The following is a 144,179-nucleotide window of genomic DNA, read 5'->3' on the forward strand; positions in this document are numbered from 1 at the left end:
AGTACATTTAATCTTTTACAGGCTAAGTTTTTTAATGAAAATTTTCCTAGGACTAAAGTGTAGTTTTACTTTCAATTTAATTATGTAAAAGATAGAGAAAGAAACAACTTCTAATTGATATGACAAGTCAAATTTCACATAAGAAACTAAAAAAATATATGCTTAAACGAAATATGTAAAGAATGGGTAAAGAGAAGAATGGGCAGCTTACTAATACATGAAAGTTAAATTAAATGTTAATTCAAAAAACTTTAGAAAGTAAAAAAAAATTCACACGACTGAGTCCATGAGAGAGAACCTGTTGGTATTCTAGATCAAACTTTAAAAACTCATCATCATAGTTCTCAACCATGGTGGCCAAGCCCTTCAGATTCTTCACAGGCTTACCATTGAAAGCAAGAACCTATATGAATCTAAAAAGAGAAGGGGAAAGCATTTCAAATCAACCATTGATTAAGAAGCCAAGACATGAGAAACAACAACAAGTTGTTCATCAACAGATTGTGCCATAGCATGTAGATGTTTCTCTAGGAGCTTCACTGGAGCATTAAATTCATAATCTTTACCATACTGGATCATACAAATTAAGAAGCAATAATAAAGTTAGTAAAAAATATATACTCAAACAACAAAAGATAATTTCCAAAAATAAGATTTTCTGTAATCATAGGCACAAATTTTCTATAATTTCCAGAAATAAAATTTTCTGCTTGTGAATAAATCCATACCTGAATCATGACTTCCAGAGGTTGAATGCACGATGGAACATACTTATTAAGTCTCAGAGATTCAAAATTTTCATTAGAAGCTGGAAAAAAAATACTAATAACAGTTTTGTTAATTGTGAACTACAATGTAAATGCAAATAGAAGCACTGAAAATCAGAAGTTTAAGGTAAAATACCAGAGTCTAAAGGTTGTACACTTGACACCTTCAAAGGGAGGTCTTCAATAAGACTCTCTGTTCTCTCGCTCGCGCTCTCTCTCATCTCCGTCCTGCTCAATGACGACGACGAGCTCTAGGACAACAACGGTGACGGCGGAACAGCGCAACGACGGTGGCTCTACGGAGGTCACGGTGGCTAGACTGTGCGGCGCTACAGCTTGCGAGGATGACGAAGATGGTGACGGTGATAAACCCATATTTTATGATATAATTTGTGCTCAAATTGAATGTTTTTATCAATTCTTCACCCACTTATTCATGTAAATTGCATGGTTTTACTTTTCCTTCCTTATTTTATGATATATGTGAAAAACATATTTCATATGCTTTAAAAATATTAATTTTAATTATCTTTTATTACCATTCGATGCCGTGATTTGTGTGTTAAGTATTTTCAGATCTCATAGGGCAGGAATGGCTCAAAGGACAAAAGGAAACATACAAAAATGGAAGGAAAGCACAAAAATGGAGTTTTGAAGAAAAGGGAGCGACGCGAACGCATGGACGACACGAACGCATGCCCAGCGTGAAATGGCATCGACGCGAACGCGTGGATAACGCGGACGCGTGCCTTGAGCAGAATGCAAATGACGCGTACGCGTGACCAGGAAAACTCTCACAGGTTCAATGTTCCTTTAAATTATTTTCTACTTTTATTTATTTTATTATTTTAATTATTATTTATGTTGCCCAATTGGCTTATGAACTTTTCCATGTTAGAACTTAAATTTATGTTTAAATGCAATTTGAGGTATTTCAGATTTAAGATTTCTTTCTTTTATTTATGTTACTGCTGCTTCCCATCTGAAGGCATTTTTATTCGAGTAGATTTATTTTCTCCTTTTGACCTTGGTTAAGTAATTGATAACACTTGAGTTATCAAACTCAGCTGTTGTTTGAACATTGGAATTTGCTGATTGATTTGAATTCCAATAACTCTAGTCTTTTCTTAGGAATTGACTAGGACCTGAGGAATCAAATTAGTTAGTCCACTTAGGGGTGAGCACGAGTAGCGGGTACCCGATTACCCATTCGAACCCGAACCGAACCAATTAAATTGGTTCTGAAACCAACGGGTAATCGGGTCTAACCCGAACCAAACCGATGACTTTTGTTAGTGATTGGTTCGGGTATCGGTTTTGGGGGCGCGGAACCCGAACCAACCCGCGAACCCGATCATATATTAATTAAATAAAAAAATAAAAAATATATATGGCTTTTTCATTAGACAATGATTATTCATTATTAATATGTTTGGATTTTAATTAGTTTAGTTTTTAATGTATTTGGTGTTTAACATGTTTGGATTATTTCTGTTGATGTTACATGTTTATTGTACTTGTAGAATTTTTAAGATAAAAATTTGGTTTTTTTTTATGAATTTCAAAGTCATCGGGTACCCAATTACCCGAACCGAACCAATCCGTTCTTAATCGATTTGGTTTGGTTTGGGTACATGTACAAAAAAATGCAAATCCGAACCAAACCGAACCAATTACATTTTGATCGGTTCGGTTCTAATTTTACCATAAACCCAAACCAAACCAACCCGTGCTCACCTCTAAGTCCACTTGACTTTCCTTTGTTTAGCAAGGGTTAATTAAAGTGGGAACAAAATACAATTCTCATCACAATTGATAAGGATAACTAGGATAGGACCTCAATTTCTTATACCTTGCCAAGAGATTTTATTAATTATTAATTTATTTTTCTTGTCATTTAAATTACTTGTTCTTTATTTAAAAAAAAAAACCCAAAAACATATCTTTTTTCATAACCAATAATAAATCATACCTCCCTGCAACTCCTTGAGAGATGACCCGAGTTTTGAATACTTCGGTTATAAATTTTATTGGGTTTTGTTACTTGTGACAACCAAACTTTTGTATGAAAGGATGATTGCTTGGCTTAGAAACTATACTTGCAACGAGAATTTATTGTAAATTCTAAACCATCAATCTTCAGTTCGTCAAAATGGCGCCGTTGCCGGGGAGTTGCAACTGTGTGCCTTATTATTGGTTATTGTAAATATTTTCTTTTGCTTGTTTATTTTTTTTATTTTTGCTTTTAATTTTTATTATTAACTATGAATTCTCACCCCTATCGCTTTGAGTTTGGTTCTAATAATGTTGAAAGGAATGGAAGCTATAACAGGAACATGCATCAAGGTCAAAACAATCAGAGATTGATGGAGCCACGAGAATCTGATCAACCCTTTAGGCAACAACACCTTCCAAACTATCATGGACGATGACCATTCAATAATGCATGTCAGAACAATAGTTATGGTAGACCCACTTGTAATTACCGACAAGCACATCATACACTTATGAACCACCTTCTCAACACAGTTTTGAACCACCACACTCACAAGCCAACTACTACCATTCACCTCCATATGACCCTAACTCGTATCCACCCCAATTCCAACCTAATTACTCCCAAGAACCACCACTTTCTTATGCACCATGTCCATATCCATCACTCCAAGAATCAAGGGAGCAACTCAAGGAAACATTTGAAAAATTTCATGCCACACTTCACCAATTGAATCAAGCGATAAATAGACTACCTTCCCGACGTTCGGACACTCAAGGAACCCCCATGGCTTCATGTGGACAAACTAATGAAGAACACAGCATGAAGGAGATACTAGAAACCCCACTGGACAGTACGGAGCATGACTTTGTACTAGAACAAGTGGAGGAAGCTGAATTTATTGAAGAAGAAGAATTGGTTGAAGACTTAGGAGACGCTGAAACTCCATGGGAATCCAGAATTGTGGAGAATTCCGTCAGGAAAAGTGCAGTTGATGCTGAGGAGGATAGTGCACAGCCCCCGAAGCAGGTATCCTATGAAGACCTGGACGGAATAACTCAACAAGCAAGTTTCCTTGATAATGAATATCACGAGTCAAGTTCTCTTAGTAATGAACTTGCATCCGCAAGTGAATTCTTTGAGATAGAAGAATCTTCCCCAAGTGAATACGAAGATGATGCGGAGGTAGACTTTTCGCAACCTCCAACGTATGATTTGAGTGATGAGGAAGATATCGAAGACTTTGATCAAGATATGGTTGAAATTGAAGAAATTTACAACGAAGTGGAGGAATTCACAGAAGAACACGAGGGAGTAGAGCTTGCAAAATCACTGGAAACACCTATCCTAAGGCCATTACTGCCCAATACAAACTTCAAATGGGTAAAATCCTTAGCTTTTATCTTTACTTCTCCACTTGAATATGGTTTGCTTGAAACAGATGGTCAGCTTAGAGCTCTTTGCGGCTTTAAGAGTAAAAAGGAAATGGTCCGTGCTCAAGGCTGGTATGCAAGATTCAATAAGGTTCCACGCTTCAATTTGAAGTGTGAGGATTGGTTTCGAGTTCGATTGAATGGGTCTCGGAGAATGTTTGCGCCAAAACGACGCTGGAACTGTGCGTTTAGCACAATTTTCAGCGACGCGTTTGCGTACTCCACGCGTTCGCGCCAATACCCCTTTCTCGCCCAATTCACGCGATTGCGTAATCTACGCGTTCGCATGGATTCAAAAACACTAAACCCCCATTCACGCGAAACCCTACCCATTCACGCGAAACCCCCCCACCCCCTCTGCAACCTCTCTTCTCCCATTCCCCAACCACCACCACTCCTGGCCGCCCAGCCCCGACCGCCGCGCCGCACCCGACCGCTGATGCCCCCTTCTTCTTTTCCTCCCTCCCCTTCTTCCCTTCCCCTTCTCCCCTTTCCTCCTCCCTCCACAACCACCAAACCCCACTGCCGCCACCCCATCACCGCGCCGCAACCACCGCGCCACCGCCAGCCACCACAACACAACCCTCACCCCCCTTCTCTCTACCCCCCTCAACCCTCCTCTACCCACAACCACCAAACCGCCCCTGCCCCCACCTCCGACCGCCGCCGCACCGCCGCCCACCGCCGCTGCGTCACCACCATACCGCCACCATCGCTCTGAGCCTACTTTCTGTTTCTACACACCAGGTTCCGCCAAATACCGATTTCGTTTTCCAATTGGTCAATTAGTTGCATATTTTACAGTTTTTGTTCGAAATAAGATAGTTAGCAATGCATGATTATAGTGGATTCTAGGTGGTTAGGTAGCTAGGATGTGGTTAGTGGATTTAGGCCTGATAATTGCACCGTTCTTGCTAACTATTTTTATCTGATTCGTAATTCTGAATTTGCTGTAATGCTGTGCTGTTCATATGTTGCTCTTCATTTTGATGTTGCTGTTAAAATGTTCTTTAATGTTCTTGCTATTTGTTAATCTTTCCAGCACTATTTAATTTCATATGAACTGATTTTTTTCTGCTGTTTACTACCCGGGAACATCCAATTTTAGCCGAAATGCTGCCCAATTTTCTGCAAATTTATGGTTTATTCTACCCCCATTCATGTATTGGTTTGAAAACTCATTATTTTGCATTACTTAGCTACAACCAAACCAATTCATGAATGCAAGGGCTAGCATTCTTATTCCTTTTGGTTCCCTGAGTAATAAATTGCTTATTGATGATTTCATTCTCATTTTACACTTACTTTATCTACAGGAATTATCATCAATAAATTACAATCCCTGCTTGAATATGAGTTGATTGTTCCTCAAGTTTGTGAATTTCTTGGTAACTAGGAAAACCATTCTCATGCCACTCACTTTAACTTCCTTTTTAACTCCTAACCAGTTTAGCTTTCTAACTTCTCTTTTTGGTTTTTTCCTAACTACTTTAACTTTCTAACTCAAGGCATGATTACTGTTTTTCCTAATTAACTTGAATTCCACTTCTATTATATTTTGGATTGTGATTTTTACTCTCAAACTTTTAACTCGAATTCAATCCAAAATGTACCTATATTTACCTCATCTATTGCTTATATTTCTCTTTTTGCCTTTATGCTTACATTGACATAACCCTACTTGCCTACTTGTTTTCCTGCTTTAGTCCTTCAATTATATCCTGCTACTTCTGCTTTTCAGGATGTCTGATCCCAAAACTAAGGGAAAAGGCAAGGCAACTACAGGCAAACGAAAAAGAGGAGAATCTTCTACCTCTATCCTGGATATCCTTCACGACGATTCCTGGCGGGAAAAGAACTTTATCCCGCAGGAAAAGGCCGACCAGCTCCTCACTGCCACAGATCAAGTAAAATTTGCAAACAGATACTGTGAGCTAAAGTATCCAGTGTTTGCCACTGCCAGGAACCTCTACCTAGAGAGAACTCTTAAAATTCCAGAAGAACTCACCCATTACACTTCCGAATAGATAAAACAAAGAGGCTGGTTCTTCATGGAACGGAACTTGACAGAGGTCAATGCATCCTGGGTCAGAGAATTTTACTCTAACTATTTCAAGACCTCCCTGGATGCAGTGCACCTCAGAGGGAAACAGATTTTAGTCACTGAGGAAGCTATTGAGGATATCCTCCAACTTCAGCCTAAGTCAGATCAGCCTGACAGTTACCAAAAGGCTGAAGAGGATATAAGATACATGAGATTTAACTGGGATGCAGTTAAGCAGAGAATAACCCTTGATCCTACTGCCGCATGGGTCATGGGTAAGAATACAGTGATGCCTTAGGGAATCAAGCTGATATATTTGAATGATGAGGCTCGGCTTTGGCAGCAGATCCTGAGTAACTATGTGATGCCGAGCACTCATGAGACAGAGGTGCCCGCTGCTATGATCACCCTCATCTGGTGTGTGATGGAGGGTAAGGACTTGTATCTTCCATGTTTCATTAGGTATTATATGGCCAGGGTCCATGTCAGAGGCACTCTCCCTTTCCCTTATCTGATCACCTAGCTAGGCCGCCGAGTTGACGTGCCTTGGGAGCTTACTGATGAGAAGCCAACTGCTGCAGACTGCAAGAAGATCATACCTCACAGTAGGAAGTTCCAAGCCTTGGGATATAGGCCGCCTTTCCTTACAGCTTCTGCTGAGGCAGCCACATCCTCAGCTGCCCTTCTGCATCCACTGCTACACTAGCCCCATCCACTGCACCTCCACCTGCTCCTGAGCCCATTTATCATCTCGTGCACCGCCTCTTCGCACGCCTGGATCGTACGGACGTTGCAACAAGCGACGCTATGAGCACCTAAAGTTGATGATCCGATCCGGCAGGGACATTCCCTCCGAGCCTGACACCACTTCTGAGCCATCTGATGTGGAGGCGGATGATCATGAGGAGGAGGCACATGCCCAGACTGAGCAGGGAGGACCTGAGCAGGCTGCACCACACCATGAGGAGCCCCACCAGATCCAGGTCGCAGATTCGGAGATTCCTCTACAGACAAAGCCTCCGCTTCAGCAGGCAGCTCCTCCTACACTTACCGAGACTGCAGATCCTCAGCCTACCACAGAGTCACCGGCAGCCCATCCTTCCGGAGATGACACTTCTCACACCCAGCTTGAGTGAACATCGAGGACGATGCTATTATTTAAGTGTGGGGAGGTCGCCATCTCTGGCGTACTTTATTTTGGTGAACCACTTTTCATACTCTCTTTTTATCCTATTTTGGTTATTTTTCTGTATTTTTATCTTTATTTTTATTTTTATCTTATTTTGTCTTCCAGTACTTGCACATTTTCTTCTTTTGCTGTATTTTTACTTTATTTCTACATTTTGCACTTTAGTTTATATATATATCCTAGATATTCAGTTTAGTCTAGTTGCAATTTTAGTTATTAAGTTGTGATATAGAACATATGGATTAATTAGTTTAGTTTACCCTTTTAGCATACGATAACTTGGATTAATTGAAAATAAAAAGAGTAAAATAGAAACTTTAGTATAACAGAATCACAACAATCCACACACTGTATATATATAGCAATAAATGATTGGTTAATTTACACAATATTTTTCAAGGAAGAACACTAAGATTTTAAGAGCCACCCTAAGATTCACATTGAGAATAATGGGAACCCTTGATTTCCACTTGCATGACATACATAACTGATATATGGTTTTTGAGCCAAAGAACACACAACCTGTGAGTTTTTGAGCTTATTTGTATGGTTACATTATTTAACCATAATTATTTCATTCTTGTGTGTTCGTCCTTCTTTTTTATTCTGGTGATCTTTACTTTGTTTCAGTCTATATGTCCAATATAGAATATAGATACATACCAAGAAATGATTGAGGCCATTGTTTAAATTGCTCACTTATCCCAAATTAGCCTACCTTTTACATCACCCTTGTTAGCCCCCTTGAGCCTTTTAAATCCCCTTTGTTCTATAACCACATTACTAGCCTTAAGCAAAAAAACAAAATAAAAACCCCAAGTTGAATCCTTGGTTAGCTTAAGATAGAAATTGTGATACACACTAAGTGTGGGGAAATATGGAAACATGGGTTGATAGGAAAGGATTAATTCAATAAGATAACAAGGATTTTGGGAGCATGCTCATGTAAAATCAAATTAAACCAAAACACCATGTGCATTGAAAATGTTATGTTTATATAAAAAAAAAAATCTTTTTATAAATAGATAATAAGGGAACAAAATTACCCCAATAATAAGTTTAGTGAAGAAATCAATGCACATGAGATAAGAATCAAAATGAAATTGGTACATGAGTATGTATTAAGAGAAAAATTGGGAATCCCAAGAAAGTTATAAATTATAGAATATGTATATGTTAGGTGAGACCTTAGACTAATTAAGGATTCAACTTATAGCTCACTTAACCTTATATATATACCCCTACCTTTACCTTGGCCCCATTACAACCTTGAGAAAGACCTCATGATTTTTGTATGTCTGTATTCAATATTTGTTGATTAGTTAGATGAAGAACAAAGTTTTAGAAAGCAGGAATAGGAAAGAATAGAGTGATTAACCCCAAACACTGAGTGACTAGAGAGTAAACACAAAATTCAGTGAGGGTTCAATAGCTCATCACCATATATCTCTGCTTAATTGTTTAATTGTCTTGCAAGCTTATGAAATATTTTAACCCAACTCAATTGTGACAGTGCTTTAACATGCTTTAGGTTTGGCTATACATATATAATTCTTTGAAAATATGAATCAAATTAACCATATGTAAGCTCTATATATATAGGCGGATGATAATAAAAATTGCATGATTCATATAGGTAGTTTGTATTTAGAATAGATTGCATTGCATGAGATTCCACCATTCTAACTTTACCCTTTCTCTTGGATTTAGCATGAGGACATGCTATTGTTTAAGTGTGGGGAGGTTGATAAACCCATATTTTATGATATAATTTGTGCTCAAATTGAGTGTTTCTATCAATTCTTCACCCACTTATTCATGTAAATTGCATGGTTTTACTTTTCCTTCCTTATTTTATGATATATGTGAAAAACATGTTTCATATGATTTAAAAATATTAATTTTAATTATCTTTTATTACCATTCGATGCCGTGATTTGTGTGTTAAGTATTTTCAGATCTCATAGGGCAGGAATGGCTCAAAGGATAAAAGGAAACATACGAAAATGGAAGAAAAGCACAAAAATAGAGTTTTGAAGAAAAGGGAGCGACGCAAACGCATGGACGACGCAAACGCGTGCCCAGCGCGAAATGGCATCGACGCGAACGCGTAGATGACGCGGACGCGTGCCTTGAGCAGAACGCAAATGATGCGTACGCGTAACTGACGCGTACGCGTGACCAGGAAAACTCCCAGATGACGCAAACGCGTGACCCACGCAAACGCGTGACAGACGCCACGTACAAGAATCTGCAGAAAACGCCCCAGCGATTTCTGGACCCTTTTTCGGCCCTGATCCAAGCCAGAAACACAGAATATAAGCCAGAGAATGGAGGAATCAAAGATATACGTAGAACAATATTCACATTCATAATTTCTTAGGTTTTAGATATAGTTTTTAGAAAGAGAGGTTCTCTCATCTCTCTTAGGATTAGGATTTAGGATTTCTATTATGTTTAGGCTACTTCTCTTCAATCACAGGTTCAATGTTCCTTTAAATTATTTTCTACTTTTATTTATTTTATTATTTTAATTATTATTTATGTTGCCCAATTGGCTTATGAAATTTTCCATGTTAGGACTTAAATTTATGTTTAAATGCAATTTGAGGTATTTCAGATTTAAGATTTCTTTCTTTTATTTATGTTACTGCTGCTTCCCATCTGAAGACATTTTTATTCGAGTAGATTTATTTTCTCCTTTTGACCTTGGTTAAGTAATTGATAACACTTGAGTTATCAAACTCAACTGTTGTTTGAACATTAGAATTTGCTGATTGATTTGAATTCCAATAACTCTAGTCTTTTCTTAGGAATTGACTAGGACCTGAGGAATCAAATTAGTTAGTCTACTTGACTTTCCTTTGTTTAGCAAGGGTTAATTAAAGTGGGAGTAAAATCCAATTCTCATCACAATTGATAAGGATAACTAGGATATGACCTCAATTTCTTATACCTTGCCAAGAGATTTTATTAATTATTAATTTATTTTTCTTGTCATTTAAATTACTTGTTCCTTATTTTAAAAAAAATCCAAAAACATATCTTTTTACATAACTAATAATAAATCATACCTCCCTGCAACTCCTTGAGAGACGACCCGAGGTTTGAATACTTCGGTTATAAATTTTATTGGGTTTTGTTACTTGTGACAACCAAACTTTTGTATGAAAGGATGATTGCTTGGCTTAGAAACTATACTTGCAACGAGAATTTATTGTAAATTCTAAACCATCAATCTTCAATTCGTCAGACAGCGAAGAACCCCCAGCGGCGGCTCTGGCTCAACAGCGACGCTTCTCTCTCCGCGATGGCAATGGCTCCCCGCGTGCGGCAGTTCGGTGGCGGATCGGCAGCAGAGCGCGGCTCCCTCTCTCCCTCAACGCCTCTGCAAAGCAAATCTCTCTCTCCTCCGGCGCCTCAACGACAACGGTGACGGCGGGAAGGACCCAGCCGCGTCGTCCCCTCCTCTCTTCCCCTCTTCACCCTCGAGCTCCCCCTTCTCCTTTCACAGTTTTCCCTTTTTCCTCACTCACTGAGTGTTGTGTGCGTGTGTTTAGGGATTTAGGGTATTAAATTGAGAAATTTGGGATATTAGGGTTTTTATTAGAAATTTTTAGGACTAAGATAAAATAATAATTTAAAATTTAAATATAATACTGTGAAGATTATTTTTGGAATACATAAAATTTCGTTTATCAAGATATCATTGAGTTCAAATAATTATTTTTAATTTAAATTATAAAGTAAACATACTAATTACATTTTATAAAATACGGTAAAATTCAAAATATCAATTACCTAAATTAAATTATATGATCTTTCATTATTTTTCCATCATAACTTTAATTTTAATTTATATAAAATAACTAATTAAAATAAAAATTGTACATAAATATTAATTGATTTAAATCTAAAGTATTTACAAAAATTCATTTAATCATTCCTAATAAATTAATCTCTAACTCTAAGAACTCAATTTAATAAATAAACTATAATTTATTTATAATAGACATTTTTTAAATTTAATTATATAACACTTCCATTATTAAGTTATTAAATTATTTTTTATATTATTAAGTTTTAAATCTTTTTTTAATTTAAAATTAATAATATTCAACTTAATTTTTTATTTATAAAATTAAATTTAAAATTTTAATATTTAAAATAAATCATATAAACTTATTATTAGTTTTTAATTATTAAAATTTTTAAAAGATAAAATATTTAAAATTATAAAAAAATACATAAAAATCTTCATTAATTTAAACTCAAATGATTAAAATTGTGACCATAGACCCCTTTAGGTCACCCTCCAAAACCGTGACCATAGTTCATAGACTTTTTTAGGTCACCCTTTTGAAAAACTGTGACCATAGACACTTTTTGGTCACTGTAAAAAACCGTGACCATAGATCCCTTTGGGTCACCCTCAAAACCGTGACCATAGACCCTTTTAGGTCACCCTTCCAAGAAACCGTGACCTTAACCCTTTTTGGTCACTGTAAAAAATCGTAACCATAGACACCTTTAGGTCACCCCTAAAACTGTGACCATAGACCCTTTTAGGTCACCCCCAAAACCGTGACCATAAACCCTTTTAGGTCACCCTTTTTTTAAAAACCGTGACCATAGCCCTTTTTGGGTCACTGTAAAAAACCGTGACCATAGACTCTTTTAGGCCACCCTCCAAAACCGTGACCATAGACCCTTTCAGGCCACCCCCAAAATCGTGACCATAGACCCCTTTAGGTCACCCCCCAAAATCGTGACCTTAGACCCATTTAGGTCATCCTTTTTTGAAAAATCGTGACCATAGTCCCTTTTTGGTCACTGTAAAAAACCGTGACTATAGACCCCTTTAGGTCACCCCCAAAACCGTGGCCAATAGACCCTTTTAGACCACCCCCCAAAATCGTGACCATAGACCCCTTTAGGCCACCCCCCAAAACCGTGACCATAGACCCTTTTAGGTCACCTTTTTTTGAAAAACCGTGACCATAGACCCCTTTAGGTCACCTTCAAAATCGTGACCATAGACCCTTTTAGGCCACCCTTTTTTAAAAACCGTGACCATAGGTACTCTATGGTCACCCTTTCTAAAAAAACCGTGACTATAGCTTTTTTTTTGTCACCCTAAAAAACCGTGACCATAGAGGGTCTATGGTCACGGTTTTTTACCGTGACCAAAAAAATCGTGGCCATAGACCCAAAATGTTGTAGTGGTTCATTCTTCATCCACTTATCGAACCAGAACGAAGTGTTTTTACCATTGCCCACTGAGATTGTGAGATTCTGCTGCACTATTTTTGTAATAGCTGCGATGCTTTTCCAGAGCCTCGAATCCATGCTTTTGGATATCACCCCAAAGAGGGGGTTCTCACCACTTCCATACTTGCTTTTGAGAACTTAGGTCCATAGTGCATCTGGCTGGATAATGATCCTACAGAACAATTTTATGAGGATTGCCTCATTCATGATTGTTATCTTCCTAAATCCCAATCCTCCTTGTAATTTTGGACGACAGAGTGTTTCCCAATTGATAGCATGAATCCTTCTAGTATTTTGTTCTTCCCTCCAAGTGAATCTTTTTTGGAATTTTTCAATTTCTTTACACACTTCAACAGAGATTTTTCCATGCTGCATATTGAAATTCAGAGCTAGGTTAATGACTGACTGCGCAAGGGTGATACGACCAGCTAGAGAGAGATAACTGGTTTTTCAGCCCTTTAGTCTGCTGTGCACCCTTTCAATGATGTTACCATAATTGTCCTTGTTCTTTTTGCTATTGGTTAGTAGGATTTCTCGGTATCTTCCTAAGCATGGAACTTCTCTGTAGCCACATGTTCTTTGAATTTTGTTCCTCGTATCCCTTTTCACATTTTTGGAGATTAGAATAGACGTTTTCTCCTTGCTTATGATGAGACCTGATACTTTACTGAAAATTTGAAACACCCTTAAAATTTCTCTGACTTGATTTTCTGAGGCTTCTGCAAATAATAGGAGGTCATCTGCAAAAAAAAAATGTGGGATATGGTTGGTCCCTCCCTACCAACCTTCATGGGTTTCCAGTTTCCTTCTTCAACTCCATCTTCTATGAGCATTGAGAGTTTATTTATGGCAATGACAAAGAGGTAGGGAGATATATGGTCTCCTTGCCTAATACCTCTAGTTGTGAAATTTTTTGTTTTTCTCCCATTCCAAAGGATCTGGTACTCCGTACTGGATACGCATGCCATGATCAGAGTTAGAATCCTGTCCGGAATGCCATACTTCACTAGACATTGATGAAAAAAGCTCCAATTCAAATGGTTATAAACTTTGGCAAAATCAATCTTGATTGTCATGAATGCATTCTTCCTCTTCATTCTTTTCATGTTATGAATCATTTCAGAAGTTATATGGTGTACACTACAAAATTTTTTAACGTTGTTAGACATCTCACTTCGAGTGGCATATATGTAAATATTGGATAGGCAAAACTAAAAGCAATAGATCCATTTTAATTCTGTACTATTTTTTTTATCGTAATGAATAAATAATAATGATATTTTAGACATTTTATCGAATAAAAATTAGTTGAAAAATTAGTAGAATGAAACGTGAATGAGGAGAGTGATTTTTTCTCCCTCGATCGATCATATATAAAGAGGTGGGACAAAGTTTGTCAAAGAACATGACAAATCTAACAAATTCATATAGTTTGTCAAAGATTAAGGCAAACTTAATAAAGAAAATAAAAAAATTTTAAAAAATAAAATAAAATATTTTTAATTTTTTTTATTTTATAACAGTAAAAAAATCCGGCATTTGAGAGCATTAATTGCATTTTGGAAATTTTCTTTACACTCAGCGCAGAATATGCATTACCAGCCAATCAGCTTAAAAAATATATATACGTTTTCTAAAATCCAATAAATAAATATATAAAAAAAATAGTAGGGACTATAAGGAACATGAGAATGTGACTACACATAAATAAAGAAAGAGTTAAAAAAGAAAAGAAGGTTTACGCGTAGAAAGAGAGTACTAGGAAAGGAAAGTAACATACACAGGTAACATCAATTATTGAATATATTAAATAAATTAATTGAAGTTTGCGCAGATTCTGAATTCCAAAGAAACAGTGCAATCAATTCAAAAACCGCCCCTTGTTTTTTTCATCCCTTGTTTTTTTTTCTTCATTCCCAAACCACCCACCTTTCTTTATATTAGTGTGTATATATTAACATAAACATTAGTTAGCATACCACAAACTCAGATATCATCACATATCAAAGCAAAGCAAAGATGAGTGCAAAGGGAACAAGAGCATGGATGGTGGCATCAAGCATTGGAGTAGTGGAGGCATTGAAGGATCAATTGGGTTTGTGTAGGTGGAACTATGCATTTAGATCACTCCAACAACATGCTAAGAACAACATCAGATCTTACACTCAAGCCCCCAAATTCTCTTCTTCTGCCTCTGCTGTTTCCAATAAGGTTAAGAGGTCTAAGGAAGAGTCTATCAAGAAGGTTATGGAATTGGATTGCTGGGGTCCTAGCACCACAAGGTTCTGAATTATTCAATCAATCAATCAATCATCAATGCCTATCTTGTAATAATAATAAACATTATTATTATTTGTGTGATGAGGATTGTTGCTACTACTTTGAATTTCAGAAGATCCTTGTCTAATGTAATCTCATTATTCATCCAATTTTGTTATTATTAATGATATAATGGTAAATATGATCTTGACCCCTACACATAAAGAAAAATGGTGGTCAAATTTGCATGAAATTTGTGTTCTTTGTTTGGGTTTGAATGTTGAATGATTACACTAGATTTGTATCTCGTAGCATGTTTGATGTGGAGACAAATCTGGGTCAATTTGACAAAAATATCTAATTCCAATTAGTGAAAAAGAAAAAGCAAAGAATCTTGGTGAAATCTTCTGGTGTTTAAGCACTGTTGAACAACAAGTCTAAGATGAGAATAATTAAGAAATGCAAATTGAATTAATCAATTCAGTTTTCCCAACCAGGATGGTTCTGTTTTCATCTGTTAACAATTCATGTCAGCAATCTGAATGGTCAATTTCTTGATTAGATTTCAATGACTAAAGCCCCATCATCAAGACTCTGAGAATCTCCAGAATGAATCTAGAGAAATACCTGGACAATGAATATAATAGTTAATCCCAGATTAAGATCACTATCAAAAGGAATCATATAATGATTTTCTGTTATGACTAAGCTCCCTTACATACTTATGTATATATATGAGAGCATGAGGGTCTGCATTATATACAATTTCACTGATAATGCATAGTTCTATTTCAGTTTTCTTTAAACACACGTTATCTCTCCTTTCTCCTCCTTTGATTCTCTACTCTAGCTTCTTGCTGTATGCATATTGATCTTGGTATTCAAGATCTCTATCACAGAGATCCTAAACTTTTTGAATGATATTGATATTAACTTTGAGTGAGATGGAAACTAGGCTATTACATAATCTATGCTATCCATTACTGAAATGATTTCATTCATTGATGAATCTGCAATGATAAGATATGATATACAATACACAACCAATCATCAAGCAGCCCCATATCCATATGATTCTGATTTCTGAGACAATAATTCACCTACTACTCTACTAGCTATGTTCTCACCAATGCATAATCCTCTAGCTAGCTACACTGCTCCACCAGATCCACCATCTATCATTCAATTTTCTTGATATCATAAGTTAATTGAACTTGAACCAAGCAAATCGGGGAGTATAGATGGATAATAATAATGTTTTCGGTGAAGAATGTAACTAGTATGCATTGTATATGGTGTTTTTCTTTTATTGTAAAAAAGTAATTTTTATTCTTCATGGTAAAACACTCTTCATCATTTTTATAATAATAATAGCAATAATAAACCTCTCTCTCTCTCTCTCTCTCTCTCTCTCTCTCTCTCTCTCTCTCTCTCTCTCTCTCTCTCTCTCTCTCTCTCTAGGTTTTGCACGGACAGCAGGTCAACAACTAATTCGTCGTGGTATTGAATTCCATTTAAGGGTCTGTCGTTGAGCAATGGATTGGTGCATGCATAAAGCGAATTCGAACTTCTGACACTTGCTTAAACAGACTAGTGAACTAACCATTATGTCAACCCAACTTGGTTTTCTCTTCTTTATAAATATATATATTAAAGAGTGTAAGTTTACCAAAACGCCTTCGCTAGGTAGACAACGGAGAATTTGAACAATGAATCGGAAATTTAGCCCAGTGAAATAAAAAAAAAAACGCTCCACCCAAATTACCCAGCCAAAAAATCAGATTCAGTAATTTTAAAGTTTTAAACATTCACTATATCCTAATTTACCAAAACACTAGCTTCTCCCCCAAAATCTCTGCTGTCGCCACCTCACCAACCATCCGTTTTTGCTGGCGTCTCTCCCTCACCAGACATTATCGTCACCCCCTGGGTTCTTCGCGTCATCACTTGGTCGCCAACTAGCCCCATCGTCGCCGCCAGAATTGTAACATCCCAACTTTTTGAATCAAGTCATTTTTTAATAACTAATTAATTAATTAAAATTATAATGATTTAAGATTTGAATTTAAAATTTAAACATATGAAAATACTAGTGGTAGTAAATCTCTAACCGACAATAAACAACTTTTTAAAATATAGTCATAATTAATTCTACATTTATTATATTTGAATGATATTTAGTTATATGAAAAGATAAGAATACTAGTTCTATTCCTTAAGTTCAGTATAAAATCAAATTCAAATTAAATTAGGTAAATAAATCGGTTACAAGTTATCATGCTCTTATCAGCCAGCCTGATATACTAACAGTATTTCAGGAATATCTCAAGCTGTAGTTATCCGATTGACTTCGTTTAAAATTAGTTTTAAAGCTAATTCAATTATCTATAAATTTGTCTCTAATAGATATTTCCAAATTCCAAACGTATAAAACGTTATAGGGCTCACAAAGTGACGATTCAGATTGAAGATTTCACCTAAATGCCTCCTAACATAATCTGTACATACCTGAGAGTTATTTGATCCTTCCTTCTTATTCTATTCCCTTTTTCTATACAAAACATTTTAGTATACACAAAGTCTAGATATGGAACAAGTCTCTCTTCACTAACCAACTGCATTTATTTGCATCGGAATACCTATCGGAACTTTATTCGAGGTAGGGGGTTTTGTGATAATTTTTATATGTCATATCTTAAATATTTTTGAATATATATGTTAGCATTGCACGTCATGATATAATGTTTCTTTTCTCCATACCCATTATGCATTATATAACAATCTTATGTGCATTAAAGAATTAAGGGAATGATCCTTCGGTAAGGGAAAGTGACCTCAAAGATAAGATAATCGAGATGATCCTTTGGTAAGGAAAGATGATCGGAAAACCTTTGGGATAAGAACCTTCGGTAAGGGAAGGGGACTATCTCATCAATTTTATATAATAATATATCTTTGTTGACATGACTCCCTTCTTGTGTATGTCTAAATAACCTTGATTGTAAATTAAACTGAGAGAATGATCCTTCGGTAAGGGAAGGTGATCGCCAAAATGTTTGGGATAAGAACCTTCGGTAAGGGAAGGGGACTCCCACTTTTTATACCGGTTTGAGCTCAATACCTTCCATAAAAGATACGAGAAAAAGTAATGAAAAGTGCAATGAAAAGTGTGATCATGATTGTTCTTCTTTTATCTTTTTTTGATTTATGATTATATTTGTTATTGCATTCAAAGATCTTTCTTTTATACAAAGTTCCTTTTTGTTTGACTTATGATACTGGTTAAGATCTTTATTTTATTCAAATATATTCTGTTTACAATTTTTCTCTTATTTATTAGTTATTTTGCCTTACTTTACGGCCTACGAGAACATCAAACTAAGATTTATGAGTTTACATGTTTTAACGCTATAGGCATTTTGTATGCATCACACATGTGATAACATAAGTAAATGAGAAGCATCTAAAAGTCATACCACTCCGACTAATCAAGACTTTTTAAAATAATAATTGAACAACATTGCATCATCACTGTTTTTATTTTAAAACTCGGAGTGGTTGGGGATGGATACGATGACACCATATAGATAAACTACTGAGAAACTTTTATTTCTCACCCCTCTCTCCGTACCATCTTCAGGAAGGATGCGGCACATACACTACTCAGTTGAGGTGAAAAGACAAGTGCGCTATTAGGAGCGAGCTATCAAGAACGTAGATACGAAACATTAAGCGTTTATCTTAAGAAAGAAGAATAGGCGATTGTTTCAGTCATATTTAAACAAATTAAGAGAATTAGGATTTTCTATGTGTCGTGTTTTATCCTTATTGACTGATTGCAATTGTAACTATGATGTTTCCTTTTTTATTTGGTATGAGTAAAGCTTGTCATTGTTGTGCCTTCATAGTTTAGCACACTGGTTTTTCATGTTAGTATTTTCAAATTCACTTATATTTTTCAACTAATAACTATTCTAATAAAAATTAGATATTCAATATTTTTACACATGTAAATTATTATATAAAAAGATTTCATATTACTTTAAAAATTTCGTAAGATTTTGAATATCAGCTACTAAATATAATCCAGATAAAGCTTAACTTAGTTTAAAAGCATTAGGGTGTTACAAGAATCCTTTTCACCGCCGCTAGTTCGTCAACAAGGACTCTCATTGGCACTTAAGGACAACTATTGTAACACCCTACCACACAAAGCTTTACGCTTAAGTCGTAAAACAGAGGTGATGTGGTATTACGACCTCTAAAATAAAATAAGTACATATAATAGCAGAAGAGTTATAATATGCTAGGAGCCTTGAAGGATAGGAAAAATAAAAATCGCGAGATAAAAGCGCAACGCTCAAGGAACGAGTTAACTTGCATGCTAAGAAAACTGTAACTGTCAAACATAAGATAACAGAAGTAGGAATAGAGTGCCAAAGATACAAAATAACAAGCTCCTAACTCAGCCTGCGAAGTCAAGACTGGCCGGAGAATATTTACACATATATACATACATATCCAAAACCCAAAAGTACATACACACAATCCTGCCTCTCCATAAACCTCTAAGAGGATCAAAAAGGACAAGTTATGCGGAGAGAAAGCTAAGTACATATATATACATCACTGTACAACAAAACTATACAACAACACTATCCAGTAACCCCTCCGCTTTAAGAGTCCAGACGCCTAACGAGATGGCTCCCGACCTGCATCTGAAAAACAACAACATAGTATGGAATGAGAACCGGAGGTTCTCAGTATGGTAAAGGTGCCACACACATAATATATAAGGTCCTGGGAATGCCAGAGGCAATCCTAGAACGCCGACACTCAGATTGTAGAGCTTAAAGTATTAAACAGAAGCCATAAAAGGTGGTTTCCTAAAAATATTTAATCCTAACTTAACTTAACCTTAAATCTAAGTCCTATACTGCCATTCCTCCATACCTCCAATTCCATCATGCATTTTCACAGACAAATAAACAGATAAAGGCAAACACAAGAAAGTTACAACTACTGTAGGTAACAAATACACATTTAGCATGGCAAATACAGGTAGGCACACCCAATTAGAGCACAAGCAAGTAATTCAAGTAATATGCATATGATGCATGCCTGTCCTATGGCTGATGAGGCTCATCTGTCGGTTATCCAGCCAACCCGACAAGTCTGAATTGTCCTTAGACTGTCCCCCGACGTGCATCCCCAAGAGTCTATGCATAGATTTTTCTCAAATAATCAATATTGCTCAATGGGGGTAACATTCCCGGGAATTTATATAGTGCCCGGTCACACTTACGTCGTAGGGTCAACAGAGTATCGAGTTTTCAACCTGGTACACGTGGTGGCAAGCCACGGCACTTAATCCAGGGAATCTCGTATCTCAGATTATTCAAATTCATAAGCCATATAAATAATTCAATTATAATTCCTCAACATCCACATCATTCTCAATTGCATCTCATTCATCATCATACATTAAACATATTCAATCCTTATCCTTCATTATCACACCTCCCATTCCGTCCATCAATAGTTTCAATTCAAAACGTAATTCATTCTTTTCTAAGAATCAAACTTCAAACTTAAAACATACTCACTTTCTTAATAACTCAAAATCAAACCATATAACATTTAAATCTAAATCTCTTTTAAATAATCATCTAAACAAAATCCCTAATTTTTATAAAATTTCGGCAGCATCTCCTCTAAAACTCGGACTTTGCCACCCTTTTCGGGTCCAAACCTGCTTTCTTTTCAATTCAACATATCCTTCCTCATCATCATAACAATCACCACAATAAATCTACTTCAAATCAACAATTAAACTCATACAATATTCAAATCCAATAATCAAAATTCAACTAAGAATCATAGTTCACAAATCCTAGGCTTTTAACACAAATACCTCAAATCAATAATTCACCAAATCGTTAGTTAATAACTAATTATCCAATAAACTTCAACCAAATAAATATATTCATCGACAAATTACTAAACATTAAGCATACACCTGCATTCCAACTTATCCTATGGTCATCTAGCCTAAGTTTTCACAGAACATTATATATTAAATGCAAGAAACCTAAACCATACCTTAGCCGATTTCCACGTAACGACCAAAGCTATTTATTCAAAACCAAGACAGCCCCTCAAAACTCAACTAATCTGCTTCCTCCAAGTTCCAGTATTCACAATTTCAAGCTCCAATTATTTATTTTCAACCTAATACACATTCATAATACATATATACCCAATTTAATACTCAAAGCTCAAATTTAATGAAATTAAAATAGAATTATCGTATCCTCACCTTACCCAAGCTTCACATAAGCAAGAGTGAACGTTTCTCTCAAGCTAATTGGATCCTAAAACATCAGAAATCAAAGAAATTCAATATTCTCACTTAAAATTCGAAAATTGGGGGAAGATGAAGCTGAGAGTGATTAAACAAGTTACCTATGAAATTGTTCCGACAGAAATGTAGAGCTCGACGCGGTGAACGCGTGGCCGCAAACGGTGCGGCGATCGGAGCTCGAACGGAGGAGTTACGGGATTTGGAAAGTAACGTGAGGGTTACGGGATTTTTTCTCGTTCTTCCCTCCCCTGGAAGCTGAAAGCTTCGTTTCTGTTGGAATGAAGGGGATGAAGGGCTTGGGTTCACTTAAAAGGGCTGGTCCGGTTGAACCGACAGCCCGGTTCGGGTCCGGTTCAACCGGTTCGGTCCTTTCGGTCCAATCTTGGACCGTTTTCTTCAAAATTAGTGTCAAAATTCTCGTTTCGATGAGCTCTACCCTATTTTGATATAATATTTGCATTTCTAATCCTCCTTATTAAAAACTAATTTATTAACTAATTATCTACTAATTTAACCGGGGTTTACATCCTACCCACCTAATAAAGAATTTTGCCCTCAAAATTCAAATATAGTTACCTGAAAAGAGATGTGGATAGTCCTTTCGCATATCTGATTCAAGTTCCCAGGTATGTTCCTCGATACCAGCTCGTCTCCAAGCTACTTTTACCAATGATACTTCCCTTCCTCGTAATCGTTTAACACTAGTGTCATCAATCCTCACCGGAATTACTGGGAGTGTTAGATCTTCTCTCACTTGGATTGGTTCTGGTTCTAGAACATGACTTGCGTCAGGAGTATACTTCCGAAGCTGTGATACATGAAATACATCGTGCAAATTCGAAAGGTATGGCGGTAAGGCAATTCTATAAGCCACTGGTCCAATTCTCTTCAGAATCTCGAACGGTCCAATATAACGGGGATTCAGTTTCTTGGTCTTAATAGCTCTTCCCACTCCAGTGGTTGGTGTAACTTTCAGAAAGACATGTTCTCCTTCTTCGAATTCCAAAGGCTTTCGCCTCTGATGCTCAATCTTAACCTTCTGACACGTTAAACATTTAGATACATGCAATGCCACATCATTCTTCATACCTGGCCACCAGAACATCGCTTTCAGATCCTGATACATTTTAGTGCTCCCTGGGTGAATTGAAAACCCGCTCTTGTGAGCTTCCTTCAAGATACTTTGTCGTAGGTCTCCAACATCAGGCACAATAATCCGGTTCTTGAACCTCCATAAACCATCATGACCTTCTGACATTCTCCACTGTTTTCCCTGTTCAACTGCTGGTAATACCTTACGTAACGCTTCACTATCTTGATGAGCCTTCAGAAGTTCTGATTTAAAATCACTTGAAATCTGTAACTGACTCAAACATAAAATTCCAGATTCTTCTCTAACTCCCAAATTCAAACCTTGAAATGCCTTCAGTAACTCTTCCTCCCGTAGCATCATCCAAGCTGCATATAAAGACTTTCGACTCAAAGCGTCCGCCACAACGTTCGCTTTTCCTGGATGATAATTCAATTCAAAATCATAATCTTTCAGAAGCTCCATCCACCTCCTCTGACGCATATTCAACTCTTTCTGCTCAAAAAGATACTTCAAACTCTTATGGTCTGAGAAAACATGAAACTTAACGCCATAGAGGTAGTGCCTCCAAATCTTTAAAGCAAACACAACAGCAGCAAGTTCTAAATCATGTGTCGGGTAGTTCATCTCATGCGGCCTTAACTGCCGTGAGGCGTATGCTACAACATTCTGGTGCTGCATCAAAACACACCCTAACCCTTTCAGAGATGCATCACAATACACTTCAAACGGTTCACTTGGTTCAGGTAATACCAATACAGGTGCAGTAGTCAACCTGTGCTTCAATGCCTGGAAACTCTCTTCACATTCCGGAGTCCAGATAAAAGGTGTATCCTTCCTAGTCAATTTAGTTAAAGGTAAGGCGAGCTGTGAAAATCCCTTAATGAATCTGCGATAATACCCTGCCAAACCTAAGAAACTCCTGATCTCTGTCACTGAAGTTGGTCGCTCCCAATTCATCACTGCTTCCACCTTAGCAGGATCCACAGCTATCCCCTGCTTACTCACCACGTGGCCGAGAAACTTCACTTCACTCTTCCAGAACTCACATTTAGATAACTTAGCATATAACTTCCTATCTCTCAGAATTTGCAGCACAGTTCGCAAATGATCAGCATGTTCCTCTTCAGTCTTAGAATAAACAAGAATGTCATCAATGAAGACAATAACAAACTTGTCCAGATACGGTCGAAAAATCCTGTTCATATAATCCATAAATACTGCCGGGGCATTAGTTAACCCGAAAGACATCACTGTATACTCATAATGACCATAACGGGTTCTGAAAGCAGTTTTCGGAATATCCTCGTCTCTAACCCTTATCTGATGATATCCGGATCGCAGGTCAATCTTAGAAAACACACTGGCACCCTGTAGCTGATCCATTAGATCATCAATTCTAGGCAACGGATATTTATTCTTCACAGTGATCTTATTCAATTGCCGATAATCGACACACAGCCGCATACTCCCATCCTTCTTCTTTACCAGTAACACTGGCGCTCCCCACGGAGAAACACTTGGTCGGATAAAATGCTTACCCAACAGATCTTCCAGCTGAGCTTTCAGTTCAGCCATTTCTAAAGGCGACATCCTATAAGGAGTAATTGAAATTGGACCGGATCCAGGTACCAACTCAATTGCAAATTCAACCTCTCGGTTAGGTGGGAATTCATTAATATCATCCGGAAACACATCTGGAAATTCACATACAACCGGAATTTGCTCTAAACTCTGATCATCACCTGATACTCCCGCAGTTAATAACATAATACCCTGACATTCAGTTCCAGAACAGTTTACTATCATAGAATTCAAATAGTAACTATTCACCACAACTGGTGCTTCTGACCCTTCCGGCATAAACTGTACTGACTTTTCAGAACAATCAAGTAAAACATGATTCTTGGATAACCAATCCAATCCCAAAATAAGATCAAGACCAGTCATAGGCAAACAAATCAAATCATGCACAAATTCACGCTGTTGTATTCGAAAGGGAACTTGTGGACATTCTATCTTAGTCACCATAGCTTCATGAGTAGCATTATATACTTTCAAATCATAACCTAAGACCACCATTCTCAATCTTAATTCATGGGCCTTTTCAAATGCAATAAATGAATGACTTGCTCCTGAATCAAATAAAGCATTTAAGATTTTACCAGCCATTTCACAATTACCTCTAATCAGTGTCTCAGATCCCTCAGCACCAATGGTAGAAGTGGTGTATACTCTCCCCGGCTGCTGCACCCTACCAGTCTCATACTTCTTCTTCTCAGGGCAATTATTGGCTATATGCCCGGGCTGTCCACAGGAATAGCACACTCCAAGTCCTAATCTACACGGAACTACAGGATGATATTTTCCACACTTCTGACAATTCAGATCCTGCTGTGGCTGCTTCCCAAACCTTTTTCCTTGATTAGCAGTAATATTCGGCCTTCTATAATTACCCTGACCCTGAGTCTGCTGCGGAACAAAGCCTCCACGCTTGAAATTCCTACCTCTCAGAGCAAAGTTCCTCCCTGAAGGCCTCTGAAAAAGCACCCTCAAACTTCCTTTCTCTGCTGCCGCCTTCCTCACACAATCCTCAGCCACCCTACTCTTATTCACCAATTCAGAAAACACCCTGATCTCCATTGGGGCAACGAAGCTCAGAATATCGCTCCGAAGACCTCCCTCATATTTAATACACTTCCATTCAGCAAAATCTTCAGGTGCACCTTGACAGATACGAGAAAAGCGACATAACTCCTCAAATTTACTGGTATACTCAGCAACAGTCATTTGTCCCTGCTTTAACTGCATTAATTCAAGTTCCTTGGCATTTCTAGCTGAATTAGGAAAGTATTTCTTATAGAACTCTGTCCGGAAAACCTCCCAAGGAATCGCAGCACCATCAGGCTGCAGGATACGTCGTGTTCCCTGCCACCAATACTGAGCTTCACCTTGCAACTGATAAGTTCCAAATTCAACCCATTGCTCTTCAGGAACCTGTTGGGCCTGCAATGCCCTTTCCATAGCCTGAATCCAATTATCTGCATCAGTGGGATTTGAGGTTCCCCTAAAAGTCGGAGGGCGAACTTTCAGAAATGTAGCAAGTGTCATAGGACCGTCCTCATCATTATTGTTCCCATGATTACCCTGATTTATCTGATTACCCAGTGCCTCAGCTGTTGCCTACATAGCTGCAGCCATATTTCCCAAGGCAGCCATAAAGTCTACTGGATCAGTCCCTGTGGGTACAGGAGTAACGGTGCCTGTCCTACCTCTACCTCGCCCGCGACCACGTCCGCGAGTCGACATCTGGTCCCTATACACACCAAACAAGTGATATTAAGTTGATCAGTCTCAATATCACAGGTCTAATGCTTTAAGTTCCAAATGCATGCTCACAAACGTTTATGCCATATATATCAATCAGATATCCTAATAGCACATACACACATATACAGAGAATGCACAGAAGCACAATCAGTCCGTCTTTCAGGCTCTATAGGAACGAACTGCTCTGATACCATAATGTAACACCCTACCACACAAAGCTTTACGCTTAAGTCGTAAAACAGAGGTGATGTGGTATTACGACCTCTAAAATAAAATAAGTACATATAATAGCAGAAGAGTTATAATATGCTAGGAGCCTTGAAGGATAGGAAAAATAAAAATCGCGAGATAAAAGCGCAACGCTCAAGGAACGAGTTAACTTGCATGCTAAGAAAACTGTAACTGTCAAACATAAGATAACAGAAGTAGGAATAGAGTGCCAAAGATACAAAATAACAAGCTCCTAACTCAGCCTGCGAAGTCAAGACTGGCCGGAGAATATTTACACATATATACATACATATCCAAAACCCAAAAGTACATACACACAATCCTGCCTCTCCATAAACCTCTAAGAGGATCAAAAAGGACAAGTTATGCGGAGAGAAAGCTAAGTACATATATATACATCACTGTACAACAAAACTATACAACAACACTATCCAGTAACCCCTCCGCTTTAAGAGTCCAGACGCCTAACGAGATGGCTCCCGACCTGCATCTGAAAAACAACAACATAGTATGGAATGAGAACCGGAGGTTCTCAGTATGGTAAAGGTGCCACACACATAATATATAAGGTCCTGGGAATGCCAGAGGCAATCCTAGAACGCCGACACTCAGATTGTAGAGCTTAAAGTATTAAACAGAAGCCATAAAAGGTGGTTTCCTAAAAATATTTAATCCTAACTTAACTTAACCTTAAATCTAAGTCCTATACTGCCATTCCTCCATACCTCCAATTCCATCATGCATTTTCACAGACAAATAAACAGATAAAGGCAAACACAAGAAAGTTACAACTACTGTAGGTAACAAATACACATTTAGCATGGCAAATACAGGTAGTTACACCCAATTAGAGCACAAGCAAGTAATTCAAGTAATATGCATATGATGCATGCCTGTCCTATGGCTGATGAGGCTCATCTGTCGGTTATCCAGCCAACCCGACAAGTCTGAATTGTCCTTAGACTGTCCCCCGACGTGCATCCCCAAGAGTCTATGCATAGATTTTTCTCAAATAATCAATATTGCTCAATGGGGGTAACATTCCCGGGAATTTATATAGTGCCCGGTCACACTTACGTCGTAGGGTCAACAGAGTATCGAGTTTTCAACTTGGTACACGTGGTGGCAAGCCACGGCACTTAATCCAGGGAATCTCGTATCTCAGATTATTCAAATTCATAAGCCATATAAATAATTCAATTATAATTCCTCAACATCCACATCATTCTCAATTGCATCTCATTCATCATCATACATTAAACATATTCAATCCTTATCCTTCATTATCACACCTCCCATTCCGTCCATCAATAGTTTCAATTCAAAACGTAATTCATTCTTTTCTAAGAATCAAACTTCAAACTTAAAACATACTCACTTTCTTAATAACTCAAAATCAAACCATATAACATTTAAATCTAAATCTCTTTTAAATAATCATCTAAACAAAATCCCTAATTTTTATAAAATTTCGGCAGCATCTCCTCTAAAACTCGGACTTTGCCACCCTTTTCGGGTCCAAACCTGCTTTCTTTTCAATTCAACATATCCTTCCTCATCATCATAACAATCACCACAATAAATCTACTTCAAATCAACAATTAAACTCATACAATATTCAAATCCAATAATCAAAATTCAACTAAGAATCATAGTTCACAAATCCTAGGCTTTTAACACAAATACCTCAAATCAATAATTCACCAAATCGTTAGTTAATAACTAATTATCCAATAAACTTCAACCAAATAAATATATTCATCGACAAATTACTAAACATTAAGCATACACCTGCATTCCAACTTATCCTATGGTCATCTAGCCTAAGTTTTCACAGAACATTATATATTAAATGCAAGAAACCTAAACCATACCTTAGCCGATTTCCACGTAACGACCAAAGCTATTTATTCAAAACCAAGACAGCCCCTCAAAACTCAACTAATCTGCTTCCTCCAAGTTCCAGTATTCACAATTTCAAGCTCCAATTATTTATTTTCAACCTAATACACATTCATAATACATATATACCCAATTTAATACTCAAAGCTCAAATTTAATGAAATTAAAATAGAATTATCGTATCCTCACCTTACCCAAGCTTCACATAAGCAAGAGTGAACGTTTCTCTCAAGCTAATTGGATCCTAAAACATCAGAAATCAAAGAAATTCAATATTCTCACTTAAAATTCGAAAATTGGGGGAAGATGAAGCTGAGAGTGATTAAACAAGTTACCTATGAAATTGTTCCGATAGAAATGTAGAGCTCAACGCGGTGAACGCGTGGCCGCAAACGGTGCGGCGATCGGAGCTCGAACGGAGGAGTTACGGGATTTGGAAAGTAACGTGAGGGTTACGGGATTTTTTCTCGTTCTTCCCTCCCCTGGAAGCTGAAAGCTTCGTTTCTGTTGGAATGAAGGGGATGAAGGGCTTGGGTTCACTTAAAAGGGCTGGTCCGGTTGAACCGACAGCCCGGTTCGGGTCCGGTTTAACCGGTTCGGTCCTTTCGGTCCAATCTTGGACCGTTTTCTTCAAAATTAGTGTCAAAATTCTCGTTTCGATGAGCTCTACCCTATTTTGATATAATATTTGCATTTCTAATCCTCCTTATTAAAAACTAATTTATTAACTAATTATCTACTAATTTAACCGGGGTTTACAACTATCTATTTAAGAATAAAAATAATCATCTGTATACCCAATGAATTGGACATCTAGCATACTTTAATTGTATCTAACTAAACCCATTCCAATAAAATAATCATCCACATAAGAATTAAAATAATCATCCACATACCTACTAAAATGACCATCCATCATATTATGGGTTGACCACACCAAGGTGAAAATAAGGGGTAGACGCTGTTGCATTGTGCGGCGCCGAAGGGGCAGTTGCGAGCCATGGCGAGTTTGTTAGGGGAATGTGGGTGCAATGTGAAGCGTGTGGTGGATAGAGTGGGAAAAACAGCATTTGCGATAGCGATGGAGAATGGACACGTGGAGTTGGGGGATTTGCTGAGTTGGGGGGACATACTGTTTCGGGCGATAAGGGTAGGGGACGTGCACAGGATGGCAAGCTGTTTGACAGTTGATGGAGCGGACGTTAATGGAAGGGACCAAAATGGATGAACCGCCTTGCATTGGGTTGCGTTGAAAGGGAAAGTGAAGAGCGTTGAGGTCTTGATTGATAACGGTGCTGAGGTTGATCCCATTGAAGTTACGGTGCCGTTTCTATCGTGGCGTGGTGGAAAGAGAAAACGTGAATTGAAGGAAGAAGGAAGAGGGTTGAGATGGAATGGAAACGTGATGTGATGGAAGAGGTTACATTGCCTAACCCTAATAATTTAAATTCAAAAATTGATTATTCTAATAAATTAAGAATCTAATTTTAATGATTAATTTAACTTTTTTTTAAACCGTTTATTCACGATATTCAATATTTATATTGTTTATCTGTACTTTTTTTACTTAATTTTTTTTTTCTTTCATAACTCTTAAACACATAGTGTTGGTCATGTTATGTTGTTGTATTTCGATGTCTATGTCTATTAAAAATATTTACGTGGTGATATATGCTTATCATTTGTTTAGTAAGAGATAAATTTTAAAAGAATACGTTGATTCACAATCATACATAAAATATATGTATTCACTATTTAGTATCATATTAAAAAGTTTTTATGAAAATATTAGATATAAGACACATATTTTTATTATAAATTTTTTTAATTGTTACTTTCTATCCTCGGCATGTTAGAGAAAAGGGGCAATAGCCTCCCAAATTAATAATTTGTATATATAAGTCTAATTATAATTTTTTAGTTTAATTCCCTTTTAATTTTTTATTTTTTTCTCTTCTTAACTTATATTTTTTATGTTGGCCTCTCTCAAAAAAATTTCTACCTCCGCCCTGATCCTCGTTGCATTAATCATCAACAACTTCTTTATTAAAGGTAAAATTGATTTTTAATGACAAATGAATTCATATCTTCTTATAATGTGTGCATGGTTTTACTAAGAAGAATGTTAGATGACTATTAAAATTTTTTATTATCAATTAATTATTAATATTTAAAAATATAAATTAAAATATATTGTTAAATTATTAATTTAAAAAATTAAACTAATGACTAAAAATAATAACAAAAAAATTTTTGATAACCTTCTATCATTTTTCTTTTATTAATTTGAAATAATAAACCAACAAAGCCTTAACCAACTAATGATATTTAGTACATACAAAGCTTTGAATAAGAGAATATTATAGACAATGAAACTATTAAATTTTACTTTTAAGATATGGAATTATCGTTGTTGAGTTAAGAAATTAACTAAATTAATTAATGATGATAAATATTATTTTGTTGGGCAAAGAATATAATTAATATTGATTATTTATAATTACATGAGGCTGAATATTTAATTATTTATTATTGCAGACCAAAACAAATCAATACAGCAGTCCAAAGTGAATGGAAAATAAAACAAGGCTAGTGGGTTAATAACATAAACGAAGCTCAAAGAAAAACAAAGAAAGAAATCAGATGGGCCAAACGAGTTGTATGAATCAAACCCGATCCAAGCCCGCTAGCAACAAATCCCTCCAAGTTGATCTCACATCACAAGCAACGTTCACTTTTGTGTGTTGGTCAAAGAATCAGAAAAGTGAGAGAGAGAGAAAAAGTTTATTCCCTAAGCTGATAACCAAAGAAAAAAGAAAGAGAAAGATTAAGTTTGAAAGGCAGAAATCTAATCAACCATTTCAAACCACATCAAGTTTAGGTAAAGGTTAAAGGTAACCCATTTCCTATTACATGCAAACTGCTTTCCTCTCTTCTTCCCATCTCTCTGCAAGTCCGAAAATGGCATACAAGAGAAAGTTGATTTCTGTTTCAACCTGCTGTGTATCTACGGTCACAAGTGATTCTTGGGGACCAAGTAGCTTCTCAATGGCTCAGATCAGGTTTACCATTGAAAGATTTTTGAGGTTGCTGTTTTATGGCTTTCGGTCAACAAGAGAAGGTGGTGCAGTATTTGTAACCCACTAACTTACCAGCAAGTGCACCGGATCGTACCAAGTAATACCTTATGTGAGTAAGGGTCGATCCCACGAGAATTGATGGATTAAGCAACAATAGTATTTGATAGGCTTAGTTAGACAAACAGAAAAGAGTAATTGAGAGTTCAAAAGCATTAAACAATAAAGAAGAGTTTGAAGACAGGCATGTGAATAGGTGAGGAATAAAATATTGAGAAATCAATTAAGGCTTCAGAGTTATCTATTTTTTGAATTGACTTTTCTTATTAACTAATTTTAATCATGTAAGATTTAATTCATGGCAAACTATTTGTGACTAGACCCTAATTCCTTAGACCTTTCTAGTCTCCTCTAAAATTCATCAACTACCAATTCTTTGGTCAATTAATTCCAATTAGAGGGTGATGATCAAATTCTAGTTTATATGCCACAAGAATCCTAATTATCCAAAAATAAAGGTATTATATGTCACGTATCCCGTTAAATACAAACAATTAGAAATTCAGGATAATATGTTTTCAAGCTATTGTTTAAGTAAAGAGCTTTTCCAAGTTATACAAGAACTCAAATAGAACATGGGTCATACTTCCGTTCCACCCAAATTCATAAAATAAAGAACGAAAACAATTATTGAAATATAAATCAAAACATGAATTAAAATAGAAAATTAATATTATCAATCCATACAATAGACAGAGCTCCTAACCTTAACAATGGAGGATTAATTGCTCATGGAATATGGAATGTAAATTTGTATGGAATAATGTTGTGGAATGTTGTTCTGAAACCACCCTATTGGAATCCCTTTTATAACTAATCCTAATAATTTAAAAATCAAATTTCTAAAATTAAAATTAACATAATATCTTTTCCTCTAATAAGATTTGAATTTAAATTCGAATTAATTAACAAGTCTTCAGCTGATGGGTTGGGGACCACTTGATTTGTCCCTTCTGCAGTTTCTAATCTGTGATTGCTGGGCTAAGAACTGGGTCAAAACAACCCAGAAATCGCCCCCAGCGTCTTTCTGCGTTTTCTGCACGTGGCGCATGTCACGCGTACGCGTCGGTCATGCGCACGCGTCGATGGTCCTTTTTCGCGAGTCACGCGGACGCGTTGATCACGCGTTCGCGTCATTTGTGCAGATTCCAGTCCACGCGTTCGCGTCAGGCACGCGATCGCGTCATTGCGATTTTTTCCATTCCGCGTGGTCGCGTGAGCCATGCGTCCGCGTCGGTATTCGCTAGTCATCTCCTTGGTTTCTTCTCTTTCTCTGCAGAAACTTCATCAAATCCATCCGAATGCTACCTAAAATGAATAAAATTGCACAAAACTTAAAATAGCATCCATAGTGGCTAAAATATAATTAATTCTTAATTAAACTCAACAAGTTAGATGCAAATTCACTAGGAAAAGATAGGAAAGATGCTCACGTATCAGAAGGTCAGAAGCAAAGTTTATAATCTGAGGATTAATGAGAAAAAGTGAGTTTGTGGATTGGTGAAGCACGGTGCTCAAGAAGTTGACCTAGGAAGAAGAATCCAGCAACATGCAACGAGATAAAAGAGGATTTCTACTCATTCAGAAGCAAGGAGAGATAACCCAGAGTATTGAGGTTTTGTTCTGTGAAGAAGTTCTCTGAAGAAGTTTCTCTACTTGGACAGTGCTCTCTTTCAAAGAAGCATTCCGCTAAAAATAAAGAACTGAATCAGAGACATGTAAATTAGGTTTATCACATAGCTAAGAGGCTGTTGATGAAGTCAATCTCCTTCATGTTTTACAGATTGTATTTTACTTTTCAATGTTTATCTTTCTGTAATTTCTTGAGTGAAAAGACATATTGAGAGAGCTCAAGTAAAAGCCATGAGTGGAAAGAGGTTGAGTGATACACTTGAGAGAAAAGTCTAGAGTTATTTTCAGATTTCTTTAGGTATGTCTGTGTCTTGTATCTTGTACCTGTAAGGTATCCCTTTCTTAGTTGGGTTAGCACTAAGAGTGAAGAATTAGGTATTAGCATAGCCAATGTCAAGTTAGGTTAGAACTTGAGTGTGAAAGGATTGTGTCAATCCTGTGGAATTGGTGTATGTAATACTTTTAACTATAGTAAAAAATTCCTCCATTATTGTGGAGAAGACTGGATGTAGGTTGCATAGTACAAGGCAACCGAACCAAGATACATGCTGGTGTTAGCTTCTCTCTTCTCTGCAATGCTCTGTTTTTCTGATATTCATGAGACAAAAATAAATTGTCTCATAAATTTTTACAGCTGAGTTCAAACAGAATCAAAATTCAAAGTTTGCTTTAAAGAGTCATTGCAGTAACTTAAAAAAAAGGCATAGATTCAACCCCCTTCTCTAAGCCTACCACAACCTTCCATCGTTTATTCATTCGTATTAAAATCTCTAATTACCATGCATATTTTCTAGAGTTTATTATCTAATTATTATTTTCAAATAATTATTTATTAATATGTTAGTATTTTAACACATTAAAATTTTTTTATTATTGATAAATGGTTTAAAAATAATCACGCAATGTAAACATAATTTGAAAATGGTGACCATCAGAAATTCTAAGTCTAGAATTCCAATTGAAATGAAAGTTTATTTTAACCTCAAAATGAGAATCTCCCCCTTTGTCGTTTCTTACATAAAAATGAAATCACTAATCTATGTTTTATGCACCTAGCTAATAATAATAATAATAATAAGTTAAGAATGAATACAAGTCCAAATTAAAATAGTCTTCCATGACTAGTGCATATAAAATTAATATGAAACCAAATAATAAACAAAATAGTAGTGGTTCTCCTATATAGATATATGATCATCACCTAGCTACAAGCAATCTCGCAAAAGAGAAGAGATAATAATAATACAAGAAAACATCATAAAATACAAAATAAGAGGAAATATCTAAGGCCAATAAGGGCCCCAGCAAATCAAATGGAAGATATACTCTTCCTTCTCAATGTTATTATTATTGCTCCTCCGTTTGGACACTCTAGTTGCAACATTAGTAGTAGTAGTTGTTGTTGTTGATGATAATGATGATGAGCCATTTCTTCCTACCTTCTCTGGTGATGATGGTGCCAACAATGTTTTCAATGCTGTCTCCATCTTGCACGTACTCCTCTCACCATTCATCTTTCTTTATTAATTTGATATGGCTAGTTCCGATCCAAAGCTTAACTCGCGGGATGCTAAAGAAAATGGATCTCTAATCTCTATAGAAGGAGGGTTTTATATACATAGGTCAATAATAATTTCTTTTTATTTTTTAAATGATAAAGTAGTTATTGTTATAGTTCTGGAGTTTTCTTCGGAAAGTGACACATTGGAAACCATGGTTTAGCTCCCAGATTTTGTAACGCTGGTTTTGCATTCCCACTCATTTTTTGGCCACCTTAATTTTTTCAACCATACTAAAAATTATTCAAAATTATTCACCAATTAATCATTTATGTAAAAATACATAATGATTGAAGTATATTTATAATCAAGTTATATATATATATATATAATTTAAATAAACCAATGGGGTCATTTATGTAAAAATACATAATGATTGAAGTATATTTATAATCAAGTTATATATATATATATATATATATATATGAATAAAAAACTTAAATAAACCAATGGGTTGGATATTACATAAATCATCAAAAATTTAATCCGTTAGGTGCATGTTCCTAATGGATATTTCTATGTAAATTGATACAGTTATATTTGATTTATCACTGTTGGTACTAAATCGAATTAAACTAATTCAAATTAGTAGGTAGGCATGCAAATTGAAGGGATTTGATTTGATTTGTACATAAATATTTAGATTTCCTAGTAAATCGAATGACATCAATTCGATTTATTCAATGCTCTTAGTAGCCAAGTAAATCGATTGGAGCTGCTTCGATTTACATGCACGTCAGCTAATGAATAAATTAACACAAGACAATTCGTTTTACTATGTATTCTCTAAGATATATAAATAGATGTAAGTTAATTCGATTTACCATAGTGCAAACGTATATAAATAGCTATGGAATGTGAATTCCTCGTCATAGTGACATGCAATGGCTAGTGATGATAGTTTTTTAGTTCTGGTGCACTACAGATGGTCGATTAAGAAAAAACGCGATCTGGAATTAAATCTACTGATAAGGATTCGCTTAGTGTTTTTCTCAAACCATCAACGAATTTCACCGAGTTTCAGAATACGATAATTCAAAAACTGGGGCTGCAAGGCGTGAAACGGGTGAAGTTATACTACATAATTCCGATTTCGGTGTTGCGGGATGATGTGAAGTATGATTTCTTCATCATAGGCAGCGATAAAGATTTGCAAGTTCTATTCCATTGTCGTCGGCAATTTTCCGAGGTGAGGACCCCCTGAGTTGTTGGCCAAGCTTGTGGATGTGGTCTCTAGTTCAGGAGGTTCTTACCGGAATCTTCAGCCTTCAGCCACGACAGCATGCTCTAGTTCAATGCCTGTTGGTGCCTCTTCATCTGTGCCCGTAATTGAGCCTGAGACAGTTTTGGTCGCCTCCCCATCCTTCGCTGCTAATCTAAACCACACTCGTGACAGAGAAGTAGGTGATATAGGACCCTTCGGTGATGTTGCGATTCCTATAGCCGGTACTCCTAATGTGATACCGGATTCCCGACAAGGTGGAGCACCGGATAGTTTGGAAGATGCACTGCAGGATGATGATGATGATGATGACGTGGAGCCCGCCACGATTGCCGATGATAGCAATGATGACATAGCGAGGAGTATTCCAGCTGAGGGTGGTGGAGCGGCTAGTTCAGGAACTCAACAGTATCCTCTGCACTTTTAAACTTTGGACTTGAATGCCATGAGATAGCAGGGGGTACCTAGTGTGCCTGTCGGATTTGGGGCCAGAGACACACAGGATACATGAAGACTAGCTGAATTTCAAGTCGGTCAGTAGTTATAGGATAAAGAGGAGGTCGTACTGAGCGTGAAGACTTATAGCATCCAATGTGGGCTTGAGTATAAAGTGTTGTAATCTGATTATCGCAAGTACCATGGAAATTGTAAGGAATTTGAAAATGAGTGCACATGGTTGATTAGTATCAGTTTCCGCCTGTGCAAAGGTATTTGGGAGGTAAAACAATACAATGGACTGCATACTTGTCTAGCCACTTTGATATCCGGTGATCACAGAAGGCTTGATTACCATGTGATCTCGACCTTCATACTGCCTATGATTAGAGTCGAGGCTGCCGTTTCGATCAAGGTAAATGCAGAATGCGACAGATGCCCATTTTGGTTTTAGACTGACTTACAAGAGGGTTTGGTTGGCTAAGTATGCATGAGAGGGACTTGGATCAGGAACAACATCAAACCATAAGATATATTGCGCCCTGTTGGTCCAATGAGTGTGCCAACTCTGTAAGGTAGTGGGAAACCATCGATCGCCGTCTCTGCCATCCTTTGACATCAAGAAATAGATGTTCAATGCAGGTGGTGGCCGATGCTGTACTCCTCCAAATTGTGGTAGAACCCAATCTATCTGATGCCACTCTATGATAGCCAAGTAGATCAATGTCATTACAGACCTCTATAACGCCGTGTGTCGTGACTCTAGTATCTCCAGATGCACAACCTGTATGACATTTGACGAGCTGTACGACATCCAAGCGAATTGAAAAGAGAATTTAGGTCGAAATAAGTCATCATGACCAGTAACGACACAAAATATCTGAAGAATAAAACACTAAAGTGTATGAATCTCACATCGTCAGGATGAAGTAAATCTATTCTCAGTCTGCAGTGCATAACTCGAGATCCCTTCTCACTCGACCTGACCACCTGCCACCCAAGATATGTTATCAACAAGTATCGAAAAAATAGGAACAAAGAAAACAACTAGTAATCAATTGGGTACCTCGTCCCCAAGGGCTAGTGAAAAGCGTCAAAGAAATTGCCAGAAGATCCATGGTTGGAGGAGCTGCAGTGAACCTGCCAACTTAACCATGTACTTGTTGGCCATACGGCATAGGCACCTACATAACCACGATAGAGCGGTAGATCTCCAGCTATATCTGCCCATGTCCTCTAATCTCGCTACGTACGGCAGCCACCTGATATGCATGCGGGTGCTAAACTTGTCACCTGACTGTCTCCTCGTCTGCACCCTCGAGAAGGTCATTGAATATCTCCTGCATCCAAGTGCACTTCACAATGAACTTGTCGATGTAGTCTAGTGGTGGCGACACACCCAACAACTACTCGAACCAAATCCATGCCAGACGGCCACCGTCGATGTATCGCTCGAAGTTTGTTAGACATTCGTTAACGTACTGTCCGTTGATCGGGAGTCCTATTTGGTAGGCTACATCATGTAACGTAATCGTGCACTCACCGAATGACAGATGAAATATATGCATCTCCGGATGCCATCTCTCCATAAATGCACTCACTAATGGCTCATCCAACCTAAACCAATGGTCGTTGAGCCTCGCGAGATGGACCAGGCCAGCCATCTGCAAGTATGGCATAATCCTATCGTCTAATAACATACCATACTACCTCCTCATACTTGTAATACAGCAGTGAGGCTGCATGACAATGACAAAATTCTCTATTACGGATAATTTAATCAAAAAATACTTTAACTAAAATTAGATTAAATTCTAACGGAACATAGTTAGTCTACTATTTAAGTCATTAATCTAACATTTCATAATTCAATTTTTTAAATAAATTTAATCATTCTAAATTCTGTCAAATGTTCTAATGCTTACTTAATCCAACACTTTAAATCCAAATTAAATTAAATTAAATTAAACTCCACAAAATTTCTAACCTCATTAAACTTCTAACATTAAAAACTCACAAATTCTATCCAAACCTGTTAAATCTACCCGTCAACATACTTAATCACCCCTTAACCAACATGCATTTGTGATTTCAATCTTGTAACACACAACTAGCCCTATATCAATACTCGGGTACCCTCAATACTATAACAATTATTTAAAGGGTAAAGATTCTAATAATTCTAATATTCAAGTTCTAAGCGATTTAATATTACTAATCTTCTAATACACTACAACCCCTAAATCAATACTCTAACTACTACTTCAAGTTTAAACATTCTAATAATTCTAATAATTAAGTTCTAATCAATTTAATATCACTAGCAATTATTTATTTCTGAAAGAAAAATAAAATAAAAATTTAAATTTCGTTTACTAACCTCTTCATGCACGCTATCAGCAATGTGCGCAACTTCGTCCAATCGATATATTCGATTTGGGTCACCTTCTATTTCTGCAATATCAATCTTGTACTATATATAGATTGTTTTTATTTCTCTGGATGTTACGTGTTGGACTGGTGAAATGTAATTCGAATCAAACGAATTCGAATTCTATATATAGGGATTTGGCATTAAATTGAATGAGGCATATTCGATTTAGTAGGATGTAATTCGAATTTAGCCAATTCGAATTATTATGGGCACAAACTTTGAACTAATTCAAACTATCCAAATTCGAATTACTACGAGTGACATGAAATCACGTGCATTGCTTAGTAAATTGATTAAGACTAATTCGATTTAGTAGAAGTATTGGTAAATTGACATGCCTCAATTCAATTTATATTTAGTAAAATGTTTTTTTATAAATCGATACATGTTAAGGTGATTTATTATTATAACTTGAATTCGAATAACACTAATTCAATTTATATAATTATATGCATCGGTAATTCACGTAATATTTTTTGTTTTGGGTAATTTATATAAATTTGAGTGATTTTTGGTTTAATTAAGTGATTTACCTCATATATATACATAATTAAACTCTAAATAGTCAGTTAGATTCATATTTATAGTTAAAATATAAATAAAACTAGCATCACTTTAATTTCGGTATTCAAATATAAGTAAGTAATGGTTTTTAATTTTTGATAATAATCTTTTATATTAAATTTGAATTAGAATGATTGGATTGTTGTTATTGGATCCAAGCTTAACCTAAATTGCAACCAAACACACCTTGCGGCTCCCATGGATTTTGTGACACTGCTTTTGTAATCCCATTATTATCATCTTAATTTCCACCACCTTTATTGTTTAAACCACCAGTTTCTCTTTGGCTACTATTTATCATTCATAATCATTATCACATACATAATTCATTATTTTTTCTAGTTCTTTGAACACGTAATATCCTTTTCTCTCTCTTTTTTTTTAATAAAATAAAATAACGAGAGATATGGGTTTTTGAAAGGGGAATATTAATGTAACATCAGGTCACGTAACAATCTATAATTATAGGACAAATGTTAGAAACTTAGAATTATCCTCGAAGTTGAATTTTAAATAATAATGGCAAGGAGAATATGATTTTTTTCCCTTTTCTTTTCCCCCTATAGTTGTTAGTTGATTCTTAATTTATCATAATCAAATTAGTGTTTTCCAAAAAAGAAATACTCTAAGGTAAATATAGACTGAAAAAGAAAAATTTAACAATTTATTGATTATTAAATAGGACTCATCAATCACACACATAATTTTTAGAGTGTTTAGTAAGAACGATTATATTATGTATACATTAAAATCAGTTATCAAAATCAATCATCAATATAAAATACGTATTAAAATATAAATATATATTAAAAATAAATTAAATTATATATGTATTTATAAATAAATATATTAATAACTAATTTTAGTATATGAATAGTATTTTTAAAGTAGGATGACTCTTTAGAGAATTCAAATCTTTTTTTTTTTTTGGACGGAGACCCGGGCCAACAGTCCGGCCCAGGTCCAGAACAGAGATCCAAAACCCCCCAAACCGACCCGTTATCCATCCCTGTTCCCCTCCCTTGCCGCGAGAGTGAGAAGATCTCTTCAGCTCGTGATTCTTGGAGGCTCCTTCCTTCAGTCCGCCGGCGACATGATCTGAAGCATGCATGGTTACTGAGGCCACCGGCTTGGGAACACGGAGCCTTTGTCGAGACTGCGCCGCCGTCCCACGAAGCTGTCTCCGAAGCAGGTGCCTGGGCATCACCAACAGCGCTCTGCTTCCTCCTCTTTCCAAGATCCATAATAACCTCTTCCCGTTAGCAATTCGGAGTATTGGGTAGACTCCACTCCAAATGTCTTCCGGCGCCTCAACCATTCAGTCTGAATTGATACTCTCCCTTTGTCAGAACTCGAATCTGGATGCCACTCCCTTTATCATAATTTGAACTCGATGACCTCCATCTTTTGCCTCCACTGGAACCACTCTGGCCCTCCTCTTCCTCACGTTCCCGCAGCACGATCTCAGACACAGCGTCGCCTTGGGTTGTATGCAGATCTTCTGTCTCAGATCATTGACGATCTGGATGAAATCCTGACACTCTTGGCTCTTTGCTTGGTTCGAGCTTCTCTATTTGCCTAATTTTAATTATCCAGTAATTCTTGTGTAATTGTTGATTTACATTCGAAGCTCTGTTCTAATAATGCTCTGTATTTCTGTAGGTGGTTTAGTGCTCCAGTTTGCTCGTAGTGTCTCTGCTTCTGCCGCTTTCGCCACTGCATGAGCTAGACGATTTCCATTTCTGGGGGTCCAAGTCATTCCCTTTTCAGGTAAATTCGCCATTAAAATTTGAATGTCTTGGAATATGGCCATAGCCTCTCCTAAAGCTATTTTAGATTTGATAGCTTGAGCTAGCTTTAGGTTGTCAGTTTCTATTAAGGTTCTGCCCATTTGTAAATTATTCACTATGATTAATGCTTGTCTTACTGCCTGGACTTCTGCCACAGTACTTGATGTGGCTTGGATTTTTCCTGAAAAACCTAATATGATTCTTCCTTTGTGATCTCTGATAACCACAGCAATTGCACCAGTTCCTGTATCCTTCCTGAATGCTGCGTCAACGTTCGCCTTCAACCAGTTTTCAGGGGGAGGTCTCCATTTCACCAGGTTTGTTTTACTTTTATTACCTTCTGTTTTCTGTGTGTGCTGTTTTTCTGCTAGCTTCCAGTAGATTTCCTCTAGTGCTTTAGCCCTGTAGATTGTCCATTTAGGATTTACATCCTGCTGCTGAAACAGTTTGTTATTTCTTGTTTTCCATATTTCCCACATGAGAAATCCTAGCTTGCTGATCCTCTTCTCCATGTCCTCTCCCCCACCTGCTCTCAACTTCTTTATACATTCGACCACCCAATTTCCGATAGAACTTACTGTCTCCACTGTTGGGGTCCATTGGCATTCCGCTCCGAACCATGCTGCCCTAGCCCAATCACAAAGTAGTAGTGCGTGTTCTACTGTCTCTGGACTTTTTAAACATATCTGGAAAACTGGATTTGGTGCCATCTTTCTTTTATATAAGTTAGAACCTACGGGTAATATATCATGACAGGCTTTCCATAAAAACATTCTGATCTTCTGTGGTACTTCCATTCTCCATACCTCCCTCCATATCTCCCTTTTGTCTTCACTTGTTGATGGATTTCCATATTTGCTATTCTGCTCAACTCTTCTTGCAGCATAGTATCCAGTTCTTATTGAGTAACTCCCATCTTCCCTCCATGGCCAATACAGATGATCTTCTTTGTTCATTACACTAACAGGGGTGCTAAGTATCTCCTTGCAAATTTCTTGGGAGAATCTGCTCTCGATCTTCTTTTTATTCCAGCCTTCCCCATTTACAATGAGATCCTTAACCTTTGAGTCATCTGTGCTGTTTGTGTTGAGAGGGCTGCTCCTGCCTGCGATCCAATTGTCTTTCCAGATGCTCACTTTGGAGCCATCTCCTATGCTCCACTTTGCGCATTTCCTTAATAGCTCTCTTCCATGTAAGATGCTTCTCCAGACCCATGAGGCGCCTTTTTTACCCGTTGCTGTCCAGAAGTTGCCGTCCGGGAAATACAACGATTTCAAAATTTGTACCCAGATTGCATTTGGATTTTTGAGAGCTCTCCATGCTTGTTTTGCCAGGTAGGCAGTGTTTTGTTTTTCCAGGTCTTTAAACCCCAATCCCCCTTCACTCTTGCTATCAGTGATGCTATCCCACTTCTTCCAATGAATGCCCCGTTCCTTCCCCGATGCTGCCCACCAGAATCTCGCGACCTTCGTGGAAATTCTCCCGCAAAAGCTCTTCGGGAACTTTATCACATTCATGATATACGATGGTATTGCCTGAATTACCGATTTTATTAGAGTTTCTTTGCCTGCTTGATTCAGCAACCTTTCTTTCCACCCTTCTAGTTTATTCATGATCTTCTCTTCAATCCATGCTAGAGCTTTGTTGTGAGATCTTCCCCATATGGCTGGTAGCCCCAAGTACTTTCCTGGCGTGTCCCATGTTTTCATTCCTAAAATCTCTTCTATGTCTACTCTCGTTTGTATCGGCACTTGACTTCCAAAGGAGATGCCTGACTTGTTCATATTAATTCTTTGCCCGGATGCCTCTGTGTATTCGTTTAGTACGGTTATGATCTGAAAAATCTCCTCCTCCTTCGCCTTCGCAAAAATAATGCAGTCGTCCGCAAACAACAAGTGAGTAATAGCCGGAGCTGTTGGGGCTATCTTTAGACCCGTTATATTGCCTTTCTCTTTAGCCTGCTGCATAAGAATCGTGAATACCTCCGCTGCTAAAATGAACAGGTATGGGGATAATGGATCCCCTTGTCTAAGACCCCTCTGAGGCTTTATCTTCTTCGATAACTCACCGTTGACTCTTACCCTATAACTCGCACTTCTAACACATTTCATCACCCAGTCAACCCACTTCTCAGCGAACCCAAATTTCTTGAGCACTTTTTCGAGAAAATCCCATTCCAGCCTGTCATACGCCTTGTTCATGTCTAATTTGATTGCAACATTTTCTGATCCATCTCTTCCTTTCCTATTTAGGCTATGGTAGACTTCTTGGACGATTACTACATTATCTTGTATGAGCCTTCCACCCACAAATGCACTTTGGGTAGGGGACACTATATCCTCGAGGAGCCCTTTTAGTCTCAACACTATGACCCTGGTTATTATTTTGTAAATAAAATTGCAACAACTAATTGGTCTTAACTGATTGAGTTCTTCCGGATCTTTTACCTTTGGAATTAAAACTACTATGGTTTCGCTAATCTCTTCCGGCAAGAACCCGTTCCGAAAGAATTCTCTGACTACTGCACATACCTCTTTTTTGATTATCTCCCAGTGCTTTTGATAGAACAGTCCATTCAGGCCGTCTGGTCCAGGAGCCTTGAGGCTGCCCATGCTGAAAACTGCTTTCCTGATTTCTTCTTCTGTGACCTCTGCGATCAGCTCCCTGTTCATGTCTTCCGAGACTCTTACTGGAATCTTGTTTACGACTGACTCGCAATTCCTTTTATTGTTTGAAGTAAAGAGCGCATCAAATCGTTCCTCTATGTGCTTCATGATTTCTTTCCTGTTTTGTATCCAGAAGCCCGCCTCATTTTTGAGCTTATCGATTCGGTTCCTTCCCCTTCTTTGAATGGTTGTAGCATGGAAAAAAGCTGTGTTCTTATCTCCCCATTTCAACCACTTCAACCTAGCTCTTTGTCCCCAATATTTTTCTTCCTGTTTCCATAATGCAGCTATATTCTCTTTTATATGTTATATTTTCTCCTGTTTTTCTTGTGTTAAATCTGAATCTTGTAGCTTCGTTAATTCCTCCTTCAGCTTGCGAATTTCTTGATCTGCTCGTTTCAGAGTCCTCTTGCTCCACTTTTTAAGCTCCTCTTTACAATTTTTCATTCTTGTTGTTATTCCTTTCCAGACGCATCCTTGGACATCTTCCTTTTCCCATCCCTTTTTTACCGTATTCTCGCAATCCTCATGATCGGTCCAGAAGGCCTCGAATTTGAAACTTTTCTCTGTCCTTTGAACTTGATTTATGTCCAAAACCAATGGGCAGTGATCAGAACTGATGGCTGGCAGAGCTTTGAGTGATGCCTGCTGATATAATATTCTCCATTCCCAATTTACTAATGCCCTATCTATCCTTTCCCTGGTGATGAATCCATTTCTTGGATTTCCGAACCATGTAAATCTTCCTCCTTTTATATCTAAGTCCATAAGGTAATTCATATCTGCAAACTGCCTAAATTCTCTCACCTGATTCTGTGGCTTTGGATGTAGCCCAATTTTCTCTTCTTGGCTTAAAATGTCGTTGAAATCCCCGATGAATAGCTGTGGCTCCCCCTTGTTGTTGTTATTCGCTGTGATTGTCCTCCATTGTTCTTTTCTCCTTCCAAAACATGGATTCCCATATATAAAGTTACACTCCCATATTTTTCCTTTTCTATCATCAATACGAGCTTTTATATGATTATCGCACCAAAAGTAAATATTAATATTATATATTTCATTCCACAAAAGGCATAGCCCTCCGGACAGTCCCCGGGGTTCTATGTGAAATACATTTTCAAAATGTAGCCTTCTTTTCAACTTTTTAATAGTACTTTCTCTAGCTCTAGTCTCCATTAGATATACTATTGCAGGCTTGAATTGTTTGCACATACTGTGCAATTCAGAAACTGTCGCGGGAGCTGCTACCCCGCGGCAGTTCCAGCTTATGATGCTCATGGTTGAGTTGGGGGCATGTGTAGGCCCGCCTCCTCAGCCGTTATGTCTTCCAAGTTATCTCTGATCTGTGATCCTTCCTCATGCGCTCCTCCTTCTGTTATGCTTCTCCACCTTCTGTTCTTCTTGTTGGCCCTCGACATTTGCGTACCTTCCTCTTCTTCTTTCTGAAGTTTTACATTTCGCTCCTGTTGGTCCTCTTCCCTTCTTCTTTTCAGCTTTAACTTTTCCTCCATCCTTTGGATAAGTTCTGTTTCGTATTCTCTGGCCACTACTATTGCTTTACTATTTTTCTGCTCTATTTCCTCCTCTTCTTCTGCTAATTCTACATAATAAAAGCCTCCTTCACTCTCTGTGATTATCTGTTTTCCTCTCTGTTTTGACTGTTCCTTATTTGTTCCAGAGTGTCTTGTTGGTCCGTCAACGTCCATGTTATTTCTGTATTGGGCCTCATCTTCTACTTCTTTTCCTATGTTTTTCTTCCTATTTTCTTCAGCCATATTTTTATTGAACTCCATCAAAATTTCTCTAATGGTAAGGTTCCCTTCTCCTTCACTTGGCCCAGTTCTGATTTGCTGTCTATTCATATTGGGCCTTTGGTTAATGAAAGCCCATGTCCCTCTGTTTGTACTGTCCATTCTTCTCATGCTTGGCCCACCTTTCTCTTTATGCTTCCTAGGAATCTTGCTGCTGTCCTCCTCATTTTCTTCTGCATTGTCCTTATCCTTGGCCTCATTCACGTTTCTCATTGTTGCTGACTCACTAGCTTGCTGATTTTGTTGGATGGCTTCTTCCTTCTTCCCTTTTTTATTATTTGCTGTCCCATCATCATTTATCATGCAGATACTGTTGTGTTCCTCACCGTTCATTTCATCATCCTCAGCCCCTTTACCTTGATCTTGCACTTCTTGTATTGCCACTTGTCTCTCCCCTATTTGCTCTTGTGGATTTTCTGCTCTTCCCCAAGATTTGGCAGAGGCACTGGCTTGAGAGCTTCTTACTCCCCCTAGACTTGACCCCCCTCTGTCCTTCTGTGCCTGTCTTTTCAACCACTCCCTCCCTTGCAAACTTCTTTCACGCGCCTCCCACAACTCCTCCACCCAATTGTTCTGTTCCTCCTTTCTCCTCCTAATGCCTGCCTTTCTTGCCTCATTTTCTATTGACCTCAGACCTGGAGTTGTGAGTTCAGGCCCATATCTGGGAATTTCTGGGTTTACTAATGATCTCACTAGTTCCTCCCCACATGCTCTTTTGTCATGCCCAATTCTCCCACACTTGTAACAATAATCATACAGTTTTTCATATTTGAAATCAGCCCATGACTGGCTTCTATCACTTCTTCTAAACCAGAATCCAGTCTTCAGTGGTGCTTGAACATTTATCTCCACTCTCACCCTAAGGAAGGATCTAAGCATGTTTCCTTCAACAAAGGGATCTTCAGCACTTATCACTCTCCCTAATGTGGCTCCTATCTTCTCAGCATTTTTTATATTTATTTTATCATAAGGCAATCCATGTATTTGAACCCAAATAGGAAGCTGATTGTAGTTTACCTCTTCTATGGACAGGTTTGGGCTCCACCATTGCAGACTCAGCATGTGCCCTTCTATCCTCCATGGTCCACCTTCATATGCTCTTCTTGCTTCCTCCTGGCTCTTGAAGTTCAAGATAAATGAGTTTGGTCCTGCATTAGTGATCACTAGACCTTGTGGATCTCCCCACATGTTGAGGATCGTTTTGCGTACTGTGACCGTATTCAACACCTTTTCCGTCAACACCCGGCCAACTAGCTTCTGATCTGTCTTTTCTCCATGTTGAGTTGAAGATTCTTCCAAGTCTAGAACATCCCCTTCCATGGCTGTGTTTTCTATCCTTTCCATAACTTGTCCTGCTGAGTTGTATTACTTTTCTGTTCTGTCCCTCTCCTTTGTTTTGTGATTATCTTTGAGCTTATATTTGATCTGGACTTGAGTAGTTGTTGTGATTTAAGAGCTTCGCTGTCGAAGCAGTATAACTCCACTCCTGGAGAGCGTGAGGCTCCACTCTTGGAGAAGTTGGCTTTGTTAATGTTCTATATTTCTGTAAGTGGTTTAGAGGCAAGTGAACTTTCAGGTGTGTTAGATATGTAGGGCTTTTTATGACTATGAAGTTTTTTGTTGAGAATTCAAATCTTAAAATTTGCTTTCATGTATATTTTGTGTGAATCATGTTAACTCCACAATTTAAAAAGAAGAGGCAGCAAACAAAAATCTGTAGTCTTTTGGGGCCTTGTAAAAGAAGGCTTAATAGTTGGGCCAACTTATTGGGTTTCAAAATAATGGGCCAGATATTATAAAATTGGGTCAATAACATTAATGGAATAACCTCATTGGGCAAGTAAATTCAAATCATGTTATGAACGAGTTTTAATTCCGACAAAAAAAATACAAGAACGAAAAATTATTGTTATAAAGCCTGACAAGAAAAAAAAAATATCTGAGTTTTAATGAAAAAAAATAATCACAGCCTCAAAGTCACAGGTAAACAATTTATATATAAACTCTGTTAGGTAACTAACATCGAATCAACTAACTATTAGCCAATTTGTCATTAACTAGTATTTTTTATTTTTAAATTATTATTTATTAATAATTATTTAAATTTTATTTTTTAAAAAATATATAATCAATAAATATTAATTATAGTTGTTTAAAATTGACTGATTAAGAATTATTTACTTATATTTTTTCTTTGTATATTCATTGAATGGGAAACAAAAACCAAAGAGAATTGAAAGCCTCGTTAATTAAAAGATCTTGGTTGAAGAATGGAAATTAAGAATAGAATAGAAGTAGGTCAAAAGAGGGATATTTCCTTAGCTTGTTGGTGAGAAAAAGAAGAAATTAAAAAGCAAAGGAATGTTATAATAATTCCCATAATGAATTTCTCAACGAACAACTAACCCACACCAACAAACCTAGCCCACATTTGTTAATGCCCCCTACATCAAACACCACCTAACCTAATCCCTCATAATGAATGCCCCTTACCCTCCATTTCTCAATCCAACCCATGCCTCATTACTTTAATTAACAACCTCATATCAATATCATATTCTTTTGATACTTACATCAATGCATCATTCATCGCATCGTTTTGAAAAATTTAATATTCATATTCAGATATTATAAAAATATAGATTTTTATAAGGTTACCTTTTTTTGTATTTTACTACTCGCATGTTGCTGTGTTGGATCAAAACTATTTGACTAGTGTTAAAGCTATTTTTATAATAACATACAATTATATGGAATTAGTCCATAATATGTACTTCGTTAAAAACATATCAAAATGCATTATTATATCATTTGAAATAAAAAATCATATAAAATATGTTACTTCTATCTTCTAGGAAAATTCCCAATTACATCAATATATTGTTTCTATAAACATTTTATCAAATGTGCTCCTAACAAATTACAAGCTTAAGGAAATTCTTATACATACAGCTTCAAAACAAGGAAACAATAATTTTAGAAAAAGTCTAGGGGCAGCAACTTTTGTATTTCCTGGCCAACACTTAACTATCAAAATAAAAATGAGTGATTTCTCACCATTAGATGTAATCTCATACCATTAAAAATACTATTGATAGCTAATTGATGGTTACAAAACACCAAAATTATTGGCCCTAGCATTCCTCATAATTTTATTCTATATGATTTATATAATTTTATTTTGTTATCTTCATTTAATCGGGCATTATTACATGGAAAATCTCAATAAAGAAAAAGGCTTTTAAAGTTCAAAACATTAAATATTACTAAATGCATAAAAAACACCATTTTTTAATAATTTAATTTTAATATATTATAAGTATAATTTTATATTATAAAAAAATAATTTTATATTATATATTATCAGTGTAATTAATAATTATTTTAATTTTAATATTTTTTTGAATGACTATTTACCGCGTGAATAGTCATCCAAAAAAATAAATATAATTATATAACCGTATATACACTATAAGTATATCAAAATTAAACTTTTTTTAATTCAATAATGAGTAATTTATTAAATCATACAAATTTCTTTTCTCTCATATTTGCAACAGTTAGACAACTTTGAATGTAATATAAAGCCATTAAAAGTAGTCTTGTAACGGTGGTTATTTAAAAGTTTCTTATGAAATTAAGAGTGTTGCTATCAGATTAATTACTAAACAGATACAATTAAAGATTTAAAAATTTAGTCATTTAATAGGTGTTTAAACTTTTTGTTTTTATTTTTCAGTAAAAAAAATTATTTATTATTTTTTATTAGTTTTATCATTTGTTAATGAGTTTATTATCAATAATTTTTTTAATTAAATTAGACCAATTGGAAGATAGATTTTCTGTAAAAAAAAAAATTGAATGACTTGATCATATTTTTGAATGATTAAGTATGAAAAAGATGACAAACATAATTATTAGTCAAAAACTCAAAATCATCAACAAATAACTTCGAGGTTTATTGAAAGGTAAAAATTCAGGTAAAGTCGACTTCACGTGAAGTTGATATTTGAGAATCATTAGATAAAAATTTAGTCAAATCAGTCAAATCATCTAACGGCTCTCAGATGTTAACTTCACGTGAAGTCCACTGCATCTGAATTTCCACCTTATTGAAAAGATATTTACACCAACACAAATTCAACAGCTCACCTTTTATAGAGGTAATCTTGATTGGTTATTAAAATCTCGTGTATTTAACACTTTCCAATAAACTTAGTCATTTAATTAACTTATGATAAATTGATAATAGAAGGTTCCTTATATTTAGCATGAATTAGAAAAGATATTCATACCAAAGTAGAGAAAATTTTACATAAAAACAAAAAAGTAAATTAAATAAATAAAATATAAAATCGTAATAAGGTTATCAGATTTAATACAAACAAAAACATAAAAAAACCAACTATGGTTACTTTTATCAGAAAATAAATTTCCTTAATTTTTTCTTCCAATTGAAGATATTAAGTATAATATTTTATTATTTAATATTTTTTTCTCATAACCTTTTTTGGTTCTACTTAATAATATACAATAAAAAATTACGCTTTACAACTTCAATTTAAGAAAAAAAAATTAACCTCAAATTTTGGCCCCAAATATTTTCGTCAAGTCTCATGTATTTAACACTTTACGATGAACTTCTTGATTGGCTATTTAAATCTCGTGTATTTAACACTTCACAAATCACAATAAACTTATTCAGTAGTTCCACACTTTACGAAACTAGTATTTTTATATTTTATTAATTTATAAGTTATAACTATTGAATCAATAAAAAAGCTAATGTTATATTAGCCCCGCAATTTATTAAAAAAAAAAAGCAAATTTTTTTAATAAATTTATTTATCTTATATTTTAAGAATACAGGTTAACATTATAAATTTAAATTTTTTTATTAAAAATATAAAAAATTTAAAATTTTAAATATTTATTTTATATTTATTAAATAAAAAAATTAACAATCTTTTATTAATAATAAATTTATCATGCACCTTTTAAAGTATATATTAGCTAATTTTTTTAATTAAACTTAAATTTAAATCACTCTATATTACTTCAGCATTCTTAAAATTTAGAGAATAAATTACTTTTTTTTATATATTATTACTAATAAATTTAAATGAATATATATTTAACACAAAAAATAAATATTTATGTATATTTTAGTCGAATAAAAAATATTATATTTAAATTAAACAAGTAAATAACTTATCATAATATTTTGGACAAAATACTTTAATAAACTAAATGCAGCAAAAAATTACTTGGATCACCTAAAATAAAATCTGATACCTGGTATCATCCAAAGTCTAAATTTATGTAATTGAATTAGACTAAATACAAAGTCTAAATTTATGTAATTGAATTAGACTAATTCGAATTATAACTTTTAACAGTAAATCGAATTAAGTAGAGTAGATTTAGTAGGTAATGTTGTATTTGGAGTAAATTAAAATAGACTATTTCGATTTATACAAATATGGGATAAATCGAATTAAGTGGAACGTTAGATTTTTCATGGTAACTCGAAGTAGCGTAATTCGATTTATATGTATAGAGACCTATAATTATAAATCGAAATATGTTGATAAAATTTATTAAATTTGTGGCAACATACGTAATAAAAAATTATTGTAGATTTACATATGTTATAATAATAATAATAATAATAATAATAATAATAATAATAATAATAATAATAATAATTGTAGGTTTACATATGTTGCTAAAAATTTAGTAAATCTAATAATCTATTTTAATTTATGATTGTAGGTTTCTATACATGTAAATCGAATTAGGCTATTTTGATTTACCATAAAAAATCTAATGTTTCATAAATCTAGCTTACCTAATTCGATTTACTCCATACTTATATAAATTAAAATACCCTATTTCGATTTACTTTAAATGCAAGGTTACCTACTAAATCTACTCTACCTAATTCAATTTATATAAATTTAAATTTTAAGTGATACACGTATCATGTTTTATTTTGAGTGATCCTAATAATTTTTTGCTGCGTTTGGTTTACTGAGGTATTTTGCCCAATATTTTTATTATCATAGAACTATAAAAGTTTAGAAATACTTGGGCAACTTTAAGTACATTATTCATGCGTATTTTAAAAACTTGTTTTTTATCGAAACTTTAATATATGCTAGGTTGATTAGATGCAAGATTATTTCATGTGTTAAAGAATATGTATAACAGACCTACTATGTAATACAAAAATGTACTTATGTATAGTAAAAGTTAGCTATTATATATTTATGTATATTGATTTATATATATACTTTTTAAAACATAATAAATATCTTTTAAAATATTAAATACATATTTTTTTACACAATAACTAATTAAATTAATTTTTAATATATAATAGAATTATTATATAATAATACTACATAAAAAAATAATTTATTTTTTAATTTCAAAATAATACATAACAATTGTAATATAATATAATTTTATAATAACAAAGGAAAGAATCCACGTTAGGAAGAGGGGGTGTGCATTAAATAAAACGCTACCTGATAACCTGAAGGGACACGTTGCGACCGCACGGCGCGTCCGCATAAAGTCGTTCATAGCAGAACACACACACACACACCCTTTCACCTTCTGTTTCTTCTTTTTCTTCTTCTTCTTCAATTTCAATAACTCCAAAACACATAAGCCGTTCCAAAACGCTGCGTTTTACTTACAATATTCCCAATTACAATTCACCCCTAATCTGATCACACCTTTTCTTTTTCTTTTTCCGGCGCCACTATGGCAATCGCCGGCGGCGCCCACACGCCGCGCTCCGAAGCTAACCTCTTCAGGTTCTGCCCCTTCTGGAGCTCCGGCAACGCTTCTTCTTCTTCTTCTTCTCTATCTTCTTCAGCTCACAACAACCATAACCACCGCTCCGAAGGGAACAACACTGCTACTTCTGCTTCTGCGTCTTCTTCTTCTTCTTCTTCTGCCAAAACAGTGTCGGCGGTGGCGAGGTCGCTGTTCCCTCCACGTCGAAGGCTCCGTCTCGATCCTTCAAGCTGCCTCTACTTTCCATGTAAATTCTGAATTTCGCACTTGTATTGATTTTCTCTCTCTACGTTGACTTTTGACTTTTTTGCTCTCATTGAATTTGATTTTAGTTTACTTTCACAATTTGTCAATTCGTTGAGTTTTCTTGGATTGAAATTCAGCTCTTTTACTTTGGAAGCATTTTAATTTTAATTTTGTTTCTTTTTTGGGATGTTTGACCTTATTAGTTATTATTATCTGCAAAGGAAATGGAGTTGTGGTTTTTATTTTCAATGGTTAAGAAAAGGATATTACTTTTTTTTAATAGTATTATTTTTAATCAACTGCGTCACGTGTGTGTAAAATGATAACATAAACGATGAAATTGATATCTTTCATTGGGAGCTCTCAGAAATGGATTAAAGACACTAAAAAGTAAAAAACCAAAATTTATAGCTAAATATAAACTATAAATAATGATAGATGGGAAATTTAGAATAAACAATTGTGTTTTTCCCTCTTATATTGATCCCCCTCCCCCTCCAAAGAAAAAAAAAAAAGAAAAATAGTTTTCTTTTTTTCTTAATAATTTTGTTTACCCATGTGAAGTACTGATTAAATAAGAAAAAGAAAATTTTGGTGCCGTCTTTGTTAATGATTATTACTGAATTTGGGTTTTTGTTTGTTATTTCAGATGAACCGGGGAAACAGGTTAGGAGTGCGGTTCGTTTGAAAAACACAAGCAAGTCGTATGTTGCTTTCAAGGTATATTGTTTCTGTGGACTCATCTGGTGTGTCTCTAATGTGGCTTCACTGGCTTCAGAAGTATGTATGCTTTTTTTTCACTTGTCGTGGTTCTCTGAGCATTGAACACCGACACACAGCAGGACAAGGACGAATTTATATATAGATGGACCTGTCTCTCTTGTGTCAGCTTTTGTGTAACTCTGTTTGTGATGTGTCATGTTTCACCAATAAAATTGGGGAAAAATATCAAAATATTAGGATGTCTAGTTTTAACTAATTAATTCATTTTTTATTCCTTTTACACATGTTCTGTTTATGTTGTTGTCTTACTGGCTTCTGAAATAACCCTTTTTATCAGTTTCAAACTACGGCACCAAAGAGTTGTTACATGAGGCCTCCTGGTGGTATTATTGCTCCTGGTGAAAGCTTGATTGCAACCGGTAATTTTCGTTTTCGAAAGGAAAATTGATTATCAGCTTTCTTAAAATAATAATAAAAAAGTTTATTTATGTCAATGTTCCTTTCCAAATTTGGTTGTCAGTGTTTAAGTTTGTGGAGCAACCTGAGAACAATGAAAAGATGTCAGATCAGAAGAACAAGGTGAAGTTCAAAATCATGAGTCTCAAAGTGAAAGAAGGAGTGGACTACGTACCTGAGCTGGTATGTTTTGTACCTTCTCATATCATATTTTAGTACCATCTCAGTGAAGAGAGTGGGAGAGGGATGATAGGAATCGGGATTTCTTTGTTGCAAAAGATGAAAGTAACTTTAATGGTTTTATTCAGTATCATAAAGGTAGATTTACCAAGTGTTGTGCCTTTTCAAAAAACTATAACCCAATAGAGCTCCAAAACTTACATTGGGCATCAAATAGAATGATTAACGTTCAAATGTTGTGTGTGCTGTTGGCACCCCATTTTAATGTCAATGTGGACTATTATCACAGTAATTTTGATAGTAAGCCCCAATTTTGTTAGTTCCTTGTAGAAGAATTCATCTTGATATTATCTATACCTATATTATCATTGATTGCCCAAGAGCTGAAACGGCTATATTGTTCCCTCCTTTGAAGCCTTGCATGGAGCATGGATTTTATTTCTTTAAGCCAGGAAAAGATAACTCAACTCAACATGGGTTGCTTCTTAAGTTGGCAATCAGCTTTCTTTGGAGAATTCGAAGGACTCATAATGTGCAGACATTTCATTACTGGTTAATGTAAATTGGGAAGAGACCTAAACAGTTTGATATGAAGGGTTATAAGTTGAGTTGACTAGATATTACTTTTTATTGTCTGCTTGGACCTTGGAAAATACAATCTTGTTTCAATTGACTTGACGTATTCTTGCCCTCGGTTTTATCATAAATGGTCATTATGGTCACCTTTTTCGGCGAAGGAAAAAGTATGACCAGAAGAATTAGATAGAGGCTGAGAGTATGTGTATGGGTCAGAGGAACAGAAACAGAGACTTCACACAAAATCCAGACTTTAAAAAGATCCAGAGATATATCTTCACATGCTTAGATGACGCTTTTCTGTAATTCATGTGTTTGTCAAGCAGTTGTAATAGGTTATGTGTTGCTTGAATGTTGAAATTCCATCCCTTTCAGAACCAGTTAATGTTCAAAAACGGATTTTCTTGCAGTTTGACGAACAAAAGGATCTAGTCTCAGTGGAACGAATCTTGAAGGTTGTATTTATTGATCCAGAAAGGCCTAGTCCTGTAAGTCAAAATTATCTGTGTAGTGAAACTATCTCAGGATAGTATTGATGTGCACTGGTAACGGCAAATTGGTATTTTTAGGCTTTGGAAAAACTGAAGAGACAGCTTAATGAAGCTGATGCTGCAGTTGAGGCTCGAAAGAAGCCACCTCCTGTGGAGGTGGGTCCTCGTGTTGTAGCTGAAGGACTTGTAATTGATGAATGGGTATGTAAAATCTTCTGACTATAGTTTGTTCCATTTCAATGTTATTTAACATTAATTTTGTATTTCACATATCTTTTACCTTCTAAATTTCCTCCAAATGTGTATAGAAAGAAAGAAGGGAGAGGTACTTGGCCAGGCAACAAGTTCAAGCAGTAGATTCAGTGTGAAAAGCAATTTGTTCTTCCAGTTAGTGTTTTTGCTCAGAGGAAGATGCCTGGTTGCTATGATATAGGATGATTCATTATATTATGATTGGAATAGGTTGTGAAAATATTTGGCTTTTTTTGGAGGAGCATTCCGAGGTGTACATAGTAGAGTTTGCTTGTTTGTTAAATAAATATAAGTCTCACTCACTTCCATCTTCTTGTGAAATGATGATCGTTGTTTAAATAATGGATTATTCATGAACATATCATTCTTTCGTTGTGCTTCTATGTTATGATGAAACATAAACAAGCACATTCACCTCTGTAATATCTGCATCAAATGAAATTCTCACTTGTGCATGCTTGTTTGATTCCGAGACATTTTCTTTGTACAAGTGTTCTTGAAGGTTAATGGCTAGTTTTCTTGGAAGCATGTTTAACAATTTGTCTTAAGTTGCAAATACCAGCATGCAATGTAACTTTCAATGCAGTTTTTCAAGCATAAAAAACCATTTAAAACAGTGCTCATATGAAAAGGAAGAACAGAAAGAAAGAGGAGGGAAAATAGATATAATTAAGTAAAAACCTAAACTAGAGCAGATTCTGTACATATGTATAGCCTGAACATGACAAAAGGAAAATGATATTTATACACTCAAATTAGTTGTACAATCATAGTTATCAAAACAGAATGAATATCATATATCTTCTGGGAGGTGAAAATTCTGTGAACCGAAGATTTGATGTGTGTTGGTTTGAATAAAGAGTGCTAGGCCACACTTGCTGCTGTTGAAGGAACTCCACAAGGGGAAAGTGATTGTTCCTGATACTGTCTTCTTTGGAGGAAGGTCTACCACATTGCATAGCTTTTCAAGTTTTCTGACAACATAGTCATTGGAAAGAACACGACCTTTGTTCTCCCCTCTTGGGCAGTCAGTGACCAAACCGTTTTCATACAATGCCACCATCACAGCTACACCATTGCTGTCCACTTTCATCCTCAATGCACCTGTCAGCATTACTTCCAATGCATCTGATGTAGGCCTTCTGAAAGTTGCCTGATACAAACAGTTTCCTCAAATGTTAAACTACATAAACTTTTGTTGCAATATTGATTTTCTAAGAAACTTAGCATGAGATTTGGTTTGCATTTTTATTTTCTGATTTTATTTTTAAGATTTTATAAAAAAATAAAAAAAGAAAACAGGAGATGGAAAAAAATTCTACTTTCTTTTATTAATGGCAAGTATGAATGATTTAAATGGAATGGATGACTAATGAATAATGATTGATTTGAAGCCCTATGGATGATGAAAAACACACAGAATTTGTCCTATTTCCTACTAATCCCATAAAAACATGATTTTGGCATATTAATATTGATTTGGTGAGCAAGTGGCGTCCCACGTTGTTGCGTGAAATGATGACATTGTGATTGAAAAATCCATTATGTCAACATCTAAGGTCCATTAACATATGATGTAAATTGCAATGACTCTTTTGGAAAAGTACTGCCAACTCTTAATTTAAAGTTGCCATTAACGTCGATTGTTTTTAAGTGATCATTGACTAAAAGTCCCACATAAGGCGTTGGCACCATATCTTTTTGGTGCGATGTACATAGTAATTTAATTTCTTGTTTAAGAAAGGAATCAACAAATTAAAAGTAGATAATGGATAAAATCATGTATCCTAGTAAAAACATTATTTCTAGCATGGCACGAAAAACGTTACAGGTAATGCTCATCTTCTTATTCCAATTTCAAGAAGGAAAAACATAATTCCATGATAAGAAACCATTATTCCGAATCTTAAAAATAATTATTAAAAAAAATTAACAATTAAAAATTACCACTGAATTAATGTACGTGCATGCATGAATTGATTAATTAATTAACCAACCTGGAATGTAGGAGCAGGGAACCTGGGTACAGAGTTGATGGCTTCAATGAGGGCATTCTCGTCATTTCCTATGCAATGGGCCTGGCCTTGGACTATGACCTGTGGGGTGAATATGGTATCAAGCCCAAGGGCCTGAACGTAGGCTTTTTGTCTAACCGTCCACTGGCTTGACCCAAATGGGTCCTTCCAGCCCACATAGTCCCAATAATCCACGTGGTAGGCCAGAAGCACCACCGGAAAGCCCAGCTGGAAGTCCCCCCTCCCCAGCCGCGACAGCACCAGGTCTGCCGCCGGCGATGTCCCGCACCCCTGGGACGTGAACATCTCCACCATCACCGGGCCCGCCGCCGCGACGCCGCCGTCCGCCGCCGTGCCCTCCGCAACCCCGCCGTTGTGGAGGTGCTTTCCGAAGCATGATGACCAGAGTGCCCGCGGCGCCATCAGATGGAATTCGAATGGTGGCTGCCGCCGGAGAATGCGGTGGCGAGTCACGAGAGATGTTGTGGTTTGTGTGCACGTGCGCCGCACGTGTGTGTATGTTGAGAGTTGAGAAAGATGGGGATGAATATGAATGATGAGAGAGAGAGAGAAAGAAAGAAACAGAGAAAGGGTTGGAATGAAAATGGTAAATAAGAGAGAGGGTTGAATATGGGGAGTTGGAGGGTACGGTGGAGAGAAGGAGGTGGCGAAGAAGATGCTCAGACTTGCTGTCAACTCTTTTTTGTGGCTTTGTTATGTTTTTGTTACTTCTTAGTTGTTTCATTGGCAACCCAGCTTATTATTTTGATTTACATGTTACAACCAATAACTATAACAAATTTTGTTACTAATTTTATAACAATTTCATGGATGTTAATGACCCCGGTTTAAAAATAAATAAAATTTGGCTAACATTTAAATACACTAAGAACTATCCAGATATATACAAACAAACAAAAATTCATACATTCAATCAGTCATATCACATATATACAAAAAAAATCAGCCATTAATCAATTATTCTTATAGAAATACATAAACAAATTTCAAGTTTTATCAGGTCACAGCAATAACATCTCAAAAGTGTAGCTTTTAAAAGAACTCCTAAAATAACTCATAATAAAGAATAAACCCTAATTGAAAAACTAATAGCAATACTGACAATACTGATAGCAATACTGAGTTACTGACAATACATGATTATGTATTAATATTGAGGATTATTTTATATTATGAATTAGATTTGTATTAATGTATTGAATTTTTTTATTTTATTTTATTTTATTTTTTTGTTTAGAAAATACACGAAGATTTCCAAAAGATTCAATCTCCAGGAAATATTAGATACTCGTTACCTGTGACGGATATGGGACAAAAACGAGAGAGGAGTTTTATGAAACTGATGAGAACGGAAAACGGATCGGAGTGCTGTTTCTACTTCATGGACATTCATTACTATCTCTACTCTCTAGTTAGCACGCTTCAAATACATTGTATGGATATTAATTAAATTCATCTATCAATAACCTCTAAAAATTCCGAATTTCCACTATTATTACTTATTAGTAAATTAAAAAAGGTAATTATATATTGAACATCACTTTCTACACAAAAATGTGGCAATAGCAAATATATAGCTATAATTTGTTAGTTACTGCTATATTTCTAATAATTTAGATTAGTTACTTGTAATTTAAGTTACTGAATTAGTTAGTTAAATCCTGGCTCAAAATATTGGAACACGCCGTATAATTAATTTCATGATCACTTATAAATACGAAGTTATGAACTCATGCATGGCTCCAAATATTTAGTTAAATCCAAATTTAAATTTTTTGTGATTTGATGTACGGAAAAGCTCAAATAAAAAAAATTATATATATAATACTCAGAAATTAATTTAGATATGGAGAAAAGAACGATGTTTTGTTTAAATATGGGTATTTGACGTGTTTTACAGAATTGTGGAGGTGTCAAAAAAATAGTCCAACACGCAGGTTACGTATTGTTCAACAAGCAGGCCTGCTGTCTCCATCCAAGAGGCAACTTTAGTGTATAAAACGAAGGAGGAGTGGAGATCGACTGCATATCATCTTCGTTCTCCTTCACTATCACCATACACCATGCATTCTCAGCTCATCAAGCCAAGGTGCATTGATCTGTGGTCCCAAAGACACGAATTTCACATGTCAACATTCAAGCAGCACGCAGGCTACGTGTTTCTCTAGTCTCGTCACGTGTCGTCCATCCGTGCAGCACGCAAGCTGCGTGTTGAGCTCACCGCGCCACGTGTCCTCATCCTAGCAGCACGCAGGCTGCGTGTTAACAGCGCTGCGTCACGTGTCATCCATGCATACAGCACGCAATATGTGTGTTGCCGCGTGTCTCCTAGCAAGCGGTGGGCCCCACACCAGAAACAACAGTCATTTATGGTGAGGATTGGTAGTGCGAATGTATAAAAGAGTGGTGGGGCTGGGTTGCTTTTATTCTTTTCTGTTGAGAGTGACAAAGGAGTGGTGGGGTTTAGGGTTTTTGAATGTTTTGAATTAGTTTTAAGGTTGAGAGTGACTGAGATTAGTATATTTATAATGGTACGTAATTATACGTCTCTTGAAGATCATGTTATCAATTATTTGGAACATCTAATTATGTAAGTTTGGTATTTTTTATTAATTTATTAGTATTTACTTGGTTAATATTAGTTTAATAATTTGTTATTATTTATTTGGATAATATTATTCTAAATGTACTGTTAAATATTAATATACATAAATAATATAATTAATAATAATTTTTTTTAAAATTAATTTTATGCAGTTTTTTTCTATTTTTGTGTTGTTAGTATGTATATATTTTTTATTATTTATTAAAATATAATATTTTATATTTTTAATAACTATTAAAATTAATGAATATTATTCTTTTTATTCTTTATTAGAATATGATTTTTTTGTTAATTTTTAAATTAATAAATAAGATAAGTATTTTTTTTGTAAATTTTTAGTATAATATTCTGGTTATTGTTATGTTATGTAAATATTAATGATTAAATTAAAAAATAATAAAAATATTTATGAATAAAAATTCGAATTTCATGTGGTTTTTTATTTTATTTTTTGTTTCCACATCAGTATTAGGATTATGAACATAAATTTTGCTAATCAATAATATATAATTATATGTTGTTCTGTGTTTTAATATTATTTTTATTTTATTTTCTGTTTTAATTAATAAAATGATGATGTTATAAATGTGAATAATAAGATATTCGAATTTGTTTCATTATTATTTATTTTATTTTCTGTTAAAAAAGTTATTAATTTATTTTTTTTTTGCTATTTATTAAATTAATTTTTTCTGTAGTTGAATTTTACCAGGTTAATAGGAATCTTCTATCCCGTAAGCTTGACCAGCCAGAGACGTGGCATCCGACGATTGACGATGCCTTACGAACCACATGATTCTACCAGCTCTCGAGAATTGGAGTGATCAGAGGACATTCTGCGATGCTAGCTGCTCTTGTTGAAAGGTAGCGGCCGAAGACATATACGTTTGTCATGCCAGTGGGTGAGGTTACAGTGCACTGGAGGACGTGTTACACTTATTCGGCCTACCGATCGACGGAGAGGTTGTGACTGGTTGGACCGATAGCAGTCACGATTTCTTGGGCACCCAAAGCCTCGCAATATTCGGCAGCGAGCCCCAAGTGAGCAGTTCCTCCAAGAGCTACATAAATCTTTCATGGGTTCGCCATATTAGAGACACACAACCTTTGGACACATGAGAGTCTGTTATGCGCTATGTTAGGCGTCATTATCTTCTGTCACGGATAAGTCGACGTCATATGCCCACGCGAAATATCTACCACTACTCCAGAATTTTGATCAGATCGGCAATTACAGTTGGGGTCAGCTTGTCTCGCGCACCTTTATAGGTCACTGTGTCATGCATCACGGTACGATTGTAAGGAGATGGATGAGCCACTTGATTTGTTATTTGCTTGGGTATGGGAGCGTATGCCGTGACTGGCGCCCATTCCCCCACACCAGCTTGCGCCGGCTAAGATACCGGTGGCACGCAGGTAACCGTCATTATTTTATTGGAATTTGACTTGTATGTTATTTATGGTTTATTGGAAATATGTAATTCAAACTATATGTGATGAGTTTGGAAAACTCTAAATTAATATTTGTGATGACTAAACATTATTAAAATTAATTAATTGCAAAATTATTAATCTGAATTTTTCATTCAACATATATTGATTAAATAATTTTGCTGCAGGTCTTATTGGGCCGAAATAAAAAGAAAATGATGCTAGCCCAATTCACATTCAGCCTTGGTTTTGATAATAAATAATGGTTGTTTTAATGTTACTTGGGCCCAAATGATTTTGATTGCTCTAAGCCCAAGTGGGTTACATGATTTCCATTTGTTTTATGCATGCTCCAAATTTTATCAGGAAAGCAAATGTTATTAATGGGCCAAGATCAAATATTGTTGCAATCAAGCCCATATTTTATAAGAGTTCCTCATGCATGATCCGAAACCAAAGAAGGAAGAAAGCAAAATTGCTTTCAACGGATCCAAGGATTCAAACATTAGATGGATTCCAAAATTCATTTTATTACAATGTGTTGCATGGGAACTATGAGAGAGAATATGAGTGACTTTGATTTGATGGACATCATTGAGCTACACGTTACTCAGTAAAGGGAAGTGAACATTTATTTTGCTTTATCAATCTTACATTAGTTAATGTTCAATTTCTCTCTCTTCTCTCTCACAACTCTTTCTCTCTTCGGTCATTACTCAGAAAACATTGGCAGCCATGGAAGAAAAAGTGAGCTACCGAAATGGAGAGAAAGCAAGCCTAAAGACCATCACAATGATGGCAAGAAAACATACTAAAATAAAAGTGAGTTGTGGCTAAGATACTTACCAAATGTGGTTAGATTTGGTGAGGTTATCTTGAGCTTTGCATGCTCAAAAAGGAAGAAGAAGATCTCGGCCAGTAAGGGAGATTCTTGAAGCATGGCTTGTCTTTGATTCTGCTCAACCACCACAGGGAGTAGCTAGAGTGGCGAAGTGATGGTTGAAGGCAGAGATTGAAGCAGATGAAGTCATCATCATCATGAAGCATCAAGGGCCAGAATTTCATCTTGGAGAGCAAGCCAAGGATGGAGAGCTCGGATTGATGAAGGGTGATGATCAAGAAAGGACTAGAGGTAATTGCATGTTGGTTAATACATGGTTATCTCTTCTCTCTCTATGTGGCCGAACCGGTTTTGTTGAAGGAGGAAGAAGTTGGTTCGCTTTTGGCTTCAATAAGTGGAGGCTCCCCTCTTCTATATTAAGGGTGGACAGCCACTGTTTGAAGCAAGGAGAAAATTTGAGAGTGCAAGGCACAGAGTTCTCAGAGCTACCTGAGCTAACAGTTTTTTCTCTTCTCCTTCAATGTATTCTGTTTTGAATTTTTCTGTTTAATTTTGTCATGTCTTGAGTCTCATGGTAAAAGGCAAACAGTGAGGTTTGTAATGAAAAAGCCATAGAGCGGAAAAAGGCAGAGAGTGCAAAATTAAAAGAAAAAGCCATAGATGTCTTAGAGTTCCTTTGTTCATCTATGTTGTGTTTCATGATTCTGTGGGAATCCCCTTGTAAGTTGGGTTAGCACTTTACAGTTTGTAATCTGTTTGATTATAGTGAAATTCCATCATTGTTGTGATGGAGACTGGATGTAGGCTGCACTGCACTTAGCAGCCGAATCAGGATATATCTGGGTGTAATATTCCTTCTTTCCTACTCCATTTCTGTTTTCTACTGCACAGGAGCAAAAACCAAAAATGTCTCGTGCCAAGTGACGAGACAAAAACAAAAAGTCTCGTGGCTAGGGACGAGCTAAAAACAGAAAAGTCTCCTCTGAATCCAGCAAGTGTTAGCAAGCGAAAAAGGGGCTAAGATTCAACCCCCCTTCTCTTAGCCACTGAAACCATCAATATGAATAATGTTCTATGTTGTAGATGGAGTCATCATCCACGGACCCAAAAATGGATATCTATGACTCAGGCGAATATGCAATCGGAATGGACACTTTCCCATTCAATGCTTTTTCGGTGAAAGAATGGTTGGTGACAAGGTTTATAAAATTGTTTTTGATTACAATGGCTTAGGACATAGAAGATGGTTTAACGTAAAAGGATCCAAAAAGATTTGGATACCTAAGGTTACTTGAGCATTGTTTTGTAGGTGTGCCTAGCATCCAAAAGGAAGGAAAATATGTGGTATATGGACAGCGGATGCTCTAGGCATATGACCGGAAAGGCAACCTTCTTCATAAAGCTTGATGACTATGATGGAGGACTTGTCACTTTCGGGGATGATGCAAAAGGAAAAATTGTGGCTGTTGGGAAAGTTGGTAAAAACTTTTCTTCTTGTATAAATGATGTTCTCCTTGTACATGGCTTGAAACATAATTTGCTTAGTGTTAGTCAACTTTGTGATTTGGGTTTTGAAGTTATCTTTAAGAAATCTGTTTGTTTAGTTGTGTGTGAAAAATCTGGGAATGTTCTTCTTGAAGCTAAAAGATGCAACAATGTGTATGGATTAACTCTTGAGGATTTAAAGGAACAAAATGTAACATGCTTCACATCTTTTGAATCTGAAAAATGGCTTTGGCATAGAAAGTTGGGACATGCTAGCATGTATCAAATTTCTAAGCTAGTTAAAAGAAATTTGGTTAGAGGGATCCCAAACATCAAGTTTGATAAGGATCTTACTTGTGACGCTTGTCAATTAGGCAAACAAGTAAAATCCTCTTTTAAATCAAAAGATGGAATCTCAACCAAACGGCCATTGGAAATGTTACATATTGATCTTTTTGGTCCTACTAGAACTCAAAGTTTAGGAGGTAAACATTATGGTCTTGTGGTGGTAGATGATTACTCTAGATTTGGTTGGGTACTTTTCCTTGCTCATAAGAATGATGCCTTTCATGCCTTTTCCACCCTTTGTAAGAAAATTCAAAATGAAAAGGATTTGAAAATTGCCCATTTAAGAAGTGATCATGGAAGAGAATTTGAAAATCAAGATTTTGAAAAATTCTGTGATGACTTAGGGATCTCTCATAATTTTTCATGCCCTAGAACCCCCCAACAAAATGGGGTGGTTGAAAGAAGGAATAGAAGCCTTCAAGAAATGACTAGGGCTATGTTATGTGAAAGTGAAATTCCTAAATTCTTATGGGCTGAAGCTGTGAACACAGCATGTTATATTTTGAATAGAACAATCATTAGAAAAGGGTTAAAGAAAACACCTTATGAGCTATGGAAAGGAACCCCTCCAAATCTTAAGTATTTTCATGTTTTTGGATGCAAATGTTTTGTGCTTAATAATAAAGAAAACCTTGGAAAGTTTGATCCAAAATCCTATGAAGGAATGTTTGTTGGATATTCCACCACAAGCAAGGCCTATAGAGTTTATCTCAAGGAGCATAGGACAATAGAGGAATCCATACATGTTACTTTTTGTGATTCTAACTTAATTCCCAGTATTGTGAAGGATATTGATTCAGATTGTGAAGAGGCTGGAACAAGTAAAGAAAACCCCAAATCTGTTCAAAGTGAAGAATCTGTCAGCCCGGTTTTGTCTCGTCAGATTGGAGGAGACATTTCCATTTTGTCTCCTGAACAGGCACGAGCAACTGAAACAGTGAGACCACCAGAAGATCATCAAAGTACTACACCCATCCGAAAGCCTAGAGAATGGAAATCTATGAGGGGTTATCCTCATGATTTCATCATTGGTGATCCCTCTCATGGTGTAACAACAAGATCATCCACCAAAAGGCAAGCCGAACCTAGCAATCTTGCTCTCTTGTCACAAATAGAGCCCAACAATGTCAAACAAGCTCTTGAGGATCCATCATGGGTTAAAGCAATGCAAGAAGAGCTTGCTCAATTTGACAAGAATGAGGTTTGGACACTAATACCTCATCCGGATGGTAAGAAAGTTACCGGTACTAAGTGGGTATTTAAAAATAAACTTGGTGAGGATGGACAAGTTGTTCGTAACAAGGCTAGATTAGTGGCCCAAGGTTACGATCAAGAAGAGGGTATAGATTTTGATGAGTCTTTTGCTCCGGTAGCTAGAATGGAAGCAATTAGATTGCTTCTTGCCTATGCCGCCCATAAAGGTTTCAAAATATTTCAAATGGATGTTAAGTGTGCTTTCCTCAATGGCTTTATTGATAGAGAAGTGTATGTGGCACAACCCCCCGGTTTTGAACAAAAAGAGTTTCCAAATCATGTTTTCAAATTAACTAAGGCTCTTTATGGTCTTAGACAAGCTCCAAGAGCTTGGTATGAAAGGCTTAGTGCCTTCTTGTTGGAAAATCAATTTCAAAGGGGTACCACCGACACTACTTTATTTATCAAAGCATCTAATGATGACATACTTCTTGTTCAAGTTTATGTTGATGACATTGTATTTGGATCGGCCAACATTTCCTTGTGTGAAGAGTTTGGAAAACTCATGACTAGTGAGTTTGAAATGAGTTTAATGGGAGAGCTTACCTTCTTTCTTGGCCTCCAAATTAAACAAACTCCTAGTGGTACTTTTATTTACCAAGGAAAGTATGCAAAAGAACTTATCAAAAAGTTTGGCCTAGAAAATTCCAAAGCAATGAGTACACCAATGCATCCCAACACAAAACTTGAAAAGGATGATGATGGTCAAGATGTGGATGAAACAAGGTATAGAGGAATGATAGGTTCACTCATGTACCTTACCTCCTCTAGACCGGATATTGTTCAAAGTGTGGGTGTATGTTCAAGATTTCAATCTCACCCAAAAGAATCCCATCTTACGGCTGTTAAACGCATCATTAGATACATTAAGGGAACTTGTGATTATGGCTTGTGGTATCCTAAATCTGATGAATTTTGTGCAGTAGGGTTTTGTGATGCAGATTATGCGGGAGATAGAGTGGATAGAAGAAGCACGTCCGGCATGTGTTGCTTCCTTGGAAGCTCACTCAATATGTGGTCAAGCAAGAAACAAGTCACAGTGGCTTTATCCACAGCTGAAGCAGAATACATTTCCGCATCTGCATGTTGCACTCAACTAATTTGGTTAAAAACACAATTAGAAGATTACAAATTAAAAATCAATAGTATACCCTTATTTTGTGACAATATGAGTGCTATAAACATCTCAAAAAATCCTGTTCTGCACTCAAGAACAAAGCACATTGAAATTAAATATCATTTCATTAGAGAACATGTGCAAAAGGAAACTATTGATATTCAATTTGTAAAATCTGAAGACCAAATTGCTGATATTTTTACAAAACCACTCTGTGAAGACAGATTCTGTACCTTGAGAAAAAGTTTGGGAATGTTTGATTTAAGTTTCATTGAAAATTTGTGAATTTTTTAACTCTGTTCAGTTTTGTCTCGTAGGTTTGGACGAGATAAAAACGCAAGCTTGATGGAGGAGCTCTGTTCAAGGGGGAGGCAACACAGATTTAAATTCTCCTGGGCCCCACCTAATAAATTCTGACCCCACCATGGCAGTTTAGTTAGTTACTCCTTTCTTGAAAAATAAAATCACAAAATCTCTTAGATTGTCTTTTCAAATCTAGTTGGAAGATACATATTGTCAAATCATATCTTTTCCTTCCAACTAATCCCTTGATTCAAGGAAAACTCCCTTTTTCAACTTTTGAAACTCCCTTCTCTTGGTTAATAACCGCGCCATTATGGTCATTAACTTCCTAAACTTCTCTCTCTCCCATCCTCATTTATTGCACCTCTAACCTCCTTCCATCCTCCTCTCATTCGGCCCTCACCCCTTCATATTCAACCCATCATTCATCCACCATGAAAAAGAAAACCGCTGTTAGGTGAAGTGGCCGAATCCCTACTTCAAAAAATCCACCATTTTCTTCTCCTCCAACTCATACCCATATTCATCTCCATTCTACTTCCTCTTCCACCCATTCACCTCCCTCCAAGAAAACCGAAACCATGCGCCGAAAGGTTATTGCTCAGAAAACTTCAGGGAGAGGCAAGACAGGGAAGAACAAGCAACCAAGTATTGAAGAAGATGAAGAAGAATCACATACTACTCCACCTCCATCACCACCAAAAAGATCTACCCCTCATGCAAAAAGCTCTCAAAAGAAACAGAAAACCTTTGCTCTGCATGACACAAGCGAACCCCCCAATCTGGAATCTCTAGAGTTCAAAAACAAATTCCACAAAACTCATTCACATTTTGATCCTTCTCGCTTCCACTCATGTGCATTCTATGAATTTCACAAAGAAGTTCTTCTGCAGCGCCATCTCTGCCCCTCTTACTTGGTGAACCTTCCAAATCTTGCCACCAAAGGAATAAACTTTTCGTCTCTGTTTGATGCTCTGAAATGGACTCCTCTGACTCACATTCAGAAATTGGTATACCCGGGGCTGGTCCGGGAATTTTATGCAAACATGCGTTTGATTGGTGGGTCAATCCACTCTTACGTCAAGCGTGTTTACATAACCTTCACCCCTCAAACCATTGGTGCTGCTCTTGGGTATGAAGATGAGGGACCAAAGGTTTATATGGTTGATAAATGGGATGATCAAGTGGGAGTTACTCAACAAACTGTCATGCAACACATCTGTGCCAACCTCTCCGGGCTTGATGGATTAATCCCAACTCACAAATCCCTCGGCCCAGAGAACTCTCTGTTACACCGTATCATCACTCATATCATCACTCCTCAAAGTGGTTCTCATCATAGAGTAACAGTTTCTGATTCTATCATCCTCTTTGCTCTTATTACTTCCACTCCAATTTCATTTGCTTATATTATGACACGTCATATGTGGGAAGCAGTAAGAAGCACAAAAAAGGCTAATCTTCCTTATGGCATGTTTCTTACATGTATATTTGAATATTTTAAGGTTGATTTGTCTAATGAATCTGTTGAGAACAAAGTGTCACAGATTAAAGGAGGAGGAGTTTCGAACAAGAAAAGCAAACAGTCTTTTGCCTCCGAACCCTCTCTAAGCGATTTGGAAAGCCACCCTGAACCCTCAAAGGTCACGGCATCCATCAGGGAGGCTCTCAGTGAATTCCGCAATATGTCCAAATTGATGCTTAAGTCAAGCAAGGCTGCCCGGAAACTGGCATATGCAAATGAGAAAGCCTGGAAGAAATGCTATGAAAGGGTCGATTTCATGATTCAAACTTTTGATGATGAAATGGGAACAGGAGATTATGAAGATGATTCTGGTTCTGAGTTCAATGTTTCTGATGATTAGTGACTATTTCTCTACTTTTATTTGATATTGGCAACAATAGGCTCAATCCTTCTTTTGTTTTTTTGTAAAGGCATGACTTGATACTCCCTGCCGTATGATACTCTGAACAATTACTGCTTTGTTATAAATATTATGTATTGCTCATGTCTCTTGTCGCAGGTCTTTTATGCCCCTTGATGCCAAAAGGGGGAGGAAATTTAGATTCCAAAATTGAAATTGGAATAAAACAGGGGCTGGAAAAACAGGGGACAAGGGTTGAAATTTTCAAATTGAAAATTCATGACTATCCTTGTTCAAAGAATGCATTTGTTCTATTATGATCCCTGCTGTATGAACTGCATTTGGTATTTGGTTTATTATGATGTTTGATTTATTGTGATAACTGGCTGATTGGTTCATTTTTGATAAACCTGCTGAATTGAAAATTTATTTTTGGCAGTTCTTTTAAACTGTGATATCTAAACATTTGCCATGTTTTGATGTGCTAATATATGTTTCAAAAATATTTTCCTTATTTTGAATGACATTGCTCTGATATCTGGACTGGAAAATATTTGGAAATTTTCTGAACAACATTGTTTTGTGTTCTGTTGATATGTGTATGTTTGAGTAGTAAATCAGTTTATGATATCAAATGAGTTTTGATTATCAATTAAAACTGCTCATAAATCAAGCATTTAGCATCATAAAATATGCTAAATAACATTGTTACTTGAAGCTTGATTTAAATGTTACAGGTTAGTGCTTCCCTTAGTAAAAATGGCATATATTAAGGGGGAGCCATGTGACATCTAGAAAGGGGGAGAAATTCAATCTTCAAAGGGAGTATTCTTTACTCTATCTTTAAATTTCTTTCCATTTCAATTTTAATATTGTTTGTCATCAAGGGGGAGATTGATGAGTTTGGAAAACTCTAAATTAATATTTGTGATGACTAAACATTATTAAAATTAATTAATTGCAAAATTATTAATCTGAATTTTTCATTCAACATATATTGATTAAATAATTTTGCTGCAAGTCTTATTGGGCCGAAATAAAAAGAAAATGATGCTAGCCCAATTCACATTCAGCCTTGGTTTTGATAATAAATAATGGTTGTTTTAATGTTACTTGGGCCCAAATGATTTTGATTGCTCTAAGCCCAAGTGGGTTACATGCTTTCCATTTGTTTTATGCATGCTCCAAATTTTATCAGGAAAGCAAATGTTATTAATGGGCCAAGATCAAATATTGTTGCAATCAAGCCCATATTTTATAAGAGTTCCTCATGCATGATCCGAAACCAAAGAAGGAAGAAAGCAAAATTGCTTTCAACGGATCCAAGGATTCAAACATTACATGGATTCCAAAATTCATTTAATTACAATGTGTTGCATGGGAACTATGAGAGAGAATATGAGTGACTTGATTTGATGGACATCATTGAGCTACACGTTACTCAGTAAAGAGAAGTGAACATTTATTTTGCTTTATCAATCTTACATTAGTTAATGTTCAATTTCTCTCTCTTCTCTCTCACAACTCTTTCTCTCTTCGGTCATTACTCAGAAAACATTGGCAGCCATGGAAGAAAAAGTGAGCTACCGAAATGGAGAGAAAGCAAGCCTAAAGACCATCACAATGATGGCAAGAAAACATACTAAAATAAAAGTGAGCTGTGGCTAAGATACTTACTAAATGTGGTTAGATTTGGTGAGGTTATCTTGAGCTTTGCATGCTCAAAAAGGAAGAAGAAGATCTCGGCCAGCAAGGGAGATTCTTGAAGCATGGCTTGTCTTTGATTCTGCTCAACCACCACAGGGAGTAGCTAGAGTGGCGAAGTGATGGTTGAAGGCAGAGATTGAAGCAGATGAAGTCATCATCATCATGAAGCATCAAGGGCCAGAATTTCATCTTGGAGAGCAAGCCAAGGATGGAGAGCTCGGATTGATGAAGGGTGATGATCAAGAAAGGACTAGAGGTAATTGCATGTTGGTTAATACATGGTTATCTCTTCTCTCTCTATGTGGCCGAACCGGTTTTGTTGAAGGAGGAAGAAGTTGGTTCGCTTTTGGCTTCAATAAGTGGAGGCTCCCCTCTTCTATATTAAGGGTGGACAGCCACTGTTTGAAGCAAGGAGAAAATTTGAGAGTGCAAGGCACAGAGTTCTCAGAGCTACCTGAGCTAACAGTTTTTTCTCTTCTCCTTCAATGTATTCTGTTTTGAATTTTTCTGTTTAATTTTGTCATGTCTTGAGTCTCATGGTAAAAGGCAAACAGTGAGGTTTGTAATGAAAAAGCCATAGAGCGGAAAAAGGCAGAGAGTGCAAAATTAAAAGAAAAAGCCATAGATGTCTTAGAGTTCCTTTGTTCATCTATGTTGTGTTTCATGATTCTGTGGGAATCCCCTTGTAAGTTGGGTTAGCACTTTACAGTTTGTAATCTGTTTGATTATAGTGAAATTCCATCATTGTTGTGATGGAGATTGGATGTAGGCTGCACTGCACTTAGCAGCCGAACCAGGATATATCTGGGTGTAATATTCCTTCTTTCCTACTCCATTTCTGTTTTCTACTGCACAGGAGCAAAAACCAAAAATGTCTCGTGCCAAGTGACGAGACAAAAACAAAAAGTCTCGTGGCTAGGGACGAGCTAAAAACAGAAAAGTCTCCTCTGAATCCAGCAAGTGTTAGCAAGCGAAAAAGGGGCTAAGATTCAACCCCCTTCTCTTAGCCACTGAAACCATCAATATGAATAATGTTCTATGTTGTAGATGGAGTCATCATCCACGGACCCAAAAATGGATATCTATGACTCAGGCGAATATTAGGCACGCAGTCGACTTCAAGTAAACATACTACCAACACTGCTCACGTACCTATGTTTGCATATTCGGAAAACTCCGGTGCATGCATGGCGTTAAGATCCAAGCCACGCATAAAAGGTGGAACGTCCATCGGTTGACTAACTGCGGCTGGAGCCACTATAGTTTTCGCCACTGCCTCACCTCCCCCATCCCCGTCCTCGTCCTCATCACCGGCTTCGTACGTAGCTTCGAACTCCTCATCGCTATCATCGTTCATTCCCAAGTATGCCTCAACTCTGTCATCTTGCACATCTGGGTCATGTTGAACCTCATCTGCACGTAGCAATATGTTCAAACTCAACGTATAACTCAATCCTCGGGTGTTGCACCTGAGTTTGCTGGTGAATATAAAACATCCGCTGAATACTTGTTTCGTCGAAGATTGACATAATCTCAAACTGTATAAGGCCGCTAAATACGACAAGTGGACTCTTGTAGAGAATGTTGGTCACCCTCTTTACAATATCAGCCTCTATGTTTTGACAGAGTCCGTATTATAGTTCCGCGAACGTTATAGTGTACGAAACCACAAACGAAAACATATTCTCACACGCAAAGCTCACACCCTCATACGTATTTCGTACGATCTCACCGTTGTGGTAAACCACTATATTTGCTGTGCCCTCCATCGTACCGACCCAAGAGAAAAATACTTCTCTCACAATGAAGAAAAATGGTTACGAACTTTGGTTTTTATAGATAAAAGACTCACCTCACAGGCTACGTGTTGCACTGCCATTCAACCAACGTCTGCCACTTGTACAACACGTTACCTGTGTGTTGAAATGCCATCCAACCAGCTTTTGCCACGTGTGCAACACGTTACCTGCGTGCTGAACGAATGCGCCACATGACAACACGTTACCTGCGTGTTGCGTGCGATTTTGCCACGTGTCCAACACGTTAGTTGCGTGCTACCTCAGCACATTACCTGCATGATGTGCCTGCATGTCTGCAACGTCCATCCACCTGTATATACACCAAAAATCTCCATTTTCAGGTAAAGCATACTTCTAAAATCCATATTAAAATTCTTTAGCTTATAATACTTCTTGTTTTTTCTCTCTGCTATTGGAACACGTGGATTTTTAGTAATTATCTTATCCACTCTTCTTTATTTTTATTTTTGTGAAGCACTCAAAAGACTCCAAATAATGCGACAAACTTGATCTAATAAGCAATGAACAAAGATTTTGTAAGTAAAAGAAAATACAATACAAAAAGTGTAGAATAAATTATCTTTTAATAATTAAGAGTTGTGTGTAAATAATTTTTGTAATCTAAAAGTATTATTAAGTTTATAATTTTCATTATATATATATATATATATAGTTATAGATTATGGTTAAGTTTGTAAGTATAGAATTTAGTTACATAAAATTAGTATGAATAATATTAATTAAATTGACCAGAGTGAGAAGTAGACAAAATTCACCCGACAAATCCACAAATTACAGTACACGTGTTCATTTCTGATTTGTACAACATAGTCTAATTAAGATCAGCATGTACATGTAAAAAACTTATCCTTACATGCATGTTCCACATAATAGCTCCAAGCTTACGTCCATATGCAATATAATCCATATACGTGGCTAATCCATTAGCACCAACCCCTTCTTGACATGAAATCTATTAATTCTCCACCACCACTACCTTACCTTTTTAAATCCACATCTACAATCCATTTTAATTTACAAGCACTTCATTCTCACTCTCACTGCTAATCGATCTCATTGTGCTTCTTTTGAATTGTATATATAGTTAATCTATATCATCACCATGTTAGAAGGCAAGGCAGTGATTGGTGAGACCGACATGCTTAAAACCATGCAGCAAGATGCACTTGATTTAGCATCAAAGGCACTTGATTCCTTTGATGTCACTGACGCCATTGAGATTGCTCGCTTTATCAAGAAGGTAATAATTAATAAATCAACTTTACTACTTCAACTCCCTTCATTATTAATAAAACTCTCACTTCCATTAGTATTTCATCTATGCATAACTTTATGGTTAGATATGTTAGAGATATATCAATTCATATATTTCAATTTAAACTAAAAAAAAAATAATATTATGACATCAATCCTTGTTGAGTTCTAAAAAAAAAAAAAAAATTTGGCATAAAGCTAAAACAAAAAAAAAAGGGCTTATATAAAAGTTGAAGCAAAATTTAAAAAAGGTTCATATTAAAAAAAAAAGGCGATATATTGACAAGATATATTAATTTTTAATGTCCTAATTTTGTCAAACAAATGCTATTTTATTAGTGGATGGAAGGAGTAATTAGAAATGAAATCCAATATATATATATTTTGAGAGTTAATTGACTTTATCATGCATATATGAAATTAATTATTACTACTATTTCCTTGTTAATTATTAGCTTAATAATAATGCTTTTGACATTTATGATTTTTATATGATGTTGTATGTTGTAGGAATTTGACAAGAGTCATGGAAGTGGGTGGCAATGCATTGTAGGAACAGATTTTGGTTCATATGTGACACATTGTTATGGATGTTTCATCTATTTTGGAATTGGAAGTTTGGCCATTTTGCTCTTTAGGGGCTCTGCTGGTCCTGAGGCACAGGAAAATCACTTCTCAGCACTAGAGGCAGCAAAACCATAACAACTTTGTTTTCTTACTTCTATTTTTAATTTTTATATTGTTTCTTGGTCATTACTTTTATAAATTTCTTTTCTAATGTGCTGTTGAAGATTCTGGAGATGAAAATTCTTGTAGTAGTTTACTAAAATCATCAGTTAGCCAAATTTAGATATAGGCAATTACTTCCATGAAGATGCCAAAAACATCTTCTCATGATGATCTTTGTTTAAAAAATGTAACTTATTTGTTTAGCAACACTTTGAATAAAGATAACACTTTTACTTCAAATAAAAATCAAACCCTACAATTTATCATCCAATGGTTAAAATGAAATATCTTCACATGATGACAATCATAAAATCTTTATTAGAGTAGCCACCTTAAATATATTATTTGTACTGCAAGAGATCTAGACTTGTGTATGTTGAGAAGTAAGAATGATTTTAAAATCATGGATACTTTTTTGTAATTTCTTTTGTAACTATATATGATAATTTAAAATTTAATCTGTATGTGTTATTAAAGATATAATCATTTTAACATTTAAGTTTATCCAAGTGATTTAGAGTCACGCGCTTCTTCTTCTTCTTCTTTATTATTTTTCACTTTTATTACTGTCATCACCAGCACCACTATTTCCTACTTCTCCTTTTCCTCCTCTTTCTTCTTCTTTTTTCATTGGAATTTCTTCTCTTCCTTCCTTTTCATCATTCTCCTCTATCATCATCATTATCATCATGATCATCATCGTTATCATTATCGTCATTGTCGTCTTCTTCTAATACGTATCGTCGTTATCGTTATTGGTTCATTCTGAATATAATTTCGGTTCATTCTAGATTTAAATAAGTTGGACTTGGTTTGTGCTTGTTTTGAAACGAGTTTACATTCTAAATTTAATTTTCAGTTTATTCTGAATAATTTTAGTTCATTTATGAGTGAATTAAGGTACATTTAGTTTCGTTGTTCTGCAAAATTCAAAACTCTTCCTCCTCACCTTCTATTGCTTTTTCTTCTTCTTGTTTATTTTTTTTCATTCATCTTCTTCTTATTTTCTTTCGTTATAATTTTTCTTGTTTCACTCTCTTGAGAAGAATAAAACCAAGAAAAAAAAGAAGAAAAATCGAAGAAACAAGAATAAAAAAACTCCTTAAAACTTCTCATCGTATTCTTCTTCTTCTTGTAAGAAGACGAAACACATAATGCTGCAAAATTACTTGACGGATTTGGATGTGTTTTTGTTCATGATTCAATTTTGTTTGTGTGTTTGTTTTTAAACTGAGTTTGTGTGTCGCAATCATTAAATAATTTTGGTTTATTCTGGATTTAAATAAGATGCACTTAGTTTGTGCTTATTTTGAAACGAGTTTACATTTTGTATTTAATTTTCGGTTCATTTCTGAGTGAATTATTAAGGTGTATTTTGTCTCATTCTGCACAATTCAAAACTCTTCCTCCTCACCTTCTACAATCATTTGATGGATTTGGATGTGTTTTTATTCATGAGTCAATTTTTTGTGTATTTATTTTCAAATTGAGTTTGTGTGTCGCAATCATTATGTAATTTCGGTTCATTCTGGATTTAAATAAGGTGCACTTGGTCTGTGCTTATTTTTAAACAAGTTTACATTCTGAATTTAATTTTTGGTTCATTCTAAATATAATTTCGGTTCATTTCTAAGTGAATTAAGGTGTATTTAGTCTCATTGTGCTGGACAATTCAAAACTCTTCATCTTCACCTTCTATAAACACTTGATGGATTTGGATGTGTTTTTGTTCATGATTCAATTTTGTTTGTGTGTTTGTTTTCGAATTGAATGTGTGTCACAATCATTACATAATTTCGTTTTATTTTGAATTTAAATAAGGTGTACTTCGTCTGTACTTATTTTGAAACGCGTTTACATTCTGAATTTAATTTTTGATTCATTCTGAATATAATTTCGGTTCAAAATTAAGGTGCATTTGGTCTCATTGTTCTGCACATAATTCAAAACTCTTCCTACTCACCTTCTACTACTTCTTCTTCATCTTCTTCTTATTTCATTTTGTTATACTTTTTCTTGTTTCACTCTATTGAGAGGAATAAAACCAAAAAAAGAGAAAAAAAATCAAATAAAAAAGAAGAAGATACACATACTGATGCAAAATCATCAAAGAAAAAAGGAGAAAAAGAAAAAAAAAAAAACACCGACAAAAAAGAAGAAGAAGAAGAAGTTGCTCTGTGCATGAATGCGCATGTAATTACGCTCTTTTAATGAGAGTAATTTTTGTTAGTGTTAAACCTATTTAAATAAACTTAGATGACAATAAAATTTAGATGTATAACCATTCTCATAAAAATATTCTGCATTATTAATTAATCATATATATCAAGAATTTGGATAACTTTTTAAATAATGGATAAAAGAGTTACCTATAATTATTAACATGACTATATATATGGATTGAATGATATTATAAAGTTATTAATATCCTAAATTAAATAATTAGATCCATTGAATATATTCTTAGATTAATATTTTTTTAAATATATAAAATAAAAAAATATTTTACCAAAAAATAAAAAAAATATCTGTCAAAAATTAAATAAGTGTGATCACTTCATTCATTTATTTAAATAAATATTAAAAATTTAAATTTTATTATGTATATATAATAATTTGTTGAGTATTATTTTTAAAATATTACTATCAAACTAAAAAATACGGTAAAAGGAAAATGGCAAAACATTTTCTTTAATTTGTAAGCGGATAAACAATGACTATTATAATCTAATAAATACTAAAATAAAAATTCCATTGAAGATGAAAGTGCATAACTATTTTAATGAACTTTATTGTACAATCATGCTAAGGAAATTTGCGTAGATGCGGTAACCATCCCTTGTCACGCGATCTATTACTATAATACGTGCGTTTAGTACGTACGTAAGTTAATTAAGGCTAAATGGAGATGTGTAGACCAATTAAATTAAATTCAAAAATTGTCTCATTCTATATATATTCCCAGGCCCCATCGTATCCCAATCATGCCACAACAGAACTTTCTATGAAATCAGCATATTCTCTCATTTTGCTTTCAGAAATCAGAAGCACAAAAGAGAAAAGGAGCACTCACGTGTCATCGATGGGTCCCACACACCAGGCTCTAAACAGGTTAGTTTTCAAATACATACTCTCTATTTTTTAGAATTTACATCCTTTAAATTTTAAATTTTATTTTAAAAATTAAAATATAATTTTTTATTATTTATTTTATAAATAGAACAAAAAAAATTATTTAAAAATAAAAGATTATATTTTACTTTTTAAAATAAAAATTTAAAATTTAAAAATTTAAATTCTATTTTTTAGAATTTTTTTTAAAATATGATTTAATTGAAATTGAGAGGTACCTATTATTATATTTTAATAAAAAATATATATATATGTGTACAACAAATTAATTATAATGTATTTTTATATAAATATATTATTTAATTAATATATATTTTATATTTTAATATATATTTATACAAATAACTAATTTAATGATTGATTTTAACATATACAACATTTCAGATAAAATTAGCACAAATTAATTTGATTTTTGAAGATATTACGAGTTAATTTTTTTATCAATAATAAAAAAGTGTAAGATAAAGTTAGTTACGTTTTATATTCTAATTAACGTGTTATATTGCACTTATTAATAATGAAAAAGTCTAGAGGGCAAACAATTTTTGTGTTTTTTGGCCAGCACTTAACCATCAAAAGAAAAGTGAGTGATTTATTACCATTGGATGTAATCTCACACTATTAAAAATATCATTGATGGCCAATTGATGGTTACAAAATACCAAAATTGTTGGCCCCTAGCATTCCTCGTTAATAATACTACATCATAAAAAGTGATCAATTTAACTCACGTGAGTATTTTTAGCAAAAGTGGCTCATGCATGATTTCTCAAAATCAATTAAAATATCAACTCATTATTTATCGAAATTGTAAATAAATTTTTATATTTTAGAAATTTGCAATATTCAAGTGTTGTCTATTATGTCTAACGACTAATGCATTTCCTTCTTTTTATTTTTCCTTCTTGGATGGAATTAACGAAACAAGGGTGAATAGAGAGGAAGATCTAGAGGTGATGAATAACAAAGTGTTGAAGCAGTTATTTGGTGGTGTTTATCTCAAGACTAAAGCTACTGGAGAAGCTTTATTCCGGAAGCTCCCAAATGTTTTGATCTTCATGGCTTTTGTGATTTTCTTCTACTTCTTACGAAGGCTTCTAAATACTTTTGGTGATTTTTTTGTTTATTTTTTGGGTATTTGACCACTTTTTTTAACAGTTTTTTTAACAATTATTTTTTTTTTAATTTACAATCAGTAAAAAAAAATTGAAAAGTATGTAAGAGATAGAAAAAAATTAGTTATTTTCTTTAAAAGCAGAAAATATGATAAGTTAGTAATTGATGAATAAATAATATAATGATATATATAAACATTGATGATCATGACAGTATATATTCATCGCTCAAAATAAGAATGCGCAATTAGCAATTATCACTGGTTGTAAATTGTAAATATTATTTACTTATCTTAGATGTATTAATTTGTTGTACAAATTAAAATCCCTTTGCTATTTAGAGTAGGAAGTCATTACATGAAACAGATTCCCGGAAGTCCACAGAAAAATTATTGCTAATTGTCTGAAATACGAAGCAAAATTATTTTGACAAAGACGTTCCTTAGTAATATCATTCTCTAAGAGCCGTATACTCCTCTTGCTGAACAACGATTATGACAATATCGGCTAAGCCAGTCATATATTTAATGCCACCCAGATAGGTTTCCAAGTGTGATAACTGTTTAGGGTTTAGGGTTTAGGATTTAGGGTTTATTCTCTTTTTCAAAAATAAGCACTATTGGACCTGATAAAGACACTTAAAACGTTTTTTTTTAAAGATATTTTTTAATAATTAAAATTTAACACATATAATTGATTAAATCGTGTTATTTTTGTTAAAATTAGACCAAACAAATTAATTTGACCGAAAAAATGGTGCATCACATTTTGAATCGGTCTAAATTAATATTATTTTTTTATAAAAAATAACTACAATACCCCTATTATAAAAAATGACTAAAATATTCTTATTATATATATATATTAATTTTCAGAATTCTAAATTTTAGCCATTTTCTTTTCTGTCGTCATAAGATTAGGATTTAGAGTTTTTAAAATTAATATATATATATAAATATAAAATAGAGGTATTTTAGTTATTTTTTATAACAGGGATATTATAGTCATTTTTTATAAAAAAAAATATTAATTTATATCGGTTCAAATTTTAATTTATTAATTTTTTGGCTAAACTGATTTGTTCGATCTAATTTTAATAAAAATAATACAGTTTAATTGATTATATGTATTAAATTTTAATTTTTAAAAAATATCTTTGAAAAAAGATATTTTTGACATCTTTATCTAAGTGACTCCCTTTAAAGTATACATATATTTTGAGAGTAAAAATGTTAAAATACTAGCAGAATTATTTATTATTTTTTATTAGTAGTTGGTTAGAGTGTTGATTAAAAGTATAACGTTGAAATATTAGAGTAAAGATAATTGGAGTATTAGTTAAAAATATTGACCAATATAAATTAAAATTGTTAGCCCACAAACTCTTTTTATTTTAGAATTAATACTCAAATTTATCACTAATAAAAGATAATGTATTTTTACATTATTAATTTTTGAAAGATTTTGTTAATTATATTAATTCTTGTAAACTATAATGGTAAGTTAAATCAATTCTTTTATTAGTTAGATAATAATTCATTAAGTTAGATAGTATGTTGTATGATTACATGACAAGTTAATATTATGTGTACAAAATAATTGATTAACATATCATATATATCATACTAAAATATATAACTAATTATTTTATGACACGTAACACTAACATATTATATTATCATATTACGTAATATTTAACATGATATGTCATCATTTAATTGAACAAAAGATTAATTTGAGTTATAATTATAATTTTTAAATATTGATAAAATTGTGAAAGAATAGAAAAAGAAAAAACGAAAAAATTTTATTGATTGTTGATTGATTAAATTGTAAACTATAAAGATAAAATTAAATATATATAGAGCATTGATCTATAAAAGATAAAAGCAAATAAAGATAAGATAAGGATAAATAAAGATAGGATAAAGATACGATAATAACAAAGACTAAAATTATAACTGTCACGACACTTCTTTATTATTGTCATGGGTTAAGGTGGAAGAATAATTTAATAAATATTAATGTGATTAATAAAATTTTTGATAATCAATTCAAAAAATAGACTATTTTTTAAAGTTGAATTTGAGTATTAATCTTATATTTTAATTTTAAGTTGCAGTAAACTATTTTGATTGGTGGTATTTATGTCCGCTTTCATTTGAGATGAGGAATATAATTTTTATTTTTTATATTTTTAATTCATTTTAAAATAATTAATATGTTAAGAATATTGGTATTAGTATGAATATGCTGGAATCCTAGAAATTTACCCGTCGCCAGCATTTCTTCAATCAGAAGTAATACGCAAGGCTTATTTTAAAGTTGAGTGATAATAAAAACTAAAATCCACAATAATAACAATCAAAATTAATATAATTTTTAGTAAATCATTATAGTATATATTGACTGCAAGGATATTGTGAGTATATATATATATTAGTTTTAAACGCATGATGAAGTAACGGTTTTAAAATAAAAAATGATATTTATATATTTTTTATGTATAAATTTTTCTATGGAATAAAACACTACTTTTTTTATTTTTTATTTTTATCATTCACTTTAATATAAAAATAGAAAATAATATGCACAAAAACAAATCATATAACGTTTCTCACTTTCTCCTTAAAATGAATCAGAAGGCAAAAAGTACAAAGAACAAAAAGGTCGAATAAAACGTTGAGGCCCACTCGTTTCTTATTTCCTTATACTAAAAACTCAAATGTAGTTGACTTTACACGAAATTAATAATTGAGAGTTGTTAAATAAAAATTAGTCAAATCAGTCAAATCATCTAACGGTTCTCAGTTATCAATTTTAGGTAAAGTTGACTGCACCTGAGTTTTTATCTATACTAATACTACGTATAATATTATTTGGTCATTGAGACTTTAGACTTTTTTTTCATTGAGACTTCTCAAAATGACAAAATCTATCCTGGTTCCTGGGTGCCCAAAGTATAATACGTTTAGTACCATATAATAAATAATAAATAACTAAGCATAAGCAACCATATAATAAATAATAAATAACTAAGCATAAGCATAAGCGGGAACATTTATATATAAGTGTTATTCATAATTCAATGAGCCAACGACATAGAAGTGTTATAACTATTTTCCTTTCTAGCTGAGTTCCCTGATATGGATTCTACTTCTACACCCAGAAACGAAGAAGCTCCAGTGAGGTTAGTTCCTATTAATTATTAAATTCTCATTGATAACACTACTAATTCTCTTTGCTTCTATTTCAGTATTTTTTTCCATGCATTGTATATTATCTTAGAACCTTTCTTTGCCTTCTTAGGGAGGGAAACGAAGACGTGGCTAAGTTCAAAGAATCAATGGAAATCATTGTTATATTCTCGAACCTTCAGCTTTCTCTGATTTCCTTCTTCAAAGGTGATAAAGTAGGTCAAGATTACTTTTCATCCCACCCCAATGTTGCGAGGGCTATGGTTTTGTTGATTCAGCTCTTGTTCTTGGTGGGGCTTATGGGAACAATGCTTCCCGACCGCGTCCCAGGGAAGATCTTAGGGTGGATCATACTGGTTCTTGGAGGAGTGTCCTCTGTTTTGGTTCTTAATATGATATAGAACCAATTGCATGCTTTTTATTGTTGTTGTAATTAAGAAAATGAGTACACCATAGTCTACTCTACCCAAACTATTGGAAGCTTAGTTGAGTTAAATCTATTAAATTATAATAGTAACATGCTGTGACATACTCTGTCTCATTGGTGTTGGAGTGATTCTTCTTGTTGTATTACTTAGGGAGTGTATCAAATATGTTGTAAACTTTGGAGTATATCAAATATGCATATATATGCTGTAACCTTTTTTTGTGTTGCTATTTTTGTTGTGTGTGTGTTTTTTTTTTAATGTTATTGGTACATTAAACTCAGCTATTAAAATTAGTTATGATGTATCTGTGTATAAATATATATATTATTTAACTCATTTTTAATATATATTTTATATTAGTTATTGATTTTGATAGCTAATTTTAATATACATATAATATGATTATTTTTTTTACCAACTTATTTTATTCTATATATATATATATATATATATTTTTTTTTTTTTTGAGTGGAATAGGGGGTCAAAGACCCATAGAAGAAAACAGAGGAAGTAAACTCAGATCCTCTTAACCTAAAATAACCAAAAGCATCAAAAGAAAAGGCGCTTGAGATATATCAGGAGGAGAGCATCAAAGATGTGAAGACCAAGTCATATAATATTTCACATAAGAAAAAAGTCATGAAATTTGATAATGCAAAAAAATAAACCCAATTTTTGTAATAAATTAGTGTATGTTTCTGTATCCTGTACATGTACAGGATAATAGGATAATATATAAAATTATATAAAAAAATTTTATTAAAAAATTAAATAAAATATATATAGTAATTATTATTATAAATATTTTATAAAATTATAATTAAAATTAAATGCTCAAGATTTTTAATATTAAAATATTAAAAATAATTAATATTTATTTTAATTAATTTGAGTTTGTTGACTCACTCATTCACTTAAATAACTATTAGAAATTAAAATTTTGCTTTATGTGAGCAATTTATTGGCTAGCGGTAAACTCTCAATAAATGGAGCATCAATATGTGATTATATTTGACAGGAGTACCCGAATACGCGGGGTACCTGACCCGTCCATACTCAGTTAGAAAGGGTAATAACTTGATCCGAATCGGGGCTGATTTTGCTCATAACAGGACATGGTCGGGTTTAGGATGTACTCGTCTAGATATATACATATAAACACTTTTTAGGAATTAGGATTTGCCTCACATCACAGATTTAATGATTTATAGCTTCATTCTATACTCTATAGCTATGCAAGAGAAACTCATCCTCACTCAGAGTTTTCTTCTTCTCGACTTCTTCACAAAAATCCTCATAGCTCCGTCATCGTCGTTGCTAATCCCATCGTCGCCTACCCTTTCACAGCTCCCATATTTCTTCACAGCTCATGTTGCCATCGCTGTTAAGTTCTACTCTTAAATATTTTTAGTTATCATGAAATGTTTATAAAATGACTAGTATATAAACTTGCAGAAAAGAAAAAAAATAATATATATACAATAAAATATAAATTATACATTTTGTCTTTAATGTATCAAAATTTTTTAAAATTATAAAAAAATAAATTTATTTAAAATGAAAGTAATGTGATTAAGTGTAATTTATTTAGATGTAATTAAAAAATAATTGAATACTATGTATAGTAAAAAAATTAATATTATTGAAAGATAAAATTAAATTAAAATTTATTTTTATGTATCGTTTTTGTCCCTAATGTTTTCGTCCTATTTAAATCCCTAACGTTTCAAAATCGTTTCAATTTTGTCCCGCCGTCAATTCTGTTAATGGATCCCTAACGGCGGGACAACATTGAGTCAATTTTAAAACGTTAGGGATTTAAATAGGACGATTGAAACGTTAGAGACAACTTTGAGACTTACCCCAAACGTTAGGAACAAAAACGATACTTTACTCTTTTTCAATAAATGGTAGGACTTAGAACAACAAACCAGTATCACATACATAACTCCTTCTAGTGTTACTTATTACTTGATGTTAGTACGTAATTATTTATTTATATATAATACTCCATAATTTGTTGTCATTATTTTTTTTACCAAAAAATAAGAAAACTTGAATTTGCAATTTCTTAAGTGAGTATGTAAAAATTATGTCATTTAAACTACGTTGTTATCATCATTTGAGAAGCCTTAACCTTTTCATTTGTATAAAATATAACAATAATAATAACAAAGTATTATTTTATTAAGTGAAATTAGCTACACGAGTATAAAACACATATCAAAATATAAAATAAATATTAAAAATAAATTAAATAATATATTTAGACATAAATATATAATTCTTGATTTTGATGTATAGATAATATTTTTAAAATACTATATATACATATTTTTCTTATTTAGAAATGGATTCTTCAATTTTTTGTTTTACTTGAGAGAATATAGTGTGATCATTCACCATATATTTTATAAGTAAGACAAAAAAATATAAAAAAAAGTAAAAATTAAAAATTATATTTTACTATATAAATTAAAAAATTTTTGAAAATATCAATTCCCCTTAAGATAAATCCCAAGATAACAAATTTCGCCTTTGAAATCTATCAATAATAAAACTCATCAAAATAGATTGACAATTTTGCCAGCCAACATCATGAATGGCGACGGAATGAGCTGATAGATTTGGTAGGATCTATACCAAGAGTTAGAATACCAAATAAAAGAGGATTATATCGGTACTTCTTATGATTTATGATTGGCACATGAGCTAAGAAGTTGGAGGATAATATTTATGTGAAGTTTGGTACTTGAGAACACACATCCTGTCTAATCTCTTTAGAGATGGCACATAATGAATGTGTTACCGTAAAGAGAATTAGATGAAAGTATAGATCTTTCCCTTATAACCTCTATATATATATATAACTTCGGACATATTTTTTAAATATAAAAAAAGTAAGCATCCTGCCACGAAGCCAAGTAATTAATTAGACCGAAGAAACCGATTATTGAAATTGCTCAGGATACTCCTTTTTAGCTTCTAGAATATATTTCTTAGTTCAAGATCCGACCCCTCTTATCTTACTAACTAGAATCAAAGAAGTCGCGGTTAATAAAGTAGGGATCATCAAAACACCAAACCATCCAATGTAAAGACGGTTCTGAATTAGATCAATTGAATTCTGTCTGTTCTCATTGTATTTTAAAATAAAGATAAATAAAATTAATTTATATATATTCTAAATGATACAAAAGGTCCTTTTGAATTGATCTTATCCCTTAAAAATAAAAAAATTATATATATATATTGATTAAGTCTTAATCATCAAATACTTAGATCACAAAGATTTTATACCATCATCTTTATCTTATCTTATTATGTACATTAATTATTAGGCCTCAAAGTCCAATAATACTTGTGAACAATAATGTTCTACATCCATATAAAAAATGCATTTAATTTATCCAAGCAATATTGGCCAGATGTGCTCCTCTTTCCCCTCACTCGTTTGTCATACACGCGCTACATATAATAATGTGCTGCAACCTAAAGTTTGCTCAACGTAAACTTTCTGCTGCAACGCAAACCTTCTTCTCTGCTCGCCTCTTCTTCTTCTTCTTCCTATTCTTCTTCGTTTTCTTCTTCGATCTGCACTTCTGAATAAAAACAATGAATGACTCAACTTCAAATAAGTTGAACGAGAGCGATTTACATTATTCTTTTAAGATGAATCAAACTGATGAAGTTTGGATTATTCAATTTTGAATCAAATTGAATGGAATGCAATTGTTAATTTGAATTGAATTGAATTTGAATTGAATGGACGGAGGTGTACTGAGTTGAATTGAATTGAATTAATAATCTATAAATTGTAGGCAGAGCTATTTGAATTTGATTTTATATAATGGATTATGTTTCGTTCACTCAGTACTATACAATTATTTCACCATGAGTACGCGTTCGGTTTATTATGCAGAAAGCTTTTGAATTTGATTTTATATAATGGATTATGTTTCGTTCACTCAATACTATACAATTGTTTCACCATGAGTACGTGTTCGGTTCATTATGCAGAAAGCTGTTTGAATTTGATTTTATATAATGGATTATGTTTCGTTCATTCAGTACTATACAATTGTTTCACCATGAGTACGTGTTCGATTCATTATGTAAAAAGCTGTTTGAATTTGATTTTATATAATGGATTATGTTTCGTTCATTTAGTACTATACAATTGTTTCACCATAATGACATGTTCAGTTCATTATGCAGAAAACTGTTTGAATTTGAATTTATATAATAGATTATGTTTCATTCATTCAGTACTATACAATTATTTCACCATGAGTATATTTTCATTTCATTATGCAGAAAGATGTTCGAATTTGAAGTTATATAATGGATAATGTTCCATTCATTTAGTACTATACAATTGTTTCACCATAATAACATGTTCAGTTTATTTCTGTTCTGCACAATTCAAAAATCTTCCTCCTCATTTTCTACTGCTTCTTCACCAAAGAGAGAATGAGGAAAAGACAAAAAAATACAGCAGCAACAATAACAAAAGAATGACGATAAGGAGAAAACACGTGAAGAAGAAGGAACGCGAAAAAGAAGGAGGAGAATGAGGAGGAGGAGGAACTCGAAGAAGAAGGCGAAGAAGAAGAAGACGCTCTATGCATAAACGAGCGTGAGAAGAAGCGCGGGGGAGACGAGAAGAAGAAGAGAAGAAGCGTTGGACAAGAGCGGTTTCGTGTGTGTTGGGCGCGTGTATTTCACGTTTCATTTAATGGTATTAGACTTTTTTGGTGTTAGGCCAACTTAGATAGACTTGGATACAAAATTACATGGATGTGTAGCATGACTGCATCTAAAACCCAAAGTGAATCAATCAAACTATTTTCATAAAAACAAAAGCCAACAATCAATAGAAGTCCACCATAAAAAATTCTTACATGAGCCACTTGTCACAGCCTACTATCATCGTGCTCCGGCAATGGTATTTTGAGGTAGTTCAGTTATTTATAGCGGAGGATCTCTGTGAAAGACGTAAGTTGAAAAAGGTTGCAGAGTTTGAATGATAGAGAAGAATGGAAGGGAGAGTAGAAAGAGAGGGCTCTGAAATTTGTTTTGGCAGAGAGAGAAAGTGATATGGATAAAATGGCAAGCTAACAGAATCAGTTAGCAAACCCTGCTTTATATACTAACTTACATGATAAATATTTTAGACTAATTGAATATGCTAACTAGTAACTAACTATCAATTACAAATGCTAACTAAGTTAAGTATGCCAATCTGCTATAGCTAATACATTCAGGTAACATGCCCCTCAAGCAGACAGTGCTTGGTTGATGAAAATCAAGCATGCCAAGCTTGGACACACAAGAATCAAAAGGAGCAGGGATAGAGGTTTAGTGAATAGGTCCGCCACTTGATCTGTAGTGGTGATTGGTAGGAGATGAAGCAGGCCGCTGAGAAGCTTGTCTCGAACAATGTGACAGTCAATTTCGATATGCTTGGTACATTCGTAAAATATAGGGTTAGCTGCAATATGCCTGGCTGACTGACTATCACAGTACAGGGAGATTGGGAGTTTGTGATCTATGCGGAGGTCCTTCAATAAGTAGCTGAGCCATTGAGCCTCACAGGTGGCCACAACTAGTGACCTATATTCAGCTTCAGAAGAAAATCTGGAAACAGTAGATTGTTTCTTACTCTTTCATGAAATGAGTGAAGAGCCCAAGAAGAAACAAAAACCAGTAATGGAGCATCGCGTGTCGGGGCATTGTGCCCAATCCGAGTCAGCAAAGCCAGAAATGTGAAGCTCAAAATCTGCTGCAAAGAATAGCTCCGAGGCCGGAGCTGTTTTGATATAACAAAGGACACGATATGCTGCTTGGAGGTGAATATTAGATGGTTTACTGAGAAATTCACTAATTTTACCCACTGCAAAACTGATATCTGGACGCGTGTTAGTGAGGTACACTAATCTGCCAACCAATCTGCGGTATTGTGATACGTTAGAGGGTGGCATTCCTGAGTCCTTAGAAAGCTTGAGACTATATTCCATTGGTGTGCTCGCTGGTCTTATGCCCAATAGGCCACACTCATCCAAGAGATCTAGAGCATACTTCCTCTGATAAAGAGCAATTCCTTTGGCAGTTCTTGCAACTTCAAAGCCAAGGAAATATTTCAAATTCCCTAAGTCCTTAATCTTGAATTGGTGATCAAAGATGGTCTTGATGGATTGAATCTCAGCGAGATCATTTCCAGCAAGGACAAGATCATCAACATAAGCAAGTATCACAGTTAAAGAGGTCTCGAATTTATGTTTTGTGAACAAAAAATAATCATTCTTCGATTGTTGGCAGCCGTGAGCATGGAGAACAAAGCAAAGCTTAAGATTCTACTGCCTACTAGCTTGCTTGAGTCCATAGATGGACTTGTCAAGTTTGTAAACCAAATCGGGAGAGGAGAGCGGTAATCCCGGGGGAGGCTTCATATATACTATTTCCTTCAACTCACCATGAAGAAATGTGGTGTTTACGTCCAATTGGTGGCAGTGCCAACCCTTGATTGCAGTGAGAGCAAGTACCAATCGCACAGTAGTGATCTTAACCACTGGACTGAAAGTATCCATGTAGTCTAAAACATATCGTTGTGTATAACTCTTTGCAACTAGGCGTGCTTTGTGCCTCTCCACTGATCCATCAGGATTAAAGTTGACTTTGAACACCCAACGGCAGCCAATATTTTTTTTCCCTGGTGGTAAAGGGGTGAGAGTCCAAGTTTTAGTTTGCTCAAGTGCCAAAAGTTCTGTATTAATGACATCTTTCCAACAGTCTTCTTTGACGGCTTCTTCATAGGTTTTTGGCTCATTGTTTGTGGAAACAGCAAGAGAAAAATTCAATTGGTTAGTGTATAGAAAAGAGTAAGACACTGAATCTGAAATTGGATATTTGCATTTTGAAATTGGCATAACTTGTTTAGCAGTGATATTATTTGCACAATGAAAATTATTTAGATATGCTGGTGCTCATCTAGTCCTACTAGACTTCCTAAGAGGTGCAGGGTGAGGTGATGCATGAGTGTCCACGTGAGTATGTGAATGAGACAAGGATGAGGCTTGTGCATTAGGAATTGAGCTTGCAGTGTTATGAAAAATAGAATCAGTGACGGAAGTTGGTTAATGCTGATACAAAATTGGAGTTGAATGCACATGTTGGTAAAATGAAAGATGATCATGATATGCAAAAGAGTCTGTCTATGGGACATGTGATGTGGTTGTGACAGCAGCAGGGTTGACATCTGAAGAGGCACGGTTGGTTTTGAATGGAAACTCAAACTCATAAAATATGACATTTCTAGAAAGGAAAGTTTGCCTTGTTTTTAGATCATAAAGAAAAAATCCTTTGATCTCTTCTTTATATCCGAAAAAAACAACATTTTGAGCTCGTACATCTAACTTCATCCTATTTTGAGTTAAAGTGAATGCAAAGGCAAGACAACCAAAAACTTTGATGTGGTTTAAATCAAGTAATTTGCCATGTAATTTTTGAAAGGGGAAAAGCTTTTGTAAAATGGGACTAGGGGCTCTATTGATGAGATGTACAGTGTGTGCCACTGCTAGATCCCACAAAATTTTTGGAACATTTGATTGAAAAAGTAGAGTTCTAGCCATCATAAGAATGTGTTGGTACTTCCTCTCAGCTATCCCATTTTGCTGAGGGGTTTCCACACATGACTTTTGCTGTAAAATTCCTTTAGAAGCAAAGAAATTGTGTAAGCTAAATTCCGGACCATTATCTGATCTGACACATTTGACGGTTTTTGAAACTTGGGTTTCAACCATTTTAATGAAGTTGGGCAGAATTAATGAAACCTCAAATTTTTTTTCATGAACTTAATCCAAGTAAAACGGCTATTGTCATCGACGATAGTAAGACAATACTTAAAACCAGAGGTAGATACAATTGATAGAGGGTCCCAAATATCAACATGTATTAAATCGAAAGGCGAGTCAGCTACTGAACTACTGATAGGAAAAGAAATTTTCTTCTGTTTTGCAAAATGACAAGGTTCACAAGCTAAAGCATTATTATTACATTTAATGAAAGAAAAATCCTTTTGTAGTGTTTGCAAAGCTGAATTATTCAAGTGTCCTAGTCTGCTGTGCCACAGTTTTGACGGTTGTGTAGATGAGACCGTGTTCTCATATGTGTGATGTAGTATTTGTAATGAATGTTGTGCAATGCAGTGAGCTACAGTGTGATCATTTGAGTGATCCAGTACATATAAACCAGTGCTGCTTTTAGCTGTGCCAATCATCTTCAATAGATGGTGATCCCAAATCTGGCACCATGTATGTGAAAACAAAAATAGACAATTCAATGCCTTTGTAACTTGTGAAACTGACACCAAATTGAATTTAAAAATAGGGATGTAGAGAACATTCTCTAAGTAAAAATTTGTATTAAAAATCACTGTACCAGCAATGATAGTAGTAGCAATGGAGCCATCAAGCATGTGCACAGTAACATGTTCAATATTTTTAAAAGATTGAAAAACATTTGGAGAAAAATAAACGTGACCAGTTGCACCTGTGTCCACTACCCAAGTATCTGATCTAAGAAATTTTTGATTGACAGATAATGATGCAGCTAAAAGGGTACCTTTGGTGACCTGTAAGTCTTTTGGCTCAGTTGATGTAGTGATTTGGTTGATGGTTTGATTAGATTGGGTTGACTATTGTAGAATGGACATTAAAGCAATCCGTTGATCATTGGTCAAGCTATAACTTGGATTCTCACCATTTTTAACAGCAGTTGAAGGTAATGCACTGATTTCATCATTCTCATCAGTAAAAGTGTTATTGATGCTTCCACGTTTCTGCAAATGCGGGGGAAGGCCATGCTTCTTGTAGCATGTATCAACAATGTGTCCCATTCTGCTACAAAAGGAGCAATGCTTTGTGCTATGAGACCTGCCTGGACTTCTTCCTCTACCATTCACACCCATCTACCTCAGCCTCTGCCTCTGGTGGAATTGTGACCAAAATTAACAGCGTATAGAATTTGTGAATCTGGAGTGTCAATTGAAGGACTGAGCTGGCGTTCTTGTTGGGTTAGTATTGCAAACACAGTATCCATGTCAAAGAGGGGTTTTAAGAGCCTAATTTGGGTTTTGGCAGTTGCAAATTGATCATTGAGACCGCGCAGAAATCTTGCAATGTAGTCTTTATTGTGGTACCATCGCATTTCTTCCAAACCACAGATACATTTGCTAGTACAGGTAATACACATGAGAATCGGCCTGAAGTTATGAATTTCTTCCCAAATTTCTTGTATCTTGGTAAAATAGGAAATGATTGAAAGATCACCTTGTTTTGCACTATACGGCTCCTCATACAATTCAGAGACATGGTACAGATCTCCTTAGTAATAGCATTTCTTTAAATCATTCCACATATTTGAAGCCACATTTCTCTAGATGACACTCTGAAGAATATCGTGTGAGAGAGATAAGTGTAGCCAAAAGAGGACATAGGTGTTGCAACGGCCCCAAGCCACATACATTAGATCGGTAACCTCCGGTTGAGGGAGAGAGCCATCAATGAAGAGAATTTTGTTCTTGGACTCGAGCACCAATGAAATCGAGCGGGACCAATTGGTGTGATTTTGAGAATTAAGGCGAAGAGAAATTAAGGGATTACCAGGACTTTCAGCTAAGTGCAAGAAGTATGGACTGTTCTGATCGATAGGAGGATGCACCGTTCCTAAACTCGTGCGGTTCTGGAGTTGAGTGAGTTGAAGAAGAAGCTACGAGAGGGTGTTGATATTGACATTGGAAGCTGCAGTGGAGCTGAAGTCACTGTGAGTGGAATCCATTGAAGAGAAAAGGAAAGAATGTGAGGAAAATCCAAGAGATAAAGATAGGAGGTGATTCGGTACAAAACAGACTGTGATTAATGAACAAACTCTGTCGAATAAGTTCAAGAGAAGGGAAAAGAAAAAAAAGAAAGCAATTCCAAGACACGATTTCCTAACTCATTGATCGAAACACTGTTACCGAAACTCTAGAGATTCGATGAACAGCTCTCATCAATCTCTACTGTGTGAGTTTGGGAAAGATGTTGGATCCGGAGGTAGATGAAGAAGCTTAGAACATCGAAGATGTCCGGAGTTATTTCCGTTGATGATACCATGTGAAAGATGAAAGCTGAAAAAGGATGGCAGAGTTTGAATGACAGAGAAAAATAGAGGAGAGAATAAAGAGAGAGGGTTCTGAAATATATTTTGACAGAAAAAAAAATGAGGAATGCTAGAGGACTAACAATTTTGGTGTTTTGTAACCATCAATTGGCCATCAATAGTGTTTTTAATAGTGTGAGATTACATCTAATGGTGGGAGATCACTCACTTTGTTTTAATGGTTAAGTGCTGGCCAAAAAACACAAAAATTGTTGGCCCCTAGACTTTTTCTTAAATATTTTAGACTAATTGAATATGCTAACTAATAACTAACTATTAATTACAAATGTTAACTAAGTTAAGTATGCCAATTTACCATAGCTAATACATTCAAGTAACAATCTCAACCTCACAGCTTCACGGCGCTTCCCCTAGCATGCATTGCGCCTCTTGCGTCGTGTCATATTTTTGCTGCTCCTTAAAGCTGTGTCATTTCATGCTTCTCATGGAGTAGAGTCGTAGAGACCTGGAATTTAATATAAAAAATTCAGCCAAAACAAATAACTTGGTGACACCTCCTGCTTCATGGGGGGATCCAATGATCCATGCTCACCAATATACATGAGTAATAGATAATATATATATCAAGAAACTATTTGCATTGGTGGGTACTTTCTGTCCGCTTTTCATTTCAGATCAGCAATATTATTTTTATTTTTTTAATTGTATTTTGGAATAATAAATATGTTAAGAATATTAAGATAGTGATAGCTTGTTATTGGTATGAATATGCGCGGATCCTAGTCACCAGTATTTCTTCGATCAGAAGCCAGCCATGAGGCAAGTAGTTTAATTTACAGTTGAGTGATTAATAAAAACTACACTCCCCAGACCCCAATAATAACAATGAAAGTTAATATAACTTTGAGAAAAAGATAAATAGGTCTCTGACCTTTTGTCCCGCGGACATTTTTGTCTCTGACCATTGAAAAATACTTTTAAGTTCCTGACCTTCACAAAATTTGGACAGATCAATCCCTCCGTCCAAATGCTTCCGTCAGGGACTGATCCGTCCAAATGGCTCCATCAAGGACTGATCCATCCAAGTTTTGTGAAGGTCAGGGACTTAAAAGTATTTTTCAATGGCCAAGGACAAAAATGTTCGCAGGACACAAGGTTAGGGACCTATGTGTTCTTTTCTCTATAACTTTTAATAAATCATTATATATATATGGGCAAGAACCGTTTTGCGGTGGACAATTTCTGAATTTTCTTTTGTGTTTTTGAAAGTAAATGAATATTTTTATTATTTATTTTGTCAGTTTGACGTTAGTTTTATTAACGTTTAAGATTTTATTTTATTAATATTTTTAAAATTTAAATTAAAAATAATATTAAATCCATAATATTTATATAAAAAATAGAAATATTATTTGTACACTAAAATCAACCATCATGCAGTGACGAATTTAAAATATTTTAACAGTAGAGACAAAATATATATCAAATTATCTATTAATCATTATATATTTGTGCGTATATATATAGTTTACCTTATTTTTAATATATGTTTTGTATCTACTTAATATACTAAAATTGGGTTTTTCCCCAACTAATGAAAGTGAGATGTCGATCTCTCGTGACTCCGTTTTCCCTCCAAAATGAACTTTCTTATTCTCTATTCTAAATTATTTTATAAAAAATATCTTTATTATAATTATATTATAATTAATATTTAATGAATAATACATAATTATACTAATTTAGAAACATATCTTTATTATAATTATATCAAATCAATATTTAATACATTATTAAACTATTTATCAATTATCAATTAAAAAAACTTTTAATCATTTTAATAATAATAATAGTAATAATAATAATAATATATGATAATGATAATTACCCGTGATATCATTTATTGAAAAAATATAACATAAAAAAATATCATTTATTTAAAATATTGTTTATTGTATATAATTCATAAAAAATATATTTCACTTTTATTATTGATTAGAAGATAACCTATTTATATTTTGATTAATTTTATTTATTATTATTATTATATTTAATTTACAGAAAGATAAATTAATAACCATATTATTATTTCTCAATATATTAATATTGATAATGATTACATAAAAATTATTTAATATTTAATATTTTTATATTATTTATTTTTTATATATTTTGATATAATTTATAAATATTTTTTATTATTTTTATATGCTATATATTTACCTTCACTATTTAAAATTTCTGGATCCGTCACTACTTTTGAGTGTATTTCTTAATTTATTTTTTATAATTCATTGAATACATTTTATTACAGTAAATTAATTATATCAACTAATTGATTTGATTAGATATTTAAATATCACACGATTTATTATAATTCATATCAATCAAATAATTGTAATTTATTATATCAATTATTTTAATTCATTAATTTATAAGGTACATAATAGTATAGATGATTTATTACTTATAATTATTAAATACAATAAATACAGATTAATTTAGTTAAAAAAATCATTGTCTCATATGTTTTTCTATTTATTTTTTAATTTATTAAATTCAATCAATTATAATAAATTAATTATATCAACTAATTAATTCAATCAATTATTTTCTAATTTATATTTTTGAATTCAATAAATCAAATAAAATCAATTATACTAAATATTTGTATCAACTAACTGATTTGATTAATTCTTAAAAATATTTTTATTTAATTTATTTTATTTATTTAAATACATGAATTATAACTGATTAGTTATTTAATTTTATTACGATAAATATCAAATTATATTCTGAATATAAAAATATACAATTTGATTCCTTCTATTTTTATTTTACTACTATAAAAGACCATATATGTTAGAAGAAAATATCATTCATTTACCAATTACTCTTTCATTAGGTAGCTTTTACAACAATTCTTTTTCTTCCTATGAGGCGTCGTCGCAAGAAGTCAACTATCGTGGACACAAACCACCGCACACTCTTCAACTCCCGTGCTCATCATTCTGAGCAATATATGATATGTTATCCATGAAGCATTTATAAACCATGGTGTTATCATGTATGCATAAATAAAAAAAAATTCTGTAATTAAGTTTAAGTCATTTACCTGTTTGTGTGGTATATAAGTATATTATAGTGTGAAATTACTTTCAATTTGTGTTGTGCAATGATATTATGGTTTAATTTAAGCTTTTGTTTTAGAATTGTGTTATGATTTTATCTCATCGTTTTCTCTTAGATATCAAGTTGATATATTTTTATTTATTATTATTGAAACGGATGTGATATAAAATTTGTAAAAAAAAAAAAAAAACTCTCACACTCAATTTATTTTATTGTAGTCTTTTATCTCTTCTATTTTTTTTATTTTTCTTATTCATTTTATTTTTTTAAATGTCATATAATTTATTATAATTTATACCAATTAATTAATTATAATTCATTATATCAGTTAGTTTAATTCATTAATTTATAATATGCATGATAAAATAGATTATTTGTTACTTATACGTTTATTCTTCTAAAATCTAAATCTGAATAATTATATTTTTAATTTTAGTTATGAATAAAATATTATTAATAATAAATGATAATTAACCACTCATACTTTTAATCAAAGTGTTTAGATGATTTTTATATTTATTAATATTAATTATTGATTTTTTAATAAATTGTATTATAATTTTATGTTTAGTTCATAATTGATTAATGATTAATATTCATGAAGCTATGTTATTCTAAATTTTATATTTTATAAATATTTTATTTAAATGTATTTTAAACATAAAAATGTATTATTTTTAATAATATCATACTTTTACTTTTTTTAATTATTCTAAATGAATATTTTATCAAATACTAATTAAAGCCATCCTTCCATTTGCTTTTACTAATTTATTATCTAACTATTATATAAAATTAAAATCGTATTAATGAATTTAATATTAAAGTTAATTTGGCTTTTTATTTAGAGTATTTTTCGATTTTTTTAGTCTAATCAACCAAAAGTATTCAATTATAAATAGTCACTTCTATCTTATTTTATATTATTAACTAATTAAAATTACTAAAATTTAATAATACAATTCTGTTTTATATTTTTATATTTAGTTCAATTCATCTAAACTATATAATAGTTATTTTAATTTTTATATTTTATAATGTAATACTACATACATTAATAGTAAAATAACATAGTAAATTTTCATGTTTTAATATTAAATATAAATTAATACGTACAAAAATTTTTAAGCTTTTAAATCAATACGAATCATTGTAAATAATACTTATTTATGGTATAAACAAAGAAATACAGAATCTTAAATTTTGCATATAAAAATTTAGAAACATGTTATATGTACAAATGTAATTGCATAGTATTATTTTTTTTTAATAGTGTAGACCAACAACTCTAATTTTATTTCACAGTCAAATTTTAAAAAAAAAGTCGTAATTTTAAAGGTAGTCAGAAAAAAAAAACAATAAAATTAATAAAAAAATAGTTAACTTATATTATTCTATTAATTTATTTAATAGATTAAATTATTTTTATTTATATTAAGATTAATTTTAAATATTTTAAAATAAAAAGTATAATTAATTATAATTTACATCTTAAATTATGTTGGGTACATGATATTCTATTATGCTGCTAAAAGTAAAAATGAGATAATAAATATAATTTTATCTCTTAATTTAGTATATTTATTTATATTTTATACTTTTTTTACGATTAATTTTGTACGGTGTTGGTATATTAAATAAAAATACCTGTTATAATAACAAAAAATAAAATAAAATTTCAATCAATAATTTTATATTCTTTATTTTTTTTTCAGTTTTATTTTGGATTTTAATTTATTACTAAAAGGTAGTGAAATTCTATTGATAATGAAATAAAGTTGCAAAAAAAGGTCCATAGGGTAGAATAAGTAAAATAATGTGATACCCATATTACAACATCCAAATGAAACAACCTAGGATCTAAAATGTTTATCTTTCTCTTTCTCGCCGTCTATTATATTATCGATTCTATTATATAAAAATCGATTTTTTACATTTAATGATAGAGTCAACGTAGCATGTTTCTGAGAGTATTTCTTAATTTATTTTGTTTAACTCATTAAATACAATTCATTATGATGCATTAATTATATCAACTAATTGATTTGATTAGATATTTAGGTATCGCACAATTTAAAATTATGTATATTGATTTGATTTTTATGATATATAAATTTAAGGAATAAATTAAAATAATATAATTTATTACTTATTTAATTTGAATACAACAAATACAAAATTAATTTAGTCAAAAGTTTATTATTTTCTAATCTTCTATACATAAAAATGACAAAACAAAATTGTAAAAATAATCTTTTTATCGTTTTTGCTATTTTAATTTTATTTTCTTTGCTTTTTTATGTTTAATTTTATTTTACATTAACTTTGTGTATTTAATAACAAAATATACTCATATTAATTCTATCATATAATAATATTTTTCTCCTATGTTAATCAAAGAATTTTAATAGTTATCAACTACATCTAATAGAATGACTGAGAAGTGAGAACTACGATAAGTTAAACCCAGATTCAAAATGTTGAAACGAAGGAAAGAAAATAGTGGATATATGATTAGAGAAAAATATATAATAACGAGAAATATACTAAAACTGGATTTTTCCTCCAACTAATAAAAGTGAGGTGTCAATTTCTCATGAATTCATTTTTTCTCTAAAATAAAATCACTATTTTCTCTTCTAAATTTATTTTAGAATATCTTTATTATAATTATATTACAATTAACATTTAATGAATAATGCATGATTATACTAATTTAGGAAAATATCTTTATTATAATTATATAAAATCAATATTTAATACATTATCAACTAATAAAAGTGAAGTGTCAATTTCTCATGAATTTATTTTTCCTCCAAAATGAAAGCACTATTCTCTCTTCTAAATTTATTTTAAAAAATATCTTTATTATAATTATATTACAATATTACAATTATATTACAAGTAGCTTTTAATGAATAATGCATAATTATAATAATTTAAAAAAATAAAATAAAGTTCAGTAATTTATCTTTCGACTACACACGTATGTAGAATAACTTTTAAGAAGGAGTCACGTATAATAAATACGGTCGATGATTGTAAAACTGTATACTAACATTGATATAATATTATTTCAGGTATATGTTTTGCAGGTATCAAAGAAAAGTGTTGAGTTATTTTTTAGTGGTTTAAATTATTTATTGTTTATTAGAGAATTTTGTGCATTAGAATTCTCTAATAATTTATTATTTATTTTGAGCTGATTTTGATATGTTCTTACCTGACAGTAAAACAATATATAAAAAATTGTTGGTGGGTCTAAGTATTATTAGGTTATTTATGGTCACATTGAGTATATATATTTGATTTATTGAAAAAAGTAAATTATTAAAATTAATTAATAACTATTTTAGAGTTAATACATTTAATACTAGATTAAGAAAAAACAAACAATACATAATATGTTACATTTTTATTAATCAAACTATTATAATTTAAATTAATCTTAACAAAAGAATTTAAAATTATAATTTCAATCTTATCACATGCATGGCACGGGTTATTACACTTGTTTTAATATATATTTTACATGGGTGGTTATTGATACGAATTTATATTAAGAAATAGAAAATTAGATAAAAAAATTAGAGAGAATAGAAAAGAAATCCTTAGGATTAGGACTAAAGAGGAAAAATAAAGTTTCTCATTATATCATATCTATCTCACATTATTACACCATATTCTTATTTATAGTATAATTTTTTAATTGGACTAGCCCAATATTAATTCTATCAATTATTTTTTATGTATATATAACATGATTCTTGTTATAATTATATTTTATTAGAATAAAATATGATCAATCTTCAAAATATCTAATTTATAAATTAAAACACTAAAATAATAATTTAAAATTATATTTTTTAGATTTCATGTTTTAAAAAAATTGAATAATTTTTTTAACAATATAATCAAAGTATCTTTTTATATATTTAAAAATTTATTTTTTATACAATTAAAAGCCAACTACTCTTATTAATATTCATAGTTAAAAAAATTATTTCAATTAATACTGTTGATATAAAAAAATTAAAGTTAATTTAAAAAAAAAAATACTCTTTTAAATTGATTTTTAAAAAAAAATACTAATTTTATTTAAATTGAGAATTAATATTTTAATATAAATTTAATATAAAATTTTAAATTAATTATTAAGTATCAAAAGTTAAATAAAAAATTATTTGAAGATCAAATTCTATAATTTAATTAAATCATATATAACATTTCTCCTTAAAAGAAATCAGAAAGCAAAATAGTACAAAGAAGTGAAGAACGAAGGTCGAATAAAACTTTGACGCTGATCCCGTTTTTTATCATTCCGGAGTAGACGAGTAGTATAATACAATTCCGTCATTGAGAGACTTTTTTCTTTCTTTACTTTTTCTTTATCTATTTTCTCCAAATCTTATTATCCTACTTCGCCAATTATACTGCACGTACAAACCCGCCCTCTTGGTCAAAGTCGTATAATACGTTTCGTTTAGTACCCTAAATATATAATAAATAATGAACCTATCTAAGAAGATAACTGAAAATCTTGATAATGTGTATAATAAATTAATTATTTAGTTCAATAGAAATAAATAATAAAAATTTTTTTATAAATTATCTTAAATTCAAAAATTTTCATTCAATTATTTTACATCAAATTTCAAATTTTAAATTTTTAAAAAAATTTAATTAATTATTTCAAAAAAATAACCATCCAAAATTCTAATTTATCAAACCATTTCACTCCAATACCCTCTTTTTTTTCAACCGGCGGTCACCCCGACCTTTATCAATAATCATCTCACTTCACCTTTGCTACTTAGCTTATCACACGTCACTCGTCCTTAGTAAAAATAACCATTCACATAAGAATAAAAATAATCATCTGTTTACCTAATGAATTGAACATCTAATATATTTTAATTATAATTACACATTGTACATTAATTACGGGGCTCTTCATACTTTCTCATAAATAATAGAGAACTAACATAAGCCTAAGTAGGAAAGTTTATATAACACAAAGTTCATAAATAACTAACTCTCTCTCTTTGTCAGCACTATTTTCCTTTCCTAGCTGAGACTGAGAGTTCCCTGATATGGATACTACAGAGAGAAATGAAGCTCCAATGAGGTAATTAGTTCGTATTAATTATTAAATGCTCATTGATAACACTAATTAAGAGATGAACTTGTGAATTCTTTGCTTCCATTTCAGTGTTTTAATTTTTCATACACCATACATTGTCTTAGCACCTTTCTTTGTTTCGTTTTCTTAGGGAGGGAAACGAAGACGTGGCTGCTAAGTTCAAAGAATCATTGGAAATCATTGTTACATATTTCAACCTTCAGCTTTCTCTCATTTCCTTCTTCAAAGATGATAAAGCCGGTCAAGATTTCTTCGCAACCCACCCCAACGTTGTGATGGCTATGGTTTTCTTTATTCAGCTCTTGTTCTTTGTGGGGCTTCTGGGAACAATGCTTCCCGGCCAGGTCTCAATGACGATCCTACGGTGGATCATACTAGTTCTTGGAGGAGTGTCCTCTGTTTTGGTTCAGACTATGATGATATAGTCACCAATTGCTTGCTTATGATTAAGGTTGTTACCATGAGCTCTTTAAACTCTGTGTCTCTTCAGCTTTTGGACTTAATAAAGAAAATGAGTATACCATAGTCTACTCTATCGAAGGAAGCTTAATTGAGGTAGATCTACTAAATTATAATAGTAACATGCTGTGACATAGTTTCTCATTGGTGTAGGAGTGATTCTTGTTGTTGTACTATTTAGGGAGTGTACCAAATATGCTGTAACTTTGTTTGTGTTTGTTTTTGTTTCTGTTTTTAATTGTTGGTTTGTACCAATTTGCTTATCTTGAATGGATCATATTAAACTATTAGTTAATGTCAAATATTCCAAAAGTGGGTTTTAGCAGTCAATGAGGAAAGAGTTTAGATTTTATTATTGCTTTTTTTGTAGGCAGGGTTGCCAGGGCAAAAAATAAAATGATGAAACTTGGGAAGAAAGATATTGTATCTTTGTATATCTTATATTTGTTCCCATTGGTCCACAGTAAAATAATAATAATAATAACAGAGTCATATAATATTTTTACATAAGAAAAAAAATAATGAAATTTGATAATACAAAACAAGCAACCCAAATTTTGTAAGAAGACTACAGGTCTACAGCAAATATTGAAAACTGAAAGATACAATGTTTTGTCTTTCGTTCAACAATTTCAGAGTAACTAACTTGTGCCTATACTATCGCTGGTTGCCATCCACAACTCCAAAACTTTTAGACCTAACGATCACCTTTTACTCTCTTCCTCTTGTTCATTACTCTTCAGAATATTCATTCTCATCCAATTTTACTGCTTACTATTAAAATTCTAATTTGTTATGTTCTTCTTAATCAGAATTCTTCTTTCAATTTTATCCCTTAATTTTTACTAGCAGAGCAGCTCGTGCATTCGCCGACATGTGTTATTTTTAGGTCTCAAAAGAACAAGATTAATTTTAAAAAAACCTTGGTTGCATTAAATAATATCAAATAAAAATTATATATATAACTTGAAATACTATGTGTAGATTATAAAAAAGGATAAAAAAATAAATATATTATAAAAAATATCAATATAATAATAGAAAAAGCTCAAGCATATATTATTCATTATCTGGCAAGTGGCAACTATAGTTTATACTCAATGTGTATAATTTAAATTTAACACACTAATTAAGGATGACTATCGGTTTTTATTTTAACAAAAAAATTTAACAAACACTTTAATAGAAATAAATATCAACATTCTGTAAAAAGATGGTATTTTTATAAATAGCTTAGTTCACTACTAGAAAATGGATTAATACAGATAGATTTAGTTCTTATTACAGACGAATATTTGGTTACCGACAAAATTACCGACGGATTTTGTCCTTCTGTAAAAGTCCCGTCAGAAATTATTTACCAACGGATTTTTTTCCGTTGAAAAATTACAGACGGACTTTTACCAGTTACTGATAGATTTTCCCTCTATACATTCTCCATCCATTTCCCAAAGACGACGAACTTTCTGACGGATTTTTCGTCTGTAATTACAGACAGATTTTTCGACGGATTTTCCGTCTGTAAATTACAGACGGATTTTTTGACGAATTTTCCGTCTGTAATTTGAACTTTGGAAAATCATCTCACACTCTGATTACAGACAGAAAATCCATCTGTAAATCCGTCAATAAGGTAAAAAAGAATTTTTCTTTATTTTTCTAATTACAAAATAAACTTATTTTCATACAAAATAAATATAAATTTAATACAAATTTTTATCTAATTTGTATTCGAATATTTATAATATTTCAAAAAATAAACAAATTCATCGTATTATCAAACTAAAAGAAAAGTACTATAAACAAGCAAGTCAATATAATTCAAAACATAAACAAAATATATTGATCATCAACTATAATTCCTAGTATATTGTTCAACCATACTAAAACTATCAGCTATAGTCTTCAATGTCATCTTCATCCTCATCATCATCATAGCCCTCATCCGAAGACATTGAGGGTGGTGGCGGTGGCGGTGGTAGTGGAACTTCACTAGAACTACTTGACGCTCTAAGCTTCTCATAATAGCTGAGACATTGAGGGTTGGTGTACGGCCCAACTACTTCTTCTGTTCCACATAAACACAAAATAAGAAAAATTTTACATAAATAGATGTCTATTAAATAAAATCTAAAGCCACTTAAATTATGTTACCATCCTCTCTATAGTTGAGCTCAATGGAATAGAACCACCGCAATGGACAGAACCACCTAAGAGTGACGCTCGATTCTCTCTTGCTTTTTTTCTTATATTTTTTCATTTCTCATCTGTTTCCCAGTACCTTTCCAACACCTTTTTGTAAGCAGAAATTAGCCATTCGTGGGTTGTATCCACACCCTCACGAATATTTGACATCATTTAGCTAAATCGCTTACTTGTCCTATACTTGAAAGCCCTCAAGAAAAACTCATCATCATCATCATCAATAAGAAAGTGGCTCTGCACATACTCATCAAATTGCTACTTATAAGATTCAAATCACATGAACAATATTCAATCAAGTTATGATTAAAGACAAGTTATGATTAAAAAAGAAAGAACAAAGAAAACAAAGAGCACATAACTCTCTCACTTTGACTATATTACACACAGAACAAAAATAGGAACAACATTATAAATTGCTACAAATAGAAATTGGTGCTGCTATTGAAAACTAGGACCTGTGTTAAGCCAAATAGTTTCTCACTTGTTCTATAAATCCAAATAACAATCAACTATCAACTAATCACCTACTATATTTCAATCCAAAATAATTTTATTCAATCCAACACTTTTACCTTCCACTCCTTAAACCAAAACTTTTTGTCGGAAGAGGGTCATCTCCAGGAGGTAGATTGTATGGAATTACAATTACGGGCCAACAAGAATAAGGCTTGCTAAATTGGATATTTGGGGTAAACCCATCAGAGCAAAGACCTAACCTAATGTTTCTAGGCTCTAAAGCAAAATCAGAGTGGATACGGTCAAAGCTTTTCCATGCCTCCCCATGTGACGGATGGGTCATCACGCCATCATCACGTTAGTTTTTTATATGCCACGTCATGTGCGGAGCTGAACTCATTGACGCATAAAGCCTTCGAAGTATATGGATTAAGGGTAAGTAGTGCATCCGTCTGACAGGAACTCTCTTGAACTTACAACCACCATCAGAAATAGGCTTGAATCTAGGTGCTTCACAAAACTTGCAACTAGTTAGAGCAGCATCGTATTTTCGATATAACATGCAATTGTTTGAGCAACAATCTATTTTGATTGCCTTCAATCCAAGCTTTTGCACTAACTTCTTAGCCTCATAGTAATCCCTAGGTATGGCACTACCCTCAAGAGCAATTTCCCTAATTAAGGTGGCCCACTGCTTAAATGACTCCTGTGACATTAGATGTTGCAACATTTATATATATAGTATATGAAGTATCTCACAAAGACCGGAACCTAATAATAAGCTAAGGAGACAGCTTCAAACAAGTTAGTAATGTACTGTTTAATGTTGATGATAGCCACATCTGCATTTTTTGCATGCTTCTATTAGATATATAGATATACAAATAATGGATTAATCCTTTTTGCTAATTCTCCAACAAATCCATCAAAGTTTCAAGGTGTGTGTCATGTAAGTAGTAGATAGATGTCAATTGCTCATTAGCCATAAACAAGTGACCTAACTAACGATAATGATAATGATGAGAGAGCAAGTACTACGAAGAATTGGAACTAGTGGTCACATGATGTCACTATCCAATATTTGTTAATAACAGACAAAGATGCACATTTTTATTGAAAAATAATAATAATAAATAACTAAAAAAATAAGTAAGCCATGAATTAGAGTATCCTCATTCAGATAGTGATAGAACTAGTAATGCTATTCAAGGATAGGTAAAGAAAGCATACCTTAACAGAGACAATACCATTAGAGTATCCTCGTCCAGATTTTTCTTCAATGACATCTCAGAGCCCCAATCAAACCACAACAGGTTCTATATCGGTAGAACCAAACAAGCCTAGAAACCAGAAGTTGTTGGTTTTAGGCAGGGCTAGGTGAGAACATTTTCTTGGTCAAGTGTTTAATGAAAAAATGGCCATATCAAGAAGTATTCGCAGAGCACTAAATTAACTGCTAATATATTTAAAACAGGACCATGCAAGAAACAAATGAAGAATTGCTTTGAATGTAAAATGAATGTTGCACATTGATACAACCAATTAACATGCATCCACATTCTAATAACAAAAACACAAAAAACTTGGTACCTTATCTTCAATCTTCGAAACTGCTTACTGGTGTCATTGCCTAGCAGAACTGCTCAGGTAGATAATTTATTTGTTTCATTTTATTTTTTAAATTATTTCTCAATCTTGTATGGTTGCATAACCTGAGCATGAAAAATGTTAAAAGTTGAAGTCATTTTTCTGAGTTCTTACTTCTTAATAACACATAAAAATATCAACTACTCTTAAAAAGAAAAACCATATTAGATTTTCTGGATGCTTTATTAATTAATTGCACACTTCCTCAATTTCTCCAAAATTAAAAACAACCACAGTAGGGGTAAAGACTAAAGACACTAACTCTGTTGGACTCTCAACCAATTGATACAATCATGATTTCATACATTCTTGGATCAATTTATTTGGATATAATTTGTATCCGGAAACATTGATTCAAGGAAACTCATGATCAATGGCACATTATAGTAATAAATCTCCATACACCCCAGGTAGCGCTTTACCTTTTACAAGTGATTAAAATGTATTATCTTCATATAAAAGTAAATTCTTATATGACTGCTACCTGAAAAATTTGTGTCTTTTAAAGTAAATATCACATGATATAATCAAGAAAAGCATATATCTTGTTATTGACCACTTATACCTACATGACAGGACTAAGGATAAGGGATTTTTACTTTTTCAGGTTTACAAGTTAAGACGGATTTTGAGAATATGAAGCATTCTGCATCCATTGAACAACTTTAAGCACAGTAAAATAGACGTAGGTGTGGATTGTTGGTAATTAAAGTTGATGAAGAAGATGAAGTGCCTTCTATGATACCTAAAGCTGTCACAACAAATGGATCTTTGATGTATGAAACATGCAAGGTATTGATTATTGAAAGATGGTGCGTCGGTCCTAGTTATATTGATTAACAAATAAAAGTACCATGAGAAGTTTTTTACTTGTGATATACTAACAGAATTGACCCAGCTCGACAACTCACACAATGAACAATTAAAAAACTTGGAGGAAGAAAAACAACATCAAAAGAAACCAAGAGTGGAATAGATCATAAATCACAGCACAGCTACTCGAAATTAAAGATCCAAACAAACAAATAAAGAAAAAAAGAGAAAAGTTTGTGGCAATTAATAGTGACTCACAGTGAACTCAAGTCAGCTTCGGGCATAGCCTCCAAATCCTAGAAAAGATAGATTACTTGATTATTCCCATTAAAAAAAAAACTTAAGTACCAGAAAGCAACTAACCAAATCAAATTCTGCAGGAACAAATTCTAACAGAAGAAATCAAAGAGATAAACCAAAAGGTTGATAAGGAAATAAGAAAAAAATCAAAGGAAGCAGAGATAAAATCACAAAATCAGAAATGAAATCACAAAATCAAAGACAAAAACGGCGAGGAGCAGAGAATCAGAAACGACGCATGGCGAGGAGGGGAGGAACCCTTCGTGACGGTGACGCCACGAGCTCAACTCAGAACTTGGTGCGACGGCGAGGAGAGGAGGAACCAACAATGCGAAGAGGGCCGAGTAGAGCTTCTCCAGATGACGAAGGTACCCACGATTTGTCCCGCCGGCGGCGACAGCACCTTCTACCGGAGGAGAAGCGTTCGACGACAACTTTGAAGAGGGAGGGATGAGGGTGAAAATGAGTTCATAGGTCAGGAGGAGAATGGAGCTCGATAAGGGTGGTGATAAAATTAGGGGTAACTTAATATTTCAATTTTTCGTCTGTAAAAATTTAATAAAACGCAGCGTTTTGTCTATCTAATCACAGAAAAAAAATTTTTACCGATATAATTATCGACGGATTCTGTTTTCCGTCTATAATTTATGCTAATTTTTTTTTATTTTCCGACAAAAAATCTTTCTGAAATTCTGTCTGTATTTTCGTGGGATAAAATTCGTCAGAAATATCCGTCTGTAATAACTAATTTTCTAGTAGTGATTTTTTATAATTTTTATTTATTCTTATTCATTTTAATTTTTCTCTACTCTACTCTACATGTTATATCCTCAATGAAATAAAATAATTTTTTTTACAAATAACCAACACAATACAAAACCTCAAAATACAAAATTCTTCAAAAATCATAACAACAAAAATAGTAAAACTTCGATTTTCTAACATTACATAAAATGTAACTCCTAAAATTATTCTAACATATGGTAATTTTTAATCTGTCTAACATTACATAAAATGCAACCCCTAAAATTATCCTAACACATGGTAATTTTTAGTCTGAACTATTGACAAAATTATAAATACCTATAAAACATGGACACCATTTTCATCATCAATCTAAAATAAAAAAAAAATTCAATTCTAAGAGAACTCTATATAGCATCTAGTTCATGGAATTTTCTAGTTTAATAGATATTAATTTCTCCAAATGAACAATATTTTAAACCAGATAATATACAATAGTGCAGCTTTAGTTACATATTAAACTTGATCAAAGTCAATCAATTTATCTACAAAATTAAAGCCTGGTTGATGAATCTTATTTCTGACCACTCTAGTCATCATTGCAAGACCTATAGTTACAATTACATTACTGAACAAAATATCATTAATTGATTATTATAAAAATACTGAATAATAAAAATGAGACTATATAAAAGAAGTGAGATGAATTCGGTAATAATAAAAATAAGTTAGATATATGGTTCTCAAAAAAAAAAAAAAACCTATTATGTAACTAATGATATACTATATAATCAACAAACTATAATTTGCCTTGGTAAATAAAAGCCAAAGCAAAATTAAGCTATTAGAGAGTTCACTTAATAAAAGTAAAAAAAAAAAAAATTTGATAGCATCAAGTTATACGAATTGGATAAACACCACAATCGATTAGCCTTTTTCACAATTAATCAAATATGATTGACAAAATCAAGGCTCAAACTTTGCATAGAAAAAAAAAAATCAAAACCCTAAATGGAACATGTATCTAGCAAAGCAAAACATCATCACTTATTATTGCTCCCTAGTTTTGACATCACAAATTTTGGCATCATAGATTTAGAATATAATAAAAATTCTACAATATGATAGAAAGAGATATTATATCTGAGTCTCAGATCCAATCAACTTATGCTATTGCAATTAAAGAGTTAAAAAAGAAAAAGAACACATATCCAAACAATGAAGAGATTCATCTATAAATAAAATTTGTGGTCTCATCACAAACTATATTTTGGTTTGAAACTTCAATTAGAATGACAATAAGCAAAGACAACTAACCTAGTTCCTGCAACATTATGACCAAATTCATGAACATAATTGATATGATGATAGAAGTACATATATATCTAGCATCCACAAATAATAAACTGAAATCAGGCAGCTGCATAAGTTTCAATTAATTAGTAGGACTGTAAGAGGATTATAAAGGAAGATTATTTATATTTATCTTTTTTTTCCAGTTTCACCATCAGTAACATTTTTTTTATTTAAAAAAATATAGACATAAGGTGCATGTATTCGAAGATTGACAACTAAACACTCCCAAACTCAGAATAAACATAAAACAGAACAACACAATATAACAACAATAACAATATTCAATATTAAAATATAAGCATAAGCAACCATATAATAAATAATAAATAACTAAGCATAAGCATAAGCGGGAACATTTATATATAAGTCGTATTCATAATTCAATGAGCCAACGACATAGAAGTGTTATAACTATTTTCCTTTTCTAGCTGAGTTCCCTGGTATGGATTCTACTTCTACACCCAGATACGAAGAAGCTCCAGTGAGGTTAGTTCCTATTAATTATTAAATTCTCATTGATAACACTACTAATTAAGAGATGAACTTGTGAACTCTTTGCTTCTATTTCAGTGTTTTTTTCCATGCATTGTATATTATCTTAGAACCTTTCTTTGTCTTCTTAGGGAGGGAAACGAAGACGTGGCTAAGTTCAAAGAATCAATGGAAATCATTGTTATATTCTCGAACCTTCAGCTTTCTCTGATTTCCTTCTTCAAAGGTGATAAAGTAGGTCAAGATTACTTTTCATCCCACCCCAATGTTGCGAGGGCTATGGTTTTGTTGATTCAGCTCTTGTTCTTGGTGGGGCTTATGGGAACAATGCTTCCCGACCGCGTCCCAGGGAAGATCTTAGGGTGGATCATACTGGTTCTTGGAGGAGTGTCCTCTGTTTTGGTTCTTAATATGATATAGAACCAATTGCATGCTTTTTATTGTTGTTGTAATTAAGAAAATGAGTACACCATAGTCTACTCTACCCAAACTATTGGAAGCTTAGTTGAGTTAAATCTATTAAATTATAATAGTAACATGCTGTGACATACTCTGTCTCATTGGTGTTGGAGTGATTCTTCTTGTTGTATTACTTAGGGAGTGTATCAAATATGTTGTAAACTTTGGAGTATATCAAATATGCATATATATGCTGTAACCTTTTTTTGTGTTATTTTTGTTGTGTGTGTGTGTTTTTTTTTTAATGTTATTGGTACACTAAACTCAGCTATTAAAATTAGTTATTATGTATCTGTGTATAAATATATGTATTATTTAATTCATTTTTAATATATATTTTATATTTTAACATGTATTTTATATTAGTTGTTGATTTTGATAGCTAATTTTAATATACACGCAACATAATTTTTTTTATCAACTTATTTTATTTTATTTTATTTTATTGGGTGGGATAGGGGGTCTCCCATAGAAGAAAACAGAGGAAGTAAACTCAGATCCTCTTAACCTAAAATAACCAAAAGCATCAAAAGAGAAGGCGCTTGAGATATATCAGGAGGAGAGCATCAAAGATGTGAAGACCAAGTCATATAATATTTCACATAAGAAAAAAGTCATATGGAATTTGATAATGCAAAAAAATAAACCCAATTTTTGTAATAAATATGAAGACAATGACAGCAGATATTGACAATTCAAAGATACATGTAGAGTTGGAAGTGAGTCGAGTTGAGTCGAATTAGATTAAGCTCAAGCTCGGCTCACGAAAATTGAGCTTGGCTCACGGCTCAACTTATTAACAATCGAACCTATTTTTTAATTTCAAGTTCGGCTCACCAAAAGCTCATGAGTTGGCTTGAGCTCACGAGTTGACTCAAATAACAGGAACATAATCTATAATTTTATATTAATAAATTATTTATATATTTTTAAAAATATTAAAAGAGATTAAATTTATATATTGTGTATCTATCAATTATAAATTTTTTATTTATGTCTTACATCAAAATTATATATAAAAAATGAATATAAAATTTTAAATAATTAAGAATATTAATATATATGTAAAATTATATATTACTATTATATATATAATCGAGTCAACTCACGAACTAATGAGTTGAGATTATTCAAGCTAAAGCTCAGCTTATTTAATTTATGAGCTCAATTCTAGGCTTAAGTTCACTTATTAACTCACGAGTTCAGCTTATCGAACTATTAACGAATCGAGTTGAAGTTGATTTATGAGATTTTTTGACTCACTTCCAACCTTAGATACAAGACCGTAAAAGAACCAATCTTAAATAGTAAAAGAATAAATATTTGAAAGGAGTTAAATCAGGAGCTACATAAATGCGTGTATTTAATAGATATATTTGTTATGCATAATTGTGGTATTATCATGAAGCACGAAGGCAAGCATGATGGCAAGTATGATGGGCATGGGAGGAGACTTTGGTATGCTGGGGAGTGGTCTAATGGAGAGCGCCATGGGTGTGGGTTCCGACTTCTTATTCTGCATCAAGATGCTTGTCCACAAACATCATTGGAAGATAGTTTTCTTGAAATTTGGTTTTGATTTTGTTTCCTCTTTTTTGATATTCTTAGATTAAAATTTGATTATAATTTTTTTTATTATAAAAGGATATTTTGGTCACAACAATTAAAAACAATTATTTAGTCTTTTAGTAAAAATAATCACAAGGATACATATGTCTATTTATAAAGATATTTTGGTATGCTTATTGATATAATATTTTTCAAAAAATTTAATATATTTGTGGCGACTTTTTTTTCGTTTATTTTTTTTATCCTATCAGTACGTTTAAATTAGTTGTTCTACTGAATCAAGCACATTATTCATTTATTTTCTTTATTCTATCAGTACGTTTAAATTATGCTCTCTAATACAATATATTTGTTATTAAAAAAAGAAGATTGTTGAATTAAGATTGATTATTTTATTATTGACAAATATAATTGTAAGGTTATTGGAATATATCCCAAATACTTTTTATGTGTTTAATATGTGTTATTAATAATGTAATAGGTATCTCCATGAGATCACGATGAATAAGCTGAAAACTCAAGTAATTTAGACTACATCTGACGTTAAAAGAGAAAAAAAAGATAGGATTAAGTATTTTTTGTTGTTCCTAACATTTTGGGTCAAAATTAAAATCGTCTCCGATTCTTTATTTTTTTGGAAAAATGATAAATAGGTCTTTGATATTTTTATTCGTGGACATTTTACTCTATCAGGATTGGAAAATACAACCTTCAAAATGCCTGACATATGGGTCCTTCCGTTCAATCAACTCTCTGATATTAAACGGATGATAAACCACTATTTTATGGTTTATATTGTGTTTAATTGTGTGGTTTTATCATGATCTTTACCCACTTATTCATTAATCTAGCATGCATTTATATTTCCTTCCTAAAATTATTGCATGATTGAAAACTTGCTTCCTAGAGACTTTTAATTATGTATTTTAATTTTCCTTTATTCCATTCGATGCCGTGATCTGTGTGTTAAGTGTTTCAGGCTTTATAGGGTATGAATGAGTTGGAGATTGGAAAGGAAGCTTGAAAAAATGGAAGGAACACAAGAAATTGAAGAGATGACCAGCGAGAAGTGACGCGGTCGCATGGCTCACGCGACCGCGCGAAAGAGAAGAAATCGTAGTGACGCGGCCACATGGCTCACGCGACCGCGCGGATTGGAATAGCACAAGTGACGCGGAGGCGTGGACGACGCGCACACGTGGCAAGGCAAAACGCCGAATGACGCGTCCGCATGAATGACGCGATCGCGTGACGTGCGCGATCTGCATAATCTGCAGAATTCGCTGGGGGCGATTTTGGGCCCTGTTTTGATCTAGTTTTCGGGCCAGAAAAGCAGACTAGAGCCAGAGAACATGCAGAAACCGAGGACAACATTCATTCTACACAATTTTAGTTTTTAGATCTAGTTTTACTCCTCCTCTAGGTTTTCTCTCTACACATTCATAGTTCTTAGGATTTTATTTTTATTGCTTTTTGCATTGGGATATTGAGAAGAGTTATTACCTCATCAAGACTTCGTCATTCTAGTTCGTTTTCTTTACTTGGCTCTTACTCTTCCATGTCCTTTAGTTTACTTAATTTTACTATTGGATTATTTTTAGAATTTATTAATACAAGGATTACATTTATTTTTAATTGATTTTGTTTATTTTTATTTATCATGTCTTTCTTTAATTCCCTTTCCTATGTTATGAATTCTACATTCACAATGAGCGAGTAGTTCCCTAACTTGACGGGGAGTTGATTGAAAGGAACCCTTGAGTTGGAATGCTTAAAAGAAAAATTGTAATTGGGTTTATTGTTGAATTGCCCTCTAGTCACTGACTCCAATACCTTTTAACTGAGTGGGTTGGACCTTGTGAATAGAAGTAGCATTCCAACTTGTTTGACTTTCCCTTACCTAGTAAGGGATAACTAAACAGGACAACCTTCAATTGTCAATTAATCTTGAGAGTACTCCAACAAGAATAGGGCTTCCAGCTAATCTACTCCCAGTCAAGGCTTTTATTTAAATTATTTAAATTCTCCAATTTAATTTCCTATTTAATCGATTCAAACCCTTTTTGAAAAACATCCGATTAATAAAATAGCACACCTTTCTGCAACTCGTTGGGAGACGACCTGGGATTTATACTCCCAGTATTTTAATTTTAATTTTTGTGACACCCTTCTAAATTGATAAGCGGATTTCTGGTTGGTTAAGAACTATACTTGCAACGCATATCTTATAACAATTCTTAACTCGCCAATTTCCGCCACGTCAATTTTTGGCGCCGTTGCCGGGGAGTTGCAATAGAGTGCTAAAGTTATTAATTGGAATTTATTTATTTGCATTTTATTTTATTTTGCTACTATGAGCTGCATGTTTCTTTCGTTAAATGACGCGTTCACTTCCTGATCCAAGCTTGCCAATATTCGATCCTGAGATTGAAAGAATTATTTCACGAATAAGGCGAGCTCGGCGTCGGTTAGTCCTCTCTGAGGGCGGATCTGAAACGTCAGTTGAGGAAAAAACCAGCTCCCGCTCTACTGATTCGGTTGATTTACGTGCAGGCGACATGGCAGCACCTAGGAGAGTTACTATCCAGGAGGAGGGAGCCCCTGATTTTACAATGCAGCCGTTTCAGGCGCATCACCCAGCGGTGGCTACAGACTTTGAAATAAAGACTGCACTGCTCAATTTGATGCCCAAGTTTCATGGCTTACCTGCTCAAGAGCCTATCAAGCACCTGAGAGATTTCCAAGCAGCCTGTTCTACTGTCAGGCGTGATGGTGCAGATGAAACTTCAATTTTGTTGAAAGCTTTCCCGTTTTCTCTTGAGGGAAAGGCAAGAGAGTGGTACTACACTCAACTCGCAGCAACTGTATCCGACTGGGATACACTTAGAAGAGAATTTTTGGAAAAATTCTTTCCAGCTGAAGTTACTGATAAACTGAGGAAAGACATTTCCATGATTGTTCAGGATGAATCCGAGACTCTCTATGAATATTGGGAGCGCTTCAATAATCTTCTGGAAGCATGCCCCCATCATATGATTGACAAGATAGTGTTACTCGGTTACGTCACACAGGGCATGAGGCCCCAAGATAAGACCACATTGGAAAGTGCTAGCAATGGGTCTATGAAGAAGTACAAGACTACTGATGAGGCATGGCAATTGATCAGCGACTTAGCTGAATCTACCAGGAACCACAGGCAGAAACAAGGTCGTTCAAAAGCTGTTGCAGAAGTATCCTCTAGCAGAGAGACTGCTGCTCTAACTCAGAGTATCTGTGAAATGACCAACTTGCTGAAGCAGATGCAATTGAATCAACAACAAGTTCAGCAAGCTCAACCTCCTCCACCGCAGCAAAGCCAACAGTTAGTCCCACAGAGAGTTTGCGGAGTCTGTGCTGATTATAGCCATTATACTGATGAATGCCCGCAGCTCCAGTAGGAAGACAACACCGTGGCATCCACTCATAACTTCTATGACCGTCCCAACCAAGGGTACAATCAAGGTGGCAATTATAGCCATGGATGGCAGGACAATTCTAACCAGAATTGGAGGGACAACAATAACAGAGGAGGCAGAGACAATCAGGGAAACCAGAAGTGGAACAATAACAATAACAGGCAGCAGAACCGGAACCAGCCTTACAGAACACCTCACCTGAGGCAATCCCAAGGACCACAGAATACCCAACAGCAGACCTCTCAAATTACTTATCATTCTTCATCTGCTAATGATGAGTTACTGTAATCTATTGATCGGAGACAACAGACCATGGAAAATAACCTTTATGCTACACTAAATGGTCTGAACTCTACCTTGCAAGCTCTTGTCTCACAGATTGGATCAATGAATAACTCCAGTAACCAACCTTTGAGCTCCACTGAAATCCCCTCTCAACCATTACACAATCCAAAGGGAGGCATTAATGCCATCACCCTAAGGTCCGGAACCACACTGTAGGAGAGGAATCAGGAGGAGCCAAACCCACCAGAACACGCCTCAGCTGAAGAGGTAGTGGAAATAGAAGATGTTGAAGAGGAAGAGGACATACAGGACATAGCTGAAAAAGAAGAAGCTCAACCACAAGAGAAAGCACCAAAAGGCGCAGACACTGCAGAAAACACCACCCCATTCCATTTCCACAACTTGCAAGGAAGCCCAGGAAGCAGCTGGAACCTGATCCCAAAATGGTAGAAATATTTAAAAAGGTTGAGGTAACTGTTCCTCTTTTTGATGTTATTCAACAGGTACCTAAATATGCAAAGTTTCTAAAAGATTTATGTATACATAAAGACAAAATTAATGAATTAGAAACTATTCCTTTAGGTAGTTCCATATCTGCTTTAATGGGAGGGTTACCTGAAAAGTGTAGTGACCCAGGTCCTTGTATAGTTAATTGTACTATTGGTGGTGTAGTAATTTCTGATTGCATGTGTGATTTAGGAGCATGTGTTAGTATAATGCCTTTGTCTATATATGATATTTTGAGGCTCCCTCCCTTAAAAAGGTCGGCAGCTCGTTTTGTGTTAGCAGATAAAAGCATTATTACAGTGGCTGGAGTTGCTGAAGATGTTTTAGTGGGAATCAAGGGGCTCACGTTTCCCACTGATTTTTATATCTTGGAGATGCCCCAAAATGACTCAGAGAAGCCATCATCAATCCTACTTGGAAGACCATTCCTGAAGACATCAAAGTTCAAATTGGATGCTTTTTCAGGAACATACTCTTTTGAAATAGATGGCCGAATAGTAATCTTCAATCTGAATGGAGTCATGAACCATCCTCCAGAAGATCATTCTATCTTTCAGTGTGACATCATAGATGAGCCTGTAGCTGAAGTTCACCAGGAGGAGTTAGAAGAGAAGCACACAGGACAAGGTCCGAGTGTGGGGACATTCTTGAACGACAATGAGGGCACTTTGCCATTTTCACCAGCTCCAGACAATCCAGAGCCTGCCCATGATCAGAAGTTAGAATTAAAGCCCCTTCCTCCACACCTCAAATATGCTTATCTTGAAGACGAGTAGAAGTTTCCAGTCATCATTGCAAGGGAACTCACTTCTCAACAAGAAGAGCAGTTACTTAGTGTGCTGAGGAGGCACAAGAAGGCACTTGGTTGGAGTTTGGCAGACATAGTAGGCATCAACCCTCAAGTATGTGAGCACAGAATATTTTTAGAAGAGGGAGAAAGACCTGTCCATCAACCCCAGAGAAGACTGAACCCCACTATCTTAGAGGTTGTCAAGAAGGAAGTGACCAGACTACTGGAGGCAGATATCATCTACCCCATTTCAGACAGTGAATGGGTTAGCCCAGTACAAGTGGTGCCCAAGAAGTCTGGAGTCACTACAGTGAAGAATGAGCATGGAGAGCTCATAGCAACCAAAGTACAGAACGCTTGGAGGGTCTACATTGATTACATGCGTCTCAATCAAGCTACCCGTAAGGATGATGAGCGGATATTTTATACGCTTTTTGGGGTTAATTTCATGTAGTTTTTAGTATGTTTTAGTTAGTTTTTAGTATATTTTCATTAGTTTCTAGGCAAAATTCATATTTCTGGACTTTACTATGAGTTTGTGTATTTTTTTGTAATTTCAGGTATTTTTTGGCTGAAATTGAGGGAGCTGAGGAAAAATCTGATTCAGGCTGAAAAAGGACTGCTGATGTTGTTGGATTCTGACCTCTCTGCACTCGGAATGAAATTTCTGGAGTTACAGGAGTCCAAACGGCGCGCTCTTAATTGCGTTGAAAAGTAGACATCCAGGGTTTTCCAGCAATATATAATAGTCCATACTTTGCTCAAGGATAGATGACGTAAACTGGCATTCAACGCCAATTCCATGTTGTAGTCTGGCGTAAACGCCAGAAACAGGTTACAAGTTGGAGTTAAACGCCCAAAACAGGTTACAACCTGGCGTTTAACTCCAAAAACAGCCTAAGCACGTGTAAAGCTTAAGTCTCAGCCCCATCACACACCAAGTGGACCCCAGAAGTAGATTTCTGCACTATCTATCATAGTTTACTCATTTTCTGTAAACCTAGGTTACTAGTTTAGTATTTAAACAACTTTTAGAGATTTACTTTGTACCTCATGACATTTTAGATCTAAAATTTGTACTCTTTGACGGCATGAGTCTCTAAACTCCATTGTTGGGAGTGAGGAGCTCTGCTGTGTCTCGATGAATTAATGCAATTATTTCTGTTTTCTATTCAAACACGCTTGTTTCTATCTAAGATGTTCATTCGCACTTCAATATGATGGATGTGATGATTCATGACACTCATCATCATCCTCAACCTATGAACACGTGCCTGACAACCACCTCCGTTCTACCTTTGATTGAATGAATATCTCTTGGATTCCTTAATCAGAATCTTCGTGGTATAAGCTAGAATCTATTGGCAGCATTCTTGAGAATCCGGAAAGTCTAAACCTTGTCTGTGGTATTCCGAGTAGGATTTAGGGATTGAATGACTGTGACGAGCTTCAAACTCACAAGGGTTGGGCGTAGTGACAGACGCAAAAGGACCAATGGATCCTATTCCAGCATGAGTGAGAACCGACAGATGATTAGCCGTGCGGTGACAGCGCACCTGGACCATTTTCACTGAGAGGACGGATGGTAGCCATTGACAACGGTGATCCACCAACATACAGCTTGCCATAGGAGGAACCTTGCGTGCATGAAGAAGAAGACAGGGGGAAAGCAGAGATTCAGAAGACAAAGCATCTCCAAAACTCCAACATATTCTCCGTTACTGCAGAACAAGTATTTATTTCATGCTCTTTTATTTTTCGCAATTCAAACTGATAAATATAATTGATATCCTGACTAAGAGTTACAAGATAACCATAGATTGCTTTAAGCCAACAATCTCCGTGGGATTCGACCCTTACTCACGTAAGGTATTACTTGGACGACCCAGTGCACTTGCTGGTTAGTGGTACGAGTTGTGAAAAGTGTGATTCACAATTTGTGCACCAAGTTTTTAGCGCCGTTGCCGGGGATTGTTCGAGTTTGGACAACTGACGGTTTATTTTGTTGCTTAGATTAGGAAAAATTTTTCTTTTTGGTTTAGAGTCTTCTATTATTGTTTTTGGTTGAAAATTTTTTTTAAATCCTTATTTTCTCTTTTTATTTTTTTTTGAAAATTTTATAAACTGATAATTGAGTTTTTCTATTTGAGTTTAGTTTCATATTTTAAGTTTGGTGTCAATTGCATGTTTTTTTTATTTTTTATTTTCTTTTAAATTTTCGAATTGTTGTTCATTGTTCTTTCTTAATCTTCAAGTTGTTCTTGTTTGTTTTCCTTGTTTGATCTTTAGTTTTTCTTGTTTTGTGTCTTTTCTTGTTTTTCTTGTGTTTCTTCTTTTTAAAAAAAAATATCAGTTTCCAAAGAAAATTTTATTTATTACATACAATATTAAAACACTTTAAATTTATAGCTCAATTGGATAGAGCGTTGTGCTTATGTTCTTGGTAATTGGCTATCTCTTTTTAAAAATTTTTCAAAAATAATTTTTCTTTGATTAAATCTTGTGCCAAACTTTAAGTTTGGTGTTTTCTTGTTAATTTTTCTTTAGTTTTCAAAAATTTTATTTTGGTTTTCTAAAAATTTTAAGTTTGGTGTTCTATCTTCATGTTCTTGTTGTTCTTGTGAGTCTTCAAAGTGTTCTTGAGTCTTCCTTGTGTTTTGATCTTAAAATTTTTAAGTTTGGTGTTCCTTGGTGTTTCCCTCCAAAATTTTCGAAAATAAGGAACATTAGATCTAAAAATTTTAAGTTTTGTGTCTTTTGTGTGTTTTTCTCTTTCATCATAAAATTCAAAAATAAAAAAAATATCTTTTCTCTCTATTTTAAAGTGAATTTTTGAAAATTGCTTTTAAAATTCAGATTTCTATTTCAAAATTTAAAATCTTTTTCAAAAATCATATCCAAAGTTTTTCAAATCTTCTTAATTAAGTAATTATTTTAGTTTTAATTTTTTTTATTCTTAATTTTCGAAATCTATATTTAATTTCTAGTTATTTTATTTCATTTTTTCGTTCTCTTTTTATAAAATAAAAATAAAAATATATTTTAATTGCAATTCACATCAATTCCCTTTTCTCCATCATGGACTTAAGTGGAAATGAGCAGTCCAGAAGGACTCTGGGGTCATATGCTAACCCCACTACTGCTTCATATGTGAGCAGTATCTGTATACCCTCCATTGGAGTCAGTAGCTTTGAGTTGAATCCTCAGCTCATTATCATGGTGCAGCAAAGTTGTCAGTATTCTGGTCTTCCACAGGAAGAACCTACAGAGTTTCTGGCACAGTTTTTGCAAATTGCTGACACAGTACATGATAAGGAAGTAGGTCAGGATGTCTACAGATTATTACTGTTTCCATTTGCTGTAAAAGACCAAGCTAAGAGGTGGTTAAATAACCAACCTAAGGCTAGCATAAGGACATGGAAACAGCTGTCAGAAAAATTCCTGAATCAATACTTCCCTCCAAAATGGATGACACAGCTAAGGCTAGACATCCAAGGCTTTAAACAAGGAGATAATGAATCTCTTTATGATTCCTGGGAGAGATACAAAGAGATGCTAAGAAAATGCCCCTCTGAAATATTTTCAGAATGGGTGCAGTTAGACATCTTCTATTATGGGCTTACAGATAAAGCTCAAATTTCTCTAGATCACTCAGCTGGTGGATCTATACACATGAGAAAGATAATTGAAGAGACTCAAGAGCTTATTGATACAGTTGCCAGAAATCAGCATCTGTACATAAGCAGTGAATCTTCCATGAAAGAAGAGGCTAAAACAGTAACTGCTGAACTCAATCCTGCAGAACAAATTACTGAATTCAATCAGCAATAAGACTTTCTAACAAAACAGCTGGCCGAATTCAAGGAGATACTACAAGACACAAGAATGGCTAATATAAATATGGAGGTACAGTTGAAGCAAACAGAACAACATTTATCAAAACAAATAACAGAAGAGTGCCAAGCAGTTCAATTAAGAAGTGGAAAAACATTAAATACCTCACTTCAAGGCAGCAGGAAGCCAAGAAATGAACAAACTGCTATCCAAAATCCCTCTGAGGATAGTAAGAGCCCAGAGAGGAATAACTCTGGCGTTCAAACGCCAGAAACAAGCAAGGAGTTGGCGTCAAATGCCAATTGGAAGCTCAGTTCTGGCGTTCAAACGCCAGAAACAAGTAAGGAGTTGGCGTCCAACGCTACTTTAGCTTCTAACCCTGGAATTCAAATTCCAGTAAGGGATCAGACACACACAAGTGCTGATAACAACCCCTCTAAAAAGGCTTCTCCAACCACCTCTGTAGGAAATAAACCTGCAGCAACTAAGGTTGAGGAATATAAAGCCAAGATACCTTATCCTCAGAAACTCTGCCAAGAGGAGCAGGATAAGCAATTTGCTCGCTTTGCTGATTATCTCAGGACTCTTGAAATAAAGATTCCATTTGTAGAGGCACTTGAGCAAATACCTTCTTATTCCAAGTTCATGAAAGAGATCTTGAGTCATAAGAAGGATTGGAGAGAAACCGAAAGAGTTCTCCTCACTGAAGAATGCAGTGCAGTCATTTTGAAAAGCTTTCCAGAAAAACTTAAAGATCCCGGGAGCTTTCTGATACCATGCACATTAGAGGGTAATTGCACCAAGACAGCTTTATGTGATCTTAGGGCAAGCATCAACCTAATACCTGCATCCACTATCAGAAAGCTTGGCTTAATTGAATAAGTTAAACCAACCCGGGTATGTCTCCAACTTGCTAATGGCTCCATTAAATACCCATCAGGCGTGATTGAGGACATGATTGTCAGGGTTGGGCTATTCGCCTTTCCCACTGACTTTATAGTGCTGGAAATGGAGGAGCACAAGAGTGCTACTCTCATTCTAGGAAGACCTTTCCTAGCAACTGGACGAACTCTCATTGATGTCCAAAAGGGGGGAAGTAACCTTGAGAGTCAATGAGGATGAGTTTAAGTTGAATGCTGTCAAGGCCATGCAGCATCCAGACACATCAAAAGACTGCGTAAAAGTTGATCTCATTGACTCTTTGGTAAAGGAGGTCAACATGGCTGAGAGTCTCAAATCAGAGCTGGAAGACATCTTTAAAGAAGCTCAGCCTGATTTGGAGGGTTCAGAGGAATTGAAAGATCCTCTGAGACTTTCTCAGGAAGAGGAGAAACCTCCTAAACCCGAGCTCAAGCCATTACCACCATCCCTGAAATATGCATTTCTGGGAGAAGGTGACACTTTTCCAGTGATCATAAGCTCTGCTTTAAATCCACTGGAAGAGGAGGCACTAATTCAAGTGCTAAGGACACACAAGACAGCTCTTGGGTGGTCCATAAGTGACCTTAAAGGCATAAGCCCAGCTAGATGCATGCACAAAATCCTATTGGAGGATGATGCTAAGCCAGTGGTTCAACCACAGAGGCGGCTAAATCCAGCCATGAAGGAAGTGGTGCAGAAAGAGGTCACCAAATTACTGGAGGCTGGGATTATTTATCCTATTTCTGATAGCCCCTGAGTGAGCCCTGTTCAAGTTGTTCCTAAGAAGGGAGGCATGACAGTGGTTCATAATGAAAAAAATGAACTGGTTCCTACAAGAACAGTTACATGGTGGTGCATGTGTATTGACTACAGAAGGCTCAACACAGCCACCAGAAAGGATCATTTTCCTTTACCATTCATAGACCAGATGCTAGAGAGACTAGCAGGTCATGAATATTACTGCTTTTTGGATGGCTATTCAGGTTACAACCAAATTGCAGTAGATCCTTAGGACCAAGAGAAAATAACATTTACATGTCCTTATGGAGTATTTGCTTACAGAAGAATGCCTTTTGGTCTGTGTAATGCACCTGCAACCTTTCAGAGGTGCATGCTCTCTATCTTCTCTGATATGGTAGAGAAGTTTCTGGAAGTCTTCATGGATGACTTTTCAGTATTTGGAGACTCATTCAGCTCCTGCCTTGACCATTTAGCACTTGTTCTAAAAAGATGCCAAGAGACCAACCTAGTTTTAAACTGGGAAAAATGTCACTTTATGGTGACTGAAGGAATTGTCCTTGGGCATAAAATTTCAAACAAGGGAATAGAGGTAGATCAAGCTAAAGTGGAAGTAATTGAAAAATTACCACCACCTGCTAATGTTAAGGCAATCAGAAGCTTTCTGGGGCATGCAGGATTTTACAGGAGGTTTATAAAGGATTTTTCAAAAATTACAAAACCCCTGAGCAATCTGCTAGCTGCTGACACGCCATTTGTGTTTGACACAGAGTGTCTGCAGGCGTTTGAGACTCTGAAAGCCAAACTGGTCACAGCACCAGTTATTTCTGCACCTGACTGGACTTTACCATTTGAACTAATGTGTGATACCAGTGACCACGCCATTGGTGCAGTACTGGGGACAGAGGCATGACAAGCTTCTGCATGTCATTTATTATGCTAGCCGTATTTTAAATGATGCCCAGAAAAATTACACAACCACAGAAAAAAAATTGCTTGCAGTGGTTTATGCCATTGACAAGTTTAGATCATACTTAGTAGGATCAAAAGTGATTGTGTACACTGACCATGCTGCTCTTAAATATCTACTCATAAAGCAGGATTCAAAACCCAGGCTCATAAGATGGGTGTTGCTTCTGCAAGAGTTTGATATAGAAATAAGAGACAAAAAAGGGACAGAGAACCAAGTGGCTGATCATCTATCCCGGATAGAACCAGTGGAAGGGGAGTTTCCCCCCTCTATTGAGATCTCTGAGACCTTTCCGGATGAGCATTTGTTTGCCATTCAAGAAACACCATGGTTTGCAGACATTGCAAACTATAAAGCTGCAAGGTTCATACCCAAGGAGTACAGCAGGCAGCAAAAGAAAAAATTAATTACTGATGCAAAGTACTACTTGTGGGATGAACCCTATCTCTTTAAGAGATGTGCAGACGGAATAATCCGTAGGTGTGTGCCTAGGGAAGAAGCACAGAGGATCTTATGGCATTGCCATGGATCACAATATGGAGGCCATTTCGGAGGTGAGCGAACAACCACTAAGGTCCTCCAATGTGGCTTCTACTGGCCTACACTCTATAGGGATTTCCGAGAGTTTGTACGTAACTGTGACAGTTGCCAAAGAGCTGGTAATCTGCCTCATGGTTACGCCATGCCTCAACAGAGAATCTTGGAGATTGAGTTGTTTGATGTATGGGGAATTGACTTCATGGGACCTTTCCCACCATCATACTCAAACACTTATATTCTGGTGGCAGTCGACTATGTATCAAAATGGGTAGAGGCCGTTGCCACACCCACCAATACTAAAACAGTGCTGAAGTTCCTCCAGAAACATATCTTCAGCAGGTTTGGTGTCCCTAGAGTACTAATCAGTGATGGAGGTACTCACTTCTGCAAGAAACAGCTTTACTCTGCCATGGTCCGGTATGGGATTCGCCACAAGGTGGCGACTCCATATCATCCACAGATAAATGGGCAAGCCGAAGTTTCTAACAGAGAAGTAAAAAGAATCCTAGAATGGACTGTAAGTACCTGTAGAAAGGATTGGGCAAGAAGCTTGGATGATGCTCTGTGGGCTTACAGAACAGCATTCAAAACTCCTATAGGGACCTCTCCATACCAGCTTGTGTATGATAAGGCCTGTCATCTGCCCGTGGAACTGGAACATAAGGCCTACTGGGCAACCAGATTCCTAAACTTTGATGCCAAATTAGCTGGAGAGAAAATATTGCTCCAGCTGAATGAGCTAGAGGAATTCAGATTCACTGCTTTCGAAAATGCCAAGCTTTATAAAGAGAAATAAAAAAGGTGGCATGACAGAAAGCTGTCATCTAGAGTCTTTGAACCAGGACAAAAGATTCTGTTGTTTAACTCTAGGCTCAGGCTATTCCCCGGGAAACTGAAATCCCGGTGGAGGGGACCATATGTGATTACAAGTGTATCACCATATGGTTATGTGGAGCTTCAAGACATTGATTCTGATAAGAAGTTCATTGTTAATGGACAGAGAATCAAGCACTATCTTGAAGGCAATGTTGAGCAAGAATGCTCAAGGCTGAGGCTAGATTAAAAGCTCAGCAAGGTCCAGCTAAAGACAATAAAGAAGCGCTTGCTGGGAGGCAACCCAGCCAGTAGCAATACTTTTTCTGTTATTTTATTCTTCATTTTATTTATTTTTAAATATATGAGCTTAATATTAACAAGGTAAAGAATCAATTGCATAAGTCCACAGGGTTACAGAAGAATTCAGAGCACAAAACAGGAAAAAGGAGCTTACTGGCAAGAAAACGCCAGTAAGAAACACAATTGGGCGTTAAACGCCCAAAAGGAGCATCTACTGGGCGTTTAACGCCAGTAAGGATAGCCATCTAGGCGTTAAATGCCAGAAAGAAGCAACTTCTGGGCATTTAACGCCAGATTTACAGCATCCTGGGCGTTCAAAAAAATGCCCAATGACAAAGGGGTTTCTGGCGTTTAACGCCAGCTAGAAGCAACAGCTGGGCGTTAAACGCCTAAACCAAGCAGCAATTGGGCGTTAAACGCCCAAAACATGCAGCAGTTGGGCGTTTAACGCCAGAATTGTGGGGAGTAGGCAATTTCGTTTTCAATTCAAATTTTTTCCATTTTTTATGTTTCAATTCATGATTTCTTGCACAAACATGTTACAAATCCTAATTTTTTCAAATCCTTTTTCAAAAGATATCAAATGTATCTTAATTCATAAGCCCTTTTTCTTAATCCTCTTCAATTTATTTTCAAATCCTTTTCAAAACAAATCTATCTTCTTTCCTTTTAAAATCTTTTCAAATCATCGATATCTTTTTCAAATCTTCACATCATCTTTTTCAAAATTCAGATTTATCTTTTTTTTTAAATATCTTTCATATCTTTTCAATTTTAAATCACATCTTTTACTATTATACTTATCTTTTCCAAATCACTTTTTCTATCATATCTTTTTCAAATAATTTTCGAAACCCATCCCCTTCCCTTTAATTATTGGTTTGGCCTCTCCCCCTCTCCTCCATAAGTTGCGCTTGGCTCTCCCTCTTTCCTTCTCCTTTCTTTTCTTTTGCTTGAGGACAAGTAAACCTCTAAGTTTGGTGTGTTTATCCGTGATCACTAAGCCAATACCCACTAAGATCATGGCTCCTAAGGGAAAACAAACCGACTCAAGATGCAAGAAAGAGAATATTCCAAAACCACTTTGGAATCAAGGGAAGTTCATAACCAAAGAACATTCAGACCATTTTTACAAAATAATGAGTCTAAGGTCAGTGATCCCGGAAGTTAAATTCGATCTGAAAGAAGATGAATATCCGGAGATCCAAGAGCAAATTCGAAACAGGAGCAGGGAAGTCCTAGCTAATCCTGAAACAAAGGTGGGAAGAAACATGGTTCAGGAATTCTATGCCAATCTATGGCAGACGGACAGGCAGAGGATAGTTGGAACCGCATTTTATGACTATAGAACTTTGGTCAGAAGGAAGGTTGTTCACACCCACCCTGAAAAAATAAGGGAAATCTTCAAGCTGCCTCAACTGCAAGATGACCCAGACTCCTTTAATAGGAGAATGATGAGATCAAACCTGGCTTGGATAAAATCCTAGAGGACGTATGCCTCCCTGGAGCCAAGTGGACAACCAACACAAAGGGTGCCTCGAACCAACTCAAGAGAGGAGATCTCAAACCAGTCGCCAGAGGCTGGCTGGATTTCATTGGGCGCTCTATACTGCCCACTAGCAACCACTCTGAAGTCACCATCAGAAGAGCAGTGATGATTCATTGCATTATGCTGGAAAAAGAAGTGGAAGTTCATCAGATGATTGCTTGTGAGCTTTACAAAATTGTAAACAAGAACTCCAAAGATGCCAAATTGGCCTATCCAAGCTTAGTTTCTCTATTATGTAAAGATGCTGGGATAAAGATGGGAGTGGATAAGTATATCTCAGTTGAGCAACCAATCACCAAAAAGTCTATGGAAGGACAACAAGTGCAGGACGACCCCATCAAGAGAAAAGCAAAGGAGCTCCTCCCGGAAATCCCTCAAATTGAATACTGGGAGTGCCTAGAAGCACCTGTCACCAAGTTGCAAGAAGCTGTGGATCAACTGAAGGAAGAACAGAAAAATCAAAACAGCATGCTATGCAAACTGCTTAAAGAACAAGAAGAGCAAGGGCGTGAACTGAAGGAACTAAAGCGTCAGAAACTATCTCTTGAAGGGCCAAGCACTCCACAGACTAAAGAGGCATCTACCTCCCAAATTCAAGGTTGTTGAGTTCTAATCTTAGCCTTAACTCTATGATAATTGTTCTTATTTGAGTTTTACCTTAGAAGTTATATATGAGTAGTAGTAATTAGTATCTATATTTTGATTTTATCCCAAATTAAGCTATAATTTATTTTTCTCATCATCATTAAACATGAATACAATAGCAGATTTTCTTTAGAATAAGGAGGCAATATTTTTCGAGTTTTTAATAAAAAAAATTCTAATTATTTACATGTGGTGGCAATGCTTTTTGTCTTCTGAATGAATGCTTGAACAGTGCATGTGTCTTTTGAATTTGATGTTTATGAATGTTAAATATGTTGACTCTTGAAAGAATGATGAAAAAGGAGAAATGTTATTTGATAATCTGAAAAATAAAAAAAATTGATTCTTGAAGCAAGAAAAAGCAGTGAATACAAAAGCTTGGAAAAAAATGGCAAAAATAAAAGAAAAAGAAAAAGAAAAAGAAAAAGCAAGCAGAAAAAGCCAATAGCACTTAAAACCAAAAGGCAAGGGAATTAAAAAGGATCCAAGGCTTTGAGCATCAGTGGATAGGAGGGCCTAAAGGAATCAAATCCTGGCCTAAGCGGCTAAACCAAGCTGTCCCTAACCATGTACTTGTGGCGTGAAGGTGTCAAGTGAAAACTTGAGACTGAGCGGTTAAAGTCAAGGTCCAAAGCAAAAAGAAGAGTGTGCTTAAGAATCCTGGACACCTCTAATTGGGACTTTAGCAAAGCTGAGTCACAATCTGAAAAGGTTCATCCAATTATGTGTCTGTGGCATTTATGTATCTGGGGGTAATACTGGAAAACAAAGTGCTTAGGGCCACGGCCAAGACTCATAAAGTAGCTGTGTTCAAGAATCAACATACTGAACTAGGAGAATCAATAACACTATCTGAGTTCTAAGTTCCTATAGATGCCAATCATTCTGAGCTTCAATGGATAAAGTGAGATGCCAAAACTGTTCGGAAGCAAAAAGCTACTAGTCCCGCTCATCTAATTAGAATCTGAGCTTCACTCAAAAACTCTGAGATATTATTTCCTCTTGACTTATTTGTATTCTATTTTATTTGTCTAGTTGCTTGGGGATAAGTAACAGTTTAAGTTTGGTGTTGTGATGAGTGGATATTTTATACGCTTTTTGGGGTTAATTTCATGTAGTTTTTAGTATGTTTTAGTTAGTTTTTAGTATATTTTCATTAGTTTCTAGGCAAAATTCATATTTCTAGACTTTACTATGAGTTTGTGTGTTTTTCTATAATTTCAGGTATTTTCTGGCTGAAATTGAGGGAGCTGAGCAAAAATCTGATTCAGGCTGAAAAAGGACTGCTGATGCTGTTGGATTCTGACCTCTCTGCACTCGGAATGGATTTTCTGGAGTTACAGGAGTCCAAACGATGCGCTCTCAATTGCGTTGGAAAGTAGACATCCAGGGATTTCCAGAAATATATAATAGTCCATACTTTGCTCAAGGATAGACGACGTAAACTGGCGTTCAACGCCAGTTCCATGTTGCAGTCTAGCGTTAAACGCCAGAAACAGGTTACAAGTTGGAGTTAAACGTCCAAAACAGGTTACAACCTGGCGTTTAACTCCAAAAACAGCCTTAGCACATGTAAAGTTTAAGTCTCAGTCCCAGCACACACCAAGTGGGCCCCAGAAGTGGATTTCTGCACTATCTATCATAGTTTACTCATTTTCTGTAAACCTAGGTTACTAGTTTAGTATTTAAACAACTTTTAGAGATTTACTTTGTACCTCATGACATTTTAGATATGAACTTTGTACTCTTTGACGGCATGAGTCTCTAAACTCCATTGTTGGGGGTGAGGAGCTCTGCTGTGTCTCGATGAATTAATGCAATTATTTCTGTTTTCTATTCAAACACGCTTGTTTCTATCTAAGATGTTCATTCGCAATTCAATATGATGGATGTGATGATTCGTGACACTCATAATCATCCTCAACCTATGAATGCGTGCCTGACAACCACCTCCGTTCTACTTTCGATTGAATGAATATCTCTTGGATTCCTTAATCAGAATCTTCGTGGTATAAGCTAGAATCTATTGGCAGCATTCTTGAGAATCTGGAAAGTTTAAACCTTGTCTGTGGTATTCTGAGTAGGATTCAGGGATTGAATGACTATGACAAGCTTCAAACTCACAAGGGTTGAGCGTAGTGACAGACGCAAAAGGACCAATGGATCCTATTCCAGCATGAGTGAGAACCGACAGATGATTGGCCGTGCGGTGACAGCGCACCTGGACCATTTTCACTGAGAGGACGGATGGTAGCCATTGACAACGGTGATCCACCAACATACAACTTGCCATAGGAGGAACCTTGCGTGCATGAAGAAGAAGACAGGGGGAAAGCAGAGATTCAGAAGACAAAGCATTTCCAAAACTCCAACATATTCTCCATTACTGCAGAACAAGTATTTATTTCATGCTCTTTTATTTTTTGCAATTCAAACTGATAAATATAATTGATATCCTGACTAAGAGTTACAAGATAACCATAGATTGCTTTAAGCCAACAATCTCCGTGGGATTCGACCCTTACTCACGTAAGGTATTACTTGGACGACCCAGTGCACTTGCTAGTTAGTGGTACGAGTTGTGAAAAGTGTGATTCACAATTTGTGCACCAAAGCATCACTATCCTCTTCCATTCATTGATCAAATGCTGGATCGCCTGTCAGGTAAATCACATTATTGCTTTTTAGATGGTTACACAGGCTATTTCCAGATTCATATAGCTCCTGAGGATCAAGAAAAGACCACTTTTACATGTCCCTTTGGGACTTATGCTTACAAGAGAATGCCCTTTGGCTTGTGCAATGCACCAGCTACTTTCCAAAGGTGCATGATGAGTCTTTTCTCCGATCTTCTTGAGGATTGTATGGAGGTTTTTATGGACGATTTTAGTGTTTATGGTGATTCTTTGAGCCTTTGCTTGGATAGTTTATCTAGAGTGTTAGATAGATGTGTCAATACAAACCTTGTATTGAATTTTGAAAAATGTCACTTTATGGTTAAACAAGGGATTGTACTAGGACATTTTGTATCTAATAATGGCATTTCTGTAGACCCAGCAAAGGTGGATGTTATTTCTAATTTACCTTACCCCTCATCTGTGAGGGAAGTCCATTCGTTCCTTGGCCATACAGGTTTTTACAGGAGATTCATTAAGGACTTCAGTAAGGTAGCACTTCCCTTATCCAGACTACTGCAGAAAGATATTGAGTTCGAGTTCAGTGAGGATTGCAAACAAGCGTTTGATAAGCTGAAGACCACCCTGACTCACGCTCCAATTATGAGAGGACCAGATTGGAGCCAGCCGTTTGAAATCATGTGCGATGCTTCCAACCATGCAGTGGGAGCAGCGCTGGCTCAGCGTGAAGGTAAGGATCCTTTTGTCATTGCTTATGCGTCTAAGACTTTAGACACTGCTCAGTCCAATTACACTACTACTGAGAAAGAGCTTCTTGCTATTGTTTTTGCTCTAGATAAATTCTGAGCTTATTTACTTGGTACTAGAGTAGTAGTGTATTCAGACCACGCAGCTCTAAAGTATCTATTAGCTAAAAAGGAATCCAAACCAAGGCTTATACGTTGGATACTGCTATTACAAGAATTTGATTTGGAAATTAAGGATAGGAGTGGTAACCAGAATCTAGTGGCAGACCACTTGAGTCGCCTTGAGCACATTAAGGATGATTCTACTCCTATAGATGTTAATTTCTCATTTGATAACCTGCAAGCAGTATCTGAGGTAGTCCCTTGGTATGCACCTGTAGCTAATTAAGCCGCACCTTTCCTCCAAACTTTTCTAAGCATCAAAGAGACAAGCTGAAAAGTGAGTCTAAATATTATATATGGGATGACCCATATTTATGAAGATGTGGCGCCGATCAGGTAATTAGACGGTGTGTGCCTCAATCAGAATTCCAGTCCATTTTAGAGGCCTGTCACTCATCTGAGAGTGGAGGACATTTTGGCCCTCAAAGAACAGCTAGAAAAATCTTAGACTGTGGATTCTAGTGGCCTACTCTTTTTAGAGACGCTGCTGAATTTTGTAAATCTTGTTTTCCATGCCAAAAATTTTGTAATATATCCAAGAAGGATGAGATGCCTCAACAAATTATGCTTTTCTGTGAAATTTTTGATGTTTGGGGCATTGACTTCATGGGTCCATTCCCAAATTCTAATGGTTATTTTTATATATTGTTAGCTGTGGATTACGTTTCCAAATGGGTGGAAGCAATTCCTACCCGCACTGATGATTCTAACACTGTTGTTTCCTTTGTGAGAAACCACATTATTTATCACTTTGGATCACCACGAGCAATCGTGAGCGATCAAGGCACCCATTTTTGTAACAGGAGACTAACAGGATTAATGAAGAAGCATGGGATAGTTCATAAGGTTGCAACAGCCTACCATCCTTAGACTAATGGGCAAGCCGAGGTGTCAAACAGAGAGATAAAGCGTATCTTACAGAAGATAGTCAAACCTCATAGAAGAGACTGGAGCACCAGGCTACAAGATGCACTCTGGGCATATAGAACAGCATACAAAACACCCATTGGGATGAGTCCTTTCCACTTGGTTTATGGAAAAGCTTGTCATCTCCCAGTTGAAGTAGAGCACAAAGCCTTTTGGGCAGTAAAGGAGGGCAACATGGGAATTGAGAAAGCCGGAGCTGAAAGGAAGTTGCAACTGCAAGAACTGGAAAGCCTTTGCCTAGAAGCTTATGAGAACTCATGACTATACAAGGAAAAAATAAAGGCTGTACATGATCAACACATCAAGAGAAAAGAGTTCCAACCTGGGGATTTAGTCCTCCTTTACAAATCTCGACTGAGGCTCATGCCAGGCAAGTTGAGATCAAGATGGGAAGGTCCATACAGAGTAGAGAAAGCCGAACCGTACGGAGTTTTTCACCTAAGTCACCCTTCAAGATCTGAACTTATCAAAGTTAATGGACAACATTTAAAGCTGTACCATGGAGAGAGGATGAATAAAAACAAGGAGCTCGAGATCTTCCTCTTGGAAGATCCCCACATAGCCGAAAACTGAGCTAGTGGAGCGTCCAACTTACGGACGTTAAAGCAAAGTGCTAGGTGGGAGACAACCCACCATGGTATGATCGTTCTTTTCTTTATTCTTAGTTTTCCTATTCAATAACTCTTTTCTTTCTTAGTACATTTCGTTCATCTGTATTTAAATACTTTTAATTAAAAAAAAAATCACGCGACGCGACCGCATCATCGACGCGTCCGCGTCGCAGGTGGATCAAAGAGTATAAGGAAGCGAACAGAGAGTCACGCAGGAGCGTGGCTGGAGGCGTGCCTTTGGCACAAATCACCCCACGCGACCGCGTCACTGACGTGTCCGCGTCAAGTGGGAACAATGGCCTCCCACGCGATCGCGTCACTCACGCGGCCGCGTGCCCTGGAATTCGACGTAAAAATGGTGCACGACCGAAAGTTGTGCTAGAGTGGTGCTGGATTAGTGCTGAACACACAAATTCCTCCCACGCGGACGCATGGCTCACGCGTCCACGTCATGTCCTTTTAATGCCCACTCACGCGATCGCATGACCCACGCGATCGCGTCACCCAAGATTTGGCAAAAATAAAATTTCGAACAAAGAGTTGTGCGAGCGCGAGGCTGCCCTCGCGCCAGTAGCTTAAAACGGGTCACGCGACCGCGTGACCGACGCGACCGCGTCAATCAGTATAAACGCAATTCGCGCGAACGCGTCACCCATGCGGCTGCGTCGCTTGCGCCGCACAGCTTACCCTAAATTGCCAAAATATCTTATCTTTCTCTTCCCCAAATCCTATTTTCTCTTTTCCCTCCTTATTTCTTCCTTCTCCCTTCTTCCTTCTTTCTCACTTTCTTCTCTCTCTCTCTCTCTCATCCCCATTAACAAGGTTTTCTTTTCTTCTTCCCTCCTTACTTTTCTATTATTCTTCTTATTTTTGTATGTTATCTTCTTTTCTTTTCTTTTTACTTTCATTATCCACATTTTCTTTTTCTTTCTTTTTCCTTTTTACTTGGTGTTAGAAATTTATTTGAGTCATTATTTCTCATTATATGCTTGTGGATTGTTGCAAAATTGTTTGGCAATTATATATTATTTTTTTTCAAAGGGTTGCTTGCATGTTCACCTTAATACTTTCTATACCTTATTTACCATGCATGCTATGTGTTTGTGAAAACGCCCATATGGCATTATGCACTTTTCTACGTTATTCTACTCTAATATTCAATGCTTGCTTTTCACAAATTCCCTTTTACTATTGTATTAATTGAATTTAATTGTCAATACAAACGTGATGGTTTGTTACAAGTGATGCTTGATCTATGCTACTCATGCCTTTGCCAGCATGCCAATAAACATCTTGCATCTACTTACCCAAACATGCACTTGCTTTATTCCCTTTGATGACCTTTTCACATGTAGTCATGACCATGTGTTAACGACATCCTCTTTACCGTGCATTGTTTATCACTTATACAACCCTCTTCCTTGCTCTATCTCTTTGAATTTAATTTACTTTCTTTTCTCCATTTTCAGGATGGCCACCAAGAAAGGAAAAGAGAAAGCTACTCCCAAACCACCAGCAAGAAGAGGAACAAAGAGAGCACTAGTGGCAGAGCCTTCTTCAACTGCAGTCAAGCCCTCAACAAAAAGGATTAAGAGGATCATAAAGGTTGATGAAAAGGAGAAAGCCTTCCCAGCAAAGGACATTGCGCGATTTCCCAATCGCTACTGTGAGCAGATGTTCCCTATCCTGGCAGAACGAAGCTACAACAACGAATACCTTCTTATCCTCCCACCCAATATTGCTACCTTTGTTGAGCCGCAACTTGAACGAAGACAATAGGGTTTCCTACAGAGACAGCCAAAGCAGGTCAATCTTTCTTGGGTAGTCAAGTTCTACTCCAACTTCCACCTGCCAACCCTGCAGTCTATCTTTGTCCGTCAGAAGCAAGTCCCCGTTACAGAAGAGGCCATTCAACAAGCTCTAGGTCTTCCCCTTGTTCCAGAAGAAATGGACGCCTTTCAAGAAGCCGCACTCAAGCGCCAGATGTACCAATTTGACTGGGACGCCGTTCTCAGAGTTATCGCACTACCTGGCAGCCGTTGGATCTACGGATACCATCGTACCCACCCTAAGGGCATATTGGCTTCAGCACTCACCTTGGAGGCTCGCGTATGGGCACAGATCATGTTCCATTACGTCTTTCCGAGCACTCACGAGTCCTCCTTCACTGCGGACATAGCCGTTCTACTATGGTGCATCCTTACAGACCAACCTCTGAACCTACCAAGACACATCCGGAATGCCATGGGACACGTACAAATTGCGGGCAACTTACCTTTTCCCGCCTTGGTCTCAGATCTTGTCTCAGCGGCCGGAGTCTCTTACAGAGCTGGGGACACCAAAGCCATGCTCCCACGTGATGATCAGTATGTCCCTAACGGGAAATACATCAGACCTCCAGCAGCCACTACAAGCCATCCTACTGCACCGGTTGAAGACATTCATTCTTCAACACCACAAGCACCTACAACAGACCAACTGCTCCATCAGATACTCGAACGGTTGGATCGGCAAGAACAGAAAGCGAAGTTAAGAGAGCGCCGTAACGAGCGCCGGTTCAAACACCTCAGGGAGCTACTTAGAGGAAATTGCAGAGACTTAGACACCCCGGACTCCACTTCCTTTACCAGCACAAGGAGCCATGATGGTCCCGACTATGGAGATACTGCTACCAGCCCATCCCTGTTCCTGACAGATGGCACCGAGGACGGTGCAAAGCCTTAAGTGTGGGGAGGTCGGTCAGTACCTGACTTTCGGAGGTAATTTCTCTTCTCTAACACCAATAAATTAGAATATTTAGTTAGATTTTTCTTTTTTTTTATAGAATAGGATAAATTGCATAGTAATAAATTAGTTGCATGCATGTTCTACTTGATTGAAAAGACAATAAGTTTCTTCTAAGACTTTAATTTTGGAACAAAATTTCACTAATTTTAATTAAAACTTTTATGTTAAAATTGCTTGAAGTTGTATTTGGAACATGATTTTTGAGCTAAAGAACACACAACCTGTGAAGATTTGAGGCTTTATGCATGGTTACATTATTTAACCATAATTATTTTATTCTTGTGTGTTTACTTCTCTATGATTGTAATCTATATTTTGTTTCATCTTATATGTCTAATGTTTATTATATTTATATGCTTGCATATGATTGATGCCATTATTTATTTAAACTCACTTATCCAAATTAAGCCTACCCTTTCAATTACCTTTGTTAACCACTTTGAGCCTTTAAATCCCATTTGTTCTATATTTTACCACATTACTAGCCTTAAGCGGAAAAACAATTATATATCCCAAATTGAATCTTTGGTTAGTTTAAGATAGAATAATGTGTGTGCTAATTAAATATGGGAAATTGTGGGAACAAAAGATATTAAGGAAATGTGTCATGATAATACAATGGGAATTTGGATACCTACTCATGTGAAACTATAAGAATTAAAAATCTATGTGCATTGATAAGCTATGTTTATTTTTATGTTTATAATAAAAAAATAATATTCAATAAATAAGGGATAAAATTACCCCAATGCTAAGTTAAGGATTCAAAGATCAATGCATATATGATAAAATTATATAAAAAAAAAGTTGATACATGAGTATGGAATGCGAAAGGGAATTCTGGGTAGCTAGGTATGAATTCTAAGGCTATATAAAATATATAGGTTGGGTTAAAGCTTGGGTTAATTAAAGATTCAATTTATAAGCTCACTCAACCATATATGTATCCTTACCCTTACCTTGGCCCCATTACAACCTTGAAAAGACCTCATGATGTTTGCATTGGTATATTAAATGTTGTTGATTGGTTAGGAGAAGAACAAAAATTAGGGAGCATGATTAGAGAAGGATAGAGTGATTACCCTATACACTAGAGAGACTAGAGTGTACATAGGGGTGTTCGTGGTGCGGTTTGGTTCAGTTTTAAGGGAAAAAGTCATCTGATCCGAACGCTTAATTTATGCGCGGTTTTTTAGAAATCCGATCCGATTCGATTACAAGCGGTTTGGATCGGTTTGCATTTGCAGTTTTTTAAATAAAAAAATTAAATACATATAACAAGTCTCAACATCAAATTTTAAATAATCAACAATGACATAACAAGTCTTAACAATATTTTAAAAAACTAACGATAACATAACAATAGAAATAAAATTATAGGTTAGTTAAAATAAATAAATAAATAACATTTTCAACATAAAATATTTATTAAATAATAATAATACATAAATAATAGAAAAATGTATAACAAATTGAACATACTATAAGTATAATTGTAAATATAATAATAAAATAATAATATTATAGCACATTGTGCGGTTTGGATTGGATTGGATCGGTTATGAAAAGTAGATCCGAAATCCGATCCAATCTAGCGGTTTGCAAAAAATAGAATCCAATCAAATCCGAATTAGTGCGGTTTTAATCGGTTTTCGGTTTTAATCGGATTGGATAAGCGGTTTAATTTGGATCGGTTTGGATTTGAGCACCCCTAAGTGTACATACATCATCAGTGAGGGTTCAATGCTTGAAATTCTATGTTCCCTGCTTTCATGAGCTATCTTCTTGTACTTTTATCTGTTCTTACTGTATAAGAATTGAATTAGTGGAATTTGATTTGTAATTGTTTTGAAGAGCTTATTTACTTTTGATCAAGTGGGCAAGAATCATATAGTTGCATTCCTATATATAGGTTACATTGCATTGCATGAGTTTTTACATGTTCCTGCTCATTTATTTTATCTCCTTCAACTAAGCATGAGGACATGCTAATGTTTAAGTGTGGGGAGGTTGATAAACCACTATTTTATGATTTATATTGTGTTTAATTGTGTGGTTTTATCATGATCTTTACCCACTTATTCATTAATTTAGCATGCATTTATATTTCCTTCCTAAAATTATTACATGATTGAAAACTTGCTTCCTAGAGACTTTTAATTATGTATTTTAATTCTCCTTTATTCCATTCGATGCCGTGATCTGTGTGTTAAGTGTTTCAAGCTTTATAGGACATGAATGAGTTGGAGATTAGAAAGGAAGCTTGCAAAAATGCAAGGAACACAAGAAATTGAGGAGATGACCAGCGAGAAGTGACGCGGTCGCATGGCTCACGCGACCGTGCGAAAGAGAAGAAATCGCAGTGACGCGGCCGCATGGCTCACGCGACCGCGCGGATTGGAATAGCACAAGTAACGCAGAGGCGTGGACGACGCGCACGCGTGGCAAGGCAAAACGCGGAATGACGCGTCCGCATGAATGACACGATCGCGTGACGTGCGCGATCTGCATAATCTGCAGAATTCGCTGGGGACGATTTTGGGCCCTGTTTTGACCCAGTTTTCGGTCTAGAAAAGCAGACTAGAGCCAGAGAACATGCAGAAACCGAGGACAACATTCATTCTACACAATTTTAGTTTTTAGATCTAGTTTTACTCATCCTCTAGGTTTTCTCTCTACACATTCATAGTTCTTAGGATTTTATTTCTATTGCTTTTTGCATTGGGATATTGAGAAGAGTTATTACCTCATCAAGACTTCGTCATTCTAGTTCGTTTTCTTTACTTGGCTCTTACTCTTCCATGTCCTTTAATTTACTTAATTTTACTATTGGATTATTTTTAGAATTTATTAATACAAGGATTACTTTTATTTTAATTGATTTTGTTTATTTTTATTTATCATGTCTTTCTTTAATTTCCTTTCCTATGTTATGAATTCTACATTCACAATGAGCGAGTAGTTCCCTAACTTGATGGGGAGTTGATTGAAAGGAACCCTTGAGTTGGAATACTTAAAAAAATTGTAATTGGGTTTATTGTTGAATTGCCCTCTAGTCACTGACTCCAATACCTTTTAACTGAGTGGGTTGGAACTTGTGAATAGAAGTAGCATTCCAACTTGTTTGACTTTTCCTTACCTAGTAAGGGATAACTAAACAAGACAACCTTCAATTGTCAATTAATCTTGAGAGTACTCCAACAAGAATAGAGATTCCAGCTAATCTACTCCCAGTCAAGGCTTTTATTTAAATTATTTAAATTCTCCAATTTAATTTCCTGTTTAATCGATTCAAACCCTTTTTGAAAAACATCCGATTAATAAAATAGCACACCTTTCTGCAACTCGTTGGGAGACGACCTGGGATTTATACTCCCAGTATTTTAATTTTAATTTTTGTGACACCCTTCTAAATTGATAAGCGGATTTCTGGTTGGTTAAGAACTATACTTGCAATGCATATCTTATAACAATTCTTAACTCGCCAATTTTCGCCACGTCAACGGACAAGACTGATATGACGCCCATATGTCCATTACGGAGTGATGTGTCCGTTACGGTATCAATGTGTCATGCACACAGAAGGTTGGAGGATAACTAGGTCTTTGTGCTTCGAAAACGACGACATTCTTTGAGGTGCCCTAACTCTTTAAATTGGTGCTAGACGCTATTGCAACCTTATGGTTAGGGGATTTTTGTGTTTAGAGCTCTGTTCTATGGCCAGTGAAGGAGGTTCTTCGAGCACGCAACGAGTCCGATTGCCATCTGACAATCGTTGCGTGGAAGGTATAGACGAGAAGGACGGCATTGCTTTGATGTGCAAATGTGGAGTGTATGCTATATTGTACAAGTCCATGATGCCAACTAACCTCAACCGATTGTTTCTTGGGTGCCCTTTCTTCAAGGTAAGATGGTTATGTGATGCTTGAAGCAGGTTTATGTATTTAATTGAATTTTGATTTTCTTTTTAAACTTGTAGTTAAAAAATTCATCCCACAGCAAGTTCTTTGTCTGGCTTGATGATCATGTTGCAAAAATTGGGCACAGAGATGTCAATTTGTAATAATGAGGTTGATGACATAGATGAGTACTTGTGCAAGAATAAAGTAGAACAGAGACTGGTTAAGTTGGAGAGGAAGCTTGCTTATTTAGAGAGGAAGAAAAAACTTAATCTGTTGGTTATTCTTGTGTGTTTGTTAGTAACTTGTGTTGATGTTGTTGTATTTAAGTCTTGAAAAATAGACAACCAACAAAGCTGTGCATTGTTATTTTGATGAACTATGGCTGGAGTTGACAGAATATAGTTATATTTATCCTTTGATAAATGATAATATTTTGTTGCTGGTATATCATGTGTTTAAATGGCTGTATATAGTATCTTGTTGATGGTCTAAATATGTAAAATTCATTAAATATTTTTGTTCATTAAACATTGAAACATAAGATATGATAAATTTGAAAGATTACAATCCTAACAAAATAACATAGCATAACAACAATAGGTCACCACATGACCACCAAAAGTTTGCCAAAAAGATAGTAGGATGCATAATGCAAAAAAAAAAAAGGGCTTAATCTCAAGTTTCACATCAACTACAACTGACTTCCTAAAATATCTTCATCATTTCTTGGATTTTTTTACTCCTGGGATGAGGATGAACTTAAATATTCTTTGAGTTTTAGTATTTGCTGCAGCCAAAGTCTCCTCAGATGGTCCTCCACTAACTTTAACATTTGGTTGTTGTGGTGCTGGAACATGTTGTTTGCCAATAGCCTTCCTCCTAATTGGTTGCTTTGGTCTGAAGGTACTGTTGGCTGGCCTTGTTGGAATTTGGACTAGAGGTTTGAATGGTACTTGGCCTTGCCTTGTAGGGACTGCAGAAATAGGCATAGATGAGACTTCTGGAGCAGGCTCTTGTTGGGTCACATTTGGAATTGTGCTAGCCTGTAAATGGATATGCAGTTTCTTGAGATATACAGTCAGTTAGTACAAGATAAGTTCAACATAATTTCTCAAATAGATATGCATTTTTCATTATTTATCCCAATAGAAGGCTGGCCAGTGGGATTCTGATCAAAACAGGTCTGGTTGGTTGTCTCAGCTACATTTTGCTCTTCACAATGAAACACCATATGTTATGTTGATGTAATAAATTAAATGTGACAATGAAGTCCTCAAGTAAAGCAAAAAAAAAAAAAAAAACAATTTGGTCCCTTGAAAAAGTTAAAATAGATAACTAAATCCTTCAATTTGTTATTGGGGGGACAGAAAGATCCTTCAATTTGGTCATCTTTTTCTCCACCTTTTTGCTAATCCAGTGTTGGTTAGCTATATTGCTTCTTAGGTCCCTTGCACATGTATGATCATTCCTATATATTTTCACCTGGAAGCACTGCAATTGTTTATTGTAGGAGAGATGGGCAATCCAAGGACAATCTTCACCCTTGCAGCCAACTCTAACCCTTTTTCTGTCATTTTTTGTCCAGACCAACTCCCTCCCTTCAGCAATTAACGAATCATTCACAAACTCTTTGAACCTCTCAATTGTAACAAATCTTGTGTCAAGCTCAAACTTCTCTTCTCCAAATCCATACTGTTCATCAAACTCAGGCCAATGTTGTTTGTTTCCTTCATCTTTCGATAAGATAGGGGTATGCAGATCCTCAGATTCATACTCATATATAATGTCCTCATCCTCTGTGTCTACATCACTGACCTAATATGCAATTGTTGGCCTCATGTTGGATTTCCTAGTAGGCCTAGCTCTATTGGTCTGTCTTGTAGGCCCACTTATGTTGGGCTGTTTAAAAGGCCCATCCATCTTTGACAAACCTTCTCCAAATGAGCCACCCTTTTTGCTTTAATCCTCTGCCTTTTAGACACATGTGTGGCTTGTTTTTTTGGCTTTTTTTGGGCTCAATGTTTTTCCTCGACGATGGAGACACTTGTTTCCTCTTTCCTTTGGCAGCTATAACACTACTACTACCATCATCATCTTCACCACTCTCACTCTCACTTTCATAACTGGGAGATGGTGGTTTATACAGCTCATCTTCCACATTGTCATCACTATCATGATTAGTAGATGAGTCATCTAACATCTCCAACTCATTTGGATCCATTTCTTCCTCAACCTCAGCATTTTTCTTACAAGCACCATCTGCGATTTCAGGATCATCAACAAGATGATCGAAAAAAATATAGAACTCATGAGTGTCTTTGTTCCTCAACTTAGCCTATCGCATTTGGTTGATCCCTACATCCCCCCTCAGTACATGCATCCCCGACTCTATATCCTTGTTTTTCGGATAATACCAGTAAGCCTCCTTATATGATTGATATCCAATCATTTGAACAACGTGATCAAATCTCCAAAATTGACAAAATCCAAGTCCAGGGGTGAAAATCTCTCAACTTGACCATGAAGATAGACTAACTCACCGGTTGGTGCCTTTGAAAAGTAACCCCCATGATGAAAAGCAAGAACACTAAATACATCATCCATCTGTAACATTTTTTAACACACAACACAAAATCATACATTATTAACAATGATCCAAATTTTTCAATCGGGTAAGTACTAAACATTACCCTAGACCTCACTAACCCCGAACAATTAATTAGCTACTACCCTCACTTACAGTCCCTATAAACCCCATCCTAGGACATGCATAACAAATAAAAGGCAGGAGTACAACAATTTTCAACAACAATGTACTTATTACTCTCCACGACGGACGCAGTTACAACAATGGAGTTTCGCTGGAGCTGCTTCACAGAACACCAACGATGACACAATGAAGATGAAGTGTTGTATTTTTTAGAGGAAAAATGTCAGTGCTAGGGTTTACTGTAATTTTTTATGACTGATATGGGCATCCTTGGTATATTTGATATGAAGCATTGAACTACATTTTTTGAAACGTCGTTGTTTTAGAGCATAAGGACCTATCTGTCCCATAATTTTCTATAACGAACCACGTAAGCCCCGTTAACAACACTTTACGACACGTACACACACTCCATACAACATAAACGCCACCTAATTTGACTCCGTTATGTTTGGCCAACCCGATTGAACGGAAGCACCCATATGTCAAGCGTTTTGAAAGATTAGGGATGTTTTTGTATTTTCCAATCTTTAGCGAGTAAAATGTCCACGAATGAAAAGCTCAGTGACCTATTTGTCATTTTTCCTTTTTTTTAATTAATTTTATCCTCAAGGTTAGAAATTATTTTAAAATCATCCTTTTCACCCAAAACATTAATTTACAGATGATTTTACCCTTTAAAAGTTACCATCTTTCCCCTCCCCACTAACCACCCCATCATCATCATCATCTGCTCATCACCTTACCCTCTCTCTCTCTCTCTCTCTCTCTCTCTCTCTCTCTCTCTCTCTCTCTCTCTCTCTCTCTCTCTCTCTCTCTCTCTCTCTCTCCTTCCTTCCATTTTCTGAGCTCGTCACCACAACCAGAGTCTGCAACTCCGTCGCCCTCGTTGTCGTCACCGGAGACCGTGACCAGAGTCCATTAACTCTGCCAACTCCTCTCTCTCTCTCTCTCTCTCTCTCTCTCTCTCTCTCCCTCTCTCCCTCTCTCCCTCTCTCCCTCCCCTTCTGTGTTTTTCTTCTCTCTCTATTTTGCTTCTTTGAAAACGGCAATGACAGCGGCAGCTACATTGATTCTCTCAGATTTCTTAGAAGAATTCCCAACAATCTTCCAAGACCAGCTCCCTCATCACCTCAGCTTAAAGCTGAATCCTCCGTGCAGTACCCCTGGAAATCATCTCTTATTGTATCTCATGTTTTAAAGCTCACCTAAAATAGAAACCCCTAGAAAAGGGGATTTTTTTAGAATCAACATGCAACTTAAAATGAGAAGATAAACACAAACACATAAAAGGGAGCGTCATTGGATGAAGAAAAGAATGAAATAGGAAATTACAGTTTTGGGATTACAGATTCTGCATTGATTAAGTTATGGGAAGGGGAAGAAAATAAGAACAGGAAACTCACAGTGATGAAGGGCGTGGCTGAGTTGGGCCACGAAAGCGATAAAGGAAAGGTTGAGAGAGGTTATAATGACTGTTACAGGAGTGCTATCTTCAAAACTGCGGTGTCTCCTCCGCTATTTCAAAATCACACCGCAACTACAAATTTCTCCCTTTCTTAGTTCCATAGCATTTGCTTTTTATATGGATCTGTCACTATCTTCTTCATTTTTTCTCTTTGCTTCTGCTGTTGTTGTTGTTGTTGCTTTATGTGAAGAAGAAGATGATGGAGGTATAGTGGTGGTGAAGGATAGTGTTTGAGCTGAGAGAGAATGACTAGAAAATGGAGAAAATTAGACTAGGCTGGAAAAGATTTAAAAAAAAATAATTATAAGGATAAAATCGTCCGTACATTCATGTTTTGTGCGAAAAGGATTATTTTAAAATGATTTCTAATGTTGAGGATGATATTAATAAGAAAAAAAAGGTCGAGAACAATTTTGATTTTGACAAAAACGTTAAGGACGAAAAAAGTATTTAACCCAAAAAATTATGTAAAAAATGATATAAATCAAGAGATAGAATAATGAAAAAATCAAGACAGTACAATTAGTCGAAATAAAAGAGGTAAGCAACTTAATGTAAATGATTTAACAGTTGATCCTAATAATCAAGCACTACATTATGATTCTAAAGGAGAATGTTGGGGGATTGAAATTTCCGATTATTAATTTAAATTCTGACATCTTTTAAACCAAAATTTTATTCTGTTAATTGCCGGTGTAGCGCTATCTACAACAAATCTTGAACTTTTTAATTTGAGTATTTTTAAACTGATTTTTAACACTCATTATATATAAAATAAAAAATGTGAAACAAATAATAAGAGGATATATTGGACAACTATCATGGTATCATGGGTACATATGGAACAAATAATAAGAGGATATATTGGACAATTATCATGGTATCATGGGTATATATGGTGGAGAGTAGAACAAAGTTGTGTGCTTTAAAATAAGTGTTAGGTTTAGTTTTTAAAATTTGATTTAGTTTCTTTGTTTGAAATACCAAGCAAGAAATACCAAGCAAGAATTAACAATTATGATGATATTCGATTGATTTTTGGAAAACAACAATCTAAATGAATGTTAAAAAGATATGGAATGATAAATTAACAAATAGATTGATTAGTCATATTCAATGCAGAAAATCTTATGACGAGCAAATAAGTAAAATAACGGAAAAAAAAATAAATATAGGAAACCAAGAATTTTTTTTATATCCAAGACATTACTTGTTATTAGAACGTGTATATATGTTATATCTATTATCTATCCATTATATATTATTAAAATTAAAATTTTTTAATTAATCATAGTTGATGTGACATGTTTTTAAAAGTATCTTTCGATATATTTAATTTGATTCATTTAAATGTGTCATTTATTTATTTAATTGAAATAAATATCAAATTATTTAATATTTTTTTATCATATTAACTATAAATAATTAATTATATTAATTATTTTATTTGATTAAAATAAAGAAATTGATTTTATTTTAATTTATATTAATTTTTTATTTTATGTATTTTGATTAATAATTTTTAAGAATGTTATAATTATTTATTTAATTTAATTAAAATAAATATTAAATTATTTAATATTTTTTTGAACACATTAATTATAACTAATCAATTATATTAATTATTTTATTTGATTGAAATAAATAAATTTAATTTATTTTAATATGTATTAATTTTTTGTTTTATGTATTTTGATTAATAATTTTTAAAAGTATTATAACTTTGACATGACATATTTATAAGATATTTTTATTTAATTTAACTTATTTTATAAACTCTCAACAATTATAATTAATTTGTTATATCAATTTTTTAATTTAATTAATTCAGATATATGTTATTTGATTCAATTTATCGTCACGTTGCCATGCTCGAGTTTAGAATGTAACCTTTTGTAGAATTAGAATTATTGATTCTTGATGATTGACTCATCTATTTACTTAATATACTGAAATTGAGTTTTTTCCAAACTAATTAAAGTAAGGTGTTAATTCCTCATCAACTCTTTTTTCTCCAAAATAAAAGTACTATTCTCTCTTCTAAATTTATTTTAGAAAAATATCTTTATTATAATTATATAATAAATTAATATTTAATATATTATCAACTAATGAAAGTGAGGTGTCAACTCCTTATGAATTTATTTTTCTTTCAAAATGAAAGCACTATTCTCTCTTCTAAATTTATTTTAGAAAAATATCTTTATTATAATTATATTACAATATTACAATTATATTACAATTCATATTTAATGAATAATGCATGATTATACTAATTTAAAAAATATCTTTATTATAATTATATAAAATTAATATTTAATACATTATTAAACTAATTATCAATCGAGAATATTTTTAATTGTTTTAATTATATTGATACAATTCTAATTCTCATTCATTATGCAATAATTTTATTA

General features: G+C 34.6%; 6 protein-coding genes, 2 long non-coding RNA genes and 1 other non-coding gene across 12 annotated transcripts; 3 read left to right on the forward strand and 6 right to left on the reverse strand.

The window, feature by feature from the left end:
* Positions 1-436: 436 nt before the first annotated feature.
* On the reverse strand, positions 437-1,051 carry LOC140181668 (uncharacterized). The gene is made up of 3 exons (XR_011876706.1): positions 904-1,051; positions 729-822; positions 437-570 (listed from the first exon to the last, which is right to left on the reverse strand). It is a non-coding gene; the product is annotated as an uncharacterized lncRNA (long non-coding RNA).
* A 13,579-nt stretch (positions 1,052-14,630) lies between these two features.
* LOC112772058 (uncharacterized) lies at positions 14,631-15,212 on the forward strand. Its single transcript, XM_025816941.3, has one exon. It carries the CDS (start codon positions 14,720-14,722, stop codon positions 14,987-14,989), a length of 270 nt encoding a protein of 89 aa, XP_025672726.1. The 5' UTR covers positions 14,631-14,719; the 3' UTR covers positions 14,990-15,212.
* A 4,132-nt stretch (positions 15,213-19,344) lies between these two features.
* On the reverse strand, positions 19,345-28,391 carry LOC140181541 (uncharacterized). 2 transcript variants are annotated; one of them, XM_072225380.1, is made up of 7 exons: positions 28,212-28,391; positions 28,066-28,120; positions 27,849-27,977; positions 21,900-25,729; positions 21,279-21,333; positions 21,062-21,190; positions 19,345-19,677 (listed from the first exon to the last, which is right to left on the reverse strand). In XM_072225380.1, the coding sequence occupies exons 4-5, from the start codon at positions 25,522-25,524 to the stop codon at positions 21,323-21,325; spliced, it is 3,636 nt and encodes a 1,211-aa protein (XP_072081481.1). In that variant the 5' UTR covers positions 25,525-25,729; positions 27,849-27,977; positions 28,066-28,120; positions 28,212-28,391; the 3' UTR covers positions 19,345-19,677; positions 21,062-21,190; positions 21,279-21,322. The 2 variants fall into 2 exon arrangements, 1 of the variants encoding a protein (XP_072081481.1); XR_011876285.1 differs by lacking the exons at positions 19,345-19,677; positions 21,062-21,190; positions 21,279-21,333; positions 21,900-25,729 and adding an exon at positions 26,176-26,464.
* Positions 28,392-40,477: 12,086 nt separating this feature from the next.
* On the reverse strand, positions 40,478-44,593 carry LOC112769739 (uncharacterized). The gene is made up of 2 exons (XM_025814212.1): positions 43,826-44,593; positions 40,478-43,585 (listed from the first exon to the last, which is right to left on the reverse strand). The coding sequence occupies exons 1-2, from the start codon at positions 44,591-44,593 to the stop codon at positions 40,478-40,480; spliced, it is 3,876 nt and encodes a 1,291-aa protein (XP_025669997.1).
* A 7,027-nt stretch (positions 44,594-51,620) lies between these two features.
* On the forward strand, positions 51,621-55,329 carry LOC112771570 (vesicle-associated protein 4-1). Of its 3 annotated transcripts, XR_011876629.1 has the most exons (8): positions 51,633-52,183; positions 52,832-52,902; positions 53,243-53,324; positions 53,426-53,544; positions 53,957-54,144; positions 54,528-54,605; positions 54,687-54,809; positions 54,917-55,329. XR_011876629.1 is itself a non-coding variant. In XM_025816356.3 (7 exons), the coding sequence occupies exons 1-7, from the start codon at positions 51,901-51,903 to the stop codon at positions 54,974-54,976; spliced, it is 816 nt and encodes a 271-aa protein (XP_025672141.1). In that variant the 5' UTR covers positions 51,627-51,900; the 3' UTR covers positions 54,977-55,329. The 3 variants fall into 3 exon arrangements, 1 of the variants encoding a protein (XP_025672141.1); XR_011876628.1 differs by having other exon boundaries at positions 51,621-52,183; positions 53,957-54,605; XM_025816356.3 differs by lacking the exon at positions 53,957-54,144 and having other exon boundaries at positions 51,627-52,183.
* A 175-nt stretch (positions 55,330-55,504) lies between these two features.
* LOC112771571 (uncharacterized) lies at positions 55,505-57,618 on the reverse strand. Its single transcript, XM_025816358.3, has 2 exons — positions 56,858-57,618; positions 55,505-56,013 (listed from the first exon to the last, which is right to left on the reverse strand). Exons 1-2 carry the CDS (start codon positions 57,296-57,298, stop codon positions 55,654-55,656), a joined length of 801 nt encoding a protein of 266 aa, XP_025672143.1. The 5' UTR covers positions 57,299-57,618; the 3' UTR covers positions 55,505-55,653.
* Positions 57,619-72,517: 14,899 nt separating this feature from the next.
* Positions 72,518-73,901, forward strand: LOC112768998 (uncharacterized). Its single transcript, XM_025813383.2, has 2 exons — positions 72,518-72,912; positions 73,437-73,901. The coding sequence occupies exons 1-2, from the start codon at positions 72,775-72,777 to the stop codon at positions 73,626-73,628; spliced, it is 330 nt and encodes a 109-aa protein (XP_025669168.1). The 5' UTR covers positions 72,518-72,774; the 3' UTR covers positions 73,629-73,901.
* A 28,223-nt stretch (positions 73,902-102,124) lies between these two features.
* Positions 102,125-106,370, reverse strand: LOC112771658 (uncharacterized). Its single transcript, XR_003187166.2, has 5 exons — positions 105,802-106,370; positions 104,674-104,795; positions 104,314-104,423; positions 102,577-102,861; positions 102,125-102,490 (listed from the first exon to the last, which is right to left on the reverse strand). It is a non-coding gene; the product is annotated as an uncharacterized lncRNA (long non-coding RNA).
* A 7,023-nt stretch (positions 106,371-113,393) lies between these two features.
* LOC112773785 (small nucleolar RNA R71) lies at positions 113,394-113,501 on the reverse strand. Its single transcript, XR_003188315.1, has one exon. It is a non-coding gene; the product is annotated as a small nucleolar RNA R71 (small nucleolar RNA).
* Positions 113,502-144,179: the final 30,678 nt, after the last annotated feature.

The sequence above is a fragment of the Arachis hypogaea genome, chromosome 18, assembly GCF_003086295.3.
Source record: "Arachis hypogaea cultivar Tifrunner chromosome 18, arahy.Tifrunner.gnm2.J5K5, whole genome shotgun sequence".
NCBI lineage: Eukaryota > Viridiplantae > Streptophyta > Magnoliopsida > Fabales > Fabaceae > Arachis > Arachis hypogaea.

Coding starts and splice junctions, on each gene's coding strand:
- LOC112771570 (XM_025816356.3), top strand. CDS start 51,901: ATGGCAATCGCCGGCGGCGCCCACACGCCGCGCTCCGAAGCTAACCTC. Junction 53,325..53,425: donor TGAAAGCTTGATTGCAACCG/GTAATTTTCGTT, acceptor TTTGGTTGTCAG/TGTTTAAGTTTGTGGAGCAA. Junction 54,606..54,686: donor ATCCAGAAAGGCCTAGTCCT/GTAAGTCAAAAT, acceptor TGGTATTTTTAG/GCTTTGGAAAAACTGAAGAG.
- LOC112772058 (XM_025816941.3), top strand. CDS start 14,720: ATGAGTGCAAAGGGAACAAGAGCATGGATGGTGGCATCAAGCATTGGA.
- LOC140181541 (XM_072225380.1), bottom strand. CDS start 25,524: ATGACACTTGCTACATTTCTGAAAGTTCGCCCTCCGACTTTTAGGGGA.
- LOC112769739 (XM_025814212.1), bottom strand. CDS start 44,593: ATGAGCATCATAAGCTGGAACTGCCGCGGGGTAGCAGCTCCCGCGACA. Junction 43,586..43,825: donor ATGAGGATTGCGAGAATACG/GTAAAAAAGGGA, acceptor TTATGGAAACAG/GAAGAAAAATATTGGGGACA.
- LOC112768998 (XM_025813383.2), top strand. CDS start 72,775: ATGTTAGAAGGCAAGGCAGTGATTGGTGAGACCGACATGCTTAAAACC. Junction 72,913..73,436: donor TTGCTCGCTTTATCAAGAAG/GTAATAATTAAT, acceptor TGTATGTTGTAG/GAATTTGACAAGAGTCATGG.
- LOC112771571 (XM_025816358.3), bottom strand. CDS start 57,298: ATGGCGCCGCGGGCACTCTGGTCATCATGCTTCGGAAAGCACCTCCAC. Junction 56,014..56,857: donor TCCCTGCTCCTACATTCCAG/GTTGGTTAATTA, acceptor TGTTTGTATCAG/GCAACTTTCAGAAGGCCTAC.